This window comes from Osmerus mordax, chromosome 10 (genome assembly GCF_038355195.1).
Source record: "Osmerus mordax isolate fOsmMor3 chromosome 10, fOsmMor3.pri, whole genome shotgun sequence".
Classification (NCBI taxonomy): Eukaryota; Metazoa; Chordata; class Actinopteri; order Osmeriformes; family Osmeridae; genus Osmerus; species Osmerus mordax.
In genome coordinates, this window is record NC_090059.1 from 14,453,796 (window position 1) to 14,594,175 (window position 140,380).

The 140,380-nt window shown below is 43.8% G+C and overlaps 12 protein-coding genes and 1 pseudogene across 15 annotated transcripts in view; 6 read left to right on the forward strand and 7 right to left on the reverse strand.

The window, feature by feature from the left end:
- Positions 1-1,333: 1,333 nt before the first annotated feature.
- On the forward strand, positions 1,334-6,002 carry naglu (N-acetylglucosaminidase, alpha). The gene is made up of 6 exons (XM_067245269.1): positions 1,334-1,746; positions 2,857-3,004; positions 3,152-3,298; positions 3,425-3,510; positions 3,623-3,879; positions 4,233-6,002. The coding sequence occupies exons 1-6, from the start codon at positions 1,334-1,336 to the stop codon at positions 5,438-5,440; spliced, it is 2,259 nt and encodes a 752-aa protein (XP_067101370.1). The 3' UTR covers positions 5,441-6,002.
- A 3,217-nt stretch (positions 6,003-9,219) lies between these two features.
- Positions 9,220-14,229, forward strand: coasy (CoA synthase). The gene is made up of 10 exons (XM_067245034.1): positions 9,220-9,477; positions 10,018-10,754; positions 11,022-11,236; positions 11,796-11,927; positions 12,081-12,270; positions 12,667-12,731; positions 12,816-12,900; positions 13,307-13,404; positions 13,788-13,934; positions 14,086-14,229. The coding sequence occupies exons 2-10, from the start codon at positions 10,052-10,054 to the stop codon at positions 14,155-14,157; spliced, it is 1,707 nt and encodes a 568-aa protein (XP_067101135.1). The 5' UTR covers positions 9,220-9,477; positions 10,018-10,051; the 3' UTR covers positions 14,158-14,229.
- A 523-nt stretch (positions 14,230-14,752) lies between these two features.
- On the reverse strand, positions 14,753-21,464 carry LOC136950598 (myosin light chain kinase, smooth muscle-like). Of its 3 annotated transcripts, none has more exons than XM_067245030.1 (15): positions 21,239-21,464; positions 20,372-20,542; positions 19,474-19,620; positions 18,982-19,112; positions 18,650-18,806; positions 18,229-18,540; positions 18,030-18,126; positions 17,672-17,875; positions 17,232-17,449; positions 16,850-16,973; positions 16,559-16,711; positions 16,325-16,454; positions 16,143-16,224; positions 15,795-15,935; positions 14,753-15,574 (listed from the first exon to the last, which is right to left on the reverse strand). In XM_067245030.1, exons 1-15 carry the CDS (start codon positions 21,459-21,461, stop codon positions 15,369-15,371), a joined length of 2,496 nt encoding a protein of 831 aa, XP_067101131.1. In that variant the 5' UTR covers positions 21,462-21,464; the 3' UTR covers positions 14,753-15,368. The 3 variants fall into 3 exon arrangements, with proteins under 3 accessions (XP_067101131.1, XP_067101133.1, XP_067101132.1); XM_067245032.1 differs by having other exon boundaries at positions 21,129-21,256; XM_067245031.1 differs by lacking the exon at positions 21,239-21,464 and having other exon boundaries at positions 20,372-20,989.
- Positions 21,465-22,771: 1,307 nt separating this feature from the next.
- LOC136950950 (EF-hand calcium-binding domain-containing protein 3-like) lies at positions 22,772-25,868 on the reverse strand. Its single transcript, XM_067245485.1, has 10 exons — positions 25,750-25,868; positions 25,399-25,529; positions 25,104-25,174; positions 24,749-24,892; positions 24,568-24,642; positions 24,340-24,460; positions 23,996-24,144; positions 23,675-23,835; positions 23,371-23,496; positions 22,772-23,170 (listed from the first exon to the last, which is right to left on the reverse strand). The coding sequence occupies exons 1-10, from the start codon at positions 25,753-25,755 to the stop codon at positions 22,931-22,933; spliced, it is 1,224 nt and encodes a 407-aa protein (XP_067101586.1). The 5' UTR covers positions 25,756-25,868; the 3' UTR covers positions 22,772-22,930.
- Positions 25,869-26,981: 1,113 nt separating this feature from the next.
- On the forward strand, positions 26,982-30,253 carry twnk (twinkle mtDNA helicase). Its single transcript, XM_067244733.1, has 5 exons — positions 26,982-28,347; positions 28,471-28,711; positions 28,820-28,927; positions 29,037-29,178; positions 29,284-30,253. The coding sequence occupies exons 1-5, from the start codon at positions 26,982-26,984 to the stop codon at positions 29,695-29,697; spliced, it is 2,271 nt and encodes a 756-aa protein (XP_067100834.1). The 3' UTR covers positions 29,698-30,253.
- A 7,570-nt stretch (positions 30,254-37,823) lies between these two features.
- On the forward strand, positions 37,824-58,915 carry LOC136950406 (leucine zipper putative tumor suppressor 2 homolog). Its single transcript, XM_067244734.1, has 5 exons — positions 37,824-38,035; positions 47,869-47,989; positions 54,489-55,625; positions 55,888-56,157; positions 56,867-58,915. The coding sequence occupies exons 3-5, from the start codon at positions 54,519-54,521 to the stop codon at positions 57,593-57,595; spliced, it is 2,106 nt and encodes a 701-aa protein (XP_067100835.1). The 5' UTR covers positions 37,824-38,035; positions 47,869-47,989; positions 54,489-54,518; the 3' UTR covers positions 57,596-58,915.
- Positions 58,916-58,990: 75 nt separating this feature from the next.
- Positions 58,991-66,038, reverse strand: LOC136950403 (PDZ domain-containing protein 7-like). Its single transcript, XM_067244732.1, has 15 exons — positions 65,876-66,038; positions 65,505-65,642; positions 65,149-65,323; positions 64,766-64,942; positions 64,395-64,542; positions 63,430-63,490; positions 62,829-63,230; positions 62,558-62,719; positions 62,178-62,299; positions 61,915-62,006; positions 61,573-61,664; positions 61,024-61,095; positions 60,285-60,923; positions 59,952-60,052; positions 58,991-59,847 (listed from the first exon to the last, which is right to left on the reverse strand). Exons 1-15 carry the CDS (start codon positions 66,036-66,038, stop codon positions 59,692-59,694), a joined length of 2,700 nt encoding a protein of 899 aa, XP_067100833.1. The 3' UTR covers positions 58,991-59,691.
- A 1,522-nt stretch (positions 66,039-67,560) lies between these two features.
- LOC136950172 (peroxiredoxin-like 2A) lies at positions 67,561-70,659 on the reverse strand (annotated as a pseudogene). The gene is made up of 6 exons (XR_010877475.1): positions 70,401-70,659; positions 69,233-69,409; positions 68,654-68,745; positions 68,416-68,556; positions 68,171-68,338; positions 67,561-68,069 (listed from the first exon to the last, which is right to left on the reverse strand). The product of XR_010877475.1 is annotated as a peroxiredoxin-like 2A (transcript).
- An 83-nt stretch (positions 70,660-70,742) lies between these two features.
- On the reverse strand, positions 70,743-72,716 carry LOC136950173 (peroxiredoxin-like 2A). The gene is made up of 5 exons (XM_067244326.1): positions 72,222-72,716; positions 71,955-72,046; positions 71,675-71,815; positions 71,275-71,439; positions 70,743-71,112 (listed from the first exon to the last, which is right to left on the reverse strand). Exons 1-5 carry the CDS (start codon positions 72,367-72,369, stop codon positions 71,002-71,004), a joined length of 657 nt encoding a protein of 218 aa, XP_067100427.1. The 5' UTR covers positions 72,370-72,716; the 3' UTR covers positions 70,743-71,001.
- A 4,500-nt stretch (positions 72,717-77,216) lies between these two features.
- On the forward strand, positions 77,217-81,932 carry LOC136950259 (S-adenosylmethionine synthase-like). The gene is made up of 9 exons (XM_067244475.1): positions 77,217-77,452; positions 78,581-78,658; positions 78,761-78,883; positions 78,984-79,096; positions 79,197-79,340; positions 80,006-80,224; positions 80,399-80,581; positions 80,681-80,814; positions 80,924-81,932. Exons 1-9 carry the CDS (start codon positions 77,368-77,370, stop codon positions 81,024-81,026), a joined length of 1,182 nt encoding a protein of 393 aa, XP_067100576.1. The 5' UTR covers positions 77,217-77,367; the 3' UTR covers positions 81,027-81,932.
- A 728-nt stretch (positions 81,933-82,660) lies between these two features.
- LOC136950795 (transmembrane protein 150A-like) lies at positions 82,661-95,656 on the reverse strand. The gene is made up of 8 exons (XM_067245265.1): positions 95,517-95,656; positions 95,112-95,298; positions 91,807-91,854; positions 90,583-90,669; positions 89,465-89,532; positions 86,687-86,814; positions 83,583-83,760; positions 82,661-83,243 (listed from the first exon to the last, which is right to left on the reverse strand). Exons 2-8 carry the CDS (start codon positions 95,270-95,272, stop codon positions 82,996-82,998), a joined length of 918 nt encoding a protein of 305 aa, XP_067101366.1. The 5' UTR covers positions 95,273-95,298; positions 95,517-95,656; the 3' UTR covers positions 82,661-82,995.
- A 3,775-nt stretch (positions 95,657-99,431) lies between these two features.
- On the reverse strand, positions 99,432-107,054 carry LOC136950949 (very long chain fatty acid elongase 6-like). The gene is made up of 4 exons (XM_067245484.1): positions 106,780-107,054; positions 104,864-104,995; positions 103,374-103,525; positions 99,432-102,798 (listed from the first exon to the last, which is right to left on the reverse strand). Exons 1-4 carry the CDS (start codon positions 106,872-106,874, stop codon positions 102,371-102,373), a joined length of 807 nt encoding a protein of 268 aa, XP_067101585.1. The 5' UTR covers positions 106,875-107,054; the 3' UTR covers positions 99,432-102,370.
- Positions 107,055-126,288: 19,234 nt separating this feature from the next.
- LOC136950286 (PH and SEC7 domain-containing protein 1-like) overlaps positions 126,289-140,380 on the forward strand; it is a 29,451-nt gene continuing 15,359 nt past the window's right edge. The window contains exons 1-9 of the mRNA XM_067244513.1: positions 126,289-126,439; positions 126,587-126,704; positions 126,980-127,517; positions 128,162-128,629; positions 132,582-132,770; positions 133,304-133,384; positions 133,646-133,758; positions 133,933-133,991; positions 134,685-134,774. Coding sequence (XP_067100614.1) covers positions 126,311-126,439; positions 126,587-126,704; positions 126,980-127,517; positions 128,162-128,629; positions 132,582-132,770; positions 133,304-133,384; positions 133,646-133,758; positions 133,933-133,991; positions 134,685-134,774 — 1,785 coding nt within the window. The 5' untranslated portion in view covers positions 126,289-126,310. The remainder of the gene's footprint in view (positions 126,440-126,586; positions 126,705-126,979; positions 127,518-128,161; positions 128,630-132,581; positions 132,771-133,303; positions 133,385-133,645; positions 133,759-133,932; positions 133,992-134,684; positions 134,775-140,380) is intronic.

Here is a 140,380-nt window from a genome sequence, read left to right on the forward strand (position 1 = left end):
GGAAATCCAGGCAACCTCCGCTCCACACTTCCTGGTTGAGTTGGCCTGTAAGTTAAATGACTTTATTATTCCTGGGCAGAGGGACACCCAAAATCTACACTTTTTATATTGAAACTGGTCCCATTTCTCATCCAAAAGCATGACATTCCTATGCAGGTTGGTACAAGTCAAGGTCTTTAGTATGCAAAGGATTATATCAATCACAAGTTGATGATACAGTCACAAGTGAGCAGTGATTATTCATAGTCGTTTATAGTCAGCTTTATGTATTTCCATGTAAACGTATTGCCTTTCCACTAGAGAGCGACACATCCTCTGTCAAATTGTCTATCCGCTGGTTCTTGTGTGCAAACCCCTCATATTAAAACAGCTTGTTGTTCCTCTAACTGCACCAAGGTGGTAAATACAGTGTACAGGTGGTGTACGGAGGACAAAATCCGGGCAGAGTTGAGCACATATAGTTGGGTATAGCGTTTTGATTCAGTGATCCCGTATGTATCGGTGATACATTTATCATTTTACATTTAAATTTAATCATTTAGCAGACGCTCTTATCCAGAGCGACTTACAGTACAGTAAGTACAGGGACATTCCCCCGAAGCACAAGCAACACAACGTCATTTGGTTTGCACAGCCAGGAATCGAACCAGCAACCTTCTGATTACTAGCCCGATTCCCTAACCGCTCAGCCATCTGACTCCCCTTATCATAGATCATAGATGCACTTTTATCTTCATACCACAACTATCATGCAAATGACATTGACCAAAAGTCTGCCCATTTATGTGGCACAGCAAACATTTAGTGGTGTGTGTGTACACAGTTCAACAGTCAGCATGACTGATATCATGAACTTCTGGTCCAATAACAAGCCCTAGCTACCATCCCTTTTTAAATGTTCACTCCCCGAACAGACCTTCCCATAAACACATTCCCATCTCTCTGGGCTCCGCTTCAATTTGGAAACATCTTACAAACAAACCCCTTTCTAGTGTGTAAACGTCTGTCAGATTTAATGATCCATTACCGGAAACTAAATATGACTTCGTGTAAATTAGCTCATTTGATCATTTACAGATCTCTAACAAAAATTAGGATTTCACAATGCTACATTTTTGAATGTGTCCAGTGTACCGAGGTTAAACACGAGACTCATTTTGAGTGAAGTGTGCTTCGTTGCCCCACAGCGATTGGTTATTCTTTGAGGGACGAAACTAACCCGCTTTTTGATTGGTCCTAAACATTCGATACCTAAAACTTCCTGTTTCCTTCTGTTTGTATTTTAAACACATGATTCACGGAGGGGAAAAGGTTTGCGTTGACTAACATCAAGATGTCATCAAGGAGCAGCTATAGTCGTTTCTTACTTCTGACAGTTATGCTAATTGTTTCCGTACATTGTGAGTTTCATACTTTGGCACATTTAAAACCTCAAGCAAACGACAAGACTCAGGGAAGAGCAGTAGTCGAACTTCTCAAACGTCTTATGGGAAGCAGATCTCGAGAGTTCATTGTATTAGTCAATAGATCTCTTTCCAATGACAGTCTGGATGTGTGCGAGCTCAGATCTGCTAAAAACAATAAAATCATTGCTACAGGCAGCACGGGTGTTGCTGTTGCTTCTGGAATCTACAACTACTTGAAATATTTTTGTAACTGTCACGTATCCTGGTCAGGTAACCAGTTAAATATTCCACATCCTCTGCCCCAGCTCACCGGCGTTCTGCGCATCAGCACTCAGCACAGGTAGGTGCACGAGATAGCGTGTGAGTCATCTGTTGTTGTGCCATTGTAATTAATGCAAAAGGAATAGTCTACAATGTTATGTCTCAAACATTGCTTGTTGCGGGCGTTCATGTTGTGTATGTGTCATGAAGTGTATGGTTACTAAATCACAGTGCAATGTTAGGTTATAGTAAGACCGTAGTTCAGCTCTTTATCACCATAAAGTGTTTACTTTACGTTTTTATTTATTTACACATCCCTTGTGCATGCACACTGCTAAAATGTGTGTTCATGCTTCAACCGTGCATGGCAACCTTTCGAGTATGACCCATGTGTTCTGGCATGGGGGGTGTGTGTGAATTGAAATTGTACCATTGTTCCTTTAGTTCCTTGTTTATTGCTAGAGCAGTGGATACTTGCTCCGCGGTCGGCTTTTGAAAGCAGGCTTCAATTATCTGTAGTGCGTTAGCCATGCCTCAGCACACCCCAGCTATGTCATGTGCACAGTAGTTAGATTGTAAACTGCATGACAAGCATGGGACCGTTTGATGATTACTCTTGGGGCGGCTGTGGCTCAGGGGGTAGAGAGGGTTGTCTGTTAAACGCAAGGTTGGCGGTTCGATCCCCGACTCCTCCTAGGTCATGTGCCGAAGTATCCTTGAGCAAGACTCTGAACCCCAAGTTGCTCCCGATTTGCAGGCTGGCGCCTTTCATGGTAGCTCGCTGCCGTCGGTATGTGTGAGTGAGAGTATGAATGGGTGAATGAGAGGCAAACATTGTAAAGCGCTTTGAGTGCCGCTAAGGTAGAAAAGCGCTATATAAATGCAGACCATTTACTCTACAGTCAATTACGATATCCTGCCTTAGAGAAATTTCAGCAACATTTTATTTAGTCTAAACTTAGAAAAAGCCAAAGATATGTCATTACATCAATATTGGCAAATTAGATGAAAGGTTGGCCTTTGTTAATTGATTGCATTGGCTTTGGCATGGGGTCTTGCTAATTTGCTTTAGTTCTCAGAAATGTAAGTTAATTCATGATAGTGTTGACACTTTCAGTGTACCTGAAGATAATGTTTAGCCTACTTTATGTGCAGCAAATGTCATGTAATTTCTTGAACTTTCTCTCAGATTCCGGTACTACCAAAATGTATGTACTGTGAGCTACTCCACTGTGTGGTGGGACTGGCCACGATGGCAAAGGGAAATCGACTGGATGGCACTTAATGGCATCAATCTTCCATTGGCATTTACTGGACAGGAGGCCTTATGGCAAGAGGTAGACCCCACCGCACTACTTCCATAAATGTTGTGGTTTACCATCCAACATTCACATAATTATTTCTTTAATAACACTTTCATTAACCAGACATGAGACTTGTCAATGGAAACATCTGGTTGCATCCTATTGCTTTTTATGGACCAGGTGTACCAATCGCTGGGTTTGAACCAGACTGAAATCGACCACTTCTTCTCTGGTCCTGCTTTCCTCGCTTGGAACCGTATGGGGAATCTGTTCCAGTGGGGTGGACCCATACCACAGTCCTGGCACGTGAAGCAGCTCTACCTCCAAGTACGAGCATTTTGATTGGTTCACATCATAGAAGCCCCACCCACAGACAAGCACACACATGCCAAAGTAAAATATCTCAAATGAGTTGTATAAATATCTGTTGTATATCTCTTTTGTATATTTTAGTTTAAAATCCTAGAGCGAATGAGGTCCTTTGGTATGATTCCTGTCCTACCTGCCTTCTCAGGGAACGTGCCTCAGGGCATCACCAGGTAGAGCTACTTAAACGGTGGAATTTCACACATTAAAATGCTTCATTCTCTGTGTTATGATATAATTGTATATAATACCTAATAACATAAGCACTACCTTTTTGTTTATTAGGTTGTTTCCGACTGCAAATGTGACCAAACTAGGGCCCTGGAGTCATTTCAACTGCAGCTACTCTTGTGCCCACATCCTGGATCCCCGTGATCCCCTTTTTCTTCAAATTGGCTCTTTGTTCTTGTCGCAAGTCATGAAGCAGTTTGGGACAGATCACATATACAATACAGACACCTTCAATGAGATGACTCCACCCTCTTCTGACCCCACCTATCTGTCCGCCGTCAGCCGTTCTGTATTTGCTTCTATGACCTCAGGTAAGAACACTGAAGCGTCAGAATCAAAGTACTGTACTTAGCTGAGTACAATTGGAGGTTTCCCATGTCAAGGAAATTTGTCTTTTTTCTTTTTTACCTAGGCCTAACCTAATGCACGGTGACATGCCAGCTTTGTGTTACCGCCATATGTTATGCTCAATTAGCCGTATAAGTGCAGAAAAACAATTTTAATGGGAGGATAATAACTCTGAAATATTCAAAACGGTATAACCCACTGTTGACCTGTTTATAGGTGTAACTCAGACAGCCCTCTCGACCCCTGTCTATATTTTCCAGCCATGTCAAGACCTATGCCTTTCTTTTCCCTCACCCAAATCCTTTTTTGTCTGCAGTGGATCCCCAAGCCATTTGGCTCATGCAGGGCTGGCTATTCTTCAGTGACGCATCATTCTGGAAACCTTCCCAGATTCAGGCCCTTCTGAATGGGGTGCCAATTGGACGGATGATAGTACTGGACTTGTTTGCAGAATCCACGCCAATTTTTTCCTACACCAAGTCCTTCTTCGGCCAGCCGTTCATTTGGTGCATGCTCAACAACTTTGGAGGCAACAGCGGGCTATTTGGCACAGTGGACCGCATAAACTTTGGGCCATTCGAAGCCCTCAACTTCCCCAACTCCACTCTGGTTGGTCTCGGTCTGACACCTGAGGGCATTGAGCAGAACCCTGTAGTCTACGAGCTGATGAGCGAACTGGCTTGGCGCAAACAGCCCGTCAACCTGGCCAAGTGGGTGTCACTGTACGCAACCCGTCGCTATGGCAGCACTCATGAGAACCTGGCGGTTGCTTGGAAGCTCCTCTTCAGAAGCATCTACAACTGCACTGTCCCAAACTACAGGAACCATAACCACAGTCCATTGGTGCGCCGGCCTTCATTACGCATGAACACAGAAGTTTGGTATAACCGTACGGACCTCTACGAGGCCTGGAGACTGCTGTATCAGGCTGCACCCCCCCTTATGACCAAGGAGACGTTTCGATATGATCTGGTGGACATTACCAGACAGGCCTTGGAGGTCCTCACCACAGAGTTCTATATCGATATACGAAACGCCTATCAGGGTCAGAAGTTGCCGGAACTACTTACAGCTGGTGGTGTTCTGGTGTACGACCTACTCCCAGAACTGGACCGCCTTCTATCAAGTGACAGTAACTTCTTGCTTGGAACATGGCTGGAACGAGCACGCTCCCTGGCCCTGAATGAAGCTGAAGCACAGCTTTATGACATGAATGCTAGGAACCAGATCACCCTTTGGGGTCCTGATGGCAACATACTGGACTATGCTAACAAAGAGTGGGGTGGTCTGATGGAGGACTACTATTCCCAGCGCTGGAGTCTGTTTGTCAACACCTTAGTGGAGTGCCTGGACAGGGGAAGACCCTTCAGACAAGATTCTTTTAACAAGGCTGTCTTCCAGGTTGAGAAAGGCTTTGTTTTCAATGGCAGGAAATACCCATCCAAACCTCACAGGGACACCTATGAGATTGCTACCAGAATATTCCTCAAATATTACCCACAGGCCTTGAAAAGACTTTTGTGAGTTTACAGTCAGACTATCTCATCTAGTCACAGCAAGAAGAATGTCTCCCCTCCTCCCAATAGGTCTGCAGTGGAAATGCATCATAGAAGGACAGTCTCTTGACTTTTAAGCAGGTCGTACACTTCACTATGAGGAAGTGTCACAAATCACAATAGGCCGTCACAATATTGACTAACTCGTTAGGTTGCACATTGTCCTGGAGAGTTTTTGGAAATACAGTTGCAAAAAAGAGTGGGAAACCTTTTAAATGAAACACCTTTTCTTTTTTTACTTTAAAGCTTACATTTAACATTTGTAGATTTGTTTCTTGCCCAACTACACAGAATGCACCATATTAACAAACATTTGAAAATATCTGGTATAAAAAAAAGATCATTCTAAGTTAATTCAAACATTTTATTTCAGACTCACAAGAGCATAGCAACATGTGCATAAATGTGAACCTCTGAGTAAATCAGGGAGTCAGGTGGCTGAGCGGTGAGGGAATCGGGCTAGTAATCTGAAGGTTGCCAGTTCGATTTCCGGCCGTGTCAAATGACGTTGTGTCCTTGGGCAAGGCACTTCACCCTACTTGCCTCAGGGGGAATGTCCCTGTACTTACTGTAAGTCGCTCTGGATAAGAGCGTCTGCTAAATGACTAAATGTAAATGTAATGTAAATGTAAATCTACATTACAGTAGTTATGTTTGGTACTTGGCTAAACATTTATTGCATACATTGACATCTTGGAATTCTTTGATTCAATCATGACACAATTACCCCTGGTATCTAATGTTGAGCTGTCACTCTTTCAAGCTGATACTACATTGTAAAACTACACCCATGAAACATTTGAATGTATCGAGACTCTGCTCTTAATTATTGTACAGACTGTATGGGATACTTGGTTAATTAAAAAGGTGAATTATATTAAAGGTTTCTTACGTTTTTGTGTTTTCCAGACCAAATGTCAATACTTAGCCTATACTGTTTCGCTGCCATCCTTTTGATATTGGTCTATGACTATGTTCATAAGAAACTCCTGAAATGTACATAGGTGTCAATATGCAGTTTGAGGTTGTAGTTTTTTGTTGTTTCGGCATATCGGCAAATGACTTGTAAATAAATGTTTTCCATCTCAGTTTTTTGTAACTAAAACCTTCTAATGTGTAGTTTTAAATGTGGGAAATTTTATATTGAACTACAATCTAATGTCTGTTTTGTGGTAGACACTATATTTACACAATAAAATATATCTGTCAATGACTTCAACACAACTATAAAAGGTACTGTGTGCAATGAGATGTGCAAATCGGAACAATTATTTTGAATAAATGCTATTTTTGTATTTTGGTAAATTAATCAAATACGTCTGATTTCATTTAATTGTCTATGCTCTAATTTTCATGTAACACTCTTCCATATGTTTCTAAATTCAAGCAATATCATCAACTTGTTTGATAGTACATGTGACCTCTCACATTTGATTTGCTTAGAGTTACATTATATGTTTAAACTTTAGGGCTGGGGTAAACAGTCAATACAACCCAAATTCTCCCTGGCCATTCTCACCTCTCAAATCACTTGTATGAGAGTAATGTAATCAGTAGGCTACAAAGGATTCTTCCATCAGAGCTCCAAGCTGACCAACAAGGTAGCCAATTGGCTGGCCTCGGGTGTTCTTCACACCTTCTCGTTTATTTACATTTCTATAGCAGTGATTCGTTAAAGTCTGTTGAACAAAAGTGGAAACTTACATTCACTCCTGGCGGCTGAATCTCTGCCTTTATCGAAGTGCAGCTACACTTTTAACAGACCGGCAGGGTGCACGTTGATTTGTTGGACGGCTCTATTTTCTTAGTTACTGAAATCAAATCTTGAATCTAAACCTCGAAAGTATGATGAAACTTATCGTTAAAGAAGAGGATGGTCGCTATTTTCTCTTTGATTTGGGTAAGATTTTATGACTGATTTCTTTGTAAAGTCTGATAAAAAAAGAGTTGTAGGCCTACCTCGGTCCATGTTCATATAATGTTTAAAGACAATTAACCTGGCTGCCTCAGCATGGGGCCTTGATTGTACCGGTTAAATCGAATGAGAACGCGCTATAGCCTAAATCATTTGGTAAACATAATGATAAGTCATTCCTACACGTAGGACATCTGAAGCATTACGTCAGCTTTCCGAATTGTATTGTATTATTTTGTTTGGCGGGACACAAGAGGTTGAAAATGGGTATGAAGAAAGATGAGCATGTTCACGGTGAGTGGGAGGGAGAACCTCTACAGTTCTCAGATCGTGCCCTTAAGGGCCATAGGCAGGAGAGAGGAAAACAATTAATTGAGTGGATTATAATTGATGGTCTATGATTGATGTCTATTTTACGAAATATGGTTGTTCTTCATGTAGGAAATAGCTGTGGGAAGGCCCCTTCCACGGATGGGGAACCAGACTTGAAAAAGTCCAAAGCAAGACAACCTCGCGGGAAAGGATTCGACCAATCAGGACATCTGAAAGTACACAATAGACAAGAGGGGGAGATGATAACTAATGTCTGTGTGCAGTGTGGTAAATGTTTTGCTAGGCCAGGTTACTTAAAACTCCACATGAACGTTCACTTACCTGAGAAACCCTTCAAATGTTCTTTATGTGGAAAGGGATATAGTAGTAAGGGCGTGTTAAAATCACATATGAAAGATCATATGTCCGTGACAGAAAAACATAGAAATGTTTGTTCTTTGTGTGGAACACAGTATTCCTCTCTTGGAAGTTTGAGAGCTCATAAAAGAGCTGTACATATGGAAATTAAGCCTCACCATTGCTCTACATGTGGGCAGGACTTCGCTCATTTTGGCAACATGCAAAAACATCAGCGGATACATACTGGAGAGAAACCTTTTAAATGCCTAGACTGTGGTCGGAGCTTTTCCAGATCACATCATTTTGAATTGCATAAGAGAATACACACTGGGGAAAGGCCTTATGCATGCTTGTTGTGTGGAAAGGATTTTTCAAGAGCAGACAACTTGCATTTACACCAGCGACTGCATAGATTAGACAAGCAATTCTTCTGTTCTGAATGTGACAAAGCCTTTTACACATCAGGAAGTCTGACAGTACATGAGAGAACTCACACTGGAGTTAAACCGTATCCCTGTTCTGTGTGTGTAAGAAGGTTTAACACTTCAACTGCAATGAAGAATCACATGCGCACTCATACTGCAGTAAGACCTTATCATTGCTCTGAATGTGCGAAAAACTACATGACATCATCTGCCCTTAAAATACATCAGATGAAACACATATACAATTCTACAGTGGTGGTATAGGACCTTTCTCACCTTTCAATCCTTAAACAGGACACAGTCTATTTGTGGAGCTTAAGTGTCACACCAGTAACATTTTATTGTATTTTTAAATTAGATGCTATGTTCCAGTGACTGGTAGTAAATTATGTTGGATGTTTCATTTCATTCTTACTGTAGGCTAATCGTTGTTTATTTTATTTTTTATTTTACTTTGTGATGGGTGTTGCCTATTTATGTATGCGATGAAATAAACAACAATTAACAAACACAATATGATTGCGATTATATATTTTTCTACTCAAGAACAGGATTAGCCTACATAAAGTTAAAAACGTCTTATCTGGTTGTTAATGGCAGTTGGCAAACCAGTGTAGGTGCATTTTGACTGGACCGGAGTGCGGCTACTGTATGCTAAAATTACAGGATTGAGTATAAAAAAATGAATTGAAAGGAATAACACACATCATATCACAATCACATGTTGAAAAGGTGATAAACTAAAATGGATTAGACTACATTTCCCGGATATCCTAAATGTTTTCCAGCCAATGAGCAGTCTGTTTACCATGTTCGTGCAGCTTTTTCCTGCCTACTACCCAAGCTATCTATTTGACAGGTCAGATAGTATTGGCTAAATGACCGTGATTTGAACGAAATCGTAAGAATGTTCATAAGATCATTATAATGTAGTATGTATTGTGCTTGTATTTACATTTGCAACATCCTCCAAAATCCCTGGCTTGCATACGAGTAAGTTAACTATACAGAGCTAGCGTAACTAGCTAGCAATTTGGACCTAAGCATACATGTACAAAGCTAACTAGCTAGTTACCTTGATCAGACATAAGTTAGATAGCAATATTCAAAGTAGACTAACGATACCCCACATTGCCAGGCAATATAATTGATATGTATGGAGCTAGCTAGCTACCAGTAATATACCTAGCTACCAGTAATATACCTAGCTAGATGGTTGACATCGGGAGGGACTGCTGGTTAACGTTTTTAGCTACTTCGCCACTTGTTTGAGATGTTAGATAATTACATATTTTATCACTTCGAGTGGTACTTTACCCCATGGCGACGATGGTCTAATACCAGTAAACTGTGATTAGACAACTGACATTGTTTTTGAATGTTTGTTAGCGAGCCTATCCTGAAATGTATAACAGACAGTAGTAGCTAGTTTGTTTAGAGGTCAATCTCAAGTGTTCAGTCTACTATAATTAACCGACTAGGTTGTGAACTGTTTACAATACTGATTCCCTGCTGACTCTTCTCCCCTTTTAGACACTGAATCAAGTGTTCCTGTCCAGTTGCTACCATGTCCATGTTCAGCACAGGTATACTGGTGCTCACCTCACCTCTGCACACCCTCCCCCTGCGCATTGCTCCAGTTCTTAGCTCTGCTGCACAGGTAGTGGAGCGCACCCTCTATGTCCACCTTCACCCAGGCCTTAACCTGAGTAGTGGCGGCCAGCCTCGGCCTGTCTTCATCCCCCCTGTGGTGGATCTTTCCAGCCTTATTACCCGCCTCTACAGCAATGCAGCAGATATCTGTGGGCACCTAGATATCCGTGTGCTGCTCACCAATGTCCGCAGCCAGGCTGGTTCTTCAAGCCACGGAGGTTCAAGTGGCCCCTTTCCAAGTCCTCAGATCCTCTCCCAGTCCCCAGAGGTGGTACTGACAGATTTCCCCCTACAAGACCCTGGCCAGTCCTTGCTTGTATCCCAGTGTTTGCAGAAGTACGCCGGCCACTGTTACGTCTGTAACCCTGGGTTGGCCTCGGTGCTGCTTCACCCCGAGCTGCAGAAACTACAGAAGGAGGAGGAGATGGGGCAGGTGGAAGAGGAGGGACAAAAGGGCTGTGAGATGAAGTTGGAGCCCATGGAGATCTACAGTGATGTGGTGGTTGGGGGAACATTTGACCGCCTTCACGGTGCACACAAGACTCTGTTAAACATCTCGTGCCTTTTGGCGAACAGGCGATTCCTTATTGGTGTGTGTGACCAGGAGTTACTGAAAAGTAAGTGGATTAGTCGTAGCTGAAACAGTGAACTGGTTAAACTTGGGCAGCTGGGCATTATCAGTTCTTTGTATTTCTGTATGTTTCTTTTTCTGGGTAAGTCTTAGCATTTTTACACAGCACAAGGTACTTGGTACTATAATTTTAGCTTGTAAATAACCCAGAGAACAATGATGTATTTATCTAAATATAGTTAAAACTACATTCTAAGCTCTTAATTGAGTTGCCTTTTCCCTGCCATTCTCCTCCTCCTCCTTCTGGTCGTAGAGAAGGTTCTGAAGGAGCTGATCGAACCTTACACCCTGAGGGTCCAGCGGCTCAGAGAGTTCCTGTTGGATGTCAAACCTTCGCTGCAGTATGAGATTGTACCCCTGTCGGACCCTTTTGGACCCTCCGTGGTCGACACCAAGCTGCAGTGCATCATAGTCAGCGAGGAGACCAGGAAGGGAGGCGAGGCAGTGAATAGGAAACGCCTTGAAAATGTAAGGTGGCCGATGTGTCTTGTCATTTCAGTGTACCTCATTGTGATGCCTTCAAGTTAATCATAAAGGTTTGGGGATGGTGTACATTGTTAGCATTGCACCGTCTCTTTGAGACTATAGCAGTCGGGGCCCATTGAGGCAGCACAAGCTAAGTGATCTTTGAACTGGTGGCCAAGAAAAGTTAGCGGACGATGTCAATTATCACGGGAAACTTCCTCAGTGGTGTGCTGTAATGTTTTAGATTAGATAAAACTTTAATTATCCCCAGAGGGAAATTCATATATCACAGCAACACCAAGAAAATGTACATCAAAAAGATGAATATAATAAAGAATCCAAGTATGCACAGTAATAATCCAAGTATTCACTGTAAAGATGCAAGTATACACGTAATATTAAAAGTATACACAGTAATAATACAAGTTGACTTGCACTCCTACACTAACTGATGAGTTAGTGTGTGTAATATTTCTGTTTTGTTTAGATCTGGTTCTGTTTTAACCATGTGTAGTTTGGAGCAAACCACACAATTAGTTTATATTTGTTTGCCAAACTCCAGGGGCTTCCAGGGCTGGTATTACACGAGATCCAGCTGCTGAAGGATGCTCACCACACAGAGACCGAGGAGGAAAAGATCAGCTCATCCAGCCTTCGCTCACGCCTCTTAGGCACCCTCCTCAGAGCCCCAAAAGTATGCCCATTTCCATCTTTCATACCGACCTTTGGTACCATCCCAATTTAGCATATTTCAATGGATGCAGCTATTACGAAGCGGTCTGAATCTTTTTAAGGAGGCCATCTCATACACCCCTTTTCCGTATATCCCTGGTCCCTCTTGACTCAGGACATGCCCCATCTCCCAGCTGTACCCTATGTGATTGGCCTGACGGGGGTGAGCGGCAGTGGGAAGAGCTCCATTGCCAGGCGTATGGAGGCCCTTGGAGCGGCACGCATCGACAGCGACCAGCTTGGCCATGAAACGTACCGTCCAGGGGCGAGAGCCTACCACAGGGTGGTGGAAGAGTTCGGCACTGGTGAGGGAATGTCTCTTTGTTTGGTGCACTGTTGGAAGGTCTCCTGGGTCACTTCACACTTAGTGTGATTACAGTGTTTCCCACAGAAGGTGATTGTATTTGTGGCAGTAGGCAGAGGCGGAGCCAGACGTTGTAAAGATTTGTGGCTCAGCCCAAACTATGTCCTAGTATCGGTTAGATGTAAGTGTAGACTTCAACAAGCATTTTTTATTGCATTTTTGGGATCTGAATTTCACTGTATGAATTTGAAAAAGGCTGTGGAAGTGGGTATCTATGAATCTGTTAACATTGTTGGGGGGGGATTTTCCTCAAGTTGATATAAACCAACTGAAAATAATGCATAAAATGTTCATACAGAAGTAGCCTGTTTAAATAAAGCTTCACTTCTCATTTCAGATGTTCTAAATGAGGATAAAACTATCAATAGACGAATGCTAGGAAGAAAAGTATTTGGAAACAAGGTAACGCAGGTCATAAACTGTATTACAATTTGTACTGAATTAGGAGATATGTTTCTGATGTTAAGGATATCACTGTATTTGTAGGACAGGCTGAAAGCACTTACTGACATTGTGTGGCCTGAGATAGCACTTCTGGTCAAGGACAGAATCCAAGAAGCTGGAGATCAAGGTATGTCATTGGAAGCTGTGGATTGATGTTTCTGTGGATAGGCCTACATTTAGTCATTTTACACTTAGTCATTTAGCAGACGCTCTTATCCAGAGCAAATTACAGTAAGTACAGGTACATTCCCCGAGGCAAGTAGGGTGAAGTGCCTTGCCCAAGGACACAGCGTCATTTGGCACGACCAGGAATCGAACTTGCAACCTTCATATTACTAGCCTGATTCCCTAACCGCTCAGCCATCTGACCTACATGTGCAGTATGGATGATATGTTAGCTGCTATGTTGGAGTTGACTGCCTGACATTCACACAGCTACATTGGCCGTGAATGTGTCTAAATATAAAATGTAATTTATTCATGTACAAATTATAAGTGTATCTCCATGTGACCCATGAATTCGTCCTACCCAGGTAAACGGGTGTGTGTGGTAGATGCGGCGGTTCTGCTGGAGGCTGGTTGGACAGACATTGTCCACGAGGTCTGGGTCGCTGTAATCCCTGTAGAGGAGGTAATAACCTATGTTACATCCCTGGCCCAGTCTATCCAAATTTAAAGGACATTTTCAAGGGAGGGTTCAGGAAATTCAAACAATCTTGTTTTTGTATCCAATAAGACAAAGTTTCTTTTCTGCTAACTAGTCCAAAAATGGTCTTGCCACCAGCCCTGTCTTGTGAATCTTGCTCAGGGATTGATGTTGATGTCAAAATATGTCCAATAGTTACACCCTCTGACACAGATGCACAATTGTTTCAATTTGTTATTTGAAGAAATGCAAGCTAATGAGAAGCATTTACTCTTAAATTTTCTATCATAAAATATTTTACTCCATACCCTGGTTTTCCCAAGTCAGTTACCGATGTTCCCTTTCTAATTTTCCCACTTCCCTACCAGGCAGTGCTGCGAATCACAGAGCGGGACGGCTTGCCGAAGGAAGATGCAGAGCGCAGACTAGAGAGCCAGTGGTCCAATGCGCGGCAGGTGGAGCAGGCTAATGTTGTGCTGTGCACGCTGTGGGAGCCAGAGGTCACCCAGAGACAGGTGAGGGCACAGCCAGAGGCACGGCCTTGGAACTGCAACTGAAGCATAAATCACATTTACTATGGCTACTCCATGCTATGTGATTTGTGGTTGGACAAACGAGTCATTGTCAACGGAGTGTAAACACACGTTTTCTTTCTCCATTTCTAAGGTACAAAAGGCCTGGAATCTCCTCCAGGAGAGAATCCTTCAGAGACAAGAAGAGGCCAAGTCACCATCATAAATTGTGGACAAAAATGGCCCTGAACACACACACACACACACACGAGTCATGCAGCCCCAAGTGAAAGACATAAACCTGTCCCAGCCGACCAAGGGATGAAATGTCACAAATGACAGACTGAATCATAGTCATCATTTAGTGGCGATGGCCCAACAGTTGAACAGTTGAAACGGCTGATGTGCCGTTCTCGCGAAACCAGGTGGATGTAACTCCGAACAAGACTCGGTGCCTAAATGACTTGTCACAGTAGTTTTTTAAATGTAGTTTGTTTATTAATTTACAATGCTGCATTTGTTAGCTGATTTTAAAAATGAAAATGGCCTGTGGATTTACATGGAAAGTGGTTAATGAGTTTGTGCCCTGTTGCTTAAAAATGGATCTGCTTTTATATATAAATCATTGTTTAGGCTGATTATGAAAGTCAGACAATCCTTACTATATATTCTGAAGACCAAAATGCACTGTAAATAAATTATATTTCAGACATCAAAATGAAGGAGTTTAAAACTATCCCACAACTTTCAAGTAAAATAAATGGATCATGATGAATCAGCTATACTTTAACCTTGATTCCAAGGGTTTCTCATCTTACTAGCAGACCCAAAGAATGCACAGTTGATAGTGAGTCTAGTTTCCTCAAAAACGTTATTCTTTTCAACACATAGAATTTTGACAAAAATGTTGACTTAATTAAAATGCTGCATGAAAAAACTGCTTTGTTCTTTCCATGTCGTGGACCAGAGAACAAATGTGAAATAAATCTAGTAGTATTCTAAAATGCACATACACAATATATATTACCTGTCCCTTTGTGCTTGTTTCCACTAAGTACATTTTGATAATGTTTTGAAACTCAGAAAGGCTATTTTCACCTTAAGAAACATTTAGTGTGGATCAACAGTTGAGACCATACCCAATCTCCCTCTCTGTTTTGTGTTATCTTCGGGTCATTCTGACCCATCAGTCATTGTGACCCCACCGTCGTATTGCGACAACTTTACTGCATACAAAAACAAAGTGAAGCATTTTCTTTTAACCGTTGGGCTCTCTCAGACCCTCCACATTGCGAAGGTTAGAAGAAAATTATTTTTATCTGTTTTTGTATTGGGTAAAATTGGGTAAATACAACGATGGTTCGTTATCAACCTTTGGGTTAGGGTTAGTGACCCGAAGGCAGCACAAGGGTTAAGTCTTTTCACAGCATCTGTTGTTCAGAGCTCAACAGTTAATTTGGCTGTAGACAGCGCCCTTCCTCGGTCATTGGTGGCTCTGCACTCGTAAACTCCAGAGTCGGCAGGAACCAGACCAGTCAGGACCAACACACATAGGCCCTCCTTTTCGTACTCAACAGTGACCCTGACAGACTGCTCAACAGGGATTCCATCATGGAGCCATTCTACCTGTGGTTCTGGGTGACCTGCCACAAGGCATGTAGGAAAGAGAAAAAAACAGAGTTAACACAGAGCATGCTACATGGAAAAGAACAATGAATCCATCCAGTGTCACATGAAGACCATGCACATGTTTGTGTTTTCTTGCTGATACCACCTTAGGTTCATGACATTTTATGTCGCAGAAGAAGCTGGCGAGGCATAATTAAGCATGAAACGTCTGATCGAAAAGACAAAGGACCTCACCCTGAATGTGGCTGGTCAGGCGGGCAGTGGCACCACTGGGTAAGGTGATGTCCTTTAGAACCTTGTCAAAGTAAGGCTCACTCTCTAGCTTCTTCTCCAAAGACTGGATTGCCAGCTTTGCTTCGGGGCCCCAGCTAGGTTCTGTATAAGGATATGAAAAACCATGCTTAACCAAGTGGAACACTGTAGGTTGTAATACAATCACCAACCCAGATGTAGCTGACCAGGTTCTAAATCGTATATAGGATTTTAAAAAACAATTGGGTTCTATCGACTTATTTAGCTGTTTCTGATTGGACGAGAGACGTTCCATGAGTTGAAATATAAGAGTAAGTTCATGTTTCTCACCCTCCCCAGAGCTGCATGGAGGATATGGCTTGCTGGAGAGGTTGGCCATACGTTGTAGTGCCAGAACAGCTTTACCTGTTTTCTTTAGTAGGAGGTAAGCAAAATTCACTGAATGGACAATACCAAGCATCTCTGATCTCTTCTCACAAATCAGTCAAATGTAGTTATTTTTGGTGAGGTACCCTCCATTTGCGCCTGGCCAGGAAGTGTTTCATCTTGTCTTTTCTGAGGGACTTGGTGGGTCGGCGGATCATGGAGGTGAAGGAAACCAACCAAGGGTGGGCCAGAGCCTCATCACATGACAGCCGACATCTAGACATTAAGAGGAGGGAAAATACAAGTATGCCATTTGTAAATGTACTTTGGTCTCTTGTCAACATGCCCTTATGTATCAACAGTCAAGTAGTGACACTTACCTTATGTCCTTCTTGAGAAGGGAGCCAATGAAGTCTTTAGCCTGGTCAGAGATGTCCTCAAAACTGTCTTCGTCAAACTTGTAGCAAGCAGCCGTCACTAGAGCCAAGGTCTCTGCATCACTGTTACCCTGGAATGGGGACTCACCACTCAACCTATGACAGGAGAGGCTAGATCTAGTATACTGTAAAGGTCTGTATTCTGTACACATCCTCCCTTTGCCACAAGAGTTGGATTGTTATAAGACAGTATTAGAGCAAGTTCATACGCTTCTCTGAATAAACATGACTCACAAGACAAAGCAAATGACTCCAATGCTCCACATGTCTGTTTTCAGGCCGACTGGTTCATAATTGATGACCTCAGGGGCCACAAACTCTGGGGTTCCATGCAACAACATCAGTGGAACAGCAGGATCTATAACAGACAGGTGACAAATTCAAGATTTCAAGTTGTACAATACTATAAACTACGCCCAACATATGAAACAATAATTGGATATTGACCTTGTTCAATAAATCTTACCTTAAGATATTCACTGGTCACAATTTACAATCTTGCAAGCTTTCTCCAAACCTCCACACTACCAGTGTATTATTAAAATTGAATTCATGATAATATACAAACTAGAAAAAGTTATCTTTCTGTACCACACACACACAAACACCGACCAACCTAGTCTATGGGCCAAGCCAAAATCAATGATCTTGATACGGGTTCCAGTGGTGTCCACACACACGATGTTCTCAGGCTTAAGGTCCAGATGGATGATATTCTGCTTGTGAACATACTGGATACCCTCCAGGAGCTGCTGCATGTAGCGAGCACATGTGGGCTCATTGTGTTCGTAGTTTTCGTCCACAATGCGTTCAAACAGCTCCCCGCCGGCGATGCTGGGGAGACAGACACACAGAGCCTATTCCTGAGTTCCCATGACACAGCTGAAAACAACTGGTATGTTCACAGTAGTAGATTTTTCGTATGGGGCCTGAAGGTAAAGAAAGGTTCAAGTAAAAGGACAGACCATTATCCTTTTACATTTCATCTTTGAAGAGATGGGTATTAGAATCACCACCTTGAACAGAAACTCAAGGCACAAAGTTAATCATACTCACTACTCCAACACCATGACAATCTCAGAATGGGTATGGTAAGCCCCCAGGCTCTGGACCAGTTTGGGGTGGTGGAGACAGTTCATAAGCTCAATTTCTCGGAGTGCTGCAGCTTTTTCCTTGGAACTGCGTCCTTTGTAAAATTTCCCAGCATGCACCTGACCTGTCTCCTTGTGAACCAGACGGAACACCTGTCCATACTTGCCCCTTTTTGAAACCATGAAACCATGTTTTGCATAAGACTTAATAGGGTAAACATATGACAAACTAGCAAAGTGTGCAGAAAATGTCTGTTTCTTTATGTTAAAGAGACTGACTATGTTGAAAACATGTTGAAAGGATAGAATTAACCAATACTTACACCCCCAGCTTCTCATGTATGTTGTAATGGTCTTTTACTTTGTTTTTGGTGTCAATGGTAAAAGTGACGTAAGATTCATGTTCTTCTTTCTTTTCTCCTTCAAATGTAAAACACAGCATCATAATGCACATGGAGTCACTGTGTAAAGTCCAGGCAACATACAGTGAAAGCTACCAGTAAAATACATCACGTATCTAACCTTTAGTGTCCATCTTGACGCAGTCGGACATGTTACTCGGCTCACTGGTCCCCACAGAGTTGGAGGCCCTCACCCTGAAGCGATACTGCCCCAGAGGCTCCAGGCCTGAGCGTACCCGATACGAGGTGTTCATACAGTGGGTGATCAGTTCAGTCCAGTCCCCAGGCTTGTCAGGAACCTCTTGTCTGACTTCTACTATGTAACCAGTGATGGCGCTTCCGCCGTCATAGCTAGGCCCAGTCCAGGAGAGGACCAAAGACTTGGAGGAGAGTTGGGAGATGACGGGGCTGGAGGCTGGGCGATGGGGGCGGTCTGAGGAGGTACATAATCATGCGTAAGGAGAGGTGACCTAACCATGACAAATATTATGTTTGGGTTGTTACTTGTTTGAAGGGGAACTAGATTTTCTCTTCGGCCTTACCTATGACACTGAGAACGACTGTGTGATAAGCACAGCCCCTTCGGTTCCTCACCACTAGGGTGTAGGAGCCGGCATCATCTGAACAAGTCTGGGATATCTCCACACAGCTCTCCGTCTCACGACTCTTTACATTGGTCCGTGGTCCATTTACAAGCACCTGTTGAGAGAGACGTTTTAGCAGTACTTAGCTAGGCCAGGTATACAGACTTTTTGCATCATACCTGAATAAAGGAAGTATTATCCTAGTATTTCCTGGAAGTAATCATTTGAACAGACGCAAATGCTGTGTTTTTTTTCCAATAGCTAATTTAACAGACAACAAACAGACATACCTTTTCTCTGTTGTGGACCCAGCAGGACACCACAGGAAGACAGAGACTGCTAAAGACACAGTGGAGTCTGGCAGGCTTCCCAACCCTAACCTCCACCTGCTCTTGGGAGCCCTGGAACTCCACTGGAGCACCTGTGTGAGAGGAATTCAGATTTTTCAGCTCGGCAGAAAACATACCTCCGTATGCCTGCGCCTCGTCCATTAATTGTATATGTAGCAGGGGACAAGTACCTTTCTTCTCAGCGTGAGAAATACATGGTGTTGCGTGGGAGGGTGTGAAATGGTTGAAATGGGTGAGTGCGTGAGACTTTAGAGCCCTGGTGGAACTAGTATGCATTTGGACTTCATGTACACAAATAACTTCGCAGTTTTGTGTGTCCTAACCAAGAGCACTCTATAATGGATAGAGCAGCGTACACAACATCTCATCGCATTTTTCACCAGACAGGATGAAGCGGTATTTTGTCACACAGGAAGTAGTTGTTTCTCTCACCGTTGTGTAACAAGGAAACACTGAGAGGCTGACTTCCTGCGATAATGCCATTATTTGTGTCATCACGTCCGGCTTCAATTTTGCAATTCCTCAGAGGTTCTTTAACATGAGAATCCTTAAGAGGATGCGTAGGGGTCTGTTTGTTTCCTAAGACATCATGGAGAGACAAACGGAGCAAAGTGAGTTCAATTGAATAAGTAATATCAATAAAATATCCATGACAAAATTGATGTGTATCTGTGTCTGTTCATACATGCATTCTTATGTTTTCATGTTGATAGATAACCACTTCAAATCTCCATTACCAAGACCTTCAGCTAACATCAGCAAGGAGACATGCACCATTAATTTAATCTGATCTAAATCTTAGCTGAGTGGAATTCTAGTTCTTATGTGAGGGTTGTCTTTTATTGAAATATTTTTACTGTTGATTGTTTTTTCTACAGGTACACTCTTGCACTCTTGTGGGGAGTTTCATATTGTTCAATTGTAACTTGTTTAACTGCATGCTCTTATGGTTCTTCCCTTTGGCACTTATTTGGTTTTCCAAAATAAATGTAAATTGAAGTTACAAGTTAGTTGAGAGCAGCGGCCAGACACTTTAAAAAGAAAGGTAATCTTTGCGTGTATGATGAGTAGCCCTGCCTGTGATTGGAATGCCCAAGTATGACTTCAGGGTCTCAAGGAATGTCTGTGGTTTATGGTGACATTAGTAACCATACCAACGGTGTAATTGTCTGTTTACCAATAGCTTGTTCCCACTCATGATACTTTTGATAACTACTCCGGCACCATTGCAATAACAATCCTATGTTATTGTATCCAAGTCTGAGACAGCCAAATACTTAAGATATATTATTTCCATCTTTCATCATTATGTATATGAGAAAAGTCTTACCTTTAGATGCGTTTTCCAGCTTGCTGTTCCCCGGAACATCAAGCTGTGCTCCCCTTTCTACAAACTTGGGGGCAGATGGCTTAAGCACCAGATGAAAAGTTGACACAAAGGTCTTCCGAGGGCTCGGACCACCTTGTTCCATCCTCAGGGTGGAGAGATAGACAAACCTGGCTAAAGCAACACCAACAAGTTCATCAATTACATCCTAAATAGTGTTCCTAAGATGCGTACGATTTTTGTACACATCCACCTGTTTATATCTGTGAGTAAAATCCATGGACGGCTGCAGCACACTACTGAGACCACGACTGATACTCATGCCCACCACAGGAAACTGCTAACTTTATCAGACCCAATTAGGAGGCGAGCCTTCCCCTCTCTCACTACAGAGAGAGCAATAAAGAGAAAGAGAGAGCGAGTGTGGTAATGCAGGCAAGGAGTCAGCGTCTTTGGGACGAAAGTGCACGAGGTCTTTACTTGGGAATAAACAAGGTTCAACAAAAACAAAGGTCAGGAAACAAAGGTCAGACGCCACACGGCCATAACATGAAAGAATAAGACTCCACAACGAAGTGGAAAACATCTCGGCTTATATAGCCGCCCTAATTAGTCCCAACATAAAACATGTGCGCACTAGAACTCCGGTGACGCAGACCGGCGCACCGTCGCCGTCCGCTCCGTGACAGTGAGAGAGTGCGAGACACAAAAAAGAAAGTGAAATGGGAAAGGGTGGATAAGAAATGTACAATGTGCTCACCTGAAGAGGTTGTTATAAAAAATTAGAGATACTACACACTCGTGTCTTCCATTTAACGAGAATACTTTGACAGGACATTACATCAAGACTACAGAGAAAAACAGACTTACCTAATGCTTTGTGGTTGCAGTTGAGCAAACCTTTAGTGACACGGAATCTTGGAGAACAAGTAGGGCAGCTTTTAAAGAAGAAATTATAAAGAAAAAAAAAGAAAAAAAAAGTGCTTCCATTTTTATATATATATATATATGAATGAGACAGTAATTCTTTGGTTATAATGTATTTGGTTATATGTGATAAATATGAGTGTGGCCATATGTCAGTATGACCCATTCAAGTGTTAAATCATTGGGTACATGCCCAGACAGAAAGCACATTGTTTTTCCTTGACAGCTTCACTAAGGTGTGTCATTGTGTTGTGGCACGCCTTCCGCTTGTGATATGACAGTAAAAGACGTCACTCTCTCATGGACATTCATTTTGTAGTGTCACTTAAGTTGGTGCTCCTCCAATTCTTTTCCCCTTTAAAACCCAGTTAAAATACGTTGGCAAATCACTTAACATGGTGGTGGTAGCTGTACTCAAAGCTCAGACTCAACAATTTCACAAGAGCTATGAAAACAGAAATAAATGACCATAGATTTCCATTAATGCACATGTATGTGCATTACATGTGTTCAACAATAAAACTATGTGAATAGCTTCTCAGTTGTTTTTTTCTCTGAAGTATTAAGTCAATCCAGGGAAAACCATAATGAATGACTATATTTATCACTTTAGTCAACAAACATTCTCATTAGGTCTGAAGTGGAAAACAGGCATGGGACATTTAAGTAATCCCATATGCCATGTGCATCCCAGTAATCCCATATGCCAAAGTGCACAGCATGCCAGTCATGCACTTTGTGTTAAGTCTTTATTGTGAAGACTGTTTACTTACAAAGTGAGATACAAAGTGTCTTTAACCATAGATTGTAATCTAATCTATATCGTTAATTGTGAATAAATAATCTGATAATCATCATAATGCATTTTTTATGTGTCCGAAATGCTAGATGTATCCGTCATAGAGCTGGAAACACCACATAAATGGAAATTGAGCTTTAAAGAAATTGGTTTTGTCCACGGTTCTCAGACAATATTACATAGCATATCATGGAAACACAACAATCGTTAATTTACACATTCCATTCCACTTCGGCACACTAATTTTCAATCAGAAAGAACTTTTGCTAATTTATTGGAATTCAAAACAGGAAAGCAAAGACTGGGACGGGCAATGTTTTCGTTGTATGACTTGGTATTTCAACTATGTAATTGTTTTGCATCCTGTTTCCCACAAACCCCTTCACTACTTATAAGGTCCTCGGTCTACCAGTCAAGATTCTCCTAACATTCCAGCCATCATGTTGAGAAACATGATTTAACTGGGAAATAGTGCCCCCCAATGTCTAAACGTTTCACTCATTATCCAGAGAAGATAAAAGTCAAACAAAATCACTATAGAAGGCTTTTATCTCGTCCATTTTTCCTGACAGCATTAATTTGGCAACCAAATTATAAGAGAGATATGTTTAATGAAAGGGCAACTCAGGCAAATGCACAGGCACAAATACTTTTGCACTACACATTTCACATGGACTATGAATCTAATGGACCGTTTGATTCACACCGGCTATGAAAAGCACATTTGGCAACCACACATCTGTCAATAGATTAACAAGATGCTGACATTCATTGACATTATGATTTATTGACATTGAAATACTGAATTATTTTAATGGGAAACATGAATTCAGTTGTCAGCCTGAGGGCACGAGTGTGGCCAGGGGAAGGGGCAAGTTCCACCTGTCCTGCAGGTCTTGGGGCTGGAGCATGTTTCTGCAGCCACTCCAGCTCCAGGTGTAGGTTGAGAAGGTGTCAGGGAAGGCCTTGAAGCCCAGCGCTCGATGGTAGACCTGAAGGGAGCCCCAGGACTTCCAAGCATCACGTTGTTTGTAATGGGTCAGTGTGTCCAGGAAGCTGTTCAGACCCTTTTTGCACTGGGTTCATGGGAGGTGGAGGGGGAGTAAGACAAACACATAGAAATAGAGAGAGGAAAAATGAATAAATGGACAACTAGAGGACAAATGGGAAAGACAGTGAAAGGCATAGCATTTATTTTATGTTATATACAGATATTCTTTTTATATAAATAGTAACTTGTAGAAAAAAATAACCTTAAATCAAAACATAACACTACCTTGTATTGTATCTGGTTGATGTCATTATAGGTGAGACACTTCCGGTTTTTCATTTGCAATTTTATCTTGACCTTTACTGGAGTGATCAGATCCTTTGTCTCTGTCCCTGGGTGCTGAAAAGACAGCTGAGGAGGAATGATGAGGAGAGGATGGAGGATGGAGAGATAGAGAGTGAGATATTCTACAAAAACAATCATATCTATAGCCTATTCCCAAACAAAGCAATCAGTATGACACAAACTGTGTGCATTTGAAGTGTATTTTTTAATCCATATTGGTTAATCATAAAACATTTGGGTGTACCTGTCTTATGTGCTCTTCTATCTCCACATCATTCCTGGTTTTGGCTGACAGACTCTCTGTTGCAGCTGGAGTGGGTTTCTTGATTACCCTCTTGCCCACGACAGTGTTTGACAGTGACACGTTCAGACTGGGCCGCTTGGAGTATGGGCTTGTTGATGGGGCTTGGGGATCAAGGGTCAAAGTTAAATTCAACAGCAAACTACTATTAAGTTCAGCTTGATTTACCAGACTACTACACTCATGACCCACACTCGTGCTAATGTAAAACACATGTATACACACACAAAATACAAACACAGAATATATTTCTGTTTCTCATACCATAAGGTAGGATATACTTCATCAGCTGTTTAGGCTGTAAACCTATGAGATGAGCTCCCTTGGCGTAGTACGTGAGCACATGGCCCCGGTCTTCAAACACCTGTGGCGCCGCACACCAAATGTGATGTAGCGATTTCTTGTGGTAGTACCTGCATGAGAAAATGAAATTATTTTTATTCAAAGTCATTTTGGTCGCTTAGGAAGTAGCCTAAGTCTTTAAAGAACAATTCCAATCAAACAATAAGGTAGTTTATGAAATTGGACCAGACCATCAGTCACTCACTACCCAACTGTTAAGCTCACACATTCTATTCATGCCGTATATAATGTAATCATAACATTACCTAATTATCTCTCCAGTGGCAATACTGGGAATTAAGCCGGCATTCAGCATCTTATCCAGGGCATTGTAGAATACAGTGTCAATCACCACCACTACCTGAGAAGGGTCTGGTGGAGGCTCCACTTTTGAGAAAAGGAAGAAAGAGAATGAGACAATATTATCAGTCACAGGAGCAACAAAGTACATGCAGTACAGTAAAATAATCTCAGTCCTAAAGAAAGTAACAGACCTTTCATACATGTGGTAAATTTCTGACTGTCTGTCATTAGAGACAGGAAGTCCTGAAACCCCACCTCACCATCCCCTAAAACAAAAGCACACCAATTAGTACTTGTATCATTATGTTACATCATAGCTACACCGTTTTACACCATTTTAATGTGCTATGTTATATTTCTCAGTCAGCATACCATCATAATCAGCTCTGTGTAGACAAGTCTCTGTTTCTGAAGGGCTAAGTTTCATATCCACTGTTTCCAGTAAGGAGGAGAGCCCCTCTGCATTGATGATGCCCCTAGAGCTGGTGGCAAACAGGTCAAACGCTGCTCGGAATGCTTTGAAACAGAAGACATAAACAATTTGTTTCGCAAATGTTTTTTTAATCAAGTTTGAGGTAGACACTGCAGGGACAATATTACAAGGTAGAGATAGCTCAGTATAGGGTGCATTTCAAGCAGATGTCAGTTCACTGAGCAGTGTCCACATACTATTGGCCATTTAATGTAGATGAATACACAATGCCATGAATCCTATAGTGTGACTCACCTTCAACCTGAGCATCAGACAGAGTTTCATCTGGTGCCATAGTGGCCAAGTCCTTCATTTGGCCAATACACCTTAGGTCAAACAGTGGTCAAGGGTCAATGACTTAAATCATAAACTGACTCAAACTGACTTAATTACTCTCAATTTCATTACAGGAAACTACAGGAAAACATACATACTTACTCATCCTCCTATTTACTGATATAGATAAAAACATAAAAATAACAACATAAACTGATGTGTACGTTTAGTGCGTAATTTCTGCGTCTCCCCACATTCTGCCACAGTAACTCACAACGAATGCAGAACATCACTGAAGTCTTGTGCGTTGTCAAATTCATGCTGTTTTCCAGAATCTCGGTGCTTAATCCGAGTCTTGGGGTCCGTTTTTTGGCTGCTAGCCTGTCTTTTAGAGTTATTGGCACCCTACAAAGAAAGAATTGGGCTACATTTAATGTGATTCCATGGAATAACGATACATCTAGTCAGCATGATGATTTATGACAGTCAACACATTTGGTAGTTATTCCCCCTGTAGGGTTGTCCCATATTCACAAACACCAGTTTAATGTATCTTTGTGGATGGAAATGGTAGCAAAAGCCGACATTGATCCTGTAATTTATTTTTGGATGTTATGCTACTAACCATCATCGTGTCTGAAGGAGTTCTTTGATAATCTGTCTGATGCAGCAACACTTCTCCCAAGCATTCACATAGCTGGATAATTTACACTTAAGACAGAAAACATACAATTCCCATGCTCGCATGTCATTTCTGGCGATAGATAAGATACTGAAACGATGAAGAAGCTCTAAATTATAGACTAAACAAAAACTGACCAATGGAGGATACTACACATACAATGTTGTATGCAGACAGAGTAAGAGAGAGTGAGAGAGAGAGCAAAGAACAAATTGGAGACTGCGCCCCCTCTATGTTCGCAGCAACAATACCTAATCAGGGACGTAAGCTAATACATACACCCTCGCCAAAGAGTATAGAAGCACTATACAAAATAAGTTATTTGCCCTCACTTCTGACATAAGCGTCACTCAGCAATGCAACTGTGACATCATCACCCATATGATCACCGGTTTTCAGATGACCTTTTTATGTTTTATATAAACAAAATCTTGCTTGGTTTCTTTTTCTACTGGATTAAATGATAGAAAGTTAGTTTCCTGCATACGCTATGAAAGTAAAATGTAGCCTTCTGTAAAATGTATGGTACATCACTTTGTTCTCCTTTAACCTGAAATACTCTTCAGCAACCACGTTTCACGCCAATGAGGAAATGTAACATGATTAGAAAATAAAATGTTATTATATTTGTGAATACTTTCCTCGCCGACAACTTCGCCGGTTAAAATACAACTCCCAGAAACCCTAAGCGGAAAATGACATTGGCGCGAAGATGACGTCACAGCAACAACGCGAGGCATGGGATTTGTTATAGTAGCGTTACTGAACGCATGGGGGGCATACTAGTACATTTACAGGTCAGTAAACAAAGATGCATGAGATTCATATTTAGTTTACTTTGTCTAATGTTTGTCTGCATAAACGTTTGTACAGGGGTCAGTTAACGGACACGTACTTGTTTATGAATAGTTTTTCTTCTTTCTGCTGTACTCAGATTAGGGTAGGTCACAGTGCCCCTTGGCTTGCTTGCTAGCTAGCTAGCTGTCGACTATTTTAGAGTCAGCTAGCTAGAATAGATTTACGTTACATTATATTTTAAATGAGTGCTCTGTCTAATCTTGCTCTGGGTAAGGAATATGTGCACACTGTCTTTTTATTTCTAGATATATTGCTCATTTTCTGTTGCTACTATAATTGGTATTAATTGCAGGTTCGATGTCTTGAATTGGGGACACATGTGGAGGAGGTGGTTCGTGAAAGGCACCACCTGTTTCTTGCAGGTGGCAGCTTACAGCTTTTCAAGATTTCCTCACCATGGGTGTCTCTCCTCCTCGATTGTGAGACATCTAGCAAAGAGACACACCTCAAGGTTTGCTCTTCCCACTTCATATCCTCGGGGACAACTATGGGGGGCAACACCTACACTTGGTCTTATCCGAGGCTACAAAAAAGACGCCAAGTTCACCATAGATTTCCCTGTCAATCCCGTCACAGTCACAGATATCAAACAGTATCTGCGCTCCAAAGACATTCCGTTCCATGATGGCTACAGTTGCTTGCATGCCCAGAGCATTTTCATGGATTTAAGTACAAGTTCCCCTGCGGGTTCAGGGAAAGACAATTGCAACATGTTCATAGACAAGACCACAGGCCAGTTCCTTTGCAAGGACACCTTGGTAGAGGGCAGCTGGGAGGACCTGCAGGACTGTTTGGAGGTGATGCAGAAGGAAGGCCAGACTTCGCTCAGCCCCCATGTGCTGCTGGGGTACCCTGAGAGCGTGGAGGAGCAGGAGGAGAGGGAGATGGAGCTGAAGGAAGTGCAGAGGATATGGTCCAGCTCCATCCCCTTCTCTGACGTCCCGGAGGAAGAGGCTCAGCTGATCAAAACCATGTTTCAGATCAGCAAGATCTCCAACGCCACGCTCAAGAGGTTTGGGGTGAGGCTTTTTAAGCCCACCAAGAGCCTGGTGTTTCCCTGGTTCTGGGGCCCAGATTCAAGCCTGAGGGGTGTGAAGTTGATGTCAGCCCAGAGCACAGAGAGTGGGAATGTGGCTTACACCGAGGCCACAGTGCCCAAGGCGGGGTCCTACCACAATCTTTTTGGCCTTCCTCTTGTGGGACGTAAGGACACAGAAGTTGTGGTAACAGGCCATGAGGTGGACACCTTGGCTGTGAGCCAGGCCACAGGCCTCCCATGCATTGCCCTGCCCCGGGGAGTCAGCTGCCTCCCACCTGTTCTACTTCCCTACCTAGAGCAGTTCAAAAAGGTGACTCTTTGGCTGGGAGGGGACATGCGCTCCTGGGAGGCCTCCAAGATCTTCTCTCGTAAGCTGGGTCTGAAGCGCTGCTCGCTGGTACGTCCAGGGGAGTTTCAGCCCTGTCCTGTGGAGGCTCTGGTCCAGGGGAAGAATCTGGCCCGCATCATCAAGGCCTCCATTCCCGCTGCTCACAAGTCAATTGTGTCATTCAGGCAGCTTAGAGAGGATGTCTTCGGTGAGTTGATGAACACAGAGCAGGTGGCTGGAGTGAAATGGACAAGGTTCCAAGAGCTCAATAGGATTCTGAAAGGCCATCGCAAGGGCGAGCTGACAGTCTTCACAGGTACGTTTCTAAACTGGCTCATTGAAATGTGTAGTGTTGGTCTTTGTGGAAATGCATTGTGTATGTTTGTGGCTTATCTGCACTTTATAATGTGTATTTTCCATGTAAATGTCTCCCCTTCAGGGCCCACCGGTAGTGGAAAGACCACCTTTATCAGCGAGTTTGCTCTGGATCTGTGTATGCAAGGTGTCAACACGCTGTGGGGAAGCTTTGAGATTAACAATGTCCGCCTGGCCAAGATCATGCTCACTCAGTTTGCTATGCAGAGGCTGGAGGAGAACTTGGACCAGTATGACTACTGGGCTGACAAGTTTGAAGAACTGCCTCTCTACTTCATGACTTTCCATGGACAGCAGAACATCAAGTGAGTCTCAAGACTGTTCTTATACCTTCTGTTGATGGATAGGTGCTGTAAAGATTAAGTGGGTCAAATACAAAAATACAAATATTTTATGCCAATACTTTTATAAAGGGCTGTGCTGGACACAATGCAACATGCTGTCTACTTGTACGATATCAACCATGTGATCATCGACAACTTGCAGTTTATGATGGGACAGGAGAACCTCAATGTGGACAAGTGAGAACCGACATCACTGATTACATGAATATGTAGACTACATATTTTAAAACCTGATATCCCCTCTATATGGCAGTATGGTCAATATGTCATATTGTCTCTTACACAGGTTTGCTGTGCAAGACCACATCATTGGAGCTTTCAGGAGGTTTGCTACCAATAGTAGCTGTCATGTGACTTTGATCATCCACCCCAGAAAAGAAGAGGATGACCGAGAACTACAGACAGCATCCATCTTTGGTACTGCTAAGGTAGGTGGAGGGGTTACATTTGCAATTTTAGTGAAAGACAGCGTCAGGGGAAAAATGCTTTAATCATTGAATGTCATATTAACGTGGTCCCAATCCCATTTCTAGGCCAGCCAGGAGGCAGACAATGTTCTCATCCTGCAGGAGAAGAAGCTGGTCACGTGTCCTGGTCGCAGGTCCCTCCAGGTGGCCAAGAACCGCTTTGACGGGGATGTGGGCATCTTCCCTCTGGAGTTCCTCAAGGGCTCGCTCACCTTCTCCGCTCCCATCAAGGGCAAGCACAAGCTGAGGAAGGTGAAGGGGGAAATGCCCGAGACATCCCAGGGTGAGGAGACCACACCCATGGAGGAACGGGTAACAGTAAAGAAGGAGGAGAAGAAGGAAGAGATGGCAGCAAAGAAGAATGAGCAGGTTGTTAAGATGGAGAAGCCAGCAAAGGCCACAAAAACACCCAAAGTTAAGAGCGCCGCTGCTGTTAGAAGCAGACCAGAGGGACTCAAGAAGACACAGAATGAGGAATAGTTTTGCGACCGATGGGATCGTGATATGATTTATAAAATATAAACAGATGAATTATGCAATAATATTGAAAAAGAAAGTGTTCCAGTTGACAATGCTAGTTTTCAATAATAATCCTAAATGATTTTCACTTGTATTGAGAGTAAGACATGAAAAAACTATCAAAGGGCTGTTAAAGAAAACTATTTGGACAGTGAAAATCCTTTGTTTTGAAAATGTCTCATAGAATGTTATTTTTATAATTTTACCTGTCACAGTATAGAGACCAACTGCTGCTTTTTCACTCCACTTCATTTCAAAGTCTAACTGCTTCTGTCTGTTAAAAGTTGATTGATATTGATTGAACTCATTAAACTGTGATATCAGAAACTTCTGTAATGTTCAGTATGAAACACTATTGTGTTTGTTTCTTCAGAGAATATAAACACTTACACGTTGCCTTTTGTGCCCTCTACTGACGTTTGTACACTGTTGTTACATGAATTAAACTGTACTTTTAAAGCAAAAAGTAAAGCCCTTATTGTTCCTTTTAATTGGCTGCAATTCTCTATGTTATCTGTAGGTGGCGCTGGTCAATCAAAATAAATATTCAGAACAAGAGCAGTCGAATGAACAGTAGTCCAATTCTATTTTAAATGTATGCCCTTCTGAAGTATTGTCTAAAATATCATGTAACAGCATTGGTGTTTTCATCGGGTATGTCCCCATCAGGTGAGAAATGGAACGAGCATCTAAAAACTCAGGTCACTGTCATAAGTTGGTTTAGTGTCATATTTTATTCAACAATCTAACATTGTTTTTGAAGGATTTAGCTAATTGAGCCCTCATTAAATCAGGTATTAGATTCTAGTAAGCATGAGCTAGAGTGATCTCTGATAAGAAAGGTATCAAATGACCATTATACCTAGGGTTAGAGTAGGTGCTAAATAATGATGAGCCTTCCACAAGGTTTGACTGCCTCTTCACGCTGGCTTTTGATTGGACAAGGAGAAGAAGGACCAAGTTTCCGATTTCTTGATACATTATTCAGAGGACTGACTTCCAATAACTAAAAAGTAGATTATGTAACAGGCCTCTTGTTGGATTATGGCATATTTTAATGAGGAAAAATGAAATTAATTTGCTTCCTCTGGAGGATGATGTAATATTATGAGTTGAATCGCTCATCGAAACAGCAGACTTGCCATGAGGTTTCCTGTCCAACTCCATATTTCTTTTCAGACTTCAAACAGCAGTGTAATGTCAGTGACCTTTGACCCTGGGAACATGTAACGTAGTCGTGTGTGCAATGAGATGAATCAGTGTGCATATCCCAGGGTCTGACTCTTTATTTCATATTGTTGTAACCTGCTACCCCCTTGGCTGGAGAACACAGACTGCTGCGCATTTACATCTCCCTCTGAGAGCTACCCTGGCATCAGACCCAGCTCCAACAAATGGCCCTTGAGCTCCATGGCTAGCTGGATCTGTTAAATATTGTTTTAAGGACAAAGAATCATCCTCGTATAAACTGTGGGGTGTTTTCCTAAATCATATTCAAGGAGATTCATGCAGATCCTGGCTTGAGAGGAATGGAAAACACTGAAGGATTGCCGGGATGGAGAGGCTCTGCGTGTGAAAGGCAGTTTGGGTAAGACAGCAGGAGAGACAGATTCTGGGCAGAAGTGCTGTTGCTGGGTTTCTATTCTGTCATTTTTTCCCCCCTCTCTTTTGAGGTTTTCGGTTTGTTTTACTGCTATGTAAGTACAGAGCATTCCAGAATGATTCCAGGCTTTGCTCTGGATGTGTCTGGGTGTCATCCTGACGGTGTGGGTGTGGGACACCAGCAGCGGGTGCCTGTGAAAGAGGGCCTTTGTGCACTTGGGCGTTCCTGGACCGAGACGGCGGCTCCATCACTTGCCAGCTCGTCAGAGGAAGAAAACATACACAGAGCTCGCATACATGAGTATGACACGCCAGCTCCCATGCACACACAAACAAAGGTCTCATATCAAGGCTCTATCAAAAGAAGTGTTCACATTTCACTCTCGTTAAACCAGTTGTGGCAGGTTTACTATCTGTTTAGTAATGCCTTTAAATATTTACAATTACAACTAGGTTTAGGTCTGAGGACCATATTTATTTGAACAGCTTTATCAACTGAGTAAAACCTACTTATGAACATATCTTTTGAAAAGAGGAAGTTTGATTATATACTGACATCCCTGGTCCCCTGACCTTCCTGCACTGTGTTGTTTGTTCTTGTGTTTAGAGTTGGTGGCTGTGATCTGAGCTTTGTGACTGTTCAAATGGATGCCATCTGGAGAGGCAGAGGATGAAGCAACTCCAGCCCTGCAACTCCTAGTCGTGAGGGAACCAAAGCGTGAGATCTGTGAAACCAAAGGCATTTCACTTCATCAAAATGTGGATTATTTGTGGTAAAAAATGAATAAAGGAAATGTTTAAAATGCATTACATTCAAGCCTGGTGGATTAGCATTTAAATTTGTATTCCACAGATACAGGGTTCTAGGCACTATGAGGTTATTAAAGGTAACAAACAGTACGTGCCTGCCTCCCACAACAAATATCCAGACTTAAATGGAGGTCCCCACAGAAATCACAAGAATGCCAATCTGCTCCATGGTAGGACTGGAAGTCCCTTTCTCTCCTCTCCCTAAATCTAATAGAGAAGCTGATGGGGATGGATATAGTGCAGCGCATAGTTTCAGGTCCATTAACTGCCCTTCATTTGGACATCAAGGCAACTATTTGACCAAATCTGGATGTAATTTCAGGACCTTAAGTCAAAGTCAATCAACAAGCAAGTCTGGAATTTGGGAGAGAGCTCTGTCAGGAATCCTGTAACCAGACCCCAAAGTACATCTTCATGATACCAGGGCACAATCAGTAATGTTGAAAACATGATAAGTGCCTTCACATACTGATTGGCTTTGGAGACTAGATATTATAACCATTATAGTGTGCTCTTCTCTGGCTTTTATTAGGGTTCCTTATCTTCATATTTAGAATTTCTGCTTGTGAAAAACAACAAAAACAGAAAGATATCTTTGGAACCACTTAACAGTGGTTTCAGGAAGACAAGGGTTTTTGGTCTGGCGTCTACAAGAATCAAATGTTTTTCTCTGTCTTAGTTACTGTTTTTTTCATTTTTCCCTTCATTACATCGGATTTCTCCCCTCTGTGATTTTCATTTCTGTCTTTGTCATCTTGACATAAATATTTATAAAACTTTCTCTGGTTTCTGACTCACAGTTCAGTGAACACTGGTCTTCCTCATAGCATTGTTTTTGTCTGGTTCCTCTATAAACATTTCCTTCATGGTTATTACTCAGGACATGTTTGTCAATTGTCAATACATTATTTTACCTAGCCCATGCAAGAATAAAAACAACAGAAAAAAGTCAAGCCTTTAATTATGTTGGTGTTTTTAAAGCATATTTTGCTGAGAGCACGTGAAACATTTGTGTATGTCTGAAAATGTATGATTTAACATTCAGTTTGGACTCCATGCTGATGACTAAACTCGTTTCAAAAAAGACCACAGGCCAACTCAGAAACACAGATGATTTATCATCCCTCCTTCTTTCTGCTCTGTCCGTTGGATGGGAAGAAACATTCTGCCTCACGTGCACTCGGCACGTTTGACCCATATTACCCTCCCACAAAAAACACTCTGGAGAATATGTCTGCTACGTGTATTAATAACCATCTGAAAATCCTCCCTTCCGTGTTCCCAGACCAGAAGAAGGCTCACGTTTCTACTCGTTATGTCAACTTGATGTTCCTGTTAGCTTACCGTGTATGTGATATCAGGAGAAGAAACATAAAATAATTTTTCCAAGACATGCATTGGTATGTTTCATGTAACAGTGTCCTAAAAGGCAGATATGTCATATTACTCATCTGTGCTGTTCTAACTAGCCAATTGATTTGCTATTGCAAAGATTTGCAGGATTTCAGATAGCCTATTATCAAAGCTAGACATATTGTACTGTCAGCAATTATGCTTGAGTTGGATGAGATTCAAACAAAGTAAAGTGCATGGATGTTAGCTGTGAGGACCTTGATGTGTCTCAGAGCATTGAAATTGAGTGAAATCAGTATTAGCACCATCACCCCAAACATGCCCACTGTGCCATCTCGACATCTATCTATGACAGGTCGTTAGGCACCCCTAGCCTAAAGGTCAACTGCTGAGTGATCCTTATGTTTGCTCCCTTCCTTCCCTCCAATGGTCATGTTAGGTTGCGTTAGGTTGCAGTCCTCGTCATGACAACATCACTCACAATAACTGATGCCAGTGACGACCCGGGGGCCTTGACCTCAGCTCATCTCGGTTGAATGTAGGCAACAGTATGCTGCATGTCTCAAATGCCCATCTATTGTAAGTTATTAGCCACTCGTGTTCACTTGGCACATCCACCCCTGCTGAAGGCACAGTATGCTCCTGCTGTCTCACAGCGTGCCTGACTGCCCATGTTTTGCCTTTGAACACAACAGGAGGCTTTTTTGGAGCAGGCAGAGAGTCGGTGCTTATATAACATGCTCAGGAGACCCAGGATGTGGGGGGCTTAATGCGCACACTCGCACCATCCGTGTGGATCCTAATCGACGGCCTGTGGGGGAGAGTGGCCCTGCACTCAACGGTTCCCGCTTTTCAGTGGCTTGGAAAGGCATCTGCTTTAAGAGACTTCGGGCTATGTGGTGGGTTGTGGTGGGTTGATAATAAGAGGGTAATTACATACAGTGGTGTGGTGGCCAAGGTGCTGGGGGATGGGAAGGAGGTAAAGAATTGGAAAAGTAGGGGACATTTTTGTTGTGAAGATCTTTAAAAGGAGCTGCCTCTGTAAAGGCAGATTAAATATTGTAGGAGTGGAGGCCTCATTCCCTTTAAGAGGCAGGTCAGAATTAGCATCCTGCTCATTGAGTAAGGGAGACAGTCTGGTGTGTGTGTGTGTGTGTGTGTGTGTGTGTGTGTGTGTGTGTGTGTGTGTGTGTGTGTGTGTGTGTGTGTGTGTGTGTGTGTGTGTGTTGTGTGTGTGTGTATGGTATAGAGAGACACAGACGAAGATGAAGAGAGAATGAAAAACAAGGAAAAAGAGACAAGAAGAAACAGAACGCAAGACACAGAATGAGACAGCAAACTATATTTTAAGGCAGCCAAGCAGACATGCTCTACTTTAGACCTCCAGTAGCCTATTCAATCTCAAATTAGCTGCCCGTGCAGCCACCTTCAAAGAGGGCCCTTCTGAACCTAATCCTCTCAAACTAAACGTGTGCACATTAACAGTCTGCATCATGAATGCATATGTGCAACAAAGCACAGCTAATGATCTCTCAGCACAGCAGTTAATTGCAGAATTATCAGCATAAGCTCTGTCCTATAAGCCGATTACCTAACAGTGCAGTATCCTCTAATCAATATAAACTCTGAATATGAGTCTGTAATCTATGAATGCCAAGGTTGGTCATTGGGTCTGTTATACTCATGTTGTTACTATAGTAGCACTTAATGAGTTGTGGATTGAATGTTGTGGTAAGAAACGAAATTGTGTCGAGGTGGTGTTTGAAATTTAAAGTCAAACAGTGGGCTCATCTTGTGACCTAAAGTCTCAGGTCATGAATATATACATTAGTTGAACACAGCAAAAGAAAAGTGCTGCATATGATAATTCTGCTGTTCGATTACAGAAGGGCAAAATCTGATTGTTATCAAAGAGAGCCCACCATTCACTAGATGGCAAAGCAATTCCTCTGGCACCCAGATTAGCTAGCTCTGAAAGCCTCTGGATCCCAAGTCTCCAGCCAGTAATCGCAAGACTGATTTCTTCAGAATGACAACAGAACAAACAAGCAGAGACTGCACAAAACCTGACCCAAACAATTATCATCATATCAGGTATCACATTCTGACAGTGCAATAACTTCCAATAACCACAAACTGTATAGATACCGTGTAAGTAAAGCAGCAACTCTTATGCATCAAGTAATTTATGTGAGCATGTACGTACTTTACGTGTGTGTGTGTGTACATTTGAATAATTGTTTTGTTTAGTTTCATTTAGTGGACAAATAACCTATGGCAGGTATTTTCTGTGCAGTTTAAAATTACCTTGAGCGCTTGTTAGCCTTTCAAATATGTTTTCTTTGACACATTAGACAAGCATTACAATGGCCACGCCAGTTAAATTATTCTATTTTGCAACGGTATTCAAAAACATCAATAGGGAAGTGTCTAAGAGCAGTAGTCTATTGTTTAGTAAATTGTCAGAACAGTTTCAGTTGAGTTCATTCATGTGTCATTTATGCTTGCTGTTTAATATTCTATTCCTTGCTACATCCAATGTCGTTGTCCAAACTACTACTGTTGCATTTCACATCATGAATCAAGCAAGAGGAATAATACATGTTTTAAATGCACTGCACCTCAAGAGAAAGCACAATACCTAGACTACCAGATGTTCTATATCAGTTTCAGAGACTGGGCTTTGGTAAGCAAGGCCTCAGGAAACACGGCTGCAGCCGGTAGGAAACAGTATCCCCAGTTGGGAACAACACAAAGTTAAATCCAATAGAAGACCAAGGTCGCTGTATAGAGAACAAGTTCTTAAATCACTTGGCCTGTGTTGCCAGGGTTGTGACTGGGGACAAACAATGGAGCCTGTTTCGCTGGTTGGAGAGCAGAGCAGATGATGTGTGTTTTTTTCTCCGTCCTGAGTTCCTAACATTGAGAGTGGCTGAGCAAGGTAGAAACAGAAGGCTGTGGGTTCAGGTGTCAACAGGTCACGTGAGGCACACAGAGATGAATATTAGGTAACCATCAGCGTGGAAACAAGGGAAACACAACAGCAGTATGTCTTTGTTCCAAAAGCAGTACCTAGTATGAGTCTGTGCTGTGCTATCACAAGACAAAGTAGCATTAAACCTTTTAGTTATTGTATGTGCGTATCTTGCATTGTTTAGTGAGTGCACCTAAGCAGAGTCCAACAAGTTATACCCTTATTGAAAATGTTGAGAAATTTCTATTCAGGAGGTTTTTTTTGCAAAACAGTAATGCTGATACAGTGGAAACAGAAAAAAACACTATCACTTAGTTCAACATAATTGCAGCTATACAAGCAGCTGTCAGCAATCATAAACATCTTGGGCAGGCACCTATGGCTAACCAAAGAGAGTAGTGGGAACCCTATGTCTCCATAATCACACAGAAGATAGCACATTCAGTCGTTCGGAGGAACCCATTACAAACAACAAACACACTGCACTCAATCCAAATAATTCTCAATTACTGTAACAAAAAGACCTCTCAAACTCTTCAGTGGTCAGATAAGTAATGGGCCAATTTCCCCTCATTTCCTATGGGTGAAATAACTATGATTTGTATTTCTGGAGCCCCACCAAGATCACAAATTTGCCCATTTGTGAATCCAATCTCAGTAAGCATGTTTTTCTCTGTTGAAATGAAGAAATACTAACTGTTTAACTACATGCTCCTATGGTTCTTAAAAATGGCACTTATTTGCTTTTCACAATGTATGCTTCAGGTTTTGGCTACCCACAATGTTTTTGGGGCTATCTCGTTGTTTATGATCACTGACCTATGCACTTTTGTAAAGCTCTCTCTTGGAAGTCGCTTTGGATAACAGCATCTGCTAAATGAATAAATGTAAACTCCTATATGCACTGACAAAGAAACAGTACTGCAGGGAATGCATGAGTGTGTGCGTGTGCAAAGCCATATACTGGATATGTGCACATGCGTGTGTGTGTGTGTACCCAAGAGGTGTGGCTACTTGCTGGTTCTGGGTATACTGTAAATCTTGGGAGGGCTCAGTCAAGAGCTTGCAAAAGCAGCATTTCATCATGCTGATGACAGTAAATATCAACAAACAGTGCATACTTACACAAATATAATGAACTAACTTACAAACAGTAGCTCTGTTATTTTATGGTATATGGTGCCTTTCAAAACAGCATACAAAGACTTGTTTACTTGTCCACAAGTAGCCTAACGTGTTCACAACCTCAGCCAGTAGGAAAGCTATCGGGGGTTGGGCTCTGTTAGTGTTAAGGCTGAAGGTTTGTTCCACCATCAGTCTGCTCTTGGACTCGCTGAGTTTGAGACCACAGTAACGAACGGGCATATAAAAGCAGGAAGAGATAAAACAGAAAGCTAGCTAAGAGAAAAAGAATGCGCATTGAAGAAGTTTTTAAAGGAGTATATTATTTGTCAGAGGCTTGATATTAAATCGACAGAAAAACGCGTCCACGCAATATTTTCGAGAAGACTCGCAGAACTGTCCTGTCAACGTGGGCTGTCCCGTGTAGAAGCTTTCATGGTAAGTTTTTTGTTACTTTGTTGCTTCATGCCAATACTTTCACGACACAACGTATGTTGTGACATGTTAAGTTGCAGTGATTTTTTAAATTTCCTACGACGACTACTATTAATAAATAAGTTCCGTTTCAATGATACAGACGAAAAACAGCGTTGAGCAGATACATCCAGCGCTCAACAAAAACACAGGTGTGCATAATGTATTAGATTAGCTACACGAAGGAGACAAGACAGGCTCTGCGATCCTCTTATGAAAACTCATCTTATCAAAATATAGTCGTCTTAGTTTTTGTGCCTTTTATGCAGACGGAGATGAAAAAAACGTGGGCTAAAATCTGAGAGAAATCTGCTATAAGAACCATTTAACAAGACTACGTTATATCACCTCGGCAGAAATGACCCCTTCGATTTAAATTTTCAAAATTGTTACCCATATCTCGTGCAACACCAGAACTGACTGGTTAGTTGGATAGGCACAACATTTCCGCATGGCCATGTGGATACCTGGTGTTGTGAATGCTTAGTTGTCATCCTCTGCTTCCTCGAGACGTGTCCTCTTCAGGGTACCTATTTTCCTTCTTAGTGTTACTGCCCTCAATCTCTATCTTTATCTTATCTCAACTGAATGAGGGGTGTTGTACATTAGTGGGGTTTGAGAACTCCATATTGTTTGTGATGTATGCAATGTCCCATTCTTTCTCAACTTCTTTTCTGGCTTTGTGGGTGTGTTCGTGTGTGTCTATCAATCCCACCTTAAGGTTGGGTCTTCCTTTCTGGGTCTCATCTTTTATATTTTGTATAATATGTCTGAAATGTGTGATCGCAAACAGGTGTTGCTTTTATGAGCAGTCTGGCTTGATCTCTCTCTGACCCACTTCCTTCTAGCTGGCTCTTTAACAATCACGATGGGCTTGACTTAAACACATTCTGTCTTTGCTGAATTGCCAGCGAGAGTACATCTTTAAAACCTTCTGTCACACTCAAATCTATTTTCTAACTTCATTTCAGTGTCTCTAAATTCTGAAAGTGTGACTGTCTAAACACAATCTCTGGTTGAGGGGTTTTGACAGTGAGTCAGACTGAGACTGTTGGTTAAGATAAAATAACAGCAGGATCCTTTTTTGGAACAACATTCTCATGAGGGCTTGTTTATGTAATTACTTACTAAGCATGTCTACCATTTAGTGGGTGGCTGCCACTAAGATGGATCCTGTGTAAACAAAGACAGTCACTTGGGGAAATATGTTGTTGGCGTTCTAATTTCAACAAAGTCAAATGCTTACTCAGTCAAACTGGGGGTGTTTGGGGACTGTTGGAGGCCACATATTTGCATTCGTAATTTCTCAAGAGATCCAGGCAGGCACAGTGCTTTCCCCAAGTCTTTACTGAACTGCTGCCTAAGCTTTAGTAGGCCTACGGTGTTGGCACGTCCATAATTCTTATCAGCATGTTTAGTACAGCAACTGGGAGATAAAGTGATTTAGCTATCTGGATTTCTCTCTTTCCTCTTTCCCTCAAGTCAAACAAGTCTAGGGACAGACAAAATTGCTTCTTTTTTTTTTTTCAAGGTTTCCCATTTCTTCCTTCGTAACTTTGTTTTACATAAACAGGCCCTCCCTTCCTCTCTTTCTTTTTTCTCTCTTATTCTCGTCCACCACCCCATCCTTACCCTTGTCTAACATTAACCCATCAGCAGAATACTTTCATTGACAAGTCTGCTTTGTTGTGTGAGAGCCCCCCTGCCCTCCCTCTGCTTCCCCCCTGCCCTCCCTCTGCATCCCCCCTGCCCTCCCTCTGCATCCCCCCTGCCCTCCCTCTGCATCCCCCCTGCCCTCCCTCTGCATCCCCCCTGGCCCTCCCTCTGCATCCCCCCTGCCCTCCCTCTGCATCCCCCCTGCCCTCCCTCTGCATCCCCCCTGCCCTCCCTCTGCTTCCCCCCTGCCCTCCCTCTGCATCCCCCCTGCCCTCCCTCTGCATCCCCCCTGGCCCTCCCTCTGCATCCCCCCTGCCCTCCCTCTGCATCCCCCCTGCCCTCCCTCTGCATCCCCCCTGGCCCTCCCTCTGCATCCCCCCTGGCCCTCCCTCTGCATCCCCCCTGCCCTCCCTCTGCATCCCCCCTGCCCTCCCTCTGCATCCCCCCTGCCCTCCCTCTGCATCCCCCCTGGCCCTACCTCTGCATCCCCCCTGCCCTCCCTCTGCATCCCCCCTGCCCTCCCTCTGCATCCCCCCTGGCCCTCCCTCTGCATCCCCCCTGCCCTCCCTCTGCATCCCCCCTGCCCTCCCTCTGCATCCCCCCTGGCCCTCCCTCTGCACCCCCCCTGCCCCCCCTCTGCATCCCCCCTGGCCCTCCCTCTGCATCCCCCCTGCCCTCCTGGGAGGTAATCATCAACCTGCGTGCCTCCTAATTAATTATACCAACAATGTATTAACTGCTCTGACTTCAAGTACCGAAGGCAATTTTTGACTTAAATTTTGAAGCTTCTGTAATACTCCATTTAGACTAATAAAGTTTGTTTGGGTAACCTAACCATGCTTTGTATGTAGGGTTTCCTTATTAATCGCATAGTGTGTTTGTGTCTATCTGTGTGCATACTGTATGTGTAGTGCTTTGCTTTGTCATCTTGAGGAGTTTAATTCATCCCGTGTGCCAGTAAAACTATGGGACGGGGGAAAAAATAGGGGTTTCTGTAATTTTACCAGGCCTCATATTTTCAGATGGTGTGCATGGGTAAGTGATACTCAAGGTGCTCTGGGTTGTGTCTTTGAAAGACATCGAAACTGAAGGTCAAGTCCTTCTCCCATGGCATACGGAACAGGAGGCCCTGTCCTTCCAGAACAATCTATTTGAATTAACTTCATACGTCAATGCAATATCTTGAAAACGGCACGGGAGCAGTGTAAAAACAGGGAGAGTGAATGCTGTGTCATTGTATTTGTAGTGTTTTTTTTTTTAAAGAGACTCTTATGAGCTGATACTCCGTTCTGTGGGTTGCTTGTTTTAGTTCCCAAAATACACCCTCTGTTCCTCATTTTCCTGTAATTAGTAATGTTGTATAGCTTTCCACTCACTAAACCACAGTATGTTAAACAGCTTGAGACAACATCACTTTAGGGGAAACTGTTCATTTTGAAGTAGTCTGTGAAACGTTAGACGTTTTACAGGCAGGGAGTGGGCGGATCACAAAGGAGTTTATCATGCTGACGAGATCGGCACTTTAGGGAGGTTCTGACTAGAGAAGGATAATAAAGGTTTTTGCTGTGGCATGGCGAACTACCTCAGCGACCTGGAGGAGGCTCATTTACTGACAAAACACTGAGGACTGTGAGGTCTTCGCCTCTAAACCTCTCACCTACCTCTCATCTCACGTGTGTGTCTGTGTGTGCAGGCATTGTGTGTGTGTGTGTGTGTGTGTTGGTGTTTGACCTCGATGACCAACAAATGGGGCACATGAACAACAGAGTTGACATTCTCCATACTAAGCTGAGAGAACAGCTGGCCTGCACAGCTGCACAGGGGGACAGGAGGGGTTCGAGTCACCCTGGATCGCAGCCCCTGAGACGGGCTCAGCGCTCAACGTGTCACATCCTCTACTGTAGCTCTTAAAGTGGGGCCTCGTGGTTGGATGAACTGCTACTCTTGAGTGTGGACCTCGTTCAGGGTTGTTCTCAGTTGGAGAGAGAATGGAGGTGTGGTGACATGGCCTCCGAATGCTCTAAAGGCCTGTAGGGTACAAAGGGAGACTACTGTTGAAGGTCCTCTCACATTTGTCTTTATACCTGGCAGGTTGAAAGCAAAGGCCCATTTATCTGGTGAGGGGGACAGCTTTTACGTCCCCAACTGCCACATACTGTCAGCTCCTCCCTTGGCTGCCTGACTAATTGCCTCATTTTGATGCAAATGGACCATGGAACTCACAATACTCAGTGTCTATATTTAATATTTACCTTTCTGTCCTACTCCAGTTTTCTACCTATAACCTCTTACCTGTTCCACTGTCCCATTTAAAAAAAACCTAACTGTCAACACTGATGATGACGAACAAAACTAAAGACACTGTAGAGATGGGACATTTTTGCTGCCATTCTGCAGACATTGTCCAGACAGTCAGGTTTGAGCTGGTAGGATTACTTGGGCAGGTTGCAGGGGAGGGAGGCAAGGTTTTGTTATCTTTGGACTACCCCGGTCCCTGCCATCAGGTTCAAGCCTATCTTCTAATATTCCAGGTTATATCTCTAAATAAGGTGTAAGGAATGTTCTTTTTCAGAGAAGCTCAAGATCCACCACAGACCTTTTCTATATTGGGGGAAAACGTGATTGTTTTATTCACATCTTTAGATATTACATTTCTTGAAAATAAAGCAAAATGTTCCAAATTCTTGTTGAAAAGACTGTACTATTATTCCCCATCCATGTTGGTAGATAACTGGTGTCTGTAATGGCTGAAGTGGGCATAATGACTGGTGTGGGCATGGTGGGTGGTGTGGGCATGGTGGGTGGTGTGGGCATGGTGGATGGTGTGGGCATGGTGGGTGGCGTGGGAATGGTGGGTGGCGTGGGCATGGTGGGTGGCGTGGGAATGGTGGGTGGTGTGGGCATGGTGGGTGGTGTGGGCATGGTGGCTGGTGTGGGCATGGTGGCTGGTGTGGGCATCGTGGCTGGTGTGGGCATGGTGGCTGTTGTGGGCATGGTGGCTGGTGTGGGCATGGTGGCTGGTGTGGGCATGGTGGCTGGTGTGGGCATGGTGGCTGGTGTGGGCATGGTGGCTGGTGTGGGCATGGTGGCTGGTGTGGGCATGGTGGCTGGTGTGGGCATGGTGGCTGGTGTGGGCCAGCATCATCAGATCATCTTCATCTGCTGTTTTTCCCTTGACCTCTTGGTCTGAGGTTTTCTGCACTGTAATTGTGTACAGTGGAATGGAGGTATCAGGCTTGTGTAACTGGGACAAACCCTCCCTGAGGTTATTTGTTTGGTTATTTTTAAATACACTTCTTACTACGCAATGATTTCTGTCCTGAACAGCCCCCTGCTGAGGGAGAGAAACACACACTTACTCTCTCTCACTCTCTCTCACACACACACACACACACACACACACACACACACACACACACACACACACACACACAAACCTTCTCACATGCAGGCACACTTATGTACCCTCAAGAACAAACACCAACCATCGGACAGACATAGCAATAGTTGCTGACCACACCAGCACAAGTTGAGTTATTGAGTGTGATAGGTGAGTGGAAATAGTTTGGAGAGTCAGAAGGAGAGGCACAGGGTCTGAGGTGGTGGCGGGCAACTTGGGGGGGGCAGACGTGTCATACCATTGCATAACGGCTTATGCTGAGGTGAACTGGGTCTGAAGTAATTAGTCTGGAGAGCTGTTCTGCTTGCTCCGCTGCCTCACAGCAAGCTCCAGTGCCACGCTGGGAATGAGGGTGGGATGGAGGCAGACATGGGGGCTTTCGCTCCTGCCTACCGCCCCTGTATTCTTCTAATCTCTCTGTTCTTTCTTCCTCTCCCTCAGATGTGTAGAGGAAGGGGTGCGATGCATTCCACCGTGTTTCCTCTCTCCTCACCCACTCTCACTGGGGAGAGTGGACTAGGGTGGAAATGAATGTAATTTTGTTCAGTGTGCTTTCTGGGAGAAGGGAAATGGTTGAGGTTTGGCTTGACTCGTGGTAAATGAGGATCTCTGAAAAAATAAACAAAGATTGGGAGTGTTTTTGGCAGTGTGTTGCTTGCCTCTTGTAGGCCTTCCTGTGGTATGCCTTGGGTGTCTTCACAGCAGTTGATACCTTATGGTCAAAACAACATTGTATTCAGTAAACACATACTCACCTGTAAAACAGAATGACACGTTCATTTAACATTCTAAGAGCGCTGTCTTGCCTTCGGAACACTTTTTATCATTCATGCTCATGAACTGCTGTTTCATCACTTCCTCATCGCCTCTCCTTGGCCTTTGTTCAGGGTGTGGTCTCATCACTCTGTGGTCGGCTGGCTTGGCCTTGGCACGGAGCAGTAGAATAATAAACCAGTGAGTGGAGGGTGGGGGGGGGGGGGCGGGGGGGGGGGGGGGGGGGATGGGGGTGCAGGCAGTGTTTAGATACACAGGAAGTGGGCCACCGCCCTGCCCTGTAGTAGACCACTAGGAGAAGGCAAGCATACTGTAGACAACCCCCCCCCCATTCATTAAATGACCTTTGCTGTATTCAGATGAATATTTTTATACTAATAGGTATTCTGACCCAGATTAAGGGATAACTGCTTTAGACCTGTGTGTGTTTGCTGTTTGAACTATATAGCTTAATTTGCTGCGTAGTTTGCAGCAGAGCCTTAGAGTTGAGAACTCACTGGGTTCAATCCTGTATTTTGGGGCGAATCTGTGTGGATATTGCTGCCCTTCCCGCCTGCAGATTATGGCACTTAATCTCTGTCCTCACTGTTTTTTTTCCTCCTCTCCTCTTCTGAACTCTAAGCTGTCAGTCAACAGTCAGTGTCTGTTTTTAGAAGATGTTAACATCTGGGTTTGGACTCTTGGTTCATCTGGAGAGAAAACATTGTGGATGTTTTCTCTCATACACATACAAATGGGAGTCAGATGGCTGAGCGGTTAGGGAATCGGAATCGGACTAGTAATCAGAAGGTTGCAGGTTCGATTCCTGGCCGTGCGAATTGACGTTGTGTCATTGGGCAAGGCACCCTTCACCCTACTTGCCTCGGGGGAATGTCCCTGTACTTACTGTAAGTCGCTCTGCATAAGAGCTTCTGCTAAATGACTAAATGTAAATGTAAATCCACGAAATATCATCATCCAGCTAGGTTTGCATCCAATCTATTTGATTGCTGGTTTGCACAAAATACATTAACTTTGAAGTAGGGGATTAGGTATCTGACCTAGACTGGAATGATTCTACATTGAGAAGTGTCCTTCCACTTCAATTAAATATGCCCCTCAGCATGGTCGCACTTCCTGGGGTGCTCCTAGGCGGGATTTAACCTGGCAACATGTGGCAGGTTCATTCAGGTCTATCTTCTGGGTTACAGCTTCCTTCTGGCATACCCCTCACTCATAATGACCAGTATGGCATGCCTCTCTCCACGAAACGTGCTTATTAGAATAAGGCCCGGTGCAGTCTCTTCATGCTTATGCAAACAGTGTCTTATCATCTGCTGTCAGTGTTGCAGAGGTTGTTCTCTATTTGATATGCATATTGATTGTGGTGCTCTGCATGGGTTTACAAGGGAACAACAGTCTGTGATACTCTTTGTGCGCCTCCCTCTGAGATTTCCATTTTGACTCAAATCCTCCTTTCATATAAGTCAGAAACTGAAGCTGCAAGTCATGTTTTATTTATGCTTTGTACAATGTAAGTCAGTAGGGGGTTGGAGAGAGAAGGGCCGAGACAGAGGGGGAGAGATGAAGAGGGAGAGACAGAGGGGGAGAGATGAAGAGGGAGAGACAGAGGGGGAGAGATGAAGAGGGAGAGACGGAGGGGGAGAGATGAAGAGGGAGAGACAGAGGGGGAGAGATGAAGAGGGAGAGACAGAGGGGGAGAGATGAAGAGGGAGAGACAGAGGGGGAGAGATGAAGAGGGAGAGACAGAGGGGGAGAGATGAAGAGGGAGAGACAGAGGGGGAGAGATGAAGAGGGAGAGACAGAGGGGGAGAGATGAAGAGGGAGAGACAGAGGGGCAGAGATGAAGAGGGAGAGACAGAGGGGGAGAGATGAAAAGGGAGAGACAGAGGGGGAGAGATGAAGAGGGAGAGACAGAGGGGCAGAGATGAAGAGGGAGAGACAGACTGAACTGTTTGTTTGCGACAAAACAAAGCTGCCCATTCACACTAAATGACAATTTGATTCTGCGTTAAAGCAATGGCTTTGTGGTTGAACTAGTAAAACATAGTTATATCATCGTTTTCTCCTTTTTAGCCACAACCAGCTGCTCATGGTTCGCTTGGTCAGTTGGTTGGTTGGTCCCAAAGCATTTCCCCACCCTTTGATACATGTGCAGCTATTGTGAATTTGAGCTTGTTTGATCACATCCTCTTATGCCTAGTCCACCTACCTCAATAACATGATGTAATAATACATCATTGAATGTTTTATAATGTTCCCTACGTTTACCGCCTCCTTCCTTTATCCTCTCACTCCCCGCTCGTTCCATCTGTTCCTTCATGTCCTCCTGCTCCTCACCTCGTCCTCCCTCCCTCCACCCCACCCCTCCTCCCCCCCCCCCCCTTCTCTCTCTGTCTCACACACACACACACTGTCTGCATCGTGTTTGATCCCTTTCTGGCAGCTGGCAGGGCAATTAATGAGGATTACATCCATTGATGCAGAGGTGAGAGAAGTGGCCCCGCCCCCTTGCTAAGCACCTGTTTAAAATCTGTGGACCAGTCATAGTCCTAAAGCATCCAGGCATTAAATTCTTCCCATGAACCCAATGTCGTACAGCAACACATCTGCATGTCTTGAACAATTGGTTCTCCGTTTCCAACATGCTGGTGCAGCCATGTTGTCCAATAAGGTTGAGCTTAGCCACAGTGTGATGTTTATGAAGCCATGTTTGGATTGAGCTAGGTCATGTGTGGGAAGCCACAATCCCTTTAGGCCTTCTATCTGTTATCAGAAGCTCATCTTAACGGACACTCAATAGGTACAAAAACGGTTTCAATATCCCCAGGCTTCATGTAAAAAAATGAATATTTAGCAAACAGCCCTGATCCAGGATGTGCATTAACCAGTTAGCAACTTCCAACCGTCTGTAATTATTGGTTCTGGTTCACCACAGGTCACCCTCAAGACTAGCCCACAGTCTACTGTACTGTGCCAAGCCAGCTCCAGTGCTGCCTAGACTGGGATAGGAAGCCTGGTTTGTGGGTATAATCACAGAGGGATGCAGTCTGGCTGCTTGAATGTGGCCCTAGTGGGGTAGAAATTTGACACCAGGACACATTGAAGCCAATTGAGTTACAGTGGCTCAGCTCTGTAAAATGTGTGTGTGTAATTGAGTTAGTCTGTGAAGAGGGGATGGACAGATTGTACACTGAAAATGAGCTTGGGGGAGGAGAAAGTCAAATGTGCGTGTAGAATTTGAGTGAGGTCGGGGGCATTGGTTTGGGTTCACATAGACAACACCAGAGTCCCACGTGCTTGTTTTAGTATGTGGTTATTTTTTTTATGGGTAGAACTACCAATGTGAAGAATGGATTTTGCCTCACTTTTTCTCAACTTGTGTACTGTCAAAACGTTTCGTAGATGAAAAATGGTGAAAGCACCATAATGTGAGGTGAGTGGAGGTCTAGTCGTGTTTCCCTCTCCCCAGAGGATGGCGCTGTGTTTCTCACCTGGAGGGTTGCAGGGACAGTCCCAGAGGCTGCTGGGAGACAGCCTGTGGCTTGCTGGGAGTCTGACATGCTTTATTACCAGCGATGGCAACAAGAGGCTTTATTTTCCCTGAGAATTCTGTTGCTGCCCAGCTAGTCTAGAGTTTCTCCCTAATTCTGGTAATTGAAGCCAAACAAAAGATGAGGGGCCGGTTAAGAGATGACGCGTGAACATTGTCCTGGGGGTGAAAGGTGAAGTATTCAATTGTAGATGGTAAATGAATGAAATGTGCTTGGAATGTTGGGCCGAGGGAACACTTGAGTTCATGTGGATTTTCCCTTTTTTCACATTCTGTCTTTGTGAGTCCGACGTTCCTCCCTCAACAACACTGTAAAGTTATTAGGGTCACCTCTGGTTGTCCAGCTTGGAATCGTAGTAGTCACATCAGTGTAAAGTCCAGGTTTAACACATGTTCCCTTGGTTCTGTCTACAGCCCAGGAGCAGTGAGAGAGTGGAGCCCCAGCAGTGGCAGTGAGTCCCTGGGATGCACGGCCGACCAGTTCCCCCTGCTTCTCTCAGGCCTCCAGAAGCCCTAAACAGGGTGCCAGTGAGAGGTGAGCTCGGCTGGGGAAAACTATGGTTCTGATCAGAGCACTACTGTACCACTCACATGTACCTGAAATTGGGTCAGGGAGCTTTCTGGAACTTCCTTCATCCAATACTGAAGTAAGACTGTGAAAACATGATCATCAAATTACTGGCTGGATTCCCTGTCACAATGTTGTAATTTCCTTCCCAGCTGCTTTAAATTGTGTCCAATAATCAAATCCAATCCAAGCCTAACCAATGGCCCCGGACTGTATGTGTATAGTCATACTGCGATAGACAACATTCTTCCGTTACACATTCACTTCAGTGAGGTTGTTGACACATTCCTGCTGAGTGGGGTGAGTGTAAAGGGAGTTGGCTAGCCACAGATCTTAATCACAAATGGGATTTTGCATTAATGCTGAAGCTGGAGAGACCCAACTCTAATCTCCTTGGCACATTATACAGCTAGATTATGTGTGGGTGAGATAAGCCCCTGCCAAATCAATACTACCCTTTCCTGTGAATTTGTCATTATTTTACCAGGAAAAGTTATTTTCACCCCGTGAAGACTTTTGACCGATTGCTGCGGGCAGATCGTTGAAAATGCCAAACGTTTAGTGTCTGTGTGGCTTTATTTGTCGCTGCGTATTTGGACTGACTGGTGCCATTGAGGATTTCGGGCGAGAGAAGGAGGGCGAGGGCTGGAGCCAGTTTTAGCTGCAGTGCTCAATGGGACTGACGTCCCCAAGCAGTGGGAGCCAGGACACTGATGGATGGCCCAGCTTTCTGTCTGCCACAGACACAAGCCCTTGTTACGAAAACATAAAATGTCCATATATATACTCTCGATATACCATATGTATGTATTTTGATATAAACTAGTGTTATGGTGTTTGGGTTTGTCCGCAATGATACCCTGAACCTCGTCTACAGAGATGTGTCAATCTGAATTGTGTTATTAGTTGAACCAGCATTTCCTCTGATTACTGGCCTTGTCGAGGTTACTCTAGAGGGAGGGAACCCAAGCTAATGGCTCTATACTTTTCTACCTTGTAAATCAACGGTGGTCCTCATTCCTAAAGGGCTGAGTCATAGTATAGGTCCCCCCCTTTGGCTCATAAAGAGCCTGTGTAGATGGTGGCAACATCACTGTGATTTGTTGCCTGCCTCTTTTCTGTGAGTGCCACTGCTGGTGGCCTTGACCGTGTGATTGATAGTGTTTGTCACAGGGACACTGTGTGTGTGTGTGTTTCATCTGGTGGTGGGAGGGTTCTCCTGCTAACCATAGAGCTTCTTCTTTTATAATAGAACCCATTCTCAGTAGTGTCACCTTGAACTTCCTCAGTTTCCCTGTTTTCTGCTTATAAACAGCACTACTATTTCCACACCTATCTGCTCTACCTGAAGGACAAACTAAACACTGGCTAGTGTGACCCAATTGTTAGACCTGAGAGGGAATAGAGAAAGAGAGGGAGAGCGTGTGTGTGTTCTGTAGCCTACTTCCCTTACCCTACTTTGCTTCCCTCCATGATGATGCTGAGCTCTGATTGAACATCTTTTTTTCATTTATTGTGGCCAGATGGTGGATTTACAGGTCAAAGCTGAGGCTGGATGCTGCGGTGGTCATTGGAGGATACTTCTCTCCTGGAGACTGACAGGCTGGGAACAGGACCTGGCTGGGAAGTAGTTGTCAGGATTTAACACATCCAGGATATCACTGTCTGCTGAGGCTTCATTAAGCAGCTGTAACACATTCAGTCGCTGATTGAAGTATGAACCCTTGCTGGGTCCTCTAGAATCTAGATCCTACTTTCTCTCCCATCCAGCCTAACGGCCTGAATGACTGGGACTTTTGGTAGAACCTAATCACTATTATATACAGACAGCCCGTCGGCTAAAGATCTGCTCACATGCTGAATAGTCTTGAAATGTTTATGTATTTGTTAATCTTAATCTGATGGCCATTTTTTCTTCTCTCTCTCTCTCTCTCTCTCTCTCTCTCTCTCTCTCTCTCTCTCTCTCTCTCTCTCTCTCTCTCTCTCTCTCTCTCTCTCTCTCTCTCTCTCTCTCTCTCTCTCTCTCTCTCTCTCTCTCTGCGTGACAAAGGTATTGAACTGCACTAACCTGTGGTGCGTAGTCGTGTTTGTTCAAAGGAAAGAGTGGGGGAGGTAGTAAAAAGAGAGAGCAGAGTGGGAAAAGGGGAGGTGTGGGTGAGTATACTTGAGAGAGGGAGGGCTCTCCTCAACCTTGTTAGGGGGAGGAGCAAAAGAGAGGAAGGGGAGGAGAGTGGTCTCCCATTCACGTTGGCGGTATTTGGCTTGATAGCATGAGCTGTGTATGGAGAGAAGTTTCCCTGAGGAGGTTGAAGGTAGTCACTCCACCGGCTAAACGTGTGGGAGAACAGAGCACAGGGAGAATCTTTGTGACTAAACTGGGACAAGAGGACTTTCAGCTGGACAAGAGGAGGCCCAGAACACACAGCAATGCAGGGGTCATCTGAGGGTATGTGAGGAACTGTCGAATGAGGGTGGGGGTGACGGGTCCATGGGTGAGAGGAAAGAAACATTTTGGATGTGATTGGGATACGAGTGGCAGAGGGTCTATGAGAGAAATTCTACAAGGTTGTAAACATTTTCAAGTCTTCTTTTTACAGAATGTTGTTTTTTGTTAGTGAATTCCAGCAATCAGAGTTACTGAAAAGAAGACTGCAGCAATGTAAAGCATGTGAATCAGAAACAGCCTTCGTTCTGTCTTCTATAGCTGATTGCAGCTCTCCCTCCCTCTCTTTCCCTCCCTCTGTCTCTCTCTCTCCCTCTCTCTCTGCTCACTAAAACAAAGACAGTGACAGGCAGAGGAAAGTTCTCCAGGAATGTTTGTGAGAGAAGCGAGGCCTTTTCTCTCTTTCACTGCAACCATCATTGTCCCAGAGCTGCCTCCAATGTACCATTCACTCGCAACTCAGACTGAAAGGCGTGCATGTGTATACAGGCCTAAACATAGACAAGTTTATATGAGAAAATACACGTTTGGCTTTCTGGGGCTATTTATTTGTAGGTTTGTCGTTTTGGGATAATACAGAATGAGCACACGAGGAATGACAGGTTGTTTGGCTTTGACAAGGTAACAGATTTTTTGTGTCACAGCTATTTAGTATAACAAGGTCTATGCTCATTGAAAGGTAGGTTGCCCATGAAACCAAAATAGCACTGTCACACTTTTCTGCTGTGTTCTACTTTCAGTGTTGGACTCTCACAAACGAGAGGGATAGGAAGCCGTGGAGATGGGGAGGGGGAGGAGGGAGATCGAGGGGTTTGGGGAGTGAGAGCCTGGGAGAGTGTGTGTGTGTGTGTGTGTGTGTGGAGGAGGGGATTTCCAGACTGTTTGTCCCCAGTCTCTCATGCATGCACGGCCTCTGCTCTGCCCCTCTGCCCCACAGGAGTCACAGGAGGTGCTGCTCCCGGCGCCTCACCATCAAACCAGACCCGGTAAAACACTGCAGTCCTGTTTACCGGCCCTGACACATCCCCTTATGTGGGTTGTATTTTTAGCCCCCAACCCCTGTGGCTGTGTGAGTGTGTATGTGAGTGTGTATGGGTGCCAGGGCAGCAGTGGCACAAAGAGGGATTTATGGCAAGCTCCCGGTTTGTCTCAAAGCATGTTTTTGTGACGTTGAGCTACACATGCAAAAGGCCAGCGAGCTATACTGTAGGTAGGTGTGTGTGTGTGTGTGTGCCCAAAACATCCATACGTCATATTGCGTCTTGTCCTGCTGTGGCGCTTCATGTACAGGCTGATGAAATGGGACCATGTCAGGATGTTTCATGGCAGATTACTATTCAGACAAACAGGTTACGTAAGTGGCTCAGCCTAATGAATATGCAGTTGTGTGGCCGCTGTCTGGCAGCCTGTGATAGCTGCACCTGGCAACGGTCCAGGGCTGAAACGTAGATTTGACCATGAAACAAGATCTTCAAATAACACATCTGTTTCATAACTCTCCCTGATGTGCAGACTTCTCCTATGGACTGCATCGCTGTGTCTGCTCTGACTGGCTCCCCAGCACTGTTTCACTGCCCATTTCCTTGTCATGTGGCAAATGGCAAGGTCGGAAATAACCAGGGGCTTAGGGCAAAAATGCTCCTTAAAAAATTGTTCATACTCCAAGGTGAAACTTGAGGAACCTGGTGGCACCTGTTAAAGCATGGTGGACTGGAGCCCTTCCAACCCACCAGTGTTATTCGGTTAGACCCTCCTCTGCCCACTTAAGGCTGAGCCTTCATTAGCCTGCACGGCAGCAAATTCCTCCTGATGGGGGAGTGACTGTCTGCACCACTAAAGAGCATAAGACCTACAAGAGCTTTCCCAGACAAAAACAATGTGGCTTTTCACATACCTTCACAGCCACAGTCATCCCAGGGTGAATATACTTTCATGTAACTCCACAATCACCCACATAGTTCAACTTTAGGCCTCAAGAGTTGACTCAATCCTTATTATTTAATTACTTTAGCACAATGACCTAAGAAAAGAAACCAGGATGTTTTCCTTTGTACCATGAAAGCCATAATGCCAAGTCGGAGTACACCAGACGTGTTCTAGGTACCACATTTGTCTTGTGTTCCCCTCTGAAACCAGAGGCTTTGAGATGCTAAGGAGGGAGGTCTCTGTTTCTGTGATAGTTCTCTGCTCCACTCCCGCTCCGAGGCCCTTCTCTTCCTGCCCGTGCTATGGTCCCCCATCACCACGGCAACCCCGACAAACAAAAAGGGGGACATGTGGAGTCGGGAGGGGCCATTGAAGCTGTCTAAGAGACTGCACAGTCTCTCTGTCCAGGCTCAGCCCGTTCGCTAGGATTACGGTTTCAACTCTTATCAGGGAAGACAACTGGGCCCCACACTGGTATCATTGGTCTGAGGAATGCATGGAAAATACGTTTTAAACACTCCGTCAGGGGGTTTAGGTTAAGGTTTAGATAAACATAAGAGTTCAACCATGTCAAGAAAGAGGCCTTGAAATGTGTTTGGTAATATCAGTACCGTATTATAAGAAAGGTCTGTATAGTTCTCATTTGTCGGGTAGAAAGGGCAGCAGGCCTAGTCAGTCTCTACGCTCATTTAATTTTGAAATGATTAACCGGATTAAACATGGCCATGGATTCGTTGGTCTTTTCAGCATGGAGAATCCCTTTAGATGCACCCAACAGGCATGCTCAAACTGGGCCGTGGAGAATTCCACTTCCTAACTGGCTTTGTGTGCACTGGGGTTAATTTGCCTATTTTAGATTTTATACAATGCTGCCCCCCCCCCAAAAAAAAAGGTTTGTATGATTGCATGTAGTTGTACATCTCTTTCATTCTTTTTACTTCAGTTATTATCCCATAAGTACAATATGGATCCTACTGCTGTCTTTGCTAATTAAAGTATCCTAATCACAGTTAAACCTTAGTAGTGGCTGTTCCTCTTGGCACCACGGTGCTTTTGGACAGAGCCAGGGGCAGCTGGTGCCTGACTGGCTGACGGACACACCACACACTCCCATTATTCACTGGCCTTGCCAAAACCCTCGACAGTCATTTATCTATGTGTGTGTGTGTGTGTGTAGGAGGGTGTGTGTGTGTGGGGGAGGATGCTTGAGTATACGTGTCTTTGACACAAAAAAAAAAGGAAGTATCCTTGATGGATGTCCTCTGTGTCCAGACATTTTCAGTCCAGTTTAATCAGTGTGGTTAGGCAGGCCTTGGTGCACACGGCTTTGAGACAGAATGTGAAACAGGACACACCTGTGGCTAAAACCTCCTCACAGCTCCGTCGCTGACTGTGTTAACCACACACAGCTGGCTACCTGCTTAATGTCCTGCCAGCATCAACTAGCTGTGACCCCATCATCCTACATCCTGTCTGCCATTGTTCTTCTCTCACCACCACACGGTGTACCATGGGACAAATTGATGTCACAGCCAGTCGCTGTGGCCCACTAAAATCAGTTTGTGTGTATGTCAATGCTTGCGTACCTTGACACTGAGCTGTCTTGTTACACAAAGCATACTTCTTACCAGACCATACAGTCCAACACATTAAAACGCATTTAAGCCAAACTTTTACTTAAATATATACCGTGTTAGCTGCAGCTGTGTTTGATAAGATGTGAGGAAACAGTGCCCTTTGTTACTGTCAGGAGAGAAGCCAGCATGTCAGGGACCATTTTACATTTCCCAGATGAAAAGAGGCCCCTTTTCTTCCCCGGCTCAGGCTTTATAGGCTGGAAGCTTGAAGTTCTGTTTGTGCTGCATGAATGGGCTCTGTGAATGACTGTGAACCCAGTGTGTGTGTGGGCCCGCATGGTACCGTATCATTTGTGTATCATCTACTTGAATTATCGATGATCAAGCGTGAAAGTCTCTCTTTCGTCTCTGGGTGGCCATCGTGATTTATTGTCCAGCTGTATGTTTCGATAAAGTTTGAATTTGACAGTTTTGAACCCTGCCAATGACCATGAGCCTTGTATGTCCCTGTCTCTTCCAGAGTGCGAGGCACCACTGATCAGCTGCTACTATGGCCCTGGTTCAGGCTCCGCCCGTCTCCTCTGCTGAGCACCACACCCCCAGCCGCAGCGGGGCCCGCAGTCGCCACCCCTCCGGCCCCCACTCTCCCCCCGCTGCGCACCCCTCCTCCCTGGACGCCATGGGCTCGGTCAGCAGCCTCATCGCCACCCGCCCCACCTACCAGGACCACCACAGCCGGCCTGCTGCAGAGCTGGGCGCCAGATTCCGACGACAGACCCCCGGGGTTTCCAGCCTGGACGCCGACACATGCCAGGACTCCCTGCTCCGCTGCCTGACCCCGCCCAGCAAGAAGCAGAGCACGGCCGTCTCCGGGAAAGTCCTGCAGAAGGATGGAGGGAACGGGAACTACACCTACCTGAATGTGGACTATGTCGGGGACTGGAATGACAACCACGTGGCATCCGGTAGTCCTGGGAGTGACACAGAGGAGGCCAGGGAGGGCCAGGGTCTGAACGGGAACATGGGCGGACCCCCTCCCAAGCTGGTACCTGTGTCTGGGAAACTGGAGAGGCACATGGAGAAAACCATCATCCGGCCCACCGCCTTCAAACCCGTCGTTCCTAAAAGCCGCAACTCTATGCAGTACCTCTCCCCTCGCCATGGGCACAGCCTGTCGGAGAGCCAGAGCAATCTAAACCTGTTGAGCCCCACCCACAGGGAGTCTCCTTCCTGTTCTGACAAACGGAACTCTTACGGCGGCGCCCGCAACGGAGGAAGCAACCAATCCTGTTCCTTGTCCGACTCTGGACGCAACTCTCTGTCCAGCCTGCCCCCCTACAGCAGCACTGGGTACAGTCTGGCCCAAGGAGAGGCCCCCGGGGGGCACCTGGAGCCAATGAAGACCGCCCCTGTGAACGGACATGGACACTCCAACTCAGACAGCGGCCGCTCCTCCTCCAGTAAAAGCACGGGCTCCGGGTCGCTGAGCGGGCGAGGGCAGCCCCTCTCAGACAGTGGGTCTAGCGGGCGCTCCCCTGTCGCAGTGGAGGGCTACGAGGGCGTGGTGAGAGACCTGGAGGACAAGCTGAGGGAGAGAGAAGTGGAGCTCCAGCAGCTCCGGGAAAACCTGGACGAGAACGAGGTGGCCATCTGCCAGGTTAGTGTGGGGCTCTGTTAGCGAGAGGTGGATATCTGCCAGGTTAGTGTGGGTCTCTGTTAGCGAGAGGTGGATATCTGCCAGGTTAGTGTGGGGCTCTGTTAGCGAGAGGTGGATATCTGCCAGGTTAGTGTGGGGCTCTGTTAGCGAGAGGTTTGAGAGCTACAGACCAATGTTATCATTTCATGATCATATAAAAAGAAAAAAAAACCCTCTTCATCCAAAATTGGGCCATGAGATTTTTGTTCTGTAACCCCCCCAGGTTTACGACGAGAAGCAGAAGCGCTTCGAGCTGGAGTTGGAGGAGCTGCGTCAGGGCTGCGCCACCCGGATGCAGACGGCCTCCCAGAAGGCCCAGCGAGCCCAGCAGGTGCTGCAACTGCAGGTCTTCCAGCTGCAGCAGGAGAAGAAGAAGCTGCAGGAGGACTTTGCCCAGCTGCTGCAGGAGAGGGAGCAGCTGGAGGAGCGCTGCACCTCCTACGAGCACGAGAAGATCCAGCTGGGGCCACGCCTCGAGGAGACCAAGTGGGAGGTGACAAACCGGTGGTGACACCACACCTGGACCTTTCATGGGAAATATCTGTCTCTCTCTATCTCTCTCTATCTCTCTCTATCTCTCTCCGTGTCCCTCTCTCTCTCTGTATCTCTCTCACTCTAACTACATAGATAGGGATTGAGGTACATCAAGTGAGGACATTCTAGTCAATGACTCAATGGTGTATTGAGTTATTTTTTATTTTAAGCAGTGCATAGTCAACAGCTAATAGCTGGTGTTGACTAATAGTCCCCATAAAACTGACAGGCAATTAAAAAGGCTGTTGTTTGTACAAAGGCAGGGAGGACAAGGGCCCAGTAAAGCACGTATTTTCTCTCAGCACGATTCTGCCCAGGGCATGGCACTAACTAGCAAGAGGCAGGAACTGAATGGCACATCCATCAATCACATGGAACTATGTAACGAGTTGGCTGTCTGCCTTTCACTTTAATGTTCTGACGGCAATCAATAGCAAAATGTATCTTGTTACCATTTCAGGAAAAAAAGGCTTTGTTTTTCCCTCAATGGGGTAATTCACAGCATTGTACAAACCAGGAACCTAAGAAGGTTGTAAACTGAAAGTAATACTCGTGTCTTACGCATTCCCTTGGCTTTCTGACATTCCCCTGTTCTTATGTCACTGCGGGGCGTTGCCTTGTCATACGCGATCATGTGACCTGATCCTGATGACGTATCCCCCCTCCAGGTGTGTCAGAAGTCTGGGGAGATCTCCCTGCTGAAGCAGCAGCTGAAGGACGTCCAGGGGGAGCTGGCCCAGCGTGTGGGGGAGATCGTGTCCCTGCGGGGCCAGCTGAGAGAGACCCGGGGTGAGGCCACCAACAACCAGGCCCTGCTGCAAGAGGCCACCTCCACCAGCCGCACGCGCACCCTGGAGCTGGAGGTCTGCGAGAACGAGCTGCAGCGCCGCAAGAGCGAGGCCGAGCTGCTCCGCGAGAAGCTGTGTCGTCTGGAGGAGGAGACCTCCCGCCTCCGCGACGCCCTGGCCAATCAGGGCCAAGGCCTCGCCCACCACAGCAACAGGCATTGCCAGGTCTTCCACGAGGGGGAGGAGCAGATGCTAGCCTACGAGAGCGACGAGGCCAAGGCCCAGCGTCAAGGCAACAGCGATGCCCTGCAGAACATGCGGCTGCAGCTGGAGAGGCTGAGGGGGGAGCTGGCGTTGGAGCGTCAGCGAGGGGAGGAGCAAGCGGGGAGCTTCGAGGATGAGCGCCGGGTGTGGCAAGACGAGAAGGAGAAGGTGATCCACTACCAGAAGCAGCTGCAGCAGAACTACGTGCAGATGTACCGCCGGAACCGGGAGCTGGAGCGCGCCCTTCGGGAACTGAGTCAAGAACTGGAGACCAGGGATGAGCTTGACGAGCAGGAGGAGGGCAACGAGATCAACTTTGATGAGATTGCTGCCACTGAGATCTAACCTACTATCATCCACTCCCTGTCTGTCTGTCTGCCACGTGTCTCATCCCCAGGGAGACCCTACTCTATAGGAAGCCTGTGGCCTCTATAAGGCGTTAGTAGGTCACCTCAGAATCCAGTGTTTCACCACAGCACATAGAGGTTATCTATTTCACCAATCAGCTCCCTGTACCATGGTTGAGTTCTTCTAGACTCTTCTGACTGTTTTAGCTAATTGCAGTAAAGTCAGCATGTAACTTCTAAACATTGAGATCATGCTGTTGGAAAGGACTGCAGTGATGAGGAAAGAACATGTGAAGGGTGATGTACAACATTGAAGGAAATAAATCCTGAAGAGCTTTTCATAAAATGACTCATAGTAAAGTACATCATGTAAATCATCGTGTAAACACATTTACTCCCAAGGAATTTGTATTTTCGTATTCACTGTGGGTGGTCTTCAACTCTTGACAGGTCTAGCCTGACAATGTTAGTAAGTCTTTTGGCTTGTCATTCTTAAGTATACCAGGTTATTTGGCAAAGAAGGAAAATGCTTTAACGTTACCAAATGTGTCCTCCTTCCACGTGACAGATTTGTGTACACAGCCTATGTCGTCCTATATAGACTGTATGTACAGAAAAACAAACTGTAAATTCATGGCAAGGAAAAATGTGACTAAAGCAAACCCAGGAATGCTGGCTGTCTGGATTGTTAGTATTAGATGTAATTTGAGGAATCTCATCCACCGAGAAAGAACATCCTAAAGATCAGTCTGTTGTCGGGTTTCATTAAACGTTCTCATGCTGCCCTATGCCATGGAGAAATGTTTCTTGTGAAAAGACAGAAAGAACATGCACTGAGTGAGGATGTTTTTTTTGTTTTTTTAGAAAGTTTCAAAGTTTGGGGCAAGACACGACTGTTACAGTAATGTTTCTCTTCATCAATTTCACATGGCATTAACAGTTCTGTGACATCTGTAAAAAAAATAAAAAAAAACAGTATAAAAAGGTGCACTCATTTGCAAGAGAAAGAAGACACTTTATGTTCCCTGTTGTTGTTAATGGACTTCATTGTTGAGATATCCAATACTGAAATAAGTTTCATTATTATCTATTTCAAGAAAATCAGAGCCACTGTGAATAGACCAAAGCAATGCCACAGATTTGTTCCTATTCGTTCCTACAGTGAAATGTTTGCGTATTGGTGTGCAAGTGTGAATGCTATTCATGGTTCTATATTATAATTTTTTAATCCACAGTATTTGTATGAAGACATTAAATGTATATTTTCATGCTGTACATTTATTGTACCAACTGACTGTTTTTAATAAAACATGAAATGTTAAAGAATCAATTGCTCTTTATTTAGTTTAATCAGATACACACTGTCTTTGCAATTTAGCATACATTAATTATGCGCTGGCTGATAACTTGAACTTGGTCATTTTAAATATCATCTTACAGAAGCTGCTTTTCTGTTCTAGAGACAGGTTTGATCCACACAGCAGGAGAAGATTCCTCCCTTTCAGAACGATCTTACAAGGAAGAACAAATGATAAGTAGTGGTTGAGAAGGAATAACTATTGAATATATTGTGTTTTCTTTCACAGTATCAGGGTTCAGGTACGAAAACACAGGAAATCCTACCTAACATACCAAATAAATGCTTCCTTATGTCTGAAGCTCCACTCGTAGGCCAACTCTTCACAGGGTTTTGAGACTATGTAGTGTATGTGGGATCTTGAAAGGCACTCTAGTGTCCAGAAATCAGCCTGCATGTTAAAAATATTTAAATACAGTACAATGCATTACAGTGACTACATTTTAATGATGTAAGAAAATGTCTATAAATTGACAATTAATGTAAGAAATAGTGTACAAGGAAGGTCTCTACTCGATGGACAAGTATTGGCTCCGAGTTGTGATGCAGTTCGGCAGCACACACATGATTGGTTGATTCCAGTAGTAAGTAGTACATCCACTGTATTCATTGGCCAGATACTCTTTAGGTCACCCACTTAGACCCACCTCCTGCTGCTTGGACCCAGGTCCCACTGCTAAACAGCTTCTATCAGTGCCCGCAGGCGTCTCCCCTAAGCGCTTTTGTGTCCAAAGGGGTCAGTCTCCACTCAGAGGTTTTTTGAGGACTTTTACCATAAACACCATGGGGTCTTTGGCCTTGTTGCTGAAGGCCCTGCGGATGATTTCCACAGCATGCTGGTGGGTCACACCCTGCAGAGATATCCCATCCACGGACACCAGCTCAAATCCAGCCTGGGGATATAGAGGCAGAGCAACTGGGAATTCATATTTAGTAGTAAAATCGATCTCATTAACTTGATTGAAATGGTAAAGGTTTGTATTGACAAAGTCAATACCTTGAGGACTTCACAGGTGGAAGCTGCTCCTCCAGGAAAGATCTTCTCTATCTTCACCACCGGCTGCACCTTGGACTCCATCCCACCAGATATACTGATCCCTGGGGTGGCAAATCAGGAAAGCAGCATTAACAGTAGTCATAAAATGCAAAACGCAATATACTGCATCTACCATCGACACAGATTCAAGTCAATGGAGATTTTCCTGACATCTGGTGGACATAGAGGTCATCATTAGAATCAGGTTTGTTAGATTTGGGTTTGAATTAAAACCTATAGGACTGTCCTGTATCTCTTCAGGAGTATGGTTGGAGAACGCTGATATGGACTCACCCAATGACTGCTTTGTCTTTGATATGCTGACGGTTTTTAACTCATACTCCTGAACTGGGAGGCTACCATTGAGTCCATTTTCAGTGGCGCTCCGTGCTCCGTTTACTTTTTCATGTCCCACCTTCACCTCAGGGGAGGCTGGAAAGTCTGAGTCCAGGCCCGAGCCAAAGACTTCAGACAGCAGGGGTCTGGTCCTCCGAGGGGCACTTGCCAGAGTAAACACAGTGTCATTACTCCTCTCACTTTTCTCTTTTTTACCCTTGGACTTTCCATTCCGGAACGTGGACCTTCCCCGTTCAGAGATGGTATCTCCTCCCCGGTCTGAAGCAGAGTGCATTGACACCTCATCAAAGTGGACCGAGCGGATTGTACCACTCTCTGCTCTGAGAGGGGTGCGTGCGTTGCTGCTGTGTGCCAGCAGCCAGTTAGGCAGCATGGGGCTGACCGAGGGTTGTCTGGCGAAGTCGGAGGCGTAGCCGTCCACGGGGACGTCCAGCAGTGGGGTGAAGGCTCTGGAGGTGTGGGGCTGCTCCCTGGTCAACTGCGGCCCAGACAGACGCAGTCTCTCCAGCTCGTCGATCAGGTGACTCTCCCTTTCCACCTCCTCGGCACTGTGGAGCTCAAAGCCTCCCTGGAAGTCTGGTCAGGGTAGAAGATAGATGTGGGTCTTGTGTATCACAAGTTTTGTACTGTATGGAGTGTGGAACTCTGCGGTAATGATGGAAGGTACTATACTGACCAGGAATGGGGGTGATGAGGTGTCGTTTGGGGGCACGTCCTGACTGGGGAGAACGCAGAGGAGGGGATCTGACTAAAGGAATAAAAGAAAGACATTTACATTTAGTCATTTCGCAGACGCTCTTATCCAGAGCGACTTACAGTAAGTACAGGGACATTCCCCCCGAGGCAAGTAGGGTGAAGTGCCTTGCCCGTTGTGTGTGTGTGTTCTCCACACAACGTCATTTGACGCGGCCGGGAATCGAACCAACAACCTTCTGATTAATAGCCCGATTCCCTAACCGCTCAGCCATCTGACAGACACAATCAAACCTCTTAGGGCCCAGATTAGGATTAGAGTTCTACACTTCCGTGACCTTTACCGTTGGTCTGTCCCTGCTACCAGACCTTCCCCTATCTCTCCCGTAGGCCGAGACTTAAGGTTAGCCGCAGCCCAACCATCAATCCCAACCCTGACGCTGTTTTTAGGTTTTGGTTTAACAAAGCTGCTGTGAAAATTCTATCCATTCCATGTCTCGTGTATAACTCTGACATTCATGTCAGTACCCACCGGAGCGATACTTCAAGATATCATAAGCCTCGACTTCAAACGGTGCCACCATGTTGTTGAAGACAACCAGGTCGATTGGAGGGATCAGCATCCTATAGCAGAGAGCAACAAGATCAGAAACATGCAAAAGGAGAGGCGTTAGCTCAGGCGTCCAACCCCTAACTCTGCCTCTTAGTTTGGTTTTGATTGTCTCGTCTTAATAAGATATTAGGAAATGTGGCAATAATCTTTTTCCTAATCCTATAACTGGCACGTTCAAAAAGGTCTATGTTCAAAAAGGTGCTCATAGACACGTAGAAGCTGTTTGACCATTGGCTGCTCCTGTCTTGGTCCACTTCCTACCTGACCTCCCGCAGCAGCAGCAGCTTCTCAGGCCTGTCCAGGACCGCCAGCAGGTGGCGCACCAGGTTCTCCACAAGACGCTCTGTTACATACTGGAAAAAACACACACACACACACACACACAAGGTAATTTTCTATCATGATTTGTTTTGCCACTCATCATTTATGTGAGCCATTTCCTGACAGTTGGGCCATGTATCACACACTGAGTTATGGACATCACAAGCACAGTTTTATTTCTGGATCTGTTTGAGTGTCCTCACCCTCCTGCAGGTCTTCATGACAGCGTCGACCTCCTCTTCAGTAAGCAGCCTGCGTGCCATGTCCTCCACCACGCCCAACATCTCAGGGTCTGGCTTGACGCTGGCACGGCGCCCCACACCATCTGCATGAAACAAACAAGACCCGGAACTGAAACTGTACTCGTGATTAGTCAAATTGGAACCAGTTCTGACTAGTTTTAGTCTAGTCAAACGCTGGTTTTCTCCCATACATTTGTAGTCAGGATGATCATCCATTAACGACAATAGATCAAAAGGATGAATAGGATTCTCAAAAGTAATTTGAATGAACACGAATCATACAAGTTACGTTCCGCACCGACAGCAGTGTCTGCGACTGTGGACTGGGGGAATCAACACACCTCTGCTAGCCTCTGATCTGGAGGGGGACTTAGAGCGCCCCCTGGAGGTGTCTCTCTTGCGACCCCTGAACAGCAGGCTGACGAAGGTCTTGGAACGCTGCAGGGTGCTCGTCACCTGGTCCTTCCCTTTCTGCTGCTTCTTCTGCTTCTTCTGCTTGACCTCTGCGATGCCACAAACTAGCCATGAGTCACAAGCCTGACAAACCACGACCATTTTAATTCATTCTACTGCAGTGGTGAGTGTAATCCTCAATGCCCAGCCCTGCCTCACCTGCCACGGTGACCTGGCTCTGGGAGCGACGGATGGGTCGGGTGGGCCGACTTAGAGCCATGAGAACGGCTGTCTTGGTGGACTCGCCGCTCTTGAAGCCCCCTTCCCGGATGGCCGAGTCCTCGAGCAGCAACGTGGCCCCGAGGCTGCGGCTCGTGTCTGTCCCCATCCTCAGAGAGGGGGAGTCAGTCTGCATGGAAGTCTCAGCGAGCTGGGACCCAGCCCTCTGGTCCTCAGTGGAGATGCACACGTCCACCATGTCGCAGCCGAAAGGCAGGCTGGGGGGGAACATGACCTGAGACAGGCCGCTCAGGGAGCTGATGGGGGTCCCAGAGGACAACGACGAGGCGGAGGAGTTGGACTCTGAACCCTGGGAGGAGGACTGGGCGGTTCCATTGGCTACTGAAAGGGGAACGATACGGGATGGTTGTAGAAGGTATAGACCGAGGTACGCACACACTTACGCGCACATGCTTTGAACCACACACACTGACGCATACTGACATACAAAGACACAGTTGTCACAGCAGCCACTACAGCCTGGTTTTCTAAGTAATTACAAACAGCAAAGCTGACACATGAGACAAAAGCAGATACATACACTTATTGAGCCACCTGTACTCTGCCACCATCTCTTTATAAGCAGGGTATCGTCCGGCTTCCTGCAATGATATGGCCAGAGATATGCAAATGAGCTACAGCAGAGATAATGAAACTTTGATGGGATCACTATATTTGATAAAGAGTAACTCTAGAAGTCTGTGGCCAATGGCAATAATCTCCTGATTTACTTACATGACTCTATTTACAGGGATGTAAAGATAAGTTTAACTGCTTCAACAGGACCACTCAGTCTTTCCCTTTCCACTGGGGTGTGGTTGTGGAGGGGGGGAGGCGGCAGGGCAAAGTGATGGATCGAAAGACAAAAACATACAAAACGCGTCTCTATGCTTTGATCACCACCTGATCCTCGCTGCCTGGTGAATAATGCACACCGCCTGGCTGTTTTTCACAGGACGAAACCCAAGCTCCGTCGAGTAAAGTGAGCGAAGAATATTACGACTGCATGCCAGCTGTCTGCTCCGCCACGCAACCGCACACTTGGGTGTAGCAACACAGCAACAGCGTGTGTGTGTGTGTATCTGTGAGTGTGTATCTGTGAGTGTGTATGTGTGTGTATGTAAATGTGCGTGGAAGGGGGGTGGCTGTCTAAGGCTGGAAAAAAAATGTGTGTGTAGTACGTGTGGTGTTTGTGTATGCTTTTTGTGTGTTTGTGTCAATGCATGTGTCAGTGTGGTTTCAAACACCCCTTCAAAATTAAAGTACACTGCAAATTCCTCCTATTCTTTTCTAGGTTTCGAAAACATAATCCAACACCAATGTCCTCATGTTCAAGATTTTGAACCGACTGTAGCACAAGAGGTGCTCTTTCAGCCTTTAAGCCTTTCACAAGAATTCAGTTGATCCGCTAGCTAAAGTTCATGAGGCATTATTGATAAGGGTGTTATGTTTTATATGTGTATTTACTTGACTAACAGTAGAGGTCAGGGGTCATGTCGCCCTTACCTTGATGGTCAGCATGACGTGTGTGTGACTCTTGAGCACTTCCACAGCATTGCTGTGACTGATGTCCTCAAAGCTCACCCCATTGGCTGACAGAATCTGGTCCCCCATCTTAATGCCGTTCTGCTCAGCTAGTCCACCAGGGTCCAGTCTGTCACAAAGAACACAAGAAACAGAATGATCTTACTATCTCGAAGTGAACAAAGAAGCATGCAGGGAGACCATGCAATGAATTAATAACCGACATAAGGTAAACAACAATAGTTTCAAAAAGTTTAGTTTTGCAGTTACAATATATTTTTTAAATAAATAAAAAACAAACATTTCTAGGATCATAACTTCATCAAAGGTGTCTGAAACAGTGAGAGGCCTACTTAGAAACGTAGATCCCCAGACCAAACTCCTTGCCCCCGCGGATGTTGAAGCCTAGACAGTAGTCATCAGAGGTGGTGTAGAGGTGAACGATCCTCCGCAGCGCCCCGTCTGAGCTGGCCTCCGAGGGCGTTTTCCCACTCTCCTCCACCACCATCCTGCGGTGGATCAAATCCACCCTGCGTGCCATCGCACAGACATAGACACTTATAAACTGCTGTGTATAACACGGAAGAAGAGGAAACGTAACAAACAGCGTTCTTTGATAATAATAATTAGGGGATGTGGTGTGAGATAGAGTTGAGGGAAACAGGAAAAGACAAACAATTTGAAAGAAAAGTCTCAGAGATGATATGGTTTCAATTGAAAGGGTGGTGCTGCTCACCAGGTGGTCTTCTCCTTGGAGTAGCGGATGCCAGGGACTTTCCCCACACGCCTCACCACCATCCTCAGCCGGTTGTTCCCTGTCAGCACCTTGACTGCACTGCTCATGGTGATGCTCTCCAGACTCACCCCGTTCACCTCCACCAGCTTGTCCCCCACACACAGGCCTGCCTGCTCTGTGGACACACAACACGTGCAATGACACACACGTACATGCACAAGCATGGAAACACACACACACACACACCAGATGCACATCAGATCATGTATATACACACACACACACAACTTTATAGTTTAGCTTGGTAAGGTCAAACGCCAGTGCTTTTGTGCTGATTGTGCTGATTCGGAGTGTACCTGCAGAGCTGTTATCCTCCACCTTGCTGACAAAGATGCTAAGGCCATGCTCTGAGCCTCCACGCACACTGAAACCCAGCCTGCCATCCACACTCTTATCCACCGTGACTGTGTGGATATCCTCACAGTCATCCCCACCTGCAAAAAGCATGCAGTGCTTCAGTTTTACAGATTGAAAGAGTGAAACTGACAGTGTAGTCATTAGCACTTGAAGGGAGCTGATAACATTTGTGTAAAGCAAGCAAGGGACTTGATATGAGATCACAAGAACAGGCCGACTGGCCCATGATCCCATGACCCAGACAGATTGAGCCTCAGCCTGGAGTGGAGTGGAGTGGTGTGCCACGTCAGTAGGCTCCACAGAAGCTCACCGTCCACGGGTGAGTTGATGAGGATGACCCGGCCCATGGGGGAGGAGGATCGTATTCCACGCCGGCGCTGTTCCTTCTTCCGGAGGAGGTGGCGTGCAGCCGAGTGAGACCCCTGGGGCCCGGGGGTCGTTTCCCTGCGGGAGGGGTCTGAAGAGTGAGCCATGACCCGTAACCAGGTCTCCTTTCACACACTCTCCTCCTGGAGCTCAGCACTGGATGGAGGAGCCTGCAGGACACAAGCAGAACACTGAAGCTTAGTGTTTAGCCCTTTTTCAAATAGAAGTCATGAAACAAAACAGCACTTTTGGCTTCAGTTTGAACTGAGTCTAAATGGATGAAGAGGACAAGGGGAATGAGAGCTTATCTGGGTCAAATAGGATAGCTTTGCTGTTCGGTATGACATATCGGATCTTACCATGGCAGGTTGGTTTGTGACATGGTGGCTGACTTTCTGCCACCCTGGAGTCACACTGTGATTCATCCCTGCCCATAATGTTGCATCTCACTTCTCTCTCTATGGAGGACAGGCATAGACAAATAGAATAAGGTGTATATATATGGTCCAATTATACAGAGTAGGCTACATATGGGCTAATTCCTAACACTTTAGAAAATAGCCTACCTGTAGTATTACAAAACCAAGGAACTTTGAAAGCCTACAGAGAAGGTTTGCGTTTTCGTGGAGGTAGACTTTCCACAACCTGACCCACTTACTGCCAGGCTGTCACGTGTTGTCAATGCCATGGATACCCTGCACTAAATTTAACCCAATGCGTGATAAGCGTGTTCCTAGTGTCGTCACCACGGATTTCCCCCACGCGCTTACGGCTTTTCAGGACCTCGGACAGCTACAGGTTCCGGTGACAGGTGTATTTACAAACTGTTGTACAAATACTGAATTGGATAAACATAATTACCAGTTTAAGCACCGACATCCACGTCAATGATTATTAACTATAGAGTAGCCTACAATACTCTGTTTGGTTGGCTAACAGTCGTTGCTGACTGAAGACAGCATGCGCAGTTAGAACCTTCATGGCAGCATTTATAGCAACAGGTTACACACTCTACTTCTGTACTGCCGCGTTTCAGTTTATTAAGGTTCATCAACCCTGATGGCACTATAAAAGTGATGTTGTAAAAAATACAGGTTTAGGCTAGAAATGGTGTAAGATCGGCTACTCGCAATATCAACGGACATGCCATGATATTCAACTCAGGAGAGACATTAAAATGAGTCGACAGCAGATCTCGTCTAACCATAATAACTTAAGCAAAATCGGTATTACCTTTGTTCATGTCCTGTTGAATGACCTACCTCACCTGGGACTGGTGACCATGAGAGTTCCACCTTCTCGATGTGGTTGGCTGTCTTCTTAATGACTGAGACACAAAGCTTCAGCATCATTGGATGTCGGACATGCTAATCAATCCTCTTTAAATATGAGAGGTGTACCTAGCAAGCGAAGAGCCACTTGTTACAGAATGATATGGAACAAAATTCTCATCAAACCAAATTTGATTTGTATAACCCAGTAATATCACAGAAGGCTTTACAGATACCCACAGAACTGCACCTGAAACCCTCAAAGATATTGATAATTGAAAAAGACTGACCTTCCAGTCAATCCAAATGTAGTTCTTAATTTCTGAGCAATAAGTGTGTATCAGACTCTGGCTGTTTTCAGTCATGCTTGTTCTTTATTTGAGTGAAAAAAGTTAACAAAGGGACTAAGTATAAAATATCAAGTCTGACCCCCTATTAAGGTTTCAGATACAGACCATCATTAGCACTCTAGCAAACCCCCTCACCACTTCAACACAGTAACACAGCCTTGACATCGTGCAGACCTATGCAACACGCTACTGCAGAACATTTAGGCCTAGTGCCTTGTTTAATGATAAAAAGGTTAAGCAATAAAAGAATAATCACAAATCAATTCCACAGGTTATCCTTGATACATCCACACAAGGCTGTATTAATTCTACAGGATGTCTCTTAATTTTTGTAATTCATGCGAGATAGAACAGTAAACATAGCTATGGTCTTGACTTCATGGCCAGTACTTATACTAAACTACTCATCTAATATTTAAATTTAATTCCCTTTCTGGATTTTTTTTGCCGCCACCATAACAGATGTCAGATCAGCTTTGTCTCCAAACTCCTTTTCCTGGTGCTCCAGAAGCAAGCCCTGCAAAATAAGACCATCATATTTATATCTATTCTCAATCCAACAGTAATCAACAAATATACTTTTTGGGGGTCAAATGTTCTAATGCCTAGAAAACATACCTGCGTCCCTGCTCCAAGCACATACACTCCACCAAGAACAAAGCCCTCCCCCTTTTTGTTGCCCTGGTAACCCTTCTTCTGAGCACGAAGAAGGTTGCGCCACACTGTCAGACGGGACAGACCGAGACCAAGCCCCATTCTTCTGGGTTTGGAACCATAGAAACGTTGCTGAAAAGAAATTTCCTGTTATTGACGACAAAGCTATAAGCTTAGTTAAGTATATTCTGAAAATACAGTGAAAGAACCTTCTCATCCACAAATATCTCCCCATTGAAGTAGGGCCGGAAGCTCTGGATCTCTGTGCCGATGTCCTCCTTCACTACAGCGTACAGAGGGACCCTTAGCTCATCCAGCTGGGGCTTCAGAGAGGACAGCTCAGAGGCCTCCTGAAGAAAGAGAAACAGAAGAACCCAAAGACAGTGAAAATACACATACAAATAACAGAATCACACACACACACACACAGACACACACACACTATACCTCTCTGCACAAGGATCATCCAGGGCGCCTCACAGCCATAATAATGGCCCCATCACTCTGCCATAGACTCTCGGCTTTCATCGTCTTCAAATCTGCCAAGAAAATGTCGAGACTGAGTCTCAAGTTGTGTTTCACAGGCAGAGAGCTGACCTGAAGCAGAACCTTACCGTCAAAGAGGAAATGCCGGTACACTCAAAAACATCATGCTAAAATACAAAGAGTCTCCTGACTGAATCTGGCTGAAGCAGGTATGTGCATCTGCCAAGCTATTGTGCACTCTTAACCCTTGTGTTATCTTCGGGTCATTCTGACCCATCAGTCATTGTGACCCACCATCGTATTGCGACAACTTTACCGCATACAAAAACAAAGTGAAGCATTTTCTTTTAACCGTTGGGCTGTCTCAGACCCCCCACATTGCAAAGGTTAAAAGAAAATTATTTGTATTTGTTTTTGTATTGGGTAAAATTGGGTAAACACAACGATGGTTCATTATGAACCTTTGGGTCATGGGACCCGAAGGCAGCACAAGGGTTAAAAATAATGAATGACATCTGAAAGTTTTTTTTGTGTCATCACCTCCAGTTGTGGTTTTGAGGACTGCACTCTCTAGGTATCCTGGAGTGGTCTTGGCAGACTTGGGGAGGAAGATGTCAGTGTTGACCAGGAAAAGAACAACCACTGCTAGAGCAATAACACCAAGGCCCAGGTCCCAACAAACCCCTAGCAGCCCCCCCTCCAGGAGAGAGGACAGCACTGCAGGTACAAAGAAAACAAATATAATTTTCAGTCTAGTAGAGCAGCATTTGGGTCAAGCAGAAAACTAAAATGGGAGAAAGTACATCATGAATGTCATGATGTTAAAGTCTGCTTCATTTCTTACTCTTGATTGTTACAAATATTTCTGACATGCCAGGTTTAGTGTCATGAGCGTGCATGACTAGGTCACACTTTTTTCCACCCCTCAGCCCTCAGTGACTCAGACCCCTTGAGAAAGACAGTTGAGGCATTCTAGACAAGGTCACTGATAAGCCTACAAACAGACTCTGTAACATGTTACACTGTTTAATCTGACAATGCCATATTTTGCCCAAGAGAATTGCAGTTCACGATAGCATAGGAATTTGATAGGACAATCAGTCTGGAGGAAGGCAGATTTGAGATGGTCATGGTGGAATCAACAACCGCGTAGCACAGATCGAATAATAAAAACATTGACATGAATCTACTCTTAGACACATGGTTTGATTAAGATGTCGGTGCACTGTAGATGAGATATTGTTGAATCGTGCATGGTTATTTTTGCACCGGATCTTCATATCCTACCTGCCTACTCAACAGCGAAATAGGCTTACAGTTGGAATTTGCACTTCTGATCCTGGCCTGGTATTTGTAGGCCTGGCCTATGACGCTTTGGATAAAAGCGTCTGCTAAATGAATAACTTCGCCTAATCTGTAAACAATCGTCATATTTGTTTAAGCCCTTTTATTCTCGTGCCTGGAGCTAAAGTTTGATCCTCAATTTTGTACGGTATATCAACACAATGAAATGTTCTCCTCAAAAATATTCTAAAGCAGACCCTCTTCTCATAACTTTTTTCGTCGCCGTAAGATGACTTTCGAAACTGTTCTGCACAGGCATATACAGTCGATCATTTTGATAAAGTAGGGTATTTCTAAATGACAAGAAACTAAATAAACTTTTTCCTATCAAAATCCTAACAATGTCAAATCACAAAATACTTGCTTTCTTAAACGTCTCACGCCTTTTCGGAAAGGGTCTGTCTTGCGCTCTCCAACGTCTGTCTTCCTCCAGGGTACGCAGTCTTGTGAAATACGCTGTCATGCCCACTTATCCCATATTGTCTGTCAAAGAATCATTTTGATGACAGTCGAACGAGCGAATCATAGCATGAATTTCAAACATGAAACATTGTAAGAATGTCGTTGGCCATAGCAAAAAAAAATCCCTCTGAATCTCCCAAGGTCCTTGAACAGAAACAAAAGTTTTGATAAAGAGTAACTAATCCCAACCAATGGGTCAACAAACTGAAAATAGGACATTGAATACAAACAGTACACAATGATCTCTATTCAAATTATGTTTATTGGAACTTCTAAGGAGCTTGTAGATCTGCTGTGGGTTGGCAGTTTAGGACACAGAATGTAGGCATCAGGTATGCTCGCTCATAAGAGTTTTGAGACAGACCATCATTAACACAATCAGAGAATCCCTCACAGTAAATACACATCCACAGAACAGACCCATAGGCGTCCCAGTAAGAACCATTCCCAATAAGGTGGACAAACAGCTAAACAAACTTGAGGCTGAGTTGAGGGGCACATTATTATTTCTCCAGAGTCACAAGCTGGGTTGGTATTTTTCTGGCAGCCTTGAGCACCTCCAGAATGTTGACTTTGTCTCCAAATTCCATCTCCCTGTGCTCCAGCAGTATACCCTGAAGAAAAAGCACAGCATGTGAGCTCTGATGAGACCACCCAGCAGCTCTGTCCCCTCAGGACCCATCACTAAACCATATATGAAGACTTTTTATCCCTCAGGACATTTGTTAGTGATTCAGTTTAGTGGAGATATTGGTGCCATTCCTTTGCCTATATACCTGCTGTCCTGTTCCGATGACAAATACCCCACCCAGGACAAAGCCTTCTCCAAACACGTTCCCCAAGAATCCATTCTGAAAGGCCCGCAAGCCATTCATCCACACACCCAATCGGAGAAATGCAGAGAGACCCATTTTACGTTCACGTGGACCATAAAAACGCCTCTGTAAAAAAAAAAAAAAAAAGGATTTTCTGTGTTACAAGAAAGGAAGTGGAAAAAGAGGATTTGTACTAATCGCCATTCATAATTTGAGTGCACGGTGCTAGGCCATGAAAGGTTGCATCTTACGTAGATGACAATGTCCCATGCTAGTTGAACTTATCAATTAAAACGGTTCCCAGGAACTCAACATTGATGAAATTGTCCAAACAAGACCACTCATTTCTCTATGGTTTAACCTTCTCATCCATGAAGATCTCCCCATTGAAGTAGGGTCGGAAGCTCTGGATCTCTGTGCCGATGTCCTCCTTCACTACAGCATACAGAGGGACCCTTAGCTCATCCAGCTGGGGCTTCAGAGAGGACAGCTCAGAGGCCTCCTGAAGAAAGAGAAGGCACCTTGTGAGACCCTAATACGAAAGCCTCCACAATACACCATAAAGCAGAACTGTTCCCATGTGTATTGTTGAAGGAGCAACAAAAAGGGATAATGATAGATGCAGATATGTTTTGTTGTACCTCTCTACACAAAAATCATCCAGGACGCCTTACAGCCATGATTACAGCTCCAGACTTCTCCCACAGAGCTTTGGCTTTGAAAGTCCTCTGTTCTGTGTGAAAAAAGTAGGTGAAAGGGTGTGCAATAAGGCAAGGCAGGGAAAAGTTCAACGAGTCATCATACGATGACTCGTTGAACGCTAACACGCTAACACTAACGCTGTGTGTTTTAAAACGTTTATGAAGAAAAACTGGTAGGCCTAAATTTAATAACGTAAAACAACTTACCACCTTTAAGTGTTTTGAGGTCAGTGTCCTGTAAGTGTTTGAGAGTGGCCTTCAATGGTGGAGTTAAAAATATGTCAGTGAAAGAGCGCAATACACTGGCAACCAGCGCGCCCACCGCACCTACGCTTTGGACCAATAACTCCATCATAGCCAAAGCAGTTTCCCTTCTCCCCCAACCACCGAAATACGCTGGATAACTTACTCTTCGCTTTGAATTAATTCCAAACTAATATGAGCGAGTTAGACAAACGAGCTGCGCAGTTCACTTGAAACAGATTCGGCGAAACTGTGACTCAACAGTTTAAGTCACTGAAGAAAATCCTTTAAAAAAAGTTATCCAGGCTAAGTTATTTAGTAACTTGACACGCAGCCAATCCTTATTCAGATTACACAAGCACTTTCGAATGCAGTTTATCAGAGGTATTATGTGAATGAATAGGCCTAGCGTCACCGTGGCTTGATTGGGGTAGATGCTCCTCAGATGTGGCTAATCAGTGTGGCGCCATCATCAAGGTTATCAATCGGATGATGAGGTCTGAGCTTGCTGGTTATATCATATGTTTTCTAAATTGGGAAAATAGTCTACATAAAAAATAACTCAAGAGGCAAAACAGATGTAGGCCTATTCCGTTCATTTATCTTTGATTAAAAACAAAGCTATTATCATTATGCTACAGGATAATCAGTTACGATTACAAAATGACATCAGTGGTCCAATGCAGTTTACATCATATATTGAACAAATTTATGGTTGTGTACACACTATCTGTAATAAACAACTATCATGTTATGTAGGATGATATTCATTAGAACTGTTATGCCTCTTCTTCCTGAAAAAGAAAAAGGCTCAGTGAATATTTAACATTTTAACCAGTGTCATACAGCCATTCTGTTTGTGCAACACTAGATAATCTCAAAGGCACTTTCAGATACTGTCACCTGGACTTCATCAACAGGAGCCGAGTTTTCAAGTACCCCCTCTGATGTCACCGTCCCTTCTACAATTGGTGTGACATTTGATTTAAGATCACTGCTCTCCGCAGTTGCAGTGTCATCTGCTGCCCCACTAGTCTCTGCTTTGTCTGGCTCCTGCGGCGAGTTTATCAGAAAAACACTTGTTAAGTATTATAACAATCCCTGTTCTGCCCTTCTCTCTCTCTCTCTCTCTCTCTCTCTCTGTCGGTGGGTTTCTATAACTGGACGTCTCCTTGGCTTCAGGACATTGCTGCCTCTCTGACTGGGAAATGCTGGTTGGTGTCTTGAATGGCTCTGTTTAACAGATCCTCACATTACCTTTGACTTTCAGACTTGATCCTGTCCTTGCTCCAGTCCTCTCTAGGCTTGCTCTCCTTTCTTCTCTTAAATTACATTATTCTTTCTGTTCATCCCTTTGTCTTTCGAGGGTCTGTTATTGTACCTATTCTGTCTGTAGCTATTAGTCTTCAGTGGTCATTTGTTTTGAAATACGTCTTTGTAGAACATCACCTTATCTTTGTCCAGGTGATCAGGTGAAATACTTTTCTCTTCTTTTTGTGGCTCCTCAGAAAGAATTTCATCTGGTTTGACTTCACCGCTCTCTTTTCCTGAAAGTGACAAACCTTGTGTGGAATCATCAGGTTCACTGGTCTTAGGTTTATCAGTCATCTGTTGGCCATTTAGAGAGACAAAACCTTAGATGTTTGAGCAACTGATAACTAATCCATATCAACAGACACCTCATACTATGCCATTGTCTTATAAAATAGAGAACACGTCACCTTTTCTCCATCTTTGTCATTGGTGTACTCTGACTCTACTTTAGTTTTCTCCACAGGCATCTCTTCAGAGTCTTTGACCTGGGAGCTGAGGGGCTCAACAGGAACAGAGTCTCTCTCCTCTTTGACCTGGGAGCTGAGGGGCTCAACAGGAACAGAGTCTCTCTCCTCTTTGACCTGGGAGCTGAGGGGCTCAACAGGAACAGACTCTCTCTCCTCTTTGACCTGGGAGCTGAGGGGCTCAACAGGAACGGAGTCTCTCTCCTCTTTGACCTGGGAGCTGAGGGGCTCAACAGGACCAGAGTCTCTCTCCTCTGGCTCTGCCAGCGTTGGATCTGTGAGGGCTGGAGCTGTTACATCATCTGCGACTTTCCCCTGGCAGATACACCACCTCATTTAATATTTTTCAAACAATATTCTCTATGCCGGACAAGAGATAATGTCATCATGCACAAATCACCAGAGGCAAAAGGTCAGAACTGTAAAATCCCATAACACATCAGATTTTTTTGAGTCACCGAGGATAGGATAGCACCACCACCAGGAGAAAATATATTAGTGTGGAACACTTGTCACCACCTCCTCTCCTGTGATATCCTCCAATACTTTGTTTTGGATTTCCTCTGTTTCCTGTTTGGTTTGCAGAGGGGTGATGATGGGTATGTCTGAATCATGAGGCTCATTCGCATCGCCACTGCCCTGAGAGATCTGATGATTGGGGTTGATCAGGTTCATTTTGAATCCTGTTCTGAACTGTCTCAGCTGTCAGTGATTTATTGTTTTAAAGTTTTTCTAAGCTTCATATCCACAATGGGTCCTTGGTTGTGAGTATCTTGTCAAAGTGCATTGTGGGATTATTTATCAAGGTCTTTTCCTTCAACTGTGCTATCTAATACAAAGTAGTACTTAACTGTACTTGTGTTATCTAAAAGTATAACAGCAAAACACAAACACAAATCTGTCTTGAATTTGTATGAAAACGTACCCCATTGTTCCCCTCCACCACAGCAGCAAGCTTAGGGCTGTTGGATGTCTTCGGCCTCTCTGGCAAAGGATCCGAGGTAGGTGTTGCAATGAGTCCCTCTGGTGGCTGCAGAAATTGCACAAATAAACCATTATGGTTGTTCAAATACAAAATAAGTTGTCTGTTTTTTCTGTTCCCCGGCTTACTTTGGATTCCTCCAGTGACTCTCTGATCTTGTCCTCCTCCTCCTTCATCTGCTTCAGGTATAAATGTTCTTTCCTGGCTTTCTCCTGCTCTTGCTCCAGTAATTTCTGGTGAGCCTTTTTCTTTAATGATCATAAACAGCACAGGGAAGCTTATAATTTGACATGAACATTTTGATATAGCCTTTGTTATATGTGACTAACGGTATTGGCAACACTGGATATAGACTGCCCCTTATTGGCAGCCGTTGGAACAACACGTCACTTACTTTCTCCTCATAATCCATGTTTTCTTTGTACTTGTAAATCCAGTGGGCTAGAAACTCGATTGGATCCATCGGGCGCTGCTCGGACACTTCGGCTAACCCCTCCGTGAGACATTTTCCCATGCCCTTTTTCAAGTATTCAGAGTCCATATTTGGCTATAAAGGAATGAATATACTGCATTATGATAGCTTCTTAAAATTAAACTTTGAGTTAACTACAGTATTAATGTTCATTGCTGTAACGAGGGTTATCATTTCAGCACAGTATAGGTTAATTTGACAAGAATTTTGAGCATTTTAGCAACGTCGATATTAGCTTCTAATTATAAGTTTGTAGAGTTTGTCAAATTTCAAGTCGGAAAGTTTCTGGATGTATTATTCATTAAAAGCTTATAGAGAGGATTGTGTGAATCCAAAATAGCTAGAAGCTATGATAAATGAGATATGAAACAAACCAGTATTTTCCCTTCACTTCAGAATGAGTAAATGCGTCCGGAAATGTGTTGAATCCCCATGGTAACAGTGTCACTTTAAGACTGGTCCCTCTGTTTTCCCTGACGACAAAGTTCCATCTTGAATTGAAACACAATCCAAGGCGATTCAAGGTCTTCGGAGCAAAAGATTAGTTTATTGGTTAAGTTATTTCGATGAGAGTTATGTCAATGTATTTGTTGTTTATCAAATTAAATTGTTTAAGCCTACTACAAACATGCATACGTCTAGAGATATAGCTAGTGTTAGCTAGCACTGTCACTCAGGGATCATTCTTCAAACTTCGAAGATTTTTTTGTGTAAATAACAAAATGATGCAGCTAGTTTTATTTTCTTTCGGCTGCGATTCATTCTTCGGGCTGCGTTCAAACGAATCAGTGATTGCTGGTCACACTGTCTAGAGTCGGACTGCAGTCGGAATATACCGACGTGGACTGCTGTAGACACACCCAGCAGCTGCCACATTCCCTTGAACTGCTGGAGGGGAAACTGGATCTTAGCACTGATCACCCTGTTGCACTGCTCTGCCCAGCAAGGCCAAGCTCACCTCTCACCAACACCCGACCCAGATCCCAAGCATTAGAACACACACACGCACACGGTTCATAAAATGATTGTGTAAAAAGTGAAAGGTTCGTGAATAGAAGCCTCGGTTACTTATAGTGGTTATAACAGTCAGCCTACCCATAACTAGGCTAGATGCAATACTTTTTTGAGAACACCAAAAACGTGTTTGACTCAACACTTGTGTTGGAGACTTTTTAAGATATCAGCATTGTTCAAAACATTTCCATTTACTACCAAAAATGTAGGCTAGAGCCTGCAAATATTTATTTATATGTTTAAATGATGCAACTTTTGCTATTAAATCTATTCATTCAACAGCCCCAGAACTGCATAGAATTCTGCTTTGATCTCTGTACACAGTCACCTAGGTCCCGCCAGGAAACTCAGGGGTCCCCAGTTACTACAAAAGAGAACATGGGGAAACTAGAGGGCGGGAAACATCAAAAGAACATCCTGAATAAATGGAATGCTTATTTTCTATACGAGGAGGGTACACACCAGATTTATATAGAATTTGAAATATTTGGCCATATGTGTATATTATAGTTGACACTGAAGGCCAATGTTCCGCATATGATGAGTTAAATTTTTCCAAGAACTTCTAATCCCACCCTCTCTCTTCTCTCTTCTGAATGGTCTGACCCACTGGTTCACATGGCCCCCTCCCCCTTTCAGTGTAAGCGTGTGCGTATATGAGGGTGTATGTTGTCTTTGCTTCACAGAGTAGGAGTGTGGTGGGCTCTGCACTTTGGGACTGGGTGATAATACTGCATTTCTAGAAGCATCAGAGTCTCATTCAACTTCTGTCCTTTTTCAAAAGACGTTCGGTCATAATACCAACACAGTGTTCCCACTGTTGCACAGCACACTCTTAAATCTAGGCTAAAAGACGAAAACAGGATGAATGGGACAGTGGACTACGACTCCCAGCACTACGATGGGTCCTTCATGTTTACCTCTGAGTCTGTGGGAGAAGGACACCCTGGTAAGAAGAAGATCTTTTGGTCATCATTCTACATATTAACCATAACAGGCATGGTTCCCATCATGGAAACATGCTTAATAAGGCAGGAGAGTCTACCCACACTGGAATTCCTTTGGTTAATGTGATTCGTTCATGTGTGAAAAACTCATATTTGAGAAGACAGAACCTTCTTCTCAGGGTCTGTAAATTGCAAATAGATGTTTTCCATGTTTAATGTCGGATGCACATATGCGGCAAAGTAGTAACATAATGTTGACATTTGATTGGCAAGCACTCAAAACAGAGAACATGTGCTACTGGTACTCAATGGCGACTGTAGTCAAAATGTTGAATGTACAGTAAGGCAGGGTGAACATGTGTCAATCGAGTTAGTAAGACATGACAAGATCACTGACATGTTAACACATCAACACAGTAACATCTTATCTGTGTGTAATCATGTTGATAAGAATAATGTTGATTAGCACATTCCATGATCCTACCAGTTCTATTGTACTCAAATAACTAGCGTGACAAACTGTATACTTACCTCACACTCACTCACATACTTGGCACCATGCCAATGAACATAAGCTTTTACACCTGCTTCGCATGACCCAGTGCCTTCTCTTAATGTAATGTCAGTACAGCTTGTCAGAAACAGCTTGACCTGCTGTAAATACTGTAAACCTCTTACCACACGTTTCCCCAAATAAAGTTTAGCATGCTTTAAATGCACATCCTTTGATCTATGAGGAAACACCATATGCATGGTAATAATGTGGTGTGGACCCATGTGTACATAGTAGCAGTGCTCTGAACACATATATGGTCCCCGAAGTTGAATTGGCAACGCCAGTCATAGTCTTTGGAGTAAAGCACGAGCTATGCATTCACAGATGCAAGGGCTATTCCGAGGACTGTAGCACCTAATATGAGCCAGGAGTAGTACAGTGACGGAGGGTGGTGAAATCCAACCTTAGGCAGTCCCTCATACCCAGCCTCACGCAAGAAAAAGGTCAAGGAAGGAAATCACTCCACCAACTGGAGGAACGACCATTGGGATCAAAGTAATGCGGTTATCTTGCTTTGCCACACAAAAACGATTTGTTACACAGTGTCACTTAGTTACATGTCAATGTTTCCCAGATAAAATATGCGACCAGATCAGCGATGCTGTGCTAGATGCTCACCTGAAGCAAGACCCTGATGCCAAGGTTGCCTGTGGTGAGTGAAAAAGCACAGCTCGCCACTGGAGGGCAGCAGAGTTGAAGCATGTGTGAACGAGACAAAATAACCAACATACTGTATGAAATGTGTTGTCAACAGAGACGGTGTGTAAGACTGGAATGGTTCTGCTCTGTGGAGAGATCACATCTCGAGCTAACGTAGATTATCAGAAAGTGGTGAGAGACACCATCAGATATATTGGCTATGACAACTCCGATAAAGGTAATACTTTATAGAAATTCAAATATTTGTTATTATTGTGAGATCATAACACCTGTGTGTGTGTAATGTGCACCTTAAAGTTTTTTTTCTGTCTTTCCAGGTTTTGACTATAAGACCTGCAATGTGCTTGTGGCTCTTGAGCAGCAATCCCCTGACATTGCCCAGGGTGTTCACATTGACCGCACTGAGAGTGACATCGGAGCGGGAGATCAGGTTTCCACTCTTTCCTCTGTGATAGGAGAAGGATACAAACCAACTGACAAAAATTCAATGGATTTTGAAACTTTCGACAGCTCATATTCCTTGTTTTCAGGGTCTGATGTTTGGCTACGCAACTGATGAGACAGAGGAGTGCATGCCTCTGACGATCGTCCTCGCCCACAAACTCAACTCCAAGATGGCGGAACTGAGGCGGAACGGGACAGTCCCATGGCTGCGCCCTGATTCCAAAACACAGGTATGATGCTGGGGGGCCTGCCCAATAGCAATCAGTGCTGAGCCCATCCCTACTGACGTCATTCACTGACCCCCATGAATCAGACGGAGACCTTTAACAGGGTTTCAGCATGAGCACCCGCACAAACTGTTTTTACGTCTCCATTTAAAGTTTTGTTACGAGAGCCATGTTATCATCTTTCAACGGAAAGTTACATGAGACAGTCTTCATGTTTACACACAACACCAGTTGTCAATATTTACACAGATACCTTGCATTTCAAAGCTTGGAATCATTCCATGGACTATTTCTGCCCTGTATGGGGAGGGTTTTGACTCAACATGCACAACTCCACTCCACTATTATTAGTCTTTAGAGGTCCCCCTTGCCCATCTGCTACGCACAGTGCGTTTTGGAAAATCTCTAGCACGAAACGATTGATCCGGTGTGGAAGACGAGCCCTGAAGGAGCTATTTTTTGGAGTTTCTGAGTGATAGTGACAGTGACCAAAGAGATGTTTGACAGATTTCATTTTCCAAGGGTCATCAGCCCCGCCCCTCAACATCTGATCTACCGTTTGAACAAATGGGTCCAAACTGAGTAACACTCATACAGTACTTAACAGAATTCAGCCTACACCAACTGGATTAAATATCCCCTCTCGGGGTTCCCCCTCTTCTCTCCAGGTCACCGTTCACTACACCCAGGAGAATGGTGCAGTCATCCCCAGGAGAGTCCACACAGTGGTCATTTCAGTGCAGCACGATGACTTTGTCAGTCTGGAGGAACAGAAGGAGATTCTCAAAGAGAAGGTCATCAAAGCTGTGGTTCCGTCCAAGTACCTGGATGTGAATACCATCTACCACCTACAGCCCAGTGGACGCTTTGTCATTGGTGGACCTCAGGTTAAAACTCCCCCTGTACCGTCTATGACCACTTCCTCTCACTTCCTGTCTTCAACCCATTTGCCAAGCTGTGTTTCCTTGACAGGCTCCAAAAATGGCTACTAAAGACCATTACTAGTCCAACTTCTGTACTGAGTGGTATCTCATATACTGTACAACGGGTTTCTCTGACAGGGTGACGCGGGTGTGACTGGTAGGAAGATCATTGTGGACACCTATGGTGGCTGGGGGGCCCACGGGGGAGGAGCATTCTCTGGTAAAGACTACACCAAGGTGGATCGCTCCGCAGCCTATGCTGCTCGCTGGGTGGCTAAATCCTTGGTCAAGGCCAATCTCTGCAGGAGGGTCCTGGTACAGGTGAGTGGACCGAATTAACTTTGCCAAGCTCAGAGAGGATGTTTACCATCTCAGTCTGCAATTCAAAGTGATCTGTCTCTCTCTTCCGTGTCTACACAGGTGGCCTATGCTATCGGAGTGGCCCACCCTTTATCCATATCCCTTTTCACCTACGGTTCATCCCAGAAGAATGAGAAGGAGCTGTTACAGATTGTCAACAAGAACTTTGACCTCAGACCAGGGGTCATAGTGAGGTAAGTAGGATCTTGAATGTTCCACACATTATGGTCGTCTGGTAGCCACTGAGGCTGCTTAATGGTAATTGCAGTACGTGATTTGAATATCTTATTTGAATGTATACAGAGACTTGGATTTGAAGAGGCCCATCTACCAGAAGACAGCTTGCTACGGTCATTTTGGCAGGAAGGAGTTTCCTTGGGAGGTTGCAAAGAACCTGAACTTCTAATGTGTGTGAAGGTGTAGGGCATCAGGCAGTGGCATAGACCGCTGTCTAAAGGGCTGTTGTGATCCAGAAGGGGAGAGGCAGCTGTTAGGGAGGGAGAGGGGAGAGGATGGGGTACATGATCCTTCTGTGGAAAATAATACCCCAAATATCTGTCTTACGGGGAGGTACAGGAAGGGGGAGTGTGTGATTTATAACCTTCTTCTCAGCGGTCATCAGATCACATGGCTTTCAGGTATTTTTAACTCATAGCTACAATCCACACACTCTTGTTCATGCAGTATGATACACGTTTATTTATCTCTTGGTATAGCCGTAGTTTGCAAGGCTGTCCTAGAGCTGGAATGATAATATTTTGTAAGATTGAATACACATTAGACTACTTCTATATGTGCTGAACTACTTTTCATAAAAAGCCAATGACCAAATTACAAGGCATACTAGCCAAACTTTACTCTGTAGTGATTGTTTGCTACAGAGAAACACAATGTCTTAATAATGATCAATACCAACAAATATGTGATAACTATTGTTGACACATTCAATCCACTTGATTCCCTTTGTCTAAAACCTGTTGTTTAATCAAATGGTGGTTGATTGTACACATTAATCATTGATAGGTCTGCATGTTTTAACAAGGGCTTTATTTGCAAATATTTTATGAACGGAAAAAACGGATAACCATTATGTCTCCTAAAAATGGCAGCCGGAAAATACTTTAAAGGGATGATGGCAATTAACAGTCAAATAATTCTACAACAGAGGAAGAGAAGAGAATAATGAGACATGTGCTCTTAACACAGTATTGGTGTGCAGATCTTTTCAAACACACCCATAGCTCTTACTTGCTTATGAGGAATGCTAAAGAATGTAAATAAGCTTTTTGAAAAATAAAACATTTTAACATTAGTGTTTTCTAATATTGTATAAAGCACAATACATATTTATATTTTCTTTTAATACCTGAAATATTCTGCAGCATACATTATAAAACAAAATAAATCACAAAATGCTATAAAGAGTTTACATTAACAATGTAAATTTTCAAAAAGGCATTCAAAGAAATACATTTAGAAATAAATCATTTTTTAAACAATCACCTAACACTTTCAAAAGGGTAAATCCTCTCAACATATCTTGATGTTTGGTTGTCTTTTTAAAGCAATACTTTTTACTCACATGTAAAAAGGTTTACACAATATAATAATTACATGTTGAAAGAATATACATAAAATTATAATTCATCCATATCTATCTAATCCTTGAATATATCTTTTCCCATTAAGAGGCACTGAGCAGAACTTAGTGATGGAACAGATATTCCTGAGAAGAAAAAAGTTAACTGATTGAAGAGCCAACATAAAAAACACCATTACTGACCAAAATCCTTTAAGACTTACAAGGCACCTCCAAGATACTGGCAAGACCTTGTGTGTGAAAGGGATTCTTTCTGTGTGTGTGTGTGTGTGTGTGTGTAGGGTGTGTGTAGGGTGTGTGTGTGTGTGTGTGTGTGTGTGTGTAGGGTGTGTGTGTGTGTAGGGTGTGTGTGTGTGTAGGGTGTGTGTGTGTGTGTGTGTGTGTGTGTGTGTGTGTGTGTGTGTAGGGTGTGTGTGTGTGTGTGTGTGTGTGTGTGTGTGTGTGTGTAGGGTGTGTGCGCGGCGCGTACCTGTAGTATGAGTTGTGTCTGTGTGTATTGTCTACTGTTTCAAAAGGCACTTGTAACACATGCTATATACACTTCCGTCTGTACAACTATCAAATATTCATTTTTTTTGTCGTAGGTTAAAAAAGCTTTGGTGTTACCACTAAAGTCTGTGCAAATAAAGACATGACTACTTTCATGGTCCATCCTCATTCTCAACAAGAAAATGATTGGCTCCTCAATCCTCCATCTTGTATGTATACTGTCCACCAACCCATCCTTCAGCTTATACGTGATTGGTCTGGAGCATTGCAAACTCCTCTGGATAGGCTACATCATGCTCAGAGTCTCTTGCTGATGGTGGTTTGATCCCCCTGTTACTTCTACCTTGTGGTCGGAGCTGGATAAGACCAGGACCCCTCCACCTCTGGCCAGGACCATCAGGGTGTCCCCAGACATGCCTCTGAACTCAAAGGCAAACGTCCCATAAAAGAGCATGATGATCATGCAGAAGAGCCACTCGAATATGGCAGAGGCGTGCTGCAGAGCGTAGCTTTCCTGGACAAAAAAGACTCCACCTGAGGACAGGAGGTTAAGGAGATTGCAGTAACCGGACCAGCAAGGAATAATGTATATATAAGGAATACACACACAACCATTCACATGAAATGTACTGTGACTAACTTTCCAGCAGAGGGCTTTGTAACACTGGAAAAAAACAGAATGGGTTACGTGACGTCACTGGTTACTGTGACAACCACAAACTTCTAAAGGGTGGAAAAAAACGACTGTACAGCTGGAAAGATTGACTGCAAGACTTCATCACTGCGTCAGGCATTACTGAATATCACTAACTCATTCAGTAATCCATTAACGCCATCTTCACTCTCGATCCTTGATTTCAAAACAAAGGATACTGAGCACAAGTGAAACGAAAGCTAGGAGAGTCATTCCCACACGCAGGTGGCCCATGTTGTATTCTCCCTGGGTTTTTGCTAACCGGTAAGTCAGGGCGGATTGTAGGCACACAAACAGCACACTGGTGGGGAAGGCCACCCCAGCACCCACGTAGTGGAGGACTTTGGCAAAGTCAACCTGTAAGAGAGACACACGCACACTAAGATACAGGAAAATACACTCAGAGTCACTATGACCTCCCATTACTGTGTTGTCAAGGTGCAAGAACTATTCCTGGGATTTATTAGGAAGAAAAGGACAATCTGCCCCAGAAGGATGCAAAATCTTGAGATGGAGTGAATGAGGAACAATCATTCTGAAAGACAGAACTGGCAAGATAATTCACTGTAGTCTCAGGGTTCATTATCGTTCCTTCTACATAATGTCATCAAATATACCACACAAATGTTATGGGTAAATCAGAAAGGAAAGTAGCAGTTTTCTTATCATATACAATATAAAGGGTGCACACCTATTTAAAACAACACCACTTTCATGGACTGTTAAATGAAATTCAAGGCCAAATTCTACTAAATTCAATAATTTCGCATGCCATTCTTTTCGGATTATCTTTAAAAAATTTAGTTAAATACTAATTTTTAACTTACAAACAGACAGTGCATATCTGTTATCACAGGATGGGAAAACTATGCGACAAGAATCTACTTTGACAAGGCTATCAAAAACGAGTCCTCAGACACTAAAACTCTTTCTTGTTTGTTGTTCTGCTTGAGTCATTGACTCCAATATGTTTGTTCTACAGTATCTACAGTAGAGACACTCATCTTGTCCACAAACAGTTAGTGAGCTGTAAAGAAGGTGCTTTTTCACGAAGGCCTTGCAAGCTCCAGTGGTTCCAGGTCATACAGTGGCAAATTGGGATCCTCATTACATAAAGAGTATAGGGAGGTGGATTCACTCATACAGCACAGACAGAGAAGAGGGGTTCCTAGCTAATCAGAAGCTAGCAAGAAGAGGATGTATGATAGTACCATCGCTGATGGAACATAGGTGTCTGCAGAGACCTCACAGCAATCTGAACAACACACCTCACACACACACGGTTAGCGCTGTGACAGAACGTTGACCTCTGACCTCTGACCCACATCCCTACCTGGACTCTATTCTTCCACCACACAACAGGCAGACTGCAAAAGGCTGTGAGCACCGCGTAAACCAAGTTACAGAAGCCCAATAAAGTTTTGCAATGTTACTTTCTTATCTGCCCTTGCACATGACCCAAACAAAAATGGCCCTGTCAATTTCAAATGCTGAAAATGAACTACATTCCTGGCAGTAACCCAATGGTAACAAACCACTGCAGCCTATAACAGACTCAAACTAAGCTGTAAAAATGCTCTACATCACTTTAAAGCATGTGAGCTAAGTGTGTTCGAGTAGGTCTCTGGCTGGTGCCCCATCCAACCATCCATCACTATGTGTAATGAATACATAACATTCATTCATAACTATGACTTGTAAATCATGTTCTCTGCCCATCATTACATTCATTTAATTTAAAATGTCTAATATCATGAGGGTGAAATAAGGATCAATAAACAAAGTATGTAGTCTAAGCATTATGGAATTAGTCAATGAGTTAGACTGGATGAAGACACCTTCTGGATAGATGGTTCAGAATGTACTGGTCTACATATACATTTATGCATTTAGCAGACGCTTTTATCCAAAGCGACTTCCAAGAGAGAGCTTTACAAAAGAGCATAGGTCACTGATCATAACAACGAGATAGCCCCAAACATTGCGAGCAGCCAAGAACATGAAACATACATGGTGGAAAACCAAATAAGTGCCAAAGGGAAGAACCATAAGAGCATGCAGTTAAACAAGTTACAATTGAACAACATGAAACTCCCCACAAGAGTGCAAGAGTGTACCTGAAGAAAAAACAATCAACAGTAAAATATTTCACAGCGAGTACAATAATTTGAAACCGTTACAACTAAGAGACCGTTACAACTGGTTTAGGAATGGAACAGGGACAGCTCACACCGTGAGAGCAAAAATCTACAACTCTTCAAAAGTCAACCGAGGGAAAGAACGCATGAATTCCTTGGAAGCCAAAACCTCATGTTTACAAGATAATTTCACCTCAGAAGTCTGTCTGCCAGTCTCCAAAAGAACATAAAAAGATGTGTTTGGAAGCCCTACAAAGAGAATGTAGCCTGCAGGGGTAAGTGGAACAGAACTCACTGGCCACACCAGGATGAAGCATGCAAACACAAGCTGAGGCCAAGCTCACATAGCTACATCCTGTGTGAATGATACTCAAAACTTTACTGAGGAAAAACCTTTCTTCTCCTCCTCTCTACATTCCACCGGTTTGTAAATTACAACAAGGAAAGGGGGGGGGGGGGTGATTTAGTGGCGTACATATCTTCTGGGGCTTGAGGGGAAGGTTGTTTATATTAGAAAAGGACCAAAGAAACCTTTCACTTCTGGTTGTCATGGCATCCGCCTACTAAAAACAACTTTGTAAGGTGATATCTCAACGGCTCATTACCAACATCACTATTCTCACACAGACATTTGCCATAGCTAGAGCTCCTGACCTCATTTAGGAACAAGCCGCAATAATTTCCCTGGTCACATCAAAGCCTTAAATCTGAACAATTTACCATGTGATTGCCATTACTAATTGAGCTTTTGGAAAAGTCTTTAATTGAGCCCTTGGAGGAGTAAGAGAGTGGAGTTACATGGACCACACCTGAGAGAGTCCTGCTGCCTGACTATCAAACGCTTCAACATGGCTTCAATAAAGTCATTGTATTTTACAATGGCCGGATGCAGTGAACTTCAGATAATGATCATGTGCTTTCTGGAAAACAAATTCTGTTTTCAACTGATGTAATAGGGGTCTTATGTCATAGGACAATCTGTTATATGAAGAAACCTGTGTTTAAACCTGTATTTATTGTATGTAAAGGACAAACAACAGACTTTAGAAGACAACCCAATGTAGACAGCTAATATTTCTAACATACCACAACAGCTTTTAAAGTTGATTTGTCTGCAGTGAAATAGACGCCTCACAGTGTGTTACCTGAAAGTTTCCCACCATGATGAGGCCTGTAGCACAGATCCAGCCAGTGGAGAGACTGGCCGTGTTGAGAAGACAGTTCTGGTGTTTCTCTATGACAAGGGCATACCTCAGCAGACCAATCATCATCACTGTAGAGAATGACAGGACGGAGAAGACAGAGAGACAATGAGAGAGAGAGAGAGAGAGAGAGAGAGAGAGAGAGAGGGAGAGATAGAGGGGGGGAGGGAGGGAGGGGGAGAGAGGGGAGAGAGAGAGAGAGAGAGAGAGAGAGAGAGAGAGGGAGAGAGAGAGAGAGAGAGAGAGAGAGAGAGAGAGAGAGAGAGAGAGAGAGAGAGAGAGAGAGAGAAAGAGAGAGAGAAAGAGAGAGAGAGAGAGAGAGAGAGAGAGACAGACAGACAGACAGACAGACAGACAGACAGACAGACAGACAGAGAAAGAGATAAGGAGACATGGTATATGTGGTGAGGCCATCCATACCAGGGTGAGTCTTGTCTAAGAACTGCGGTTTTGGGGCACTGTGAGTTGTTTACTACTTGGGATGTTCCCCTCTATGACTGACACTTCCTTTGCACAGTTGCAGTTTCTATTATTGGCTTCTAAAATAAATAAAGATTCAAAATTAAAACAAATTGATATACCATTGTGATAAAAGCTGTGAATTTACACCTCAGACTGAAATTAATTCAATCTTAAATTGTTTGGTCAGTACTGTTACCTCAAGCAAAGGCGATCACATCTCTTAGTTTTTCAACATCAATCGTTGAGCCAAGTTCTAACTCACACTCCCCAATGTAACTCAGCACAGTTACCCTGCTTCTGCCCCACAACCCTCTCTGGGATGCTGAGCAGAATGACAGAAACCCCAGGTTAGGAATTGGCATCTGACTGGGGACTCAATGTGTAGGGATGTTGTTGTTAAGAACGGTTTACCACTCTGGCAGCACAGCGGTACCACAACACTTCCAAGAGCAGCAAACCATTCTCCCACAAAACCATCTGATGCACAGGCTTTTCACATCTGGTGTCCATCATGCAGCAAAAGCCAGAAAGGGTGTTTGGATGTGCATGTCAACAACACATTGAGAGATAGAGAGAGAGAGAGAGAGAGAGAGAGAGAGAGAGAGAGAGAGAGAGAGAGAGAGAGAGAGAGAAAGAGTGATGCCATTTGATTGAAAAAAGACAAAAGGGTAACATGATAAAAAAATCCCTGTTTGCTACTGATGTCTGGGCAGATTTGCTGGTCAGAGCACAGTAAGGGATCCACTTTGTGGTCAGTGGGGTTCCAGCCATTAACCTTCCTCTAATCTCTGCTCATGCCACACCTCTGAGTAAAACAAACTTTCACATCGAGTACGTGCTCAAACACAAACTCTGCATTGTTTGTGGGGTGGAGGGCTATACAAGGGAAATCTTTGAAGAGTGGGAGTGGAATGTTGGGGAAACCCTGATGCATGCCGTGAGTAGAAATGTAACACAAGTTCATGGTTAGAGTGTGGTCTTCTATGTCCAGCGTAGAGTAAACATGACCCCCACTTTTCCTCTCTGACCTTTGACCTCAGTCTGAGGTTAACGACACATGATGTTGTAATCTCTGCTGGACTTTGGGGTCAATAATAGTTACTAATAGTTACTGTTTGAAATGACTTTCGACCTACATACAATGAGGCATTTACTTTGATGAGAGCTTTTAAATGAAGAACATACAGTTTAGAATAATAGAAAAAAATTACTTTGTTCTACACTCTAACTTCATTATGTTAACGTTTCACTAGTAGTTATGAAAACTACCAACATACTAAGTGGGTGTTAATAGCAAAGTTGTAAGATAAATAATATACACAAACGAAAAAACTGCAGACTGTGAATGGGCTTGTTGAACATTCACAAATTCCAGCGTTTTATCAGAAAACATTTTAGTAACAGGTGGCCATGGTAAACAAAGTACTGCAGTCCAAAGACAGCACCATATTGAACTAATGTGGGATAACTGGACTTCATCAATACTTACTGATGCTCTTTGGTCTACATTTTCCCCAGTATTTTTATGTTAGTGTTTCCCCTACCATTATATTAAGGGGGTGCCCCGCCCCCCCAACGGCCCCCCCGCCCCCCCTTGGAAGTTTTTTTAAATATATATAGCACCCGATCACAAAATAAGTCATTTAAGGTTACCTTTCCTATAAAACAGGTATATACATAGCTTGCTCTTTTATTAAACAAACTAAATGGCCTTATGTTATTTATCTTATTTACACGACAGCATGTCATTTCTGTCTCTACATGGTCGTCGTCGCCCCCCCCCCCCCCCCCCCACGCGCGCGCGCCACCCTCCCGACCCCCCACCGCCACCGCCCCCCCCCCCGTGCGCCGCCCTCCCGACCCGAAAGGTTTTTGGAGCAAATTATTTTTGTTAGGAAAGTCAACTCGTTGCCTGTGGTCAGGGCTGTTGCTTTTGGTTCATGGACGAGCACAAAGGGGCTGTTCTAAAATACTCATTTTAGTTTAGAGAGAAAGGAAGGGGTGCTGGCATAGGTTTTGGAACCCAGACAGGGCTGGAAACACACAGTCACAGCTGGAAAAACACAGCCCTGGAGTATTAAGTGCATTGAGGTCAATTCTGGAGCACAGCAACCCACATTTGAAGCGGCTGGAGTCTGAAAACGCATTCAACGCATTGTATTTCAAACTTCCCAAGTGCACCGTCTGTTTAGCCAACCAGCCACATGATGGGGCACCCTTCATCTAATCCATTCACCTCAAACAGGAGTGTTGACATACCTATAAAGGACCCCGTGCTGCAGATCAGGCTGAAGAAGCAGCTCTCGGGAGGCAGCGTCCCACACTTACTGTCATGGAAACAAAGGAGGGGAGGGGGAAAGGGAGAGATAACAGTTAGTGTCCCAGCTTACCTTGTGGTCCTCTCAAATAGGCCCAGAATTGTCTCCTCTGGGGAAGAGTTTGGCAGAGACACAAGACCACCTCATGCAGATGGGTGATGTGGTAAGTGACTTTCATGTCCACAGAACTGCAGACTAAAGTAAAAAGTTTCCATCCCTGGATAAAGGAAAACCTGATGGCAACTAAAAGAACCTAAACATGTGAGCATACTGCATATTTCACCTCAAACTCCAGCCCATCCCACAAACCTAGCTTAAAGTATTTCAACTCCACTACATACAGTCGTGTAACAGAGGCATTGTAATGCGCACACAGATACATGAAGGCTTATGCAAAGCAATTGGTAAAAGGACACACATATTGTTTAAAAAGGCTTCTTATATATGAGTAACATAACATTTCTTCTTGCTTACATTCTGGGACTGGGATCTGTGTGGTGATGTATCAAAGGCCCGTGAAGGATCCACTAAACTAAACAAAATCTTCTCTTCCTGACAGAGTACAGAGGCCTCAACCTCCCTGACACAGAATTCCTGAGCCCGCCGGACAAGTGTGGGCCTATCTCATAAATCTACACAGCCCAGCTGGGTGAGGAAGGTTATGAAACCTTAACAGCATTAACAGCAAATATAAGACAGTGAAATCCAGTAGTGTAACCAACTGACAATAACCACAGACGACATACAGTAGATCTTTGCTCCTCACATGGTCTGTTCCCAAGGTCTCTGATGTGCAGTGTGTGCTGTTGTGGAAGGGGTAGAGTACAGACTTTACCTTTAACCTTTTACCATGAATTGACTATTGTGAATGCAGAAATACAAAATACTTGGGAGTTCAACACATGGAAAAATAAAACATTATTAACCTCCTGTTATTTCTCAGGTCTTCTGTGAACATAGAAAATTGTACAATGCCGTGTTAAGGTAAAGATGGCTTGTAGATCTTAATATATAGTTTAATAGTTTGTTGTAGTATTATCATTTGTTGGTATTGCTTACCTGATGAGTGGTATGTTGTCTACTGTGCAGCACAAGACTGGACCCCTCTGGACTGATAGCTTCTCTTCACATGATTGGTTGTAAGACCTAGGAACATTGACAGAAATGTACTTCAGGCTTCTGTTCCCATTAATGTTATTACTTTACTATGAAATGATTAAAAAAGTCACAATATGTTTTTAAACAGGCCAAGTCAGGTGACTCCTCTGAAATGGCAGAAGTGTCACTTCTGAGATACAAGTGTAATGTGCTTATTTAAAGCCAAATGTCATTATGCTTCAACACACAGTCCAAATCACAGTGCGTCACACATCACTACTAAAGTAAGCACACATAATGACACCCTGTTAATGAGTCATCAAACCACAAATCCAAGACATCATGGTACTCCTCTTCTGCGCAAATTTGAGTTCAAAATTAACCTGAAACGCAGTATTCCAATACTGAGTATGTTCCAAACTTGAGTCTTCAAGTTCGTATTTTATTGTCAGATGCACAGTCCAACACAGGGTCAGACTGGGCACTGAAATTCTAAGGACAAGACAACGCAAAGCAACCTGGCATAACATGACATATAAGTACTCAGAACAAGTTTACACCTATGACAAGTTAACATATAATATAAACCTCCAAAATATACAAAATAATAAACAATAGAGTATACTAAACCTATACTAAACTGAGTCTTGATTGTATGTGGTTTGACTGGTTTGACAGAGAATATGTAAAAAGCAGATGATTTACTGTAAGTTTGTCTTTAGTAAAGGAATGCCAACTGTATCTTCAGGGGGGGTCAGATGGCTGAACGGTTAGGGAATTGGGATATTAATCAAAAGGTTGTCATTTCGATTCCCGGCCGTGCCAAATGAAGTTGTGTCCTTGGGCAAGGCACTTCACCCTACTTGCCTCGGGGGAATGTCCCTGTACTTACTGTAAGTCGCTCTAGATAAGAGCGTCTACTAAATGTAAATGTAATGTAATCTTCAGGTTTGTCTGGAATCTCTTTTGCACAAATCAATTTCCCCCCTTTTTTCTGTACACACGCTCAATTTTCTTTATCTAGAAAACTGTGCGGGGATGAATCATTTCTGAAAATCAGTTTGTGTTAAACCAGTGTCAGCAGTCCTGACTTGGATCATAAAATTGCTTTGATTTGGTTAAGTGGAAATCATATAAAGTCATCATCATGTAACACTGGAGAGCTGAAGGATATGGGTATTGTACCAGTTGTCCACAGAGCACACATGCTGGTTGTACAGGGCCAAGGCATATCTGAAAAGACAGCAAAAAGATTGACTGAGCAAGCAGTCACACAGTCGATTAAACAGGAGCAGGAGGAAAACAGCTGGGAATTGAGGGAACTGTAGTACTGTATCATCATCCACATAACTTTATCTTTTAGTAACTTCTTCCTCATTAACAAAACAAAAGCTTGTATAGCCAATACATTTGATTTGATTTCCAAAACAATTACATTTCAAAATATGACTTAGAATCTTAAACAATCATGTGAGAAAAAGGTATTAGGTGTGGTGTGATGTCTGCTTACAGTTTCACTTGCTATCACGGCTATTTAAGAAACACTGCCATTGAGAGTATTTGTTTGGTGCTTAATGTAATGGATTACAGATGCAGTTTACAGTCTGGAGACAATCTTACAGTACCAGCCAGTAGGTGTACCACATGAGTAAGCACAGTGTCTCCTTCATGGTCAGTCAGCCCTGGTCCCTGTCATAAATACCCTTAGAGCGACTGCACCGTCAGGGTCTGGTGGCTTCATTTGAACCTTAGCAGTGACGCCACAGGGTCTATGTTCCTGCATCCCAATGAGATATCTGTCACCCACAGGATAACCACCTCCATACAGAACTTGGCTCTAATGCTACCAGAGGTATTAATGTATGTCTGTTCAACAGTATCTGAGGTCAAACCAAATAAAACAAGAGAAGGACATCACATATTTGTGTCCAACTCTTCTACGATATGGTGACTGCAAAGTGTCATGAGGTCACCCTGAATACCATCAATAAAATGCCGAAAGTCCAGGTAGACAAGTTAAAAGTGTAAACATACAGTTAGAGAGCTTCTATTGATTGCTAGAGATGAAAACGTGGAAGCGTTAGGTCATGCCTATTGATAACCATTAACTCCACAAAAAGAGATAACAGTTGGACTTCGGGGAAAATGCTACAGATACAGTAACAGTATGAATAGCTAACTCTTATAAGGGTAGACTAATAGACCATTTTACTTATGTAACTTACATTACATTTAATCATTTAGCAGACGCTCGTATCCAGAGCAACTTACAGTAAATACAGGGACATTCCCCTGAGGCAAGTATGGTGAAGTGCCTTGCCCAAGGACACAACATCATTTTGACGGGAACCGAACCGGCAACCTTCTGATTACTAGCCCGATTCCCTAACCGCTCAGCCACCTGGAGTCAGGTCTCTACTTGGAGAACTAACATTAGTAATTACTGATGAATTTACTTTTAATTTTCTTCCCTTCAGAAATGGTGGCCAAGCTAAACTGGAGTTTTACCAGGAAGTGTGGAGCAACAAACCCACCAGCAGACTAGGAAAGCAGCCATTGGTGGATTACTGCCACAGCCTCAGACAGGGAAGCTTTTGAGAACCGGTGTGAAAAAATGTAGCGCCCACTTTCCAAAGGCTCTCAGTGCTCCAAGGTACAGTGGAACAGACTGTGCCTCATCTCACACAGTGAGAGAAAAACAGTTAGGGGCAGGAAGGAAGAAAGAGAGAGTATGTGTATGGTGACAACAGTGAGAGAGCTAGTATGTGTACCTGTAGAAGCCAGTAAGTGTAAAAGTCTGTAGTCCCTACAGTAGAGATCTCACACTCTGCATTCCTGCAGCCTTAGTTTCCTCCAGGAACACAATCACTCTTATTGAGGGACTTGTTGCTCTTGTTGGTTAGTTTTAACTGATTTAACTTCTTGTACTCGTTGTGAATTATATTATTGTTGCTTGCTTTTCTACAGGTACACTCTTGCACTTTTGAGGTTCATGTTGTTTAATTGTAACTTGTTAACTGCATGCTCTTATGGTTCATCCCATTGGCACTTATTTGGTTTTCACAATGTATGCTTCATGTTTTGGCTGCCCGCAATGTTTTGGGGGCTAACTCGTTGTTATGATCAGTGACCTATGCTCTTTTCTAAAGCTCTCTCTTGGAAGTCGCTTTGGATAAAAGCGTCTGCTAAATAAATTAATGTAAATGTAATGTAGCCTTGCAAGATCCCCAGAGTACAAGATAGGGCATTATTATAGATATGAACTAGGAAGTAATTCAAGATAATTTTGCATGACCATCCCATGTTTACCCAATTTTACCCAATACAAAAACAAATAAAAATAATTTTCTTTTAACCTTTGCAATGTGGGGGGTCTGAGACAGCCCAACGGTTAAAAGAAAATGCTTCACTTTGTTTTTGTACGCGGTAAAGTTGTCGCAATACGACGGTGGGTCACAATGACTGATGGGTCAGAATGACCCGAAGATAACACAAGGGTTAAGTTTACCTTTCCTATAAAACAGGTCTATAGCTTGCTCTTTTATTAAACAAACTAAATGGCCTTATGTTATTTATCTTATTTACACGACGGCATGTCATTTCTGTCTCTACATGGTCGGACGTAGAGGTCCATGCTGTGCATTCCTTTGCAGCAGTTATCACAGAGCAGCAAGCCATCTCCTACTCTTAACAGCAGTGACCCTCAACCGGGGCTGACACCACTTCTATATTTACCTCTCCTCCTCTTAAACACATCAGCTTCTTCCACCTTTACTTATTTGTCTCCCTCCACTTCTCTCTCTACCTCCACTTTTTTTGTTCTTTACAATATTTTGGTATTTCTTCTTCCTTTGTATTTCTTGTGCTGCCTTTTTCTAAAGCAGTGATGACCGCAGTACTCTACATTGTTTCATCACTACTAGACAGCAAAAACTGGTTTCCAGATGCCATTTGGGTTATGAATGGACACTGATTTCTTAATTAAGATGTTACGATAAACTCCAAATCAGTAGGAATCCTCCCACTTTCACGCACCCACAAACCATCTGACAGATGCTGTGGGGGTATAAACAGCCTGAAACAATACCTTTGTCAACCATAAAGTATGCCTTTTGTGCTAGTTGTGTTGTTACAAATGGTTGCCAACGCAACTGTGGAGTGTGTGTGTGTGCAATTAGAAGTGAATGAAAGTACATGAATCAACACAACTAGAGTCTGTCTTGATGGCATCACTAAGTGTGGACCAGCATCCTCTGGGAAGTTCATTTTTTAAACACACTACCTCTTTTTATTGTTCTTTGATAGATCTTCCATGCACAATAGGTATACATTGTTTACATCTTTATGGAAGCATCTGAAAACAGCAATTCTATAATTGCATCAAAGCACATCAGATCATTAATCAGGCATTCTGGCAATTGGAATAATCATAATCAAAAGCTGAATCATAACAAGTATTTTGATATCTCAATTGGCCGCATTTTACTTACACAACCCATATTCCAGTGATGGTGAAGACTGGTAGACTCACTGGTAAGATCATCCACATGGACATGTTGCAAGTCTCCAAGTCACAGTCTCTCCTGACGACAAGGTTGATGTCCAGTTCTTCTCTCTCCCTCCTCACAGACGTCTGAGGTGAGTGGCTCATTCAGTCCATAATGATGTAGCCTATCTCTTATGTGACAAGCACAAGTATAATATATATAACTTTTTGTTTCACATAGTATTATCACAAAGCTTAGCATCCTTATTCCAACAAAGTGTGGCTAAAAACCCTCAGATAAGTCAGTATGCCTGCCGTAGAATAAACCTCGTCTCACCCAAGTTACAATGGGATGGCAAAGATAGTAGCCTATTCAACTGCTTGATCCTACTGTAGGTTTTAATCTTACCTCTTCAGGATGTCAAACTCCCCGAAACCAACCAAAAGAAACCTTCAAAACCCAATGAAAGTCCCAGATCATATTCCAGAAATCGGACGTATTGTATTTCTATTGTAAACCGTTTAGCAAAAACGTTTTTTGCATACTTGTACTACTTGCGATACCAGATTTTGAAATTGTTCCTTAATCTCCGATTATTTACAAAAGACGATTGCCTGTTATGTACCAGTTTTATGGAACACGTTTTAAAAAGAGCCAGCTGTTGCGCTTAACTCCGCCCTCCGAAGTGAGAATTCTCCCTTTTCTTCTTCTTCACGTTCTCTGGATTTTTTCTCCCCTTGTTTTTCTTCAGTCACTTACATTTACTGTACACTTTCATCATGTATTATTTTTATCCTTAGTCTTCAATTTAATATGTTCCAGGTAGGACTTTTAACACGCGTGGGAGGGGGCATTCCTCCGTGGTGCACCGTGCCCGTGCTGGCGGTGCCCATCATGTGCTCGTCTGCACTCAACTCTGCACATGCTGGGCCACAATATTCTGTGAGAGGCAGTGGATCAAAGTACGTATGGGTGAAGAGCACAGGCTAAAATAATGGAAAAATCTCAGTTTCTTGCAGGTTATATCTCGTCATTTAATATAAGGGTTTTCATTGTTCATGCAAGTCATGCACAACTGCTTTAGACGAGAGTATTGTATCTGAGAGCAGTCTTTGGCCATGCTTTAAAATCATCACTGCCATCTACTGGCAATGATGTTGGTTATCATGTTTAGTCGAGAAACAATATAATGCATACAATGATGTTGGTTATCATGTTTAGTCGAGAAACAATATAATGCATATTTGGAAACTGTTGGTAATATTGTTCAAATCAATAAAAACTCGTGAACAAGCATGGGCCTACCTTAACATACCCAATCATATTTTGCAGTTTTGATACACAGACACAATAGTTGGTTGATGTCGAATTAATTTGGAGTATGAGAGGAAATAATTCAGACTGTCCTTACACAAACACATATGAAACACATACACATTCACATATGAAATGTTAACACACTTTCATACAGCCATTTCTGGGCAGGGCTGTATTGTGTTTTGCCGGGAAATGCATCAGATCCAAAAATTCAAGGTTCAGAAATTTAGGTTGCTCAAATTCGGTAAAACAGTCAAATTCAGATCCCAAAAATGTAATTAAAAACAATGCAAGCTTTACAAATTCAAAAGTAAAAGAATTGGAGCCAGAAAAATTGACAGTAAGTGTAAACCAATAGGAGTGTAAGATTCAATAAAGCCACCAAAGGGACAGCTAGGAATACTCCCACTCAACACTGATGACACACTTTGATGTGATACTATTATAAGTGTGGAGGAATTAAATCTATACTGCTAGTTCAATGCTATGCTATTTCATATGTTCTATGTTCTGTTGAATAAAAAGACAATCAATACCTCAGATATAAACAAATGTATAATGACAATGTTGAACATATATTCCCAATATAATCAATGCTCCAGATATAATAAGTAACGATAATGATGAACTTATATTCCAAATGTATGATTATGCACCAAGATGGGACTGTGTCTGTGAAAGTGAGAAATAGGCCTTGCTCAGGAGAGTGTATCTTTTAGTGAAGAGAGGAATGCAAGTCAGCATACTGGAAGGGAGGCAGCAGGGCTACAATTGGCCTCACAAGTCTTGAGAGTGGGAGTTATCACCAGGAGATAAGAAGAAGATTCATTAGACGGTGGAAAATGTATCCCTTTGCATCTGGACATCACTGCCCTCTCCCTCACCCCTTGGACATCACCAGACCTTTGGGTCTGATCTGCCCCCCGCCCGTCCTTGGATGATCCGCCCTTGGTCTGGTATTTAACCTTGTAGTCCTCTCCACCCAAATTAGAACAACACAACATAAGCATCAATCAATCTCATCTGGGTTAATGTCATTTAATATAGTCACATGGAGTCTTTTGGGATCTGAACTAAAATGATGTACATCGCTGGAATCATGTATGAATCGTGTTATGATCAGGTGTTTCAATCAATGAACTAGACTAAACTCCACCAGCTGTACAAAATACCCAGGTAGCATGAGTCTCCTGTCAGTTACCTTCACAGTAGGAACTGGTAAACCATTCTCTAATTTGATAGCAGCATGCAAAAACAGGTTGGCACTCTTAACCCTCGTGCTGCCTTCGGGTCACATGACCCAAAGGTTCATAACGAACCATCGTTGTGTTTACCCAATTTTACCCAATACAAAAACAAATAAAAATAATTTTCTTTTGACCATTCCAATGTGGGGGGTCTGAGACAGCCCGACAGTTAAAAGAAAATGCTTCACTTTGTTTTTGTATGAGGTAAATTTGTCGCAATACGACGATGGGTCACAATGACTGATGGGTCAGAATGACCCGAAGATAACACAAGGGTTTACATTTACATTTAGTCATTTAGCAGACGCTCTTATCCAGAGCGACTTACAGTAAGTACAGGGACATTCCCCCGAGGCAAGTAGGGTGAAGTGCCTTGCCCAAGGACACAACGTCAGTTGGCATGACCGGGAATCGAACTGGCAACCTTCGGATTACTAGTCCGACTCCCTCACCACTCAGCCACCTGACTCCCCACTCATCTTGGGTTAAAGATGAGTACTCTGTCCACTCCCCAGGGGGCGTCAAGATTCAAGTTATGTTTTCTATCTCCCAAGTCAGAGAAGCACCAGTCAACTGTTCTTAAAGTTTGTCTCTGTCACTGAAGGTAATACTACTTATGCTTATACTTATTGGACACTTACACAGTGTTCTAGAATATCCACATTTTCTAGCTTTTCTAAATAATGTCTTCCTTGCTTCCTTGTTCAGTTGTTGTTCCATTTGTCAACACATTTGCCACTTTTCAAGTTTCAAACAGGTATGATGAAGACTGAAGAATGTCTATTGTGTGCAGGGTTGTCTTCCGCATCATCAGTATTGACTACATCAGTTTCACTTTACAGTGGATCTGGAAGAGGTATTAATGGCAGCTTTTTGATTTATTAAAACTCCAATCAACACTATCATAAAGGTGGCAGACTGCCCTGTGATTTTCACAACCACCTACGTAACCATGTATGGAAAATAAGTTGAACTGAAGTATACACTCCACCTAGCACCACCTGGGTAAATATTGCCAGATATCATAGCAACACAATATGTATGCCTTTGTGATTTACAGCAAACATCCAACAATCAAAACAAGGAATTGAAAAATCACAAATTGATTTTTATCTACTATATTTATTTACCTATTATCTATTATGGTCATTATTTATAGTTTGTGGTTCCTGCCCACACTCCACATTACCAGTTTTGCTAAGAAGACTAATTTTCAGTGCAACCACTGCTTTGTCTCCATGTTGTGTGTCTTCTATCAAACATAATTTCCCAGCAGCCAATATCTCTCTCAAACATTTACAGTAGGCTGTTTGAGAGGGTGTAAATGGGTTATAAAGTCGACAATGGGATATTCTGTACTATACTATTCTTTCTATTTAGTGAGTGGATTTTAGATTGGATTTGTAATGTAATTCAATCAATACAATCTTATAAAAGTTACTCAGGAGTCAGGTGGCTGAGCGGTGAGGGAATCGGGCTAGTAATCCAAAGGTTGCCAGTTCCATTCCCGGTCTTGCCAACTGACGTTGTGTCCTTGGGCAAGGCACTTCACCCTACTTGCCTCGGGGGAATGTCCCTGTACTTACTGTAAGTCGCTCTGGATAAGAGCGTCTGCTAAATGACTAAATGTAAATGTACTCATTCTACAACAGTAAGTTGACAATACTTCAGTTGTAATTTTCCTTGTGTGCAGTATGGTGTCAAACAAAACATGGATGCATGACATTTCTACAAAGATGACTACATTTTAAAACAGAAATCTATTTATTGTTAGAACATTTTAAATGACATTTAAACATCAAAGCCCTTAACCAGTTTATTTTCCTTCCATAGTTGACACAAGACAGTAACTCACAGAGGGTGTATTCAAGAAACATCAGCTAAGATAACAAACTAATGCAAATGTGCTTACATTTACCCAACAGAGTAGAACGTTGCAGAAGCATCATTTGGCACACAAATTAATTCATTACAAGTGCTTACATTTAGTTTTCATTCAATTCCCTGCATTGTAGGATTAATAATTGTTAAAAACAAAAATCTAATAATCTGTTTCAATGTGTAGGATTGGACAAAGTGTGTCATGTCATATATTGATACATTTTTAATAGTATGTTTTATTTGCAGGTTTACACTAAGTGTTGTCTAATAATTAATTACAATTATATACATCGCTTAGCACTACAGACTACTTTTGCAATGATACATGTGTTACAAGTGTGTACAGTATTCATAAGAGCATGGTTAAACCCCTTCTTGGAAACACTGTAATAACAGGTTTATAAGCACAAGTGAAGTAACTGACAACTGTCAGTTGTAGATTGAGGCTACAGTAACAAACTGTCTTAGCACTTATGAAGGCAAGTATCACATACTGTAATGTAAAATATGGCCAGTTGGTAGTTACCCTTCAGAAAATCTGAACGCTGAATGAATCAGAAAAAGGGATTTAACCTCTATAAACATACATGTAAAGCACATGGGATAAAGACACAATGGGTAGGAAAGATAACTTCACTGCTGCTCTACAACCACACAAATAATACACAGAAGCTGCTCAGGGGGACAACTCACTAGTTATTTGCTGATAAACAGCAAACTCTTCAACTATTCTATGTCCAGACCAAGCTTTCTTGGAACTTCTTGACTTAGGCCCATATGAAAAAAAATCTTCATCAAATATGATTCAAGCTTTTTTGTTGCTTAAGGGTGTTTGCCTGTTTATAGATTGGGTACATGCCTATTTAGATAACTAGCGACAACAAATATTATTCACCTATGGGACACAACTTGGTTATTTGGGCTCAATAGAAGTGCTTTAATACAGGCGAGTCAGACAGACTCAAATACGCGTTCAACAACAATGCAAGCCTAACCACAGTCGTGGTTTAAACCCTTGTTAGTTTTCCCTTTGACAACAAGATACCAGGATTCTTACCCTTGAATTACCATGGGTAGAAATAGTCGCAAATTAACACAGTGCATTGAGATGTAAAAGAATGGACTCAATCTGCACAATGGACAATAAACAGGCCACTGCTTAGTCCCCCAACTTACTGGCACACCTAAAAGACTGACACGTTAGACTTTAAGAAAATAAATAGATTCTTAAGAAATATTATTTACAATGGACACATTGTTTAGAGTGTCCCTCCCTTCTGTGATCCACTATCCTCTAACCTTTTAAATTTACTTGCGTCTCATTTCATAGCAGCATGAGTACAGCATGAGGCAAACATCCCAATATCAACCATATCATCTTGTTTACGTTCATCAGTTCTGTAATAGCACCTAAGGTAAAGTAAGAGTTCAGTATGTAACCAGAATTCCCTTCAGTCGTCAGAAAGATGTAGAGGACTGGTTTGGGTTGGGCTAATCAAGATTACCTGCTTATCTACACGTGGGAATGCCTGTGAATCAAGGACAAAGGTCAAAATACATACAGTATAAGCAGCATGGACGAGATACTGTACATTTTCCCAACGGGTGAGGAGGGGGGAATGGTGAACGTGATCTGAGGGTGAAAGGGGAAGAGAGGGAGCTGCAGGAGAAGTCAAGCCATTAATGTGCTTCATTTGCAAGCACGTGACTGTCAATGTCTCCATATAGATATTCGAAAATGGACGGCTGCTGATTGAGGAATGTTTTCATCTCAGGGAGGTTCAGACAGTATGTCACTGAGATAATATCACTTCAAAAAAGTGTTAAGGTGTCGGTAGTGTACATGCCACAGCACTGTAACTAAGCATGATCTTCATTGGTTTTATGCAATCTTTTACCTTAAACTACGGCCTTGTCTACAACTGTGCATTGCGACACATTAAATACGTGCATGTAGTTGACTTTTTGAGATAATACCAAACAATAGAACCTTGTGATGACCAATTATTATGCTTACTTGCAGAGTAACCCTGCATGATTTAATTTGTGGAGGAAGGATGTCTGACAGGTAGAGCTCAGGTGAAGTCTTATCAGATTAGTGATCTGTGAGCTGCAAACCAAAGTGCATATGCATAAATCATCCTTTGTTCATGCAGTGCATTATAAATGTATTCCCTTATGATAATCCAAATTGTATAATAATTGTTTTGAGTGCTAGTCTCGACATGTGCTAGGTCTAAAACCCAGTCCTCAGGGTTGGGCTTAAGCAGCAGATCATTTGAATTGAGTCTTTCTTTATGTAAAATGTACTAGAACCAAGCCTTTCCAACATGCATACTGCATCACAGTTGTAAACTGACCTTGACAAATCTTTAGCCCACGTGGCTATTATTTTTCACAAAGGTATGACGCTGGTTAAGAGAACAATTAATGAAGCTAAGAAATCCTGTGAAGTGAGTAGGACATTAGTCATATGTAAAACCAACTCCATCTCCTTCATTCTCTCTGTGTCTACTCCACTTTCATTGGATAACATATTACAGTGTGCTGACCATGCACTGGTTTCTCGGTCCACTATCTACCACAATACTGTCTACCTTGTTCATCAATGGTACCGGATCTAGACTTTACACTAATTGATCTACAGACAGCTATATAAAGTTGGGTGAAATAAAATTGGCTCATCACAATTGATGTTATGGACCCAGCAGCCAGCATACCCAGTTGTAGCTCACACATCCATGGCACAACGTGATCTTCTACTTTGGCACACACTCTAATATGACTGCCCAGTGTACTAAGCTAGCCTCCTTTGTCCTACTCGCCCTTGGACCCCTTGTCCCCTGAGCCCTTGAGGTATGACTTGTAGAAGAAGGAAGCGAAGAGTACCAGGTAGCTGAGGTACATAAGCGAGCCCCACACAATGTTGTCCAGGTAGGATGGGCAGCGCACCTCGTGCATCCAGCGGTAGACCAGGCCGAGGACAGCCAGGCCCATCACCATCTGCATGATCTGGGTGGCGGTGATGACCATGGCACAAGGACGGGGCACCCGCATCCTGGCAGCCCGAGCGGCATAGTAGGTGTACATGAGCGAGTGCACCACGTAGTTCATGGTCATGAACCAGCCGCCACCGGCCACCTGGTCCTTGTAGGAGTACCAGGAGTAGACCAGCACAGTGATGTGGTGGTACCAGTGGAGGAAGATGAGGCGCTGCTTACGGAGCACAATGAACACGGTGTCGCCTGAGGATGAGCACAGGGGAGATGACTCAAAATGGTGGCACTCTCTCTCTCTCCACCTTCATTACAGACTACTAAAACATGTTCATTCACTCTCTCTCTCACATACCAAGACATCCCACAGTATCTCCAAAATCCCACTTGAACAACTATATGACACAACATTCCAATTATTAACAATATGATACCACTTTCCAATTATTAAATGCCAACCCATGCAGTATGAGGTCTTTGATGTCCCTCCTGTCTATTGCTCAAGAGATTAGTCATTATCATTCCTTACTGGACTTATTTTACAACCTAAGAAGTCTGCCTCCAGTTATCAGGACTAATGTAAACGCTGTCTGTCTGAGGCAGGGTAGCATGTAGTGACTTGATTCTTGAGCAGGAAGAGAGAGAGAGAATCAACATGCAGAGGCAGAGCTGTGGGGATAATAGGTCTCTCCACTGACCAATGTACAGGAAGTGCTCCAGTAGAATTCATCTCATCTTATCCCCGATTGGTCCCCTTAATTAAACAATGACAAAGTCCAATCCACGTCACCCACTTTCAGGCCTTATGTTTGATGCAGTCTTACCCAGTTCGGGAGCCTTGCTGAGGACGAAGGCATAGGCCCAGAACTTGCTGACGGGGGCGCTGTAGAAGCTGATGTCACACACCGACTCTCTGAAGCCACTGGTGGTGAGGACATGTAGCATGTACCAACCAGTCCTGAGCGCTCCGATGATACTGAGGAATAAAGACCATAAGAGTATATTTACACTACCCCTTTTTTACTCATATCAATGTCCAACACTAAAACCCCCAATGTTGATAAAGAAATGCTGATGAAGATTAGAGTAGAGTTCAGGTTCAGGTTCAGTTTAGAGAACAAGATGTTCAGCATTATGTCACACTTAAACAGAGTGTGGGGCAGGTCCTACTATTTCTGATTCAACCAACAGGCTCTTACAGGGTGCTTTGAAAGCTCCCCTACATTATAGAAAACAATAAAACCAGAAGCCCAGTATGAAATTGATCCAGTGAAATTCCAGGAAGTCATTTCCATGCAACTCATGAAACTCAATACCTCAGAGAAAAGCTAGTAGTAACTGAAATAATCTCAGGACTACATACACCAAAACCTGCACAGTCACTGTGCCAAAAACAAGATCTATAGATTGGAATGAGACATACAGTGTGTGGTGGGCACTGGGAGAGTAATGAGCACATGGATTAAAGGGGTTTTCAGGGGTACACACGCTATCTTGTCCATTTAGCCCTGGGATTGAGAGGGCAAATCACACCCTCTTCTAAGGGATTAGGATTAGAGGCTCAGCAGGGGGAGTACTGGTGGTGCACCTCCGACCACACAGCAGGGCTCTCTACATCGACTGTCCCAGGATTGTACCTGAGACACGACAGGCTCCCCTGGGGCAAGCAAGCCCAACTGTGTTCAACATGTTAGCTTGCTGTGCATGCACGTTCAATGGACAGTGATGCCAAACAGAGGATAATGTTAGAAGGATTGGCATCTGGATTACATAAACATGCTGTGTTATGATCTGGGTTCACATGGGTGTGTTTCAATAAAAGAATACAGGGCCTACATGAAGCAGTATTAAAGTAATAGTCCACATTTCCTATTAAGATAAGTAAGCAGGATACACTGTCATCAAACTAACTACAGATACATGCTAAACTTGGGCCTTGCTGTGTGTACACATAACACTGCTAACCAATACAGAGAGGAATGGAATTCAAATTTTAGCTTGGTCTTTGCCAGAACATTCCTTCACGTAGATGAAGTTTCACAGTACATTAACCCTCGCAACAATATCTTCTACTTAGATACATATCTTTACATTTTGCAGTGATGTTTATTTATGCCTCTGTAGATCAAGATTGTCAATTAAAACATAGCAATAAAGTTACTTCCTGGAAATGTTTAAGGGAAAAACTTTTCTGCACCCTTTTGCCAACAAGACCAACTGTACATATACCACAACAACGTTCATATATTTTTTCCATACTGTGTAGTAGAACTAAACAGAACTGTTCATAACAGTATGTCCATGTGTCACTCACCTGAAGATGGCAAGACTGAATGACCAAAGCACAAGGAGCCAGCGCAGGTTAAGTTTGGGCCTCTCCCTCATGAAGTGTTGCCCTCCAAAGATGAGCGCAGCATACAGGCCACAGAACATGAACGACTTGCTCCTATCAGGAATAACAATCAACAAAGTGCACATTTGACCAAACCAGTTTTACACTCATTCTGACTGAACAGTCTACAGATAAATCTTATGATGACTTAACATGGATGGATATGATGCTGTCATTATACAGATTGTTATACAAGGTTAGCAAACAGAGACCAGGAGTGACCCCTAGCCCATCATGACTCCTGGCAGCTTCTTTATTACAGTCTTTCTCATTCGCAATTATGGTGGGGGGTTAACAGAGATTAGCAGTTGACACACTGACCATTCACAACCTACAGGCATCTGGCTTTTAAACATCTGTATCATAGCATTCTGAAACAACTTGGCAATGAGAGACGATTCTCACTTCCTGGACAAACATGTATGAAAGGCCCTCAAGCAAAGATAGCTGAAAAAGAAGTGAGGCGTCCATTAATCCAAATTGACTGAATGAACCATATCAAACTCATCTGACGAGATGTTGCTTGACCCAATTCAGCCAAGACCTTGAGATGGTCATTTGCAGCAGAAATTGAGACGCTTTCACTTGATGGAAGCTCTCACTAGATAACACATAAAACATGGTAAACAACGCACAAAAACGTTCATTTTCCATAAACTCTAGATATCCTAGAGAGATAGGATGAACAATGAGGATGGCAGGTAAAAAAACAAGGAGTTGTAGGCCCAAAGAAATCCCCTCGTTCTCTCCCCTCTATTCTATCTCTCCTTGTCCCCTTCTTAGATGGTGAAGCGAGACAGAGAATAAAGCTCTGAGCAGGAGGGTGGTTGAGGTATTTGAGAGTAGAATGTCCCTTGACAGCAGAAATTTGCCATTTCAGGTTGCTTCACTAATTAGCAGGGGTAATGCTGAAGCAGGTCTAGCCCATTAATCACAGAATCAGGGAGCAAGGTGTTACTTGCAAGCAAAGCATCTGTGTTCTGGAATGTGGCAGTTGCTGTGATCTTGATCTGCTATACTCTGATACCAAACCTCCTGGGACTAAATGTAGGCAACAGAAGAACTCAATGCTAGGGTAACATTCTCAAATCAGCTTGCCTTGACACAACAGTCTCAACTTCATGGAGGTGCGAAATGCACCTCTTTGCAAAAATGTAGTCTGACAAGATTTTTCATGGCCCATTTTTACAGGACAGAAAATTCCCTCCTCTTGTTCACATTTCTAATCGGACACTGGGCGAGGCTTTTGGAGCTTGTAATTTGGATGTGTGAATTCGAAGAACAGGATGTTAACTCAATAGCACATGATGTACCTAAAAGCATTTTAAACCGTTTCTAAAACAACAAAGAACGTAGAATTTCCAGACACCATATGGCTTTCGCGACAGCCTACATATTCTCTATAGCATATACTGAATGTAAGCAGTAAAGCCTAATCGACGTAATGCAGGCACGATATAACGTAAAACAGGCCTCTGTTTTTCAAATAAGTAACGGTCATTATGTGAACACTGTCATAAAATGCCGGTTAAACATATGGACAGTGAGGAGAAGTTCAGGCGGTCATATCATGCATCCTCAAGGACATTTGAAAAGGAGCGGCAGGATAATCTTATAGATTTATAAAATTGCTACTATTAGCTAAAACTGCACGTTCACTAATGTTTCCAGCGGATTAAAAATGTAACAGTTTCGCGATCATTGTTTGAACTAATGTCCGTCCGCATGGCGTAACGACCACATCATTGTAGATCGGTCCACTCCACATTTTCGGCCAAGGTGAAAAATCACCGGAATCATACTTCATCCAGATGCTTTAAATTAAACAGAATACACACCAGTTTTCTTGCATCCATTCCAAAGCGACTCTTTCATCGAACCTTCTCTCGAAATCGTACTCTTCTAGCGGGGTATGGTGCTCAGTCTCGTTCATTATTGTATCAATTTCAGTTTTTCTGTTATACACTTACACTATATATTTTTGGTAAAAAATACACAAAATTGCCACTCGTAAGAATCATCTGCCTATTCAGATATCAGACGAATACTGTAGCCTTTAGTTTGATGCAAAGAGAGGATGCGGTAGAATATGCACTTCCCGGTCTCTCACGCACAGTAGCCGTGTGCGTCTGTGCAAGAACGTCCTCTAGCTCCCACGGATTGAAAGAGCATGGAGAGGAGGCGGGGCTTCAATCGGGCGTGTATAGTTGTCATAGTTAATAGATTATTTATATTTTGATCGCTTTTCTACCTTAAATGTGAAGATATTTAAATGACACCCCCCCCCCCCCCCATTCACAATTACAAAGTGTTGAGTTGCCCTACATCCTCTGAATGAACTGAGTAGGCCTAATTAACTAAGCAGTCATCCACAGTCTATTGAATGGCCACAATATTAATCGACTTTCATTAAGAAACAAGTGTGCACAAATAGGCTATACAGTCGACTGAACTACTTGACGATGCAATCTTGAAAAGTTACGTCACAGGTTAGTTAGTAGTGGTAGGCAAATCTACGAAGTCTACGATTAGGCAACATCGTTTATATTGCTCTCTGATTGTGTGCTAAAGGGCAATGAGTTGCTTCTTACGTAGCAGTGATCAGCATCTGTGCGCGTGGACCTTCTGCAATCTGCATGATTTCGGCAGGTTAGGGTCAGCTACATTTCTATTCCATTTTGAGTTTTGTAGATAGCCTATGCCTATAATCTCACAAATAACACACATTTGTGCCACAATTCTGGGTATGCCGCGTTTTAACTAGACCTCAATTCCAGAATTTAACAGAATCTAAGAGGACTTTAAAGAACGTTGATTTATCTTCATGTTACATTTTAGGAACATTCAAGGTATCCAAACGTATTAAAACCACAAGCAGATTAAGTTTAATTAAATTCACCAAATATTGATAGGCATGCTCAGGCTATATTTTACCCCGTCAACATAATGCCTGTAGACCTCGTTCGCCATCATATGAGCCTATCTATAAAAGCAGCCCACAAGCCCAGCAAAATCACTCGTATGTGAATGGCACCCTCTTCTGGACAAAATAATTAAGTGATTTATTAGATACCGCTACATACTATAATGAAAGTACAGTATCAGTAAAATATTGCAGCTGTTATGGATATCCAACACTGACAATGCGGGTTCCAAATGCATATGAGTTCGCTCTAAATTTGATAACAGAGTGTGTCACGTGTGTCATTCTCATTTGAATCCATCCCATAGAAGCACAGCTCACAGAGAAGTTCCCATGGAATAAAGCACAATGGTCTGTTTGACTACAAAGTGAAAAACAGGCTGTGAAAGTGAGAACAAGGCATCGTGGTGTGCCATCTTCCAGGCGTTAGGCCAGTGCCTCTGCTGCGAGCATGTGGGGAGAGTAGACACTCACTGCCCTTTGGTCTACTTCCACTCACCCTCTTGGGCCAACAAGTGACGCAATGAACCACTTTACTGAGGTGAAATTAGTTTCATATGCGACATTCGTCTCATATCGGAAGAGCTACTTTGCAGCCTCGCGTTGGGACCGAGTGAAAACTAACCGTACAATTTAGAAAATGTATGTGTTTTACATTGTTAGAATACTCAGGTGTCCGTTTGAGGTTTTATATTCATATAAATTGTATGTTTTAAACCCGGTGTTGTATCACCCGATGCATGACTCTGGATTGGCACCCCCTCGCGGGAGCGCGCGCGAATCAAAGAGGGAAGGATTTTGTCTTGATATCGCAACCAAACGAAGGGGAGACAGAAGTCTCAAATTATACTTTCTTTGTTATACAATTCAATTTTATCTGTGTAAATTTCAGATGCTATTTTCAACACAAAATCCTTAAAATTCGTCATTCAAACCGTGTAGTAACGGTTACTCAGACAGGTTGAAAACAACAGCCTTCTGATCCAGAATCGGCTACAGCTGTCCTGAAAAGGGACCAAAGGTTCACATGCCTATAGCCTACAAAAGACAAATACTAAAAACGATGTATCAACTAAGTATCAACATCAAAAGAAATGTTCTCACCATCAAATCCTTTTTTTAAGATAGGAAATATTACTCTTATTGTTTGTCTATGAAATGAATGAAAAAACAAAACATAATAATCCCACACCTACCATGGACTATTCTGATTTCAGACCTGTCCACCCTATACATACACATGTATTGGTATACAATTTATGCTATTAAATGTACATAATGCTGGAGTAGAAGGGAAGAAACGTATGCGGGGGGAGAGAATTTCATGGCAGGCCTTGTTTTCCATTTGATGTAAGTGCAATGCACTCCCTGGTAACTTTGACTAGGAAAGTGTTACATGCCTGAAACTTACTGTGGTTACTCATACGAGTGCCCTCAGTGTACAGTAAGAATCATTTGATGCTGGGATATACAGCACAGACAATAGGGGGAGGTGCATTTCACGACAGGCTTGATGCACCCACTGCTAACCCTGACTAGGAAAGTGTTACATTCCTGAAACTTACTGTGTTTACTCATACTAGTGCCCTCAGTGTACAGTAAGAATCATTTGATGCTGGGATATATAAAACAGACAATAGAGGGGAGTGCATTTCACGACGGGCTTGTTGTATTCCTTTTTGCCATGAAATGCACCCCCTACTAACTCTGATTAGGAAAGTGTCACTTGCCTGAAACTTACTGTGGTTACTCATACTAGTGCCCTCAGTGTACAGTAAGAATCATTTGATGCTGGGATACACAGAACAGACAATAGAGGGGGGTGCATTTCACGACATACTTGTTGTATTCCTTCTTGCCATGAAATGCACCCCCTACTAACTCTGATTAGGAAAGTGTCACTTGCCTGAAACTTACTGTGGTTACTCATACTAGTGCCCTCAGTGTACAGTAAGAATCATTTGATGCTGGGATACACAGAACAGACAATAGAGGGGGGTGCATTTCACGACAGGCTTGTTGTATTCCTTCTTGCCATGAAATGCACCCCCTACTAACTCTGATTAGGAAAGTGTCACTTGCCTGAAACTTACTGTGGTTACTCATACTAGTGCCCTCAGTGTACAGTGAGAATCATTTGATGCTGGGATATACAGAACAGACAATAGAGGGGGGTGCATTTCACGACAGACTTGTTGTATTCCTTCTTGCCATGAAATGCACCCCCTACTAACTCTGATTAGGAAAGTGTCACTTGCCTGAAACTTACTGTGGTTACTCATACTAGTGCCCTCAGTGTACAGTAAGAATCATTTGATGCTGGGATATACAGAACAGACAATAGAGGGGGGTGCATTTCACGACAGGCTTGTTGTATTCCTTCTTGCCATGAAATGCACCCCCTGCTAATTATGACTAGAAAAGTGTCAATTGCCTGAAACTTACTGTGGTTACTCATACTAGTGCCCTCAGTGTACAGTAAGAATCATTTGATGCTGGGATATACAGAACAGACAATAGAGGGGGGTGCATTTCACGACAGGCTTAATGCACCCCCTGCTAACCCTGACTAGGAAAGAGTTACATGCCTGAAACTTACAGTGGTTACTCATACTAGTGCCCTCAGTGTACAGTAAGTACTTGTTGTATTCCTTCTTGCCATGAAATGCACCCCCTGCTAACTCTGACTAGGAAAGAGTTACATGCCTGAAACTTACTGTGGTTACTCATACTAGTGCCCTCAGTGTACAGTAAGAATCATTTGATGCTGGGATATACAGAACAGACAATAGAGGGGGGTGCATTTCACGACAGGCTTGTTGTATTCCTTCTTGCCATGAAATGCACCCCCTGCTAACTCTGACTAGGAAAGTGTCACATGCCTGAAACTCGTCCCAACATGAGACGAATGTTGAATGTCGAATATATAACTAACTTCACCTCGGTAACCACTTTTACTTATACTGGCCCTGGCTTGACGCTCGATTTACAGTGGCTTCAAGATTACTGATTCCATCGCAAAATCATCGTCAACATAAAAGCTTAAGAATATGAAAAAAATTATCGCGGTAGTTTTATTCAAGCTGAATTTGAAATCATTACAATGAAATGTCATGAATTTAGAACTACCTAGTGTTATTAATATTATTTCCTGCATGAGGCACAACAGGAGACGGTTGGCAGATACACAGTACTAGGCACCCGTCTACTTTTGTCATTAGTGATTCAGCATAAAGTTGAAAGAAACACTGGCAGTGTTAAATGCCAGTTGATTACCCTACTTTGCCTGAATAACTTCTTACCTGAAATAAATAATAACTGCTAACTGCTATAGAGACGCAGTGACTGGGCATGCTCGTGCCGGTGGGGAGGGTGAGAGCGTGCTCTATGTTGTGATGTCTGAACGCTAAGATCGTGTTGAGGTGCAGTAAACGTCTTCTCGGCATCTCTCATAAAATAGGCTACACTGAGGGCGCAGTGGAGCTGTCTCTTTCAGAACCACAGACTCCAGTCCCTCACATCAGGTAGGAAAATGCCTGTCTACTTGACATTAACTACCAGCAGAGTCGGAGCATGAAGAAGCCGTTTATATGCGGACTGCAGTGGTAACATCAGCGTTGCCTGCAGTAGGCTACCCGCCGGTGTATCACATATTATCATTTTCCAGTAGACACATGCAGCCAAACGGATATCTGTCTACTTCTACAACGATATTATTCGGTAGGTGACACGCATGTCCTACATACAAGCTAGCACAAAACATGGTCACGTTCCTTTGCCTGTTTTACAGGAGTTACTGTTTGAGTGGTAGCCCGGACACCCGACATGTGACCAATGTGATTGAAGGGAGAAATAACTTGTCAGTTCACTGCACCACTGAAAATACATTCCCATCCACACTTATCTACCTGTGGGCTTCGCAACCTCTAAAAAGGTCATTAGGTGTGCGGTGATGTAGCTGTTAATAAACAGTCTGGTCATTTAACATCACATTGTAGCCTATGTGTAACATTTTATGCTTGTTTACCCGAATGGCTGTATGTTTTTGGAAAGGTTGGATAGAAATGACTAGATAAGCTTCAGAAATGTGAGCTACGTGAGGAGAATTTGATGGCTTTATCTGTCCTGTACCTATTCTGGGCCTTTCAGTCTCAATACGGAGACAAAGGGAACATATATACACTTCTGCTAAGGAAGTGCATGAATGAAGTTTATGGATGAAAAACTTACATTTTTATAATAAAGCCTTCAGGTAAATTTCTCTTTTGATTTAAAGATTTAAGATTCTCATGGTCTTTTCTACACTGTACCACATGCTCAACATATTGGCTGGGATACACAGTATGGAGTTACATTTTATCTGATGCCATCTATTTGTCAAGACAATTTGACGTGTTCATCGTTCATGTCAAGTCAAGGAGACAGGCATTAGAACAAAAGCCCCCAAAGCCATTGTTCTATCAATTATCATCCCTTACATGGATATGACCTGCATTCCCAATGCCTTCTACTGGATGCTTGGAAATGCAGTTATAGAGTTGTGCCTAACATTAGACCGAGTGAAATTTGAGCCCAACTACTATTTGCTTTCCAAAATATTTGAGAGTGGTCAGTGTTCACTTTATCAGGTGGTGAGGACTAAGGTGAATGCACTTATGTATGATGATGCATGCTGATTATGATGCATGCTGATTATGATGCATTGCTGCTGCAGCCACTGCAGCTCCTGTAGCTAATAGGATCCATGACCACTATAAGACTCCTGCCATGTCTCCCCAGCATGAGAGTAGACCTCTCTCCTCCAGCCAAGGGCAGCTGGAAGTATTTTGTCTTCATTTGTTACAAGTCTGTAGTATCTTTTGCTTCCCTCTGGGGTCCTAGTCGCAGCGCACCTCTGTCTGTCTGTTAGACGAGCTTAGTGACAGGATGATACAGGTAGACTGTGCTCCTGTTGCAGCGCAGACCGATCAACAACCAAACAGACAGGCTGAAACACCAACATGCACACTCACAGGTGCACACAGGTGCATGCATTTACTAACGCGCGGACACACACACATCCGCGATCACCTTTGCATTTCTGCTTACCGCTGCATTTCCCTAAAGGAATATATTGCTCCAGCAACACTACAGCAGTTCAGTTGACCACTCTCCAGTATTGAACGCAGTTGTGCAAGGAGACATCGGTGTTATCAATTCAACCAGATTATTTTCAAAAAATAAGGGCAAACTGCATCTGTATACTTACATTCTATAATTATATTGCTTCAACCATCAGGCAAAAGTACAACAATGCTGAATCAATTACAGTCTGGTTGTCAATGAATAACACATTTTTAAGGGTTAACAGTGGGATTTGGAGGTACACCTTAGTATGTTCTCTAATCAGCTTGTCAGGTATTGAAGCTCTAGTGAGACCACAGCAAAGGCATCATAACGTATTGTTGAAGTGTTCTGCACTAATCGTGGCCACAGGACCTGATCGATTCCTATTGTGACTGTGTTTGTGATTGCCTGCCGATCTCCCTGTCCTAAGGTTTTAGTGGAGTCGGAAAAAAACCCGATCTGACTGATTAGACTGAATAGATTATTTTGTCTTCCTCCCACGTTAAGGTTTTGAGTCTTCCAAGCTTGATCTCGACTCTCATCACCCTCACGAAGCACTAGCCCGTGTCTTTTTCATCAGTTACTTTAAGGTTTTGTTTTCGATTTTTGTCTTTGATAGAATACCATGGGCAATTATGTTTATCCCATGACAGGTACCTTGATAAACAAGTGGAATTTGTCAAATGTGTCTGATTTTGCAAACAAATGTATGAGGATTCTATTTTGAGAAGAACAAAATGTTGGTTTCCAGGACTTTCATTACCAACCACCGAATATGGTTTTGAGGGGGTGTATTTGGGGGTGGATGTATTTGCATGAGCCTGGTTAGTTCTACCACGTATAGAACGGTAGTGTGTGCGATGGTGGCAAACATTAGCTTTTACTATCCTGCTGTGTTCTCCCATAATGAGGGTCTGCTCGTACAATCTGCGGGTCTCTTTTGACTCTGCTGCAGACAGAAAACCTGCCAATGGACTGGATCCTTGGTGTTTAATGGAACTCAGACCTGTTAAAGAGCCACTGTTTTCTTGTTACTGCTGAAATGTCTCCTCTTGCTGTTTTGAATGGGCCTTGTGTTGGCCAGAGGGGCAGATGAGTGAGGACTTTCCAGTTGCAGTCTTGGCATGTATTAGATGCTTGTCGAGTCACATTTTATTGCCAGTAATTGATTTAGCCTGCTCTTTGATAGTTCCAGTATCCTGTTTAGAGTTCTGCATAATAGCCGTAATTGATGTCCAATAGGTTTACAACTTAAATTGAGGCCTTTAGTGTAAACATTCAAGCACTGTACAATATGAATGTACTGCTTTAAATGGATGTAGTGAGAGCACTTACCGAAGAGTTGATTTCTAAAATCTGTTCAACAAAACATTGACATTGTTAGTCTTTGCACTTTTACAATTCTTACCTTACCTATTGTTGATAAGTAAAGCAGCTCATACAGGGTTCGGACTTCCAGTGTTTATATTTTAAGGCTTAAGGCCACTAGGGATTGTCAAGAGGAGGACAAAATAATCCCTTTGTACCTGTGCTTGTACTTGTTACAAATGGCTAACAGGCTTGAAGCTTGAACCTACAGTGGTGGGGACTGTGGATTGGACAAACACAATTGCAGTGGCGCTGGATGCGATCAAGATAATCCTGTAATTTGATTGTCTTAATGTTATTTGTTTGAAATAGAACAGTATCCATGATTCGAGATGGCGGGCTTTGTTTATACGGCGTAAGGCTGTTTAAGCCTCAATGCTTTAAACCCTCGCCCGCATTTGCTTTAGGAGTGCTGACACTGCGCGAAGGTAAAAGCTGGCTTGGTGTGTTTGGTGCAGTCTGCAGAGATATGCTTGTTGTGATACTTGCTTGTCTGTTAGCTGGTCATGGACACCCACCCTTCCTGAATACTTATGTCCAATATGTGGTTAAAGGTCTCTGATGAGTGCTGTGTGAAGGTGCAACCCATATGATGTTTACTGAGCTTGTCGTTTTGAAAGAGAAGCAACAGCAGCGATCTTGTTTCCGTGAGGTAAACGTTGCCTGTGTCATTCAGTTGATCATGAAGAGATGCATGGCGCCAAAATGTCTACAAATTATTTCAGCTATTATCAGTAAATATAAAGCTGCTTGACAGGAAGTAAGCAAGCCCCATTGCCTGTCGTCTTAGTGGCAAGTAATAGAAGATATTAAGCTCTCAGCAGCTCAAAACCCCCAAGAATCCACAGCATGGATTACAGTTGATGTGGCTGTGGTGACATGGGACTGTGTGACATATGTGCACCTGACAGGGACTATATTTGGAAAAATGAGCCATCCCATTGGAGGTCATAATGAGATGCCCTGCAGCTCTGTCCTATTGAGAAGAGTAATAGTTTGCCCTAACTGCAGAAAAAATACTTTCCTGGCAAGTTGTCTTCTCACTTACAGTCATTTTTGCAGGGTCTATATGTTGACCAAGAAGGGCATGTTTGTGAGTTGTTGAAGGCCAATTAGAGAAGGGAGAAGTTATGACTCAACAGCTATTATCAGTCCTGGTTGTAAATCCCCAGTGCTCTCATGTTATCATTCTATGTCTTCTGGTCACACACACACACACACACACACACACACACACACACACACACACACACACACATATAGAAACCTTACACAGTACTTGGTGTAAGCCTATCAGTCTCTGTAACGCTGCACCTCTTGATCATGTCTATCTGTCTCTGACCAGACAGTGTCTGGGCGCTCTCTCTCTCCCTCCTCTTACCTTTGGCCCACACTCAGGCCCACAGTGTGCAATCGGGCAAATTGAAGTCTGCTGGAACAAGGCAGTAATCAGAGTCAATTTCACTGTTCCTTGTTCTGTTGAGTGTGTGTGATGTTTAATGGACATTGTTGTGTATTACAACATTTATCGAATTAAAAGGCTTCTCTGTATGCACAGCATGTGTGTAAAAACATTTCTCAGAAACAGAGGTTTCCACTGCACTTTTACTCAGCTCTTAGTCGTAGTCTTCGATATTTCGAAACAGTAGATGGTGTCTGTTATCCTTCTGCATACTGTGATGTAAGCAGATCAGATACCTTTTAGACATCTCAGCAGGACTTCAACATTGTCACTGCAGTGTCTTCACTGTTCCTCTTTATAGAATTACAGTATATTGCACTAGGCTCTTAATACATTGTATGAGCTTAAAGTCTTGTCACAGTATGACGGTGTGGGACACCATTTTGAAACTAATCTTAATTTAAATGTGCAGTTTCATAAAGCCTAACAAATCTTTTGAATTTTTTAATGTATCCTCCATAATAACGCACCACATGCACTTATAGTCATAAAATATGGTGTATTTTATGTTGCAATATATACAGCATATACAACATTTACTGGATGGTACTGTATTCGCATTTTGTGTGTCATAAACAATTTATACACTAACACCTATAAAGTTTTCTCCATCAAAATAAACACCTTTGCAGGATTTTGCTGCTCATTCAGTTGCTATATAGTTTCACTACATGTTCATACAACAGAGGCGCAAGTCAGTTTTTCCCTTTCTGTTCCCTCTGTGCCTACAAACCAAGCTTCAAACTCCTACCCCACACGACACCACATTTCACACAGAGTGGGAGGGCCAGGCAGTCCTGCTGTACTGATTGGTTGGGTATGCGTTCAGGGGGCGGAGCCTGGTGCAGCGTTGCCGGCGGGGGAGGCTGGGCAGGGGAGGCAGCCAGTAGTAGTTAGTCAGATCCACACTCTTGCTGCTGCAGGGGTGAGGAAGGAAGGAGACCAGGAAAGAAGAGACAGGCTATGTCATGTGGGAGGCAGACATGCGGTATGGACGAGCCAGCTCATATCAGAGGAGAGGTGAGTGTGAGATGACGGAGGGGAAGAGACGAGATAGCGAGGAGGAGAGGATGAGGAAGGACACAGGTTTGTGTCTGTGTGTGGTTTCAGCTGCTGCCTCTGTCCGCCGTCTGTTGGCTTCTGTGTGGTCGATGAGGATAAAGCATTGCTGAGGTAACAGAAAGATAGATAATGTTCTTCTGCAACTAAAGTGTGTGTGTGTGTGTGCGTAAACTTGCATGCATGTGTGTGTGTTTGTGTAACTGTCAGTTTGTAAGGGCATAAAGGTGTATGCTTGGTTCGCATCACGGGTCTGTATATGATGACATGTCAAAGCATGCACTGCCACACATTTTCAGTCATTCCCTATGTGACTGACAATGCTGTTAATTCCACGACCTGTTCCACACGTTTTAACCTGGCAGGAGACTTGACAAAGCTGTTTGTCAAGTCTTCAGTGTCTAATGTGCATTTTACCAGTCAGAAAAGAATATCCGGTATTATTGACCGTGCATAAGTTCTGTCCTACCACTGCTCAAACACAATATTTAAATGAGACATGTCTCACAAGTTTTTCTTAGTTTTTCTATGAAGAGGTTGTTTACTGACCATGTACTTGACTTATCTAAGGTGTCTCAGTGTGTTTTTCATCGGTTGGAGTCCAGATAACCATAGTTACTCTATATCAGAGCCAGTAGCTTGTGTCCTTTCATCTGTGAAGCACAGACAGCCTCCACAAATCAGTCATACTTAGCAGGGTTGAGATATCCGGCCTAAGAAAATCACTCCCCAGGAAACAGCTGTCCTGACGTACTGATAACAACTGTCATGGGGGTCAGATGGCTGAGCGGTTAGGGCGTCGGGCTATTAATCAGAAGGTTGTTGGTTCGATTCCCGGCCGTGACAAATATGGATAAGAGCATCTGCTAAATGACTAAATGTAAATGTCATATCTCCCCTTTTTGACTAAGAAAAGCGGTTTTGTTTTGTTATGTACACTTAGATCCTAGAAGACCTGGGTCTCCCTCCTGGCCTCCTCAACGCTCCAGAGACCAGGCTGTTTTTGATCACACACAACAGAACATGATGAAAGATCTAGTGAAGTAGATTGTAGACAATGTCTTTAACTCAAATGAAGGTCGCCAATTACTCACCTTCACCACTGAGAGTTTGCCACAGCTTTCAAATCTGATCTCCCTGTCAATAGTGGTGCTTCTGGTAGAATCAATGGGAGAAGTATATAGTACTACCTCTGTAGTTATAAGTTGAACATGGTAGGACTAATCATCAAACACCTTTGTAGTAATTCAGAGTCATGGGGACTTTTTTTTTACCCATAATGCTGCAGTTCTGGAATGGGGCTTAAACACTGTCATTCTGAGTGCTGGGTCCTTCCTTAGTTACCACAAGGTCATAAGCACTTTTTCATATGGTTTTGGATGAAAGTTCTGATGGAAAGCAACCCCTCCTCCTTGCTGTTTCTTTCTTAGAAGACACACACATACTCACAAGCAAACACACACTCATCTTTGTGTGGTTATACTGCATGAGTCAGAGGCCCAAAGTCTTTGTCTGGGGATGTCTTCAAAGACTGTTGAATGTATGCGAGTAAAATGTCCTTGTATCTACTCCCTATAAAGTCATACGTATTAATGTGAAGGATAGTTTTGCTTGGCTGTCATGCAACGCGGTCCTTTTTGGGAAGATCTTCCATAATTATAACTAAAAGAGTATTTTGATATTCATTGATTTGACAGGGTACTTTGCGTTCAACAGCGAGCTCTGGCTAAGTAGTGCCTTCCTCAGAATGTGCCTGTAATAAATACTACGGAACATTATGAATGTTCTTTTAATTCTGAGTGAATCCATTACTATGTAATAAAAAGAGACTGGAAATAGCGTGCAGCCTAAAATATGTGCAAGAAACAAACTGTCGGCCACATTCTTAAAATCTCCTGCAATACTGGCACTCCACTGGATTTTAACTGGCACTGCACATGTAACACTTGCCATGCTGCTGAAATCATAGCTGGCTAAGACCAGCAACCCAGCCGGGAGCTAATATTAGCATGCCCACCATCTTATTCCAAGAACTAATATTCGTGTCGTTCTGCATGGGCTCGGGCTTAATTGGGTGTGCTCAAGCCTTCGGCGAGAGCACAACCTTTGTTCTCTCACATATATATTATTATTATTATTATTATTTTTATTTCTTTTTGCCCCCCTAAAACTCAGTAAATACTTGGCCTACATAGACAACGTAGGTGTCAAAAGTTTCGTCTTGGTAGCGATTGAGTTGCTTCTATTGGAATTTACGTTCCGTTGCATGGTTTAAGCGTAAGTTAAGTTTTTGTGGCGAAAAGTGAAGCTAACGGTGGCTAATTTGCTAGCCACAGTCACTGACGTTACTAACGTCACTGCGTCACTAACGTCACGAAAACACGCGTGACTACCTTTGCCAGAACATTCGTTTCACATCTGTTAACTTGGTGGATAGCTAGGCTAACTATAGCTTTACTGCAAGGCAGCTGCAGAAACGCCACAAGAAAAGAGGCCAGGGTGATAACTATTTACTCATTTTACTTTGTGATATGACACACAATTGTGATGTGTAATGTACAATATAAGCTGATATTATTAAGGAAGTACATCTACTTTCGGAAACAGTAGTCTACTATTTCACTGAAGTATTAGCATCATGACATTAGCCTGTGTTTCCCGGGCAACACATACTACAGTGGTCTATGATGTAGCGTTATCTGTTTTCAATCGTTAAAATAAACATTCCTCACATATACATTTTCGTTGTAGGATTTATTCTGACATTAGAAAACGATTTGTTGGTGAAATTACCATTACCTGTGGTTTCAAACCAGTGTAGCTCACTGCAACGCTGTAGCTTACGCGAGACACACTACAAAAACATCTAGCTACAGTACACAGCTGTTTAGGAAGTCAAACGGCGACAGAAAATGTTCGGCACTCCCCTTACTTAAATCAAAAGTCTATCTAACTACTAACCTGAACTTCATTGCCACAGCCTAAACGTTGTCAATCTGTTCATGACAATAATTAATTTCAGCCTAAACCGTACAACGGAACGTTAAATCCAATTCAACCAAGGCAATCGCTACCAAGACGAACACAGCAGTAGTCTAGTACTGTACCGTGGTAGTACAATTTACCGGGGCAGCTTCTCAACACAGGGCTATATCGCATTTTGCGTTGTTACTGACAATGATCGCTACCAGTGAGCTTTTTATGAATGAGCAATTTTCCACTAAATAAATGTCAAGCTTATTTACGTTTTGGGGGGCATATTTTCAGTTAGCAGATGGTACCGTTTGAATTGCGATTCCATCTACTACTGCCGGGTAACGTCGTAGAATAATCTTCAAAGGGGTTGTTTATTCATGAATGAATGCAATATGAGTAGGCTAAATGCCTGAAAATATCATGAGAAGAGAAAAACTTAAAATGACGTTTAAATCATAGAGATTAGGTCAATTTTTACACCGGTCTGCAATAATGTCACGAAAACACGCGTGACTACCTTTGGCAGAACATTCGTTTCACATCTGTTAACTTGGGGGATAGCTAGGCTAACTATAGCTTTACTGCAAGGCAGCTGCAGAAACGCCACAAACAAAGAGGCCAGGGTGATAAATATTTACTCATTTTACTTTGTGATATGACACACAATTGTGATGTGTAATGTACAATATAAGCTGATATTATTAAGGAAGTACATCTACTTTCGGAAACAGTAGTCTACTATTTCACTGACATATTAGCATCATGACATTAGCCTGTGTTGCCCGGGCAACACATACTACAGTGGTCTATGATGTATCTGTTTTCAATCGTTAAAATAAACATTCCTCACATATACATTTTCGTTGTAGGATTTATTCTGACATTAGTAAACGATTTGTTGGTGAAATTACCATTACCTGTGGTTTCAAACCAGTGTAGCTCACTGCAACGCTGTAGCCTACTGTACCCGAGACACTAGTGTGAGTAGCTAACAACAACTCCTCAGCTGTTTAAGTCAAACGGCAACAGAACATGTTCGGCACTCCCCTTACTCAAAAGTCTTTCCGTAGGGAAACTATCTGACTACTAACCTGAACTTCATTGCCACAGCCTAAACTTTGTCAATCTGTTCATGAAAATAATTAATTTCAGCCTAAACCGTACAACGGAACGTTTAATCGAATTCAACCAACGCAATCGCTATCAAGACGAACACAGCAGTAGTCTAGTACTGTACTGTAGTAGTAGAATTTACCGGGGCAGCTTCTCCACACAGGGCTATATCGCATTTTGAGTTGTTACTGACAATGATCGCTACCAGTGAGCTTTTTATGAATGAGCTATTTTCCACTAAATAAATGTCAAGCTTATTTACGTTTTTGGGGGCATATTTTCAGTTAGCAGATGGTACTGTTTGAATCGCGATTCTATCTTCTGCCGGTAAAGTCGTAGAATAATCTTCAAAGGGGGTTCTTTATTAATGAATGAATGCAATATGAGTAGGCTAAATGCCTGAAAATATCACGAGAAGGGACAACTTAAAAGGACGTTTAAGTCATAGAGATTAGGTCCATTTGTACACCGGTCTGCCAAATGTATTCGTTTTGATTCAGCCTGTCAGCTGCCTCTTGCAGGGGAAATGAGAAGACATCATATTTCATTCTACACTTCACTCGTATTTTGAGTTGTAAATGAGCAGCAAAAAAAAGATGCTTTTAAATCTATGTAATCTTTATAAATAATAAGTAGGCCCGATGCATTTTTATATAAAATATACAGACCCCTGTGCAACCGACGCAAGCAAGCACACCCTACAATTTCCCCAGAAATTGTATCCTCTCTAGTTATCTGTGTGATTTGAGTCAAACACACATCCTGAGGCCATGTGGGCAGATTGACTGGATGGGTGTCACATCCACCTGCTGTCCTGCTCCTCTACCCCGTTCCCTCTTAGACAAGGCTTACTTTAGCGTGCTTGAAAAGGCTTGCTCTGTTGTCATGGAGAACCAAAATGGAGGGGAAATCCATAAAGACCAAAAGACAAACCACACTTATCTAATCACTTCCGTATACCTCAAATATAGTTTGCTTCCTGACTTTTAGAATTTCCCCATGGTCTAAAAGTCTCCTTTTCAAAAAAACAAACAATTTCTTATTCGTTTTTCTCTTAAATACATTTGAAATGTTACGTACATGCAAGCATATTTACAGCACTGAAGTCAGTAGCAACATGGCCGGGGGGGGGGAGCAGTAATGACCTGCTTCTGTTGTGCCTCCTGGCGCCCCAGCTGAGCGTGTGTTACTGGAGAGCGCTCGTAGAAACGCCAATGCGGGTGCCAAGTTGGCCAACTCTCAGGGGACGGGGCGTCCGAGGGAGGGACTGCAGCACGTACACTAGCAGTAGAGCGGGAGGACGACAGTCGGAGCCCGACTCGCTGTCTGACTTGTGTTGTAAGCGTACAGTAATCCTGTTACTGTTCCCTACGGCAAGCCTTCCTGTAAATCTCCTCTCTGATCACTCTGGAGGCCCGCCACCCTCTCCCTCACACACACATATTTCCTGTGCTCTATTTCTCCATCTCTTCTTCTTATTTCTTCTCTCTCTTCCGCCCGTCTCAGATGATGTAGGGATGGATAACAGTGCATGAATGCAGTTCAGGCTCATCAGCTCTTTCCAGGATCAGCACGGGAGGCTGGAGGCTTTTAGCCTGTGTCTCTGGGGAGCTGAAAACACGACAGATAGCTTCACTAATCAGACAGTGGCTTTCTTAAATCATCTATGACAGGAGTGGTCACATTCATGCCACTAGTCCAAAGAGGCAATCTTTCCCATAATTGGGCCCATGGGGATAGAACCTATGAGCTAAATACATCATTTGAATGTTTCAATGATTGTATGACATTAAGTCTGGAGAATAACAACCATTTCACAGAATCCTTGGTTTCCTTCCTGTCTGCATCAATGTCAATCTGGTTCCCTTCAAATAATATCAAACAATTATAAAAAAAAACTGAATCTCTATGGCACCCCTTGTCAGATGGGTGCTGTGCTTTGCTATGATTGGTTGCATTCAGTGTTTAAACAACTCAGAGCATGAGTGTCTAAGATCCTTTTGTGCTGTTCGCAAGCACCAAAGTGAACAGCACCAATCAGTATGTCTGCAAGTATAAAGATTCAGAAGAGGAAGTGAGGGGTAACTTCCTGCTTCACACCTTTACTGGGCTGTTCGAAATATCACTCTTATTGTAATTAAATCCATACGCCTCATTAAACATATCCCACGAGTAAAAGTGTCTATATTTAATACTGAGTCACAGGTAATTAATTATGGAGGTTACATCATATGTTGATTATAAAACTTAAGAAATAATGCATCGCATTTCTGAATGTTCTTGTTGAAATGTTTTGTTGGTGACCCTATGGCCCACCTTAAGTATAGACATTACAGATGGTCGTCTTCAGTACCATTAGCTGATCAGGATCTGTGTCTCTTCCATTCAAAAGGATAGAGTGCACGCCTGATGGGCTGTGGACAGGGGCTGTGCGCTGCGGTGGACTAACTCAGTGTGGCATTTAGTCATCAGAGAAAGAAGCTTCTACTTCCTTTGATTTAGAATATTACCTCACTGCTTCAATGGAATGGTGAAACGTAAAGAATCTTCTCGCTAGGGTAGTGAAGGCATTCACGAAGACATTGTATTGTTCTTGTTTGAAGATGTAGGTAATAATATGTCTGTTCTGTAGAAATATGTTTATATTGGGGTGTGTGCTTTGTTTGCAGTTTGTGAGTGTTAATGTGCTTGTGTGTACATGTTTGTGTGTGCGTGCGTGTGCATGTGTGTGTGTGTGTGTGTGTGTGTGTTCAGAGCAGTACATTACAGAAAACATTTGCAGAATGCTCATAGCGACAAGCTGCAAGGATTATGGATGGGATCAGATTACCTTTCTAGGTCATCTGAGACAAAGATATTTACTACCTGTTGTAGTACTGCTTCTACCTCCATGTTGCACTCTCACTAATTCCTTAACTATATAAGTCCTTATTGCTTGTGAAATGTATACCGTAAACAATACCTGGGAATTATCTGGAACATGGATTACATAAATGACTTTCTCCTTCTTCTCTCTCACAGGTATGAATAGGCAGCTGCTGTGAACACCCCATGTGCCTGTTTGTCCTCTGCTTACACAGCCTGTGTGCGGCCACACTATCTCTGGCCTGTCGGGCTAGTAAGGTAGAAAATACTTACACCACAAAAATACACTGACAGTGATACCAGCAGCAGGAATCAAGCAACAAACAAGCCAGCAGGCAGACAAAGAAAAAGTAAATGGTCTCTCCCTCCCTCGCTCTCTTTCTTTCTCCCTTTATTTTGATCCATCCAGTCTTTTCTCTCTTCTTTATAACTCTCTCTCTCTCGCTCTGTCCCTGTGATGTGCTGAGGTGAGGTCATGTCCCAATCTGGAAAAGTCCTTCATCTGTATGTGGAGGTAAGGTCGGCCCCAGAGCGTGATGGGAAGGTGGACTCCGGAGAGGGCACTGGGAGTGAGTCAGCCCCAGCACCAGTGAAGGACGGAGCTGCAGAGCTTCTGTCTCAGCTCTCCTGCCAGACCACTTGCCAGACTCCCATCAACACTCCTCAGTACCTGGCCCAGGACTCCACTCACGCCCTGTCTCCCTCCAGACACACGGTGAGCTTTCAACTCCGCCAAGGCAACGGCACTCCATCTCCCAGCATCCCTAAGCGGCAGAGTTCCACGTGTGAGGGCAACTCTGTCACCAATTCGCCAGCATCTTCCGGGAAGGTCACTGCCCTTCACGCACCTACCAGTGGCAAGACGTTGGGTGAGGAAGTAGTTAAGGATGGAAAGCGTTCTGTGGTCACCTTCAGCTACATTGAGAAGGCCAACGTGAGGAAAGTGGAAAGCCCTCGGAGCGCAATATGCCAGAGGGGGTCTAGAGAGGAGCGGTCCACCCCCTCCCACCTGCGTAAGAGGTTCAGTGATCCTGTGTGGTTTGGGAGCCCTGACTCCTCGTGCAATTCTAGTCCTAAGCTGGCCTTCCGCCAGCAGGGGTCCCCCAGCTTCCGCCGCCCCTCGCTGGATCCCATTGGCAGGGCCGCCACCCAGAGGGCCCTGATGGAGTTTGGTTCCCCCCTGCTTAGGAGCAAGATTGCCCACGGGCTTCCATCCTGCCAGGACCAGCAGACTCGCTGTCAGTCCTGGGGTGGTTCACCTGTTCAACGCAAGAGCAACACCTGCAGGTTCCCAAATAATCATGCGGATACAGAGAGGAACAGGGCCAATTGCGGCCTACCCAGGAGCCCAGCCTCTGATCAGCTTTCCTCGCATGCCAGGCAGTCTGCTCTGAGCAGATCTCCTAAATCTAGACCCAGGCTATGTCAGGACAGAGGAGTGGTAGGGAGTCCTGCCACTAAGAGACATGTGCACAAACCATGTAGCAGTAATACTCCACCACAAGGTGCAATACATCAACTCGGCAATACTCTTATGGAAGGAATGAACCAGCTAAGCGGCAGTAAACTGTCCTCCCCAGCTCATAGCCCTGAGGTAGCCCGTAGGCTAGCAGAAGAGGCTACCAAAGTGTCCTCTATTTTATCTGAGGTAAGGAGATCCTCATTGCACAATGCTTTAAGTGAACTGGAGAGCTCGAACTCTGGAAATATTTCTGGAATCCAGGACAGTTCCTCCACAAACGCACAAAAACAGCAGCAGGCAGTTAAGATGAACATCCCTTTAAACAGCCAACACACGCCAGCATCCGAAAACAGTGATTCACACCAGCCTGCAAAGTCCCTATCACTGTCACATAACATGAGTTCACCGACCAATCACGAGGCACATCAACAGGAGGGGCCGGCCCAGCATCAAAACCCTATCCTGCCAGAGACGGCTGGGTGTGGGTCCCCTGCCCTCCCCTCGCGCTTCTTACGCCCCTCTCACCCTCCTACTGAGATCAGCTCCCCGATGAGAGACCCCAGGCTACTAAGGGCAGAGCTTAGGCTCACAGACAGCCCCACCCTCCACCGCCGCCAGCCTCCACAGTACACTGGAGACTGCTGGGCCCCCCGGGCGAACAGCAAGGGTGACCCGGACTGCTATGACAGGGGTGACTGTGCAGAACTGGCCCGCAGGCTCTTCATAGGTCAGAGCGTCGAGGAGGCTCCAGTCAGCTGGACCTGTAGGCAGGAGTGGGGCCACCTGGAGGCAGAGACCAGCCCTAACCCCAGTCCCAGCCCCGGCCCTGTGCAGGAACAGCAGGCCCTGAGCCCCATGGCTCGGAAACGGGCGGAGCAGAGGAGGAGAGAGGTCCTGCTCCTAGGCCCTGTGGTGCTGGACTCTCCTGAGGAGGATGAGGGCTGCGATGGAGATGTAGTGGAGGGCTATGGGGTGGGGCAGCAGCCAGGCCTGCTGAGGGTGGAGGAGCCTCCAGAGGGGGACCAGAACGGGGCCATGGGCTCCTCCTCCCGTAGCTCCAGTGGGGTGACAGGAAGCCTGGGGGACAGGGACTGTGTGTCTCCAGAGTCCAGCCAGTCCAGCCACCAGAGCAACGAAACCGGAGCAGCCACCTCAGGAATACAGGTGAACAGTGGACAGAGAACGTGTGTGTGTGTGTGTGTGTGGGGGGGGGGTTAAGAAGAGACAAACATGCTAGTTCAGAACTATTCATAACTATGAATATAATGTTAAAATGATGATCATTATTCACCTGTGTTTGTGTCTGAGAAGACAGACAGTGGCTCAGCAGTGCCAGGGCCCTCGCTCCACTCACAGAGAATTGCCCGAGCGAAGTGGGAGTTCTTATTTGGCACCCCGTCTGAAGAGAGGGCCAGCAGGGGAGAGAAAAGTGAGAACTCTAACAGGCTCCACTCATCACTCCTTGATCTCAGTGTAACTCAGCACATACACCATACTGTAGCCCAGCTATTCCTACAATGCATTCAGTCATTCAGTTACATCATACAACAGCCTGTTTAAAATGTGATCAGAAAATACAACTGACCAATGATGGAACATACTATGAAAGTAAATATGAGCAATTCATTTAACAATAATATAATTACAAAGCATCTGAATGGACAGTACTTAGTATGTCAAAAGTATGTGTTTCCTCCACTGCAGATACCCTGGAAGCCTCTACAGCTCCTCCTAGTGGCAACTCCAGTGAATCTCCCACCCCGACTCCTCCCTCCTCCCTGCCCCTCATCTCAGCCAATCACCATGTGCAGCACGTGGAGGTGGAGCTGGTGACTCCTCCCCCGGCGGCAGCAGGCACGTCGCCAAAGACGGGCATCATCCGAAGGACCCTCAAGTACTCGGAGACCGACCTGGACGCCGTGCCCCTTCGCTGCTACCGCGAGACGGACATCGATGAGGTGCTGTTGGCCGAGCAAGAGGATGCCGACTCTGCGTTTGGGAGTAACCGTAGTGTTGTGGGCACCTCGGGCACGGACAGCAGCCCCCTCGGTGGCATCTTCTATGAGAGGACGGAGGGGGAGGAGGAGGAGAGGCCTGAAGGGGAGGAAGAGGAGGAGGATGAGGACGAGGAGGAGGAGGAGGAGGTGGTGAGCTGGGCCAGTGTGAGGATGCAGGGGGACTCCAGGAAGAGGATGTATGCTGGACTGGTGGAGCAGGAGGTGTTTAGCCAGCTACTGAGGAGGTGAGACTACACACACACACACACACACACAATCTACACACCACCAATCGTACACAAAACACAGTCGAGGGAGTCAGAGGTCTATCACTACCAACAGGTCTATTAAAAATCTATTGGAAATGTTGGGATGTAATCTGACATGAACCTTTGTCAATTGTCATCAACACTGTCCCTCTGCATGGAACAACGCAGCCTTCAACAAAGATAGAAATCAATGTGTAACACATGTATCGTCATGTTTTGTCAGGGGGAAAAAATGCACAAACAATTTGTAAACAGCTTTGTGATCACACCTAGGTAAAATCTCTTGGGTATAGATATCAATCTAGAAAAACAGCTGTACTCACTTTCAAAAAATATCTTAGGAGAAACCTGATACAACAGACTTTAGAATATGTCGGTACTTACATTTACATTTAGTCATTTAGCAGACGCTCTTATCCAGAGCGACTTACAGTAAGTACAGGGACATTCCCCCGAGGCAAGTAGGGTGAAGTGCCTTGCCCAAGGACACAACGTCATTGGCACAGCCAGGAATCGAACTGGCAACCTTCAGATTACTAGCCCGATTTCTTAACCGCTCAGCCACCTGACTCCCTAATTTCTAACATAGTAACTGTCACTTTCTTTCCCTGTCTTCCCAGACCCTTGGATGATGTCTTTGACACCCACACTGCCTTGAAGTCACCCATCCTGGTGACAGGACCTCGCCGTACCTCTGAAGACTCCTTCAGCCGCCATTTTGAGAGCATCATGGAGTCCCACCGCGCCAAAGGGACGTCCTACAACAGCCTGGACTGCGAGGAACTACTGACCTCCAGCACTCAGACCGTCCTGACCTTTGACCTCCCCACGCTTACCCCAGAGATCCAGGGTCAGATCTGCCAGAGCGCCAGGCAGATTGTCCAGCTCAGCTTTGCCCCCCTGGCCCACTGCGAGAGACCCAGCCTGTCTGACTCCATCCTGACGGTGACGGGAGACTCGGACGCCACCCGCGCTCCCTCCAGTGAGAGACTGAGCAGCAGCTCGGACGACACGCCCCATCGAGGAGGCAGGGAAGGGGCACACCTGGGCCACAGCTGGCACAGCAACCCCTCCTTCTCCTTTCCCAGGTCAGTGGGCTTGAATGGGCCAGAACAGACAAATAGTCTTTTTTGCGTATTATGTAGTTGCTCTCATAGACAAAGTCTATTTATGCTGTTAGGGCTCCCTTAAGAGTCCAACCTCACCTCATCACACAGGTAGGCTCAGTGGACAGTAGTCTTTTCAGTCTGTCGCTGGCATTCTGAGTCAGTGCCAGCCTCCAGGGATATAGTCTCTGGTCTGGTGGCATACCGGCACTGCAGTGCAACTACCGAGCAGAATAGTTAGTGAAGGTCATTGGGAGACTTGTGTGTGGTTTCCATGACGGCATGCGGAGTGTAGGTTTGAGTGAGTGTGTGCATGTGTGTTTGTGTGTTTGATGACTAGAGCAGGTGATTAAGGCAGATGGCTGAACAGCTTTCACCTTCACCATTAGTTGTTCTGATATACACACCTTTAGATACTCTCTTGATAAAGGCCCATATTGAGGATTCACCATCGCCAAGTTTATTTCAAGTTTATCTACACTCAAATGTATGTGTGTATCAATAGTCCAAGGCTTGTTAGATTCCATATTTAGACCCTGACCCTCGAGGGATATCTTGATTTGTTTGGAGATAGAGAGATAATGATGTGTGGCAGCACTGCAGTGGCACTGTGACTGCACTGTCACCTTGAGGTACCTGCCACTAGATGGCGATAGAGGCCCTCACTGTACTTGCCAACACAATAGCCCTCCCATCCTTCATTGAGACAGGTGTAATTAATACAGTACAGATGGCGGCCTAGTGATTGGACTGCTTGTGATGTTGCCAACCTATTTACTATCATTTTATGAGGTTGACAGGCGGGATATTCTTTGTAATACAGGCTTATTCATTAGGTGTGCTAGTGTTGTAGGATGTCCTGCCTAAGTGTACAAATAAACGCATTTCTGACTCGTCTTCTTTGTAGTCTGCGCCTGGTACGTAGTCTAGTGTGGAATTACACACATCAGCCTGCATAGTGTGGAAATAAGCTCATCTGACATTTACATAGTAACAGGCTTATCTTGTCTTCATCATCATCATCCTGTCTTGGAAAGAAAAAATGTATCACAAAGCTCAAATTAATTGGCCACCATTTGTACAATAGGTGTGTGCATGTATTTAAAACAGTCAGTTAGCCACTAATTGACAATCAAATGACATGATTGCATTTATGTAATAGTGACATCATCACTGTTCCAATAGGCTGTTAAGTGGCCACCAGCGGAACAGTAACTGAATTGTGTGAGGCTGGCCAGAAAAGCTTTGTATGCCCATTGACACACAAAAAGGAAACATAATCCACTCTAAAATCCAAACTAGTTTCTAAAATGCATTCAAAGACGAGCAAAAAAACAGTTCACTAACCAAAAAATATTACTCCCTCTAGCACTCAACAAGCTTGAATGAAGCAAGCCATTCTGTAGATGTCAGATTCATGTTGACATTGTGCTGGCAAGTGTTAGTTCTCTGTCCAGCCCAGCTCATTGAGAAAGGAATTCATGATCAAGACAACAGGACAAATATTTGATAAGGCTTCTCCGTTCTTTGATAAAAGTTGGAATCCCCCCAACCCCCCTTCTTCACATCACTCTTTTGAGATGTGAGATCATGTGAGCAGTTACACAGAGAACTATTGTATAGAACTGCCTAATGGAGACAGAAAGGAGGACATTATTTTGTGATGGACCATTGAACCGAATTCTGACACTAGAAATTCCCTCATGGCCTCTGAACAGCATTGTAGTTGCCTTTCAATTAGACAAAACTAATGTGTTGTTGTGGCTGGAGCGTTGGCCCTGGTAAGTTGGATTCAAGAACAGACACCAAAATGGCTGTTTTCAAAGCCTCTCTATTCCTCTCCCACGACAGTCATTGTTAGGGAGAAAACAGCTTAAGAATTTACCTAGAGGTTTAGAGTTTTCCCTGGCACCTTGTCTTTTTGTTATCGTGTGTGTGCTTATATTTTACTTTGAAGACAATGTAGACAGCATGTATACAGCACCTAGAGGAAAACTGCTCTGAGTGTGAGTAATTGCAGCTAAAAGGAGAGAGGTCGAGAGAAAGAGAGGCATAGAGGGTTTGTGGCAGAAAGCAGTTTCATACTATGCTTGCAGCCCAAGGTCGGCAGGGGACGTTGGTAAAGTTTACACAGTGAGAGAGAGAGGGAGGGAGAGTGAAGGAGAGGGAGGGAGGGAGGGAGGGAGGGAGGGAGGGGGGGGAGGAGAGAGAGAGAGAGAGAGAGAGAGAGAGAGAGGGAGAGGGGGAGGGAGGGGAGGGGGAGGGGGAGGGGGAGGGGGAGGGGGAGAGGGAGAGGGAGGGAGGGTGAGGGAGAGTGAGGGAGAGAGAGAGAGAGAGAGAGAGAGTAAGTAAGTAAGTAAGACTTTATTTATATAGCACTTTTCATACAAGAATTGCAGCTCAAAGTGCTTTACATAAAATCAACAAAAACAATAATACAAGTGTTGATCTAAAACGTTTAACAAACCAAACTAGCCGCACTCTATCTGCGGTCTATCGAATCCATCTTAGATCCGAGCTGCCACTTGCAGTTTCTAATACACAAACATGACAAGGGGGTAGACAGGACAAGTTACAGCATAACATGAGGAGAGAGGAGGAGAGAAAAAGGCAACACCCAGACAATGCTCCTAGAGGAGTACAGTGTGGGAACAGACAAAAATCTCAGCACATAAGCACAACAACAATTACAAAAACACGTGACTTGCAACGGGGAGTGGGGAGAGGGAGAGGGAGAGGGAGGGAGGGGTGAAAGAGAGGGACAAACAAAACCTAAAAGATAGAGCGAGAGAAACTGCTGTACAAACTGCTCTTTTGCTGCAGAAACTTTTGTCAAAGACAAAAGAGCAGAAAAGAGAATATAAACGAGAAGGGGGAAGGCATTTTGTGTACCTTTCTCGCCTCTGGGTGTTACAGGTACGGACTGGGCTTCATGGAGACAGGAAATAAGTGATGTTGCACTTTTGGATCTGACTGACTGAAGAGTTGGCGGATGCAGGCAGGCTTGGTGATGCGTTCAGACAGGGGCTTGAGGACAGGAAAGGTCGGTAGGCTGAACAGTCTACAGAGGTGCTCTGGCAAGGGAGGGACAGGAACAGACAGCAAGGCTGGCTCTGTCTTCTGTTGTCATGGCGCTGCTGGAGAAGAGAGGCACATGCCCTCTCAGCGTTCCCAGCGGAGGTGAGTTCATATCCCTCACCTGTATGCCTCCTTCCTTCTCTTCTCCTCCTCCTCCACCTCCTCTCTCCCTCCACCTCCTTCTGCCATCAGAGGTAGCGGTGGCAGAACTACAGTATGGATGTATGTACATCTCAAAACAGTTTAAAATACCGCTGTCTGTTGCAGCTGTTGTCATAGAAGGGTGCTAAAGGAGGCAACCTGTGTTTGCACTGTTGAGGTTTGCATGAGTCACTGATTAGGAAGTTTCAATGCCTCTCTGGTGCTAACCTCATTTCCTGCCGTTTATGAGATTCCAAGAGAACTTGTGAGGCAATCAATCCTCACACACCTTGTGTGCTGTATTCAATATATTCTTTTGTCTAGCTTCATATTTGAAATATTGTCCCCAAGACTGTATTGACCACCTTTGCTGGAGAAGCCCTTAGTTTGCTGATATGAGATCTTATGGAGAACACATTTATTCTGTGATATTTAAACTATTTCTAGTTTGAAGTTTCAGTATGTTCCAGTATGATGTAATTTACGTACATCATAGCATATATTATAGATTTGTTGAGTTCTGAATCCTTTGATTCATTATTGGGGATGGAGTAGGGAAAACCAGGGAAATATTAAAAAAGAGTAATAATTGTATCATGGTATTGAACCATAGTATCTTGTTGGTAAAATATGATCATTTCACAGCAAACATTGACTGGAATCAGCACTCCAAGTAATGTTTCTGTTCCTGCGTGTTTTCTCTTCCTCTTTCCAGAGAGAAGGCCCGTCTGGCCACCGACTCTGAGCTGGACCAGGACCTCAGTGAGAGGCTGGGTCTGGGGAGCAGTGAAGCCCTCACCAACGGTACCCGTGCGGATCTGGCGGCCGCCAAACGCCTCGCCAAACGTCTCTTCAACCTGGATGGCTTCAAGAAATCTGATGTAGCTCGCCACCTCAGCAAGAAGTGAGTAACTCCACACATTTTTTATGAGGCTAAACATTTTTAATAACATTTACATGAAAATATCATGAGTTGGTTGCTATCCACAAAACACTTTTACTCTCTCTCTCTTATTATTAGCAGCTGTGGGTGGACTTTCCCCATCTCAGATATTTTCTTTTGCCCATGTCTCTTTACTTTTAGCCTAATTTCTGTTCTCTTTTTTGCTCGCATAGAAACTGTTGGATCAGGGTGTCAGGCTGTCAGTTGTTGGTTGGCAGTAACAAAAAAGAATATGGGATTAAAGGACTTCCTGTTTTCTGACAGATGCACCCTGGGAATAACAGTTTTGGCCCAAAGTCTGCAACTCAAACTGAATGTGCTGGTTCACACTGACTGACAGTCTGAATGAATGCATGTGTGAGAAAGCCAATGTCTGATTGACATGTTATGCTTTCTCTGGCTTTCTCTGTATTCTCTCTCTCTCTCTCTGTATTCTCTCTCTCTCTCTTTCTGTCTCTCTCTTCCTATCACTCTCACACTATATCTCTCTCCAGTAATGACTTCAGTTGTATGGTGGCAGAAGAGTACCTAAGCTTCTTCGATTTTGTAGGACTAACTGTGGACCAGGCTTTAAGGTGAGTCTTCAAGACAATCCAACCACTCTGTCCCGCCCTATCAAAAAAGAGCTCCTTCCACAGAAATTATCATAAAATATTGGAAGTGAGAAGTTCACTTATACAAGAGGCAGTACTTAGTTAACACTGCTCCCTGGTGGTTAGCTAAGGTACTGTATCTCTGAGGTCAGAGGACTTTCCCGTCCCTCATCCTTGTCAGACATCAACAGGGATCTTCCTGACTCTCAACCATTGCACGGTATGCCTTTGTTTGTGTTCTAGATCCTTCCTGAAGCAGTTTGCCTTGATGGGGGAGACTCAGGAGAGGGAGCGGGTGCTCTCTCACTTCTCCAGGAGGTACCTGAGCTGCAACCCCCAGGTCATACCTTCTGAAGGTGAGAACACAACTGACCATAAGTCCCTGTCTCAGACCTGTGCCAGCTAGTTCTAGATCGAATCTGCCATTGTCTTTGCTGTGCCCCGTGAAGTATATATAAGTGTCTGTGAAAGTGAAGACGAGCTGTTCCAGTTGTCCTATCTGTTGACAAATATTTCTGTTTCTCTTCCAGATGCCGTTCACACCCTTACCTGTGCCCTGATGCTACTAAACACAGACCTGCATGGTCATGTAAGTACAGAGCAAGGCGTGTGTGTGTGTGTGTGCGCGCTTGCATGTGTTTTGGGCAGGGAGGATCCTAGGGGACTACTTTGTGCTGAGGAAGGATAATGGACACTTTTAAGAGTTACGTTCCCCTCAAGGCCCCTCTGATTGAGTGTGGCGTCAGCTTTAAGGAAAATAACATCCCTAACTGATCAAACGTTGACAAGGGACTGCCAACTGATTACGGTTCACCCTTCTCTATCATATATCCAGCCCTCTCCTACCTTTGTATCAAACAGTCAACTCCCCCAAAGAGTTTCAGTTTTTCTTCTTTACTAAAGAGTAAATCTAGGCCATTCGTGGCTTCTTTGTATGATGTGCAGCGTTGCAGATGATTAATTAAAAGTGGCTAGCGCTGGCAGGATGAGAAACCTGCTATCTCAGGAGAGAGGGGAGATTGAGAGATGCCTGATCCTGCTCTGCGCTTCATCATCATCATCATCCCATTGACGCAATCTTCAGCTCATCCACAAACTGAGTAGCTGGGATTCATTTGAGACCCCTGATAAAATTGCCACCGAAAGTCGACAATATTTATTGTTGAAGGTTGAAATGTAGCGTAATAATTGGATTTAAAGGAAGACAACATTTAGTAAAACATTTGCAATATATTACTCTACAGTGTGGAATTCAACGGTCTGGTTTGAACATTCCTTACAGAACATTGGCAAAAGGATGTCTTGCACACAGTTCATTGGAAACCTAGAGGGTCTGAATTGTGGACAAGATTTTCCGAAGGACCTGCTGAAGGTATGCAGTACAAATCTGTACGCACACACACTCACACCCATACATGCAAACAAAATGCACATAGAACTGAATTTGTGTTGTGTATGCTTTTCCACCATTATCTTTTATATACGCTGTGCAACCATGTGTATGTTTTCCAACTTTATTAATTGCTATGTTGTGCTATTGTTTGTGTGTGTGTGTGTGCGTGAGGTGTGTGAGTTTGTGTGGGTTGGTTTCTGGCAGCTTGGCAAGAGCCTGGTGCCAGCTGGCGGCCTGGGAGTCTCTTGAGGCCTGCATTCTCAGAGCCGGCTCGGTCACCACTTCCTGTTACACTCAGGCCAGGGGAGGCTAATTGTTGTGCTGTCTCCAGACTGGGAGAAGACATATCTCCCCTTGGGGCATCTGTGCTCTGGTTGGACTATATTAGATTAGCCCATTAGCTTAGCACTGTCGTGGGCAGTATGATAGGCAGAGGCCCTTTGGGAGCCATTGGTGAGGAGCCTGAGGCAGGTGAAGCCACAAGGAAATAACCGAATCAGTTGGACTGCTTGGCATGGACGCGGCTAATGATGATGTGCCTGATTAGGTTTGTCAGCAAAAAAATGTCCCGTCAACACACGCCCCTGCAGTGTAAGTCAACAAGTTGTAATGGCATATCTATAATGCATAAGCGGGGCAGAGGGCTGCTTTCTCACCCGGAAAATGAAGGAAATTCATTTTAAAATGAAAGGCTTTCCTGTTATTAAGATAGGATAGCATCAGCCCCCTGCTGTGCTGTAGGTATTAGCTGGTGGAGTAAGAAAACGAGAGAAAGAGAGAGAGAGAATAAGTCTGAGAGAGAAATGACAGAAATAAGCCCATTGACCTGGGATAGCTGTTTTATTAATGTACTGGATAGATCCAGGACAAGTCTTTTAAATCATGCTCTCCTCCCACTCCCTCTCTCCGACTCTCACCTTTTCCTCTGCCCTCAAGCCATCCTCTCTCTCTCTCCCTCTTTCTCCAACTCTTCAAATGTTCTCCCTGCCCACTCGCCATCGCTCCTTTTCTTGTCACTTTTGTGTGCTCTCTCTTGCACTCTTCTCTCCACCTTTCTCTTTGTCACGCTGTAAAAGCTTGCTCACCTCCACCCACTCCCTAGTTCTCCTCCATCATTTCCATTTTTATAAAATGACTGTCATTCCTTTCTTGCTATCTCCTGTTTTGTTCGTCTTATCATTCATTTCCTCAACCTCATTTTCCTGGTCTCCCATTTCCTCTCTCGTTCCCTGATGTCCAGCCCTGGTCAGAACCGCAGGCTTGACAACTCCATCTTCTTCTCTCACATTTTCACACTGCTGTCTGGAGTTTCTACAGTACCAGCCACAGCTCGTCCCTCAAGCGTCCTATCAACCATTTGCCTAAAAAGGACTCCCACAGAAGGAGTTTAGTCCATATAGACCAATACACACACATAAACACACATGCACACACACACACACAAATCCATAAACACATATGTAGTCTACACACATATACTTAGACTTTATTCACACCCTCTCTTTCTCTATATCACACACCGCATCATGTCTGTCACTATCACGTGTTTTCAATGTAAATGTTTTGCCACCACGATCACCCCCAGCCCTTGTGCCTCCTTCTCTCTTTCCTTTCTTCACCTCATCCCTCTCTCCCTCCCTTTCCCTCCCTTCCTTCTTGAGGTTCAAAGGGTTTTATTTTCAGCTGTATGAAATATCAGTACCCCCGGAGGAGGCAAACCTGTGTGCTGTTCTATCTCTACATCACACTCACTGTCTTATCATCGCTTTGCTAACACACTTCAGTTCCTCAACCTTTAGATGGGAGGAAGGAAGAGGACCAGCCCTTCATTTATTCTTCCTCCATCTCCCCCTTCATGCTTTTGTCTCCTCCCTCCTTCACCCACACTGTGAAAATCACATTTTCACATAGTCAACGTATGTCAAATGAAAGGTATACTGCACATTTAGGCGTAGTTTATTGTTATCGTTTTGTGGTTGAGTACTTCCAGTATGCTGTATATTAAATGCTAAATACTATCTAAATGCCTGCGCATGAATTGATGTGGAATTGTTTTTAAATCTAAACTGAATCTCAGAAAGCTCTTGCATACTGTAAAAGCATACATTATAGAGTTGTTTATGGTGATAATTTTTGGTAATTTACTGTAACCATGTGCCATATTTTGAGTCCCTACTCTGAAGGAGAGAGTATGCACTGCACTGCTGAACTGAGCCCTCCAGCTAACACAGAAATCAGGAACCAGGCAGCCTGGAAAATAATGACTATGACTTGGCATTCCCATGGTACATCTTTCTCTCTTTCTCTCTTTCTCTCTTTCTCTCTTTCTCTCTTTCTCTCTGTCTGTATTTATCTCTCTCTCTCATTCTATCACTCTCCCTCACTTCTTCCTTCCTGTCTCACTCCCCTTGCTCTTTCGTTCTCTTGCCACTGCAGCTTTCTCAGATTAAACCTAGTGATATGTTTCCCATTAACACTACAATAGAGGTCCAGAATGAAGCAATCTCCTGTACTTTGTAGCTGGCTGTGTCGTCACATTCAGATTGTTGAGTACTTATATTGCCTAGCAATATAAGAACATTGTCTTGTGTTCAGGCTTCGAAACATTGATTAATTTTGAGATTTCTCTCCCTAATAATGTTTTGGGCGTAGAGTATGTTTTTGTGTGTGTGGTGTTTAACTACCCTTGTGGGGTCCGGAAAAAGACCTTGAGGGGACATTTTCTTGGGAAGCACAAATTCAAGTGCTACTCCTATGGGGCCTTTATGGGATTTAGGGTTAGAATTAGTGTAAAGGTTAGAATTAGGATAGAATATTAAGGATTGAGGACAGGGGTTAGGGCTAATAGGATTTTGAGTGAATTGTTGGTCCTCCTTTTGATAGCAAAACAAACCTTCCTGTGTGTGCATGTGAATTGCTGTGAGAGTGTGTGTCTGGAAGTTTTTGCGTTTTAGGAGGTGTCCATTTGGTGACAGTCATTATGACACCATAAACCATCTAAATGGGAGTGCTGGGGAGAATGATCCTTCCCTGGCTCTCCACCCCAGATCTGCCCTCAGAAGCAGCAGACTGAGAAATGGTCACAATCTCACTGTGCTCACTAGATCACTTAGTCGCTCGGTTGGGTTCATTACTGTAGACTCCCCATTCCAAATTATTAAAACGTTTTTTACTTTGCGGTGTACTGATTACATCGGTAAGTTTAATTTAAGAGCAGACACTTTGTCAACTGATTGCTTTAGCGGCTTTTAGCAACCCCCAATGAAGACTTCCTTTACAGTATTGGCTGGTCAATGTCAGATACATGAGACCTTAAGTCATTCTCTCTCTCTCTCTCTCTCTCTCTCTCTCTCTCTCTCTCTCTCTCTCTCTCTCTCACTTGCTCGCTCTCGCTCTCTCTCTTTCTCTAACTTTCTCTCTCACCTCTGTCACATACACCTTCTTTTTCTAAATTTCTCTTTTTCTTTTCATCTCGCTTATTGTCGTTTTCTCTCTCTCTCATTCTCTCTCTCTCTCTCTCTCTCTCTCTCTCTCTCTCTCTCTCTCTCTCTCTCTCTCTCTCTCTCTCTCTCTCTCTCTCCGACTCTTTTTCTTCACTCTAGCTAGCAGCATTGCGCAGGGGTTGGAGTGAGAGCTAATGATGCTGTGAAGTAGGTTACCTGCCCACATATTACAGAAAAGAGAAACGCTTAAAAAGGCGCCTGAGAGACAGTGTATGTAGGAAATGCTAATAAAGTATTGACAATATTGATCACGTTCTTTCAGAATCAACCAACTGTGTCAGGGAGATAGATGACTATCGATACTTCTACTGTGAGAAGATTAGATTTTTCGGTATCTCTACGCCTGGGGTACTATGACGTTGTGTGAAAGGGCAAGGCACTTTACCCTACTTGCCTCGGGGGGAATGACCCTGTACTTACTGTACGTCGCTCTGGATAAGAGCGTCTGCTAAATGACTAAATCTAAATGTAAATGTATGAGCATGGGCAGCTCATAGCAAATATGTTTGGTGCCAACCCTGCCCGTCTGTGCAGAGAGAACCAGGTCATGTTTGAGGGGGGGGAGAGAACGGGCACTGGCTGCTTAGATCAGCAGAGACAGTGTTTGAGTGCACTCCCCTTGTTCCCCAAGCTGTCTCTCTCACAGCGCGACAGAAAAGGGAGAGGGGAGAGAGGGTGAAACAGATTGAGAGAAAAAGAGCAGGGGGAAGAGAGGGAGAGAAGCCGTAGGCTTTTATAGCCTCAACGAGAGTTGTCCTGTAGCTAGATGTCATTTTAATGCAGGTTGTTTTGGTCCCAGCTCCAGTCAAGGGTGATCGGTTCCACCGCTTCTGTGAGACTGAGCTAGCATCTCCTGACACCTGACAGGATCACAGGACACAATGGATGTGTCACATCGGTGTTCTGAGACGTAGACCATGACTATGCATATTGCAGATCATAGGGGATTTGTTTAGTCCTTGTGAACCAGCTATGGGACAGACGCTGTGTCACAGTCTAAAAGAAGAGAGCTTTGTTTTGGTTCATGAACATTTCATGGGATTTTAGAGAATGATGACAACTGCCCGCAAAGAGAATGTGAAAAAGTATTAATACATCTTTTGGAAATATTGGCCTTCTGTTGTTAGTTGCTGAGTGAAATTATCCAGCTACTGTACGTCAATATACAGTACAGTATGTTACATTTAGTCATTTTAGCAGAAGCTCTTATCCAGAGCGACTTACAGTAAGTACAGGGACATTCTCCCCCGAGGCAAGTAGGGTGAAGTCCCAAGCCCAAGGACACAACGTCATTTGGCACGGCCGGGAATCGAACTGGCAAACTTCAGATTACTAGCCCGATTCCCTCACCGCTCAGCCACCTGAGTCCCTGCACCTGTATGTCTGCATCACTACCTTGTCTCTACCTCTGTGTTCCTCCCTCCCTCAATCTTCCAGTAGCCTTCATTGCATATATGTTACACTGATGCAGGCATTGAAACACTGTCAGAATCAGAAAGGGTTTTATTCGCCATGAAAGTTTGCACAGACAAGGAATTTACTTTGGCAGGAAGGTGCATACATTAAACATATAAGAATCCTAAAACTTAAATATGTGGTCTAACTATACTAAAGGTACAAGTCTACCTAATACTAATAAAACATATAAAATAAAATATAAAGTAGCCAATATAATTTACAATATAAAAATATAAAAATACATTACTGTGTCTGTGACACAATACTGTTCTTTTCTATAAACCTAAATCTCTCTATATGTTATTTACGTGACCTAAATGTACTTATTGCTATGATCCTATCAGTGCCACGAGTGAGTGACACTCATTAAATCTCACAAAACCGATGGCGCTACATTTTGTGAATCATCTCGCTCGCCATTCCCTCAAGCTAGGTTTTAAAGTCAATATTCAATTTGACAATTTTTCTGGAGCCTCAACAATTTCTCATGTGTCTCTCTAGCCCAGGTTAGTGACAGGTTCTCCATTTTCCCCTTCATCTCCTCTGTTTTGTCCTCTCTTTAGTCACTGTCTCGGCTTGGTGGACATGGATCATTACAAATCATATACAGTGTTACCATGTATA

Coding starts and splice junctions, on each gene's coding strand:
- naglu (XM_067245269.1), top strand. CDS start 1,334: ATGTCATCAAGGAGCAGCTATAGTCGTTTCTTACTTCTGACAGTTATG. Junction 3,005..3,151: donor AGGAGGCCTTATGGCAAGAG/GTAGACCCCACC, acceptor TTTATGGACCAG/GTGTACCAATCGCTGGGTTT. Junction 3,299..3,424: donor TGAAGCAGCTCTACCTCCAA/GTACGAGCATTT, acceptor TGTATATTTTAG/TTTAAAATCCTAGAGCGAAT.
- coasy (XM_067245034.1), top strand. CDS start 10,052: ATGTCCATGTTCAGCACAGGTATACTGGTGCTCACCTCACCTCTGCAC. Junction 12,271..12,666: donor GGTGGAAGAGTTCGGCACTG/GTGAGGGAATGT, acceptor TTCTCATTTCAG/ATGTTCTAAATGAGGATAAA. Junction 13,935..14,085: donor CAGAGGTCACCCAGAGACAG/GTGAGGGCACAG, acceptor TCCATTTCTAAG/GTACAAAAGGCCTGGAATCT.
- LOC136950598 (XM_067245030.1), bottom strand. CDS start 21,461: ATGGGTCATACTGACATATGGCCACACTCATATTTATCACATATAACC. Junction 18,127..18,228: donor CGTCAAGATGGACACTAAAG/GTTAGATACGTG, acceptor TTACATTTGAAG/GAGAAAAGAAAGAAGAACAT. Junction 17,450..17,671: donor ATTGTCATGGTGTTGGAGTA/GTGAGTATGATT, acceptor CTGTCTCCCCAG/CATCGCCGGCGGGGAGCTGT.
- LOC136950950 (XM_067245485.1), bottom strand. Junction 24,893..25,103: donor GTCTGATGCTCAGGTTGAAG/GTGAGTCACACT, acceptor TCTGTTTCAAAG/CATTCCGAGCAGCGTTTGAC. Junction 24,145..24,339: donor GCCACTGGAGAGATAATTAG/GTAATGTTATGA, acceptor TTTCTCATGCAG/GTACTACCACAAGAAATCGC.
- twnk (XM_067244733.1), top strand. CDS start 26,982: ATGTGGAGGAGGTGGTTCGTGAAAGGCACCACCTGTTTCTTGCAGGTG. Junction 28,712..28,819: donor CATGGACAGCAGAACATCAA/GTGAGTCTCAAG, acceptor ACTTTTATAAAG/GGCTGTGCTGGACACAATGC. Junction 28,928..29,036: donor GAGAACCTCAATGTGGACAA/GTGAGAACCGAC, acceptor TCTCTTACACAG/GTTTGCTGTGCAAGACCACA.
- LOC136950406 (XM_067244734.1), top strand. CDS start 54,519: ATGGCCCTGGTTCAGGCTCCGCCCGTCTCCTCTGCTGAGCACCACACC. Junction 55,626..55,887: donor ACGAGGTGGCCATCTGCCAG/GTTAGTGTGGGG, acceptor TAACCCCCCCAG/GTTTACGACGAGAAGCAGAA. Junction 56,158..56,866: donor TCGAGGAGACCAAGTGGGAG/GTGACAAACCGG, acceptor TCCCCCCTCCAG/GTGTGTCAGAAGTCTGGGGA.
- LOC136950403 (XM_067244732.1), bottom strand. CDS start 66,038: ATGGCTCACTCTTCAGACCCCTCCCGCAGGGAAACGACCCCCGGGCCC. Junction 62,720..62,828: donor GAGCCAGGTCACCGTGGCAG/GTGAGGCAGGGC, acceptor GTGGCATCGCAG/AGGTCAAGCAGAAGAAGCAG. Junction 62,300..62,557: donor CAGATCAGAGGCTAGCAGAG/GTGTGTTGATTC, acceptor TGTTTCATGCAG/ATGGTGTGGGGCGCCGTGCC.
- LOC136950259 (XM_067244475.1), top strand. CDS start 77,368: ATGAATGGGACAGTGGACTACGACTCCCAGCACTACGATGGGTCCTTC. Junction 79,341..80,005: donor GCCCTGATTCCAAAACACAG/GTATGATGCTGG, acceptor TCTTCTCTCCAG/GTCACCGTTCACTACACCCA. Junction 80,582..80,680: donor GCAGGAGGGTCCTGGTACAG/GTGAGTGGACCG, acceptor GTGTCTACACAG/GTGGCCTATGCTATCGGAGT.
- LOC136950795 (XM_067245265.1), bottom strand. CDS start 95,272: ATGAGCCACTCACCTCAGACGTCTGTGAGGAGGGAGAGAGAAGAACTG. Junction 89,533..90,582: donor GACAACATACCACTCATCAG/GTAAGCAATACC, acceptor TTTCCATGACAG/TAAGTGTGGGACGCTGCCTC. Junction 86,815..89,464: donor CAGCACGGGGTCCTTTATAG/GTATGTCAACAC, acceptor CATTCTCTACAG/TGATGATGATTGGTCTGCTG.
- LOC136950949 (XM_067245484.1), bottom strand. CDS start 106,874: ATGAACGAGACTGAGCACCATACCCCGCTAGAAGAGTACGATTTCGAG. Junction 103,526..104,863: donor TTCAGTCTTGCCATCTTCAG/GTGAGTGACACA, acceptor TTTATTCCTCAG/TATCATCGGAGCGCTCAGGA. Junction 102,799..103,373: donor CAGCAAGGCTCCCGAACTGG/GTAAGACTGCAT, acceptor GCTCATCCTCAG/GCGACACCGTGTTCATTGTG.